Below are 102,178 nucleotides of genomic sequence, written 5' to 3'. Positions count from 1 at the left end.
GTGGGACGAAATTGCATCCGGAAGAGGAAGAAGAAAAAATCCACAGTATAACAGTAGTGCTCGGGGCTATTGCTGTATGGGACCAGTGCTCGGTGTGATTGCCCCGTGACCCTAATTAAAATAATTAAAAAATAAAAATAAACTTTGTAGTTCTGAAATATCCAAGCAACTGAATTACCAATCTAATGCTAATATACCATCAGTGTTGTAAAAGTATTCAGATCCTTTACTTCAGTAAAAGTAATCATACCATACTGTTAAATGACTCCACTACAAGTAAAAGTCCTGCATTCAAAACTTACTGGAAAGAACCCAGAATGTGTACATTGTTGTTACTGCTGTCACTGTATTGCACTTTCAAAACAAAAAAGTGATTGTTCACTTAAATGAGACTTGTCATTGTTGTACAAAAATAATTGTTATTGTTGGTAAGCCTCATTGTTTCAATCGGTGAATTTGTATCTTCCAAATATACTTAAATTAGATTTTTAAATAAGCTCAATTAAAGGTTTTGAATGGCTGAATATCATTTTTAAGATCACATTTTGATCAAGAGGTTACGTGACTGTGTTGGCATATCAGGTACAGCGTTACAATGGTTTTCTTCTTATCTTACTGACAGAAGTTTTACTGTCTCTATTGATGATTTTGTTTCTGACTCTTCCCCACTGTCCTGTGGGGTCCCGCAGGGCTCAGTTCTGGGGCCCCTGTTGTTCTCACTGTACTTACTGCCCCTAGGACAGATCATAAACAGTTTTAACATTTCTTATCATTTATATGACATCCAACTCTGTTTCACATGTAAACCCAATAAAGTTTTTAAGTTATCTGGACTCTTAGACTGTTTTAATGCAATCAGGAAATGGTTGGCAGAAAACTTCTTGCAGCTCAACGCTGAGAAGACAGAAGTTCTGGTTGTTGCTTCAGAGAAGGTTGTGCCCACAATCCTACAGTGGATTGGGCCCCTTTCCTCTGCCGTCCACCCCACTTGCGTAACTTAGGCGTAATATTTGATAAATCATCGTCGTTTGACACCCATGTTAGCAACTGTCGAGTTCCTGCTTTTTCCACCTGAGAAATATCAGCAAACTGAGAACAGCAATTTCAAACACTGAACTTGAGATGCTTATACATGCCTTAATCTCATCCTGTATCGACTACTGTAACTCACTTTTTCTCCTCACTCAGTATGTCCGCTTTAAACCGTCTACAGTCAATCCAAAATGCTGCAGCAAGGCTCCTCACTAGGACAAACAGACAATCTCACATCACCCCCATACTCATATCTCTTCACTGGCTCCCCATTGCATACAGGATCCAGTTTAAGATTCTCATTCTGACCTACAGAGCACTGCAAGATCTGGCCCCGGCATATGTGACTGAGCTACTTCACCCATAGCCCTCTGCTCGCTTCCTCTGATCAAACACTTTAAATTTACTGTCCGTCCCACGCACCCGCCCTTAAGACTCGGGGTGATCGAGCCTTTGAATCAATAGCTCCCAAACTGTGGAACGCTCTGCCTGCACCCTTACGGTATGCAGTATCTGTGGATTCTTTTAAATGACAGATTAAGACATATCTGTTTAGACTGGCGTTTAGTTGACTATACTATGTACCTGGTCAACTAGATGTCCAGGCTTTAATTATGTTTTCTTGATGTACTGTTACTTACTTACTTACTTACTTACTTACTTACTTACTTTGCCGTTTTTTAATGTGCCCCCCCTGATTAAACACTGGCCCCCGTCCCTGGTCCTCACAATGAAATTGGTCCAGAACCGGCAGTTTCACTTGTTCAGCCATTATGCAAAAGCAGCTGCTGTAGATGGTGATATGAACAATTGAACTCCACTCTGCCTACAGGTTTGACATCATTTTGACACAAGGTTGTGAACCAACAGATGAATACCTCACCACTGGCACATCTCTATCCTTCACTGTCAGTGCTTTTATTACAGTCTAGCCCCTGTATCCACTCGGGTGTCTTGTTTTAGCCAGCAGCACTAAAAAGAAGCTGATCCTGGATCATGATGAGCTTAGACTAGCTGTCTTTTCTATAAAAGCAGAAATATTTGTCATCTGATACTAAACAGAGGCAGAGAATCACCCGAGGCATAGAAACAAGTCTACAACAGTGGGACTTGAAATGATGAGAATTCATATTTTGGGATGTCAAGTGACCTGAAACAAGCCATTCATGCAAGATGTTCCAATTATCAATGATCTGAAACAGTGCTGTGCAGAGGAATCCTCCTCCACATACTTCTGCTCCTCAGGTACATGTGATTTGTCATTTTTAGGTATGGCCTTTAAAGATTATACCATTATTTTGGGGCCAATTACTGCCAGTATTGTACTTGTGAAATTAGTTAGGCAGGCAGGTTGACAAAATTTATTTGACAGGTAATATAGTTCAAGTGGATGGTGGAGGATCATAAAATCCCTCATAGTTCCAGAGAGGCACTAAAGGAGAATCTCAGCGAGAAGGAGGACATTTAAACACCTGATCCCATCTCCTCCCTCGCTCCTGTTGATGATTTCAGGCCTCTGTTTGGTTTACTTTCCACCACGCAGGCTCTGGTGACAGACTGCCTCAGCTCAGTCTGGTGATTAACGTGGAGAAATGTATCGTCGGTTCTGTCATCCAGAGGAAACGTCCAGCAGCCAGCTGACAGACTCGGGCCTGTAAAGGATTTCTGCTCCTGCATGCTCCACTTCAGTCTGTCGCACAAGACACACAATCCATAAAACACCTCGAATGACTAACAACCTCTGCAGGTATGACTCAGATACTTTATACTTGGACATTGTATGCCTTTTTCTACATTTTCAATACATACATTTACTTAAAGGCTACACCACACGATAGGAATTAGTTCTCAAAAAATAAATCACACGTCTTAACCCTCATGTTATGTTCATTTTTTCAGAAACAGCAATAACCAGGGGTATGTTTAAATATCAAAAAGGGTCAGAATTAAAAAAAATCCCAATAAACATTGTTTATATTTCATTAATAATTCCATTACTAACCATTTCAATCAATATTTAGTGCAATGGTGTTCTTTCCTTCTCACAGATCATGGTTCAATGAGGATAATGCACTCCTTTTTCATTAAAAAATGTTAAAAGCTTTTTTTTAATGTACATTGGAAAGACTTACATATAAAATACAATGGTTTTACATGAGATTGATTTTTTACTTATTTTATTTTACTTATTTTATTTATTTTTTATTTTTATGAAAAAATGAGCTACAAAATGTACTAAATTATCACAGAATAACTGAACTGTTCATGACTCACTCACTGTAATTGACATTTTATATTAATGTTCATTTTTCTTCTGGCAACTCAGAGACAGGTTGTCTCTCATTTAACATTTACTTCTTTTCCACCAGATACAAAGTCAAACATTGCAATAGTGACATGAAAATATACAGAATATTATTCAGAAAGAAAACTATGTTTGAAAGCATGAATGTATATATATTTTTAAAGAATGAAATAGCATAAAATCCCTCCATGCCAGACCTGGGCATCAGGCGGCCCGGGGCCACATCCGACCCGTTGGCTGTCTCTGTCCAGCCCACGTGAGGTTACCCGGAAAATAGAGATCAATACAACCACAGTGCTTTTATTTTGAAGGCGATTTACGTATGTGCAGGCACCTGGACAGAAATTATATCCACAAAAAATAAGAGTTACCTTGTGAAAAACACTTATTGCTTGTTGCATAAAGTTAATAAATAGCAAGTTTACTGCATAACATACATGCTCAATGTTGTTTTTGTGATTTAATGTATGTTGTGTTAAACATAAATAAAAATTGAAAAGTGAGATAATGATTGGAGTTTTTACTGCTATACTGGTAAGAATACATGTTATAATATGACTTTGCTAACGCCAAATATAGCAGTGAAAACAAAAAGCAGTAATCCAATTTTTATTATATTTTATAATGAAATGCTGTTTACAATATTTTAAACACAATCCAATCCAATCCACTTTATTTGTATAGCACATTTAAACAACAAAACTGTCTCCAAAGTGCTGTACATAGAACATAAAAACAATAAAAAAAACATTTCCATATAACAATAAGCAATAAATAATCAAATAAGTGCATAAATCTTAAATGATGCTATAAATAAAACAATAAAATCAAACAGATAAACAAAGTAAAAGTAATAAAATACGTAGTTAAACGTAGTGATATAAATAAAAGACACAGAGGACCACAAAACTCACGCAAAGTTAAAAAGCCAGGGAATAAAAATGGATCTTAAGACAACATACATTAAACCACAAAAACAATATAGAACATGTATGTTATGCAGTAAACCTGCAATTTATTGGGGCGTCCCGGTGGCTCACACTGGTAGAGCGCTTACCATGTAGGCTGAGTCCTTGCTGCGGCGGAGCCAGGTTCGAATCCGGCCTGAGCTCTATCACCCCCTTTCTATCTGTCACTATCAATAAAGCAAAAAATGCCAAAAAAATTAATCTTTAAAAAAAAAAAAAAAAACCCCTGCAATTTATTAACTTTATGCAATAAGCACTAAGTGTTTTTCACAAACAAGGTAACTCTTGTTTTTTTTGGGATATCATTTCTGTGCAGGGGCCTATGCATGCATGCACATATGTAAATCGCCTTCAAAATAAAAGGACTGTGGTTGTATTGATCTCTTTCTTCCGGTAACCTCACACAGGCCGGACAGGGACAGCCAACGGGCCAGATGTAGCCCCGGGCCGCCTGATGCCCAGGTCTGCTCTACGTAGATAGTAGATCAACCTCCTTTCTTTCAAGGCTCTACACACACATATAAGAGACATGGTTAGATTCCCCTGTGGTGTCATTTATTCTGGCTATCATGCTCTCAGTCATCATTCTTTAGCCGTTCTGTGTATTCTGGTCTATGTGGATTTTCTAATTCCATAAAATAAATCTGGCTGCTGTAATAAATCCTGCTGGTGCAAGCCCAAGCCCCGCTTTGGTTATCCCTGAAGGAAACAGAGGCGTGTCTCCAAGGAGACACAGTTGTGGGGATAATAGAAGCGTTTGCCCCAGATGCTCATCAAGCTCCTCCGGCATCTTCTTCCACAGAAGGAGCACGAGAGCAGAGATCAATCTCTGTCAGCCAGGGACCCCTCACCAGATAGAGAACATACAGGAGCACCCTATAGTCTTCGTTTAGGAAAGAACAACATCAATGTATTAGAAAGATACAGCATGTATCTTAAATATCTGCACCATACATAGAAAACCCATAAAACAATACATATGTTTAAATGGCTCACACACACACACACACACACACACACACACACACACACACACACACACACACATTCTTGTACTTTTATCTTTGCGAGGGCCCTCATTGGAATAGTGAATTCCCTTGTAAGGTTATAATAGTTTTGAATTTTTCATTAGTTTTAGTTTTTATTAGTTTTAGTTTTAAGTAATGGGGTATTTGTTGGCTGGGAGATTAAAATAGGTCACAGTAAATGTTTCCTTTATTTCCTTTGCCTTATCCATCTTCATTATGTATGAAAAAAGTTGACAAAGACATTTTCACTATAATTTTAATTAGTTTTGTAACTTTTGTAAATTTAATTATCTTTTTTCAAACATAAACCTGATGTAACCTTAACCCTTAAAACAAAGTCTGAAATCTCAAAAAAGCCTTTAAAGAAGTGAGGACCGGCCGAAATGTCCTCACTTTGCAAAAATGCCCTCACTCTGTTGGTTAAAAACATGTTCCGGTCATCACTATGTAGGAAATACAAGAACACACACACACACACACACACACACACACACCAAGGTTTTATAAATAATAACCAGTTCATCAGATTAGGATGCAGTTTATTAACTATTTTGGATCAAAAACAATGAAAACAATTATAAGTTAAACTATGGAGCCTTTTTAATAAAAACATTTTTTGTTATTATAATTAATGAACCTGAAACTTTTCATGGCTGATTACCTTTGGACCCCACTTTGAGCATCATTGCACTAAAGTACACATTATGTTCCGACAGCATTTAAGGATGGATTACTAGGTAGGGACACATACACACAGACACAAGTAAAAGTAAGAAAATTAATAATAAAATACAATTAACAAAACAAAACAAAACAAAACAAAACAAAACAAATAAACACAATAATACCAGTCCACATAGAACATAAATATTGAATGACAAAATATAAAAATATAAATGAGGGACTAAGCATCTGGTCAAGGATGGGCTTAATGCAACACTCAACCTTATACAGTAGCATGCCTTTCAAGGATTCAGCAATACTGCGCCAAGAATTCAATGTGTTCTCAGTCGCCCTGTTAACATATATACAACATCCAAAAAGGAGAAGGTCCAAGATTTATGAAGTGGTTTCCAGCAGGTTACAGCCATTTTCTTGGCTGCTGTCAGTCTGGCAAAAATTGCCCCCAAATTTATTTTTTTTAGTTTAGAGAGGTTCAAAGATGACAAAACATTTAAAATTAGCAAAGATGTACAGGTGCATCTCAATAAGTTAGAATATCATAGAAAAGTTTATTTATGTCAGTAATTCAATTAAAAAAGTGGAAATAACACATTATATAGATCCATTACACACAGAATCAAACATTCAATGCCTTCATTTATTTAATTTCTTCTAATTATAATGATTATGGCTTACATTGAATGAAGACCTAAAATTCAGTGTCTCAAAAAAAAAAAAGTAATATTACAAAAGACCAATTTTAAAAAGTATGTTTAATATGTAAATGTTGGCCTCTGAAAAGTTTGTCCATCTATATGACTCAATACTTGGTTGGGGCTATTTGACTTTAACTATAACTGGAAATTGACTTTTCTATCATATTCAAATTTATTGAGTTGCATCTGTAGAAATAGACACTGGGACTTCCATCAAAATAGATAGCTGCAATGCGACATTCCTCCAGAACTGTCTCACAGGAGGGCAATCCCAAAACATATGACCGTACAGTCATTGAAAACATTATTAGACCACCCTTTTTCCTCAGTTTCTTGTTAATTTTAATGCCTGGTACAACTAAAGGTACATTTGTTTGGACATTTATAATGATAACAACAAAAATAGCTCATCAGAGTTTAATTGATATCTGATATCTAGACATTTTCCATGGTTTTCTTGATAATTACCAAAATCATTATCAATAAAACCATGTAAAATGTCTAGATATCAGCTCTTAAATTAAACTCTCATCAGCTATTTTGTTGTTATCATAATATTAGGCATTCAAATGAACAAAAAATTGATGGAAAAAAGTGGTCTAATCATTTTTCCATGACTGTATGACCGTATGTTCCCTGAGCCTTCATGTCTCTCTTTACATTTTGCTAATCTTTTAAACAAACAAACTAAGAAGCCCCCAGCTGCTTTGGGAGCAACTTTAGACAGGCGTAACAATTTGTAAATGTGTGTGTGTTTATGATCCATGTGAGGGTGAAAAGTAGGACTGCACGACTATGGCCAAAATGATAATCACAATTATTTTGATCAATATTGTAATCACGATTATTAATCACAATTATTCATCATGTTAGGAAACACATCCGTATTTTTATTGCACTACTTTTAAACAAACATTAGGAACAGTTTTTAGTGTCCGGTGCTTGTTGTAAACAAACAGAGATCGCTAAGTGAACATCTCCTGCAGCAGCAGCACATACACACTGTACTGCTACAGAGCTAACTGTTAGCCTGTTAGCAATTTGCAGACTGGACGCTAAGGGGTTAACATCCCCTCCGGCTCTGCAGCTGGGAGAGACTGCTGCAGGAGGACTGTGACGATTTGACTCATTCTTATTCTTCTTAACAAGCCGGCTCCTTAAGAAGAGAAAGAGAAAGAGTCTCCAAAAGTCTGAAAAGTCGCTAAATATAGCGACAAAGTTGCTATGTTGGCAACACTGCTTCGCCGGCTTTTACAAGTGACGCGTTTAAATGGAAATATCACCGAAGATCAGGTTAATTTAATCGTGGCGCCCAAAATCGTGGTTAAGATTAAAATTTGATTAACTTTGCAGCCCTAGAGAAAAGTATTATTCATTTGAGAAAGAGAGTTCTGTGACTGGCAGCTGTTGCTTCTGTTCAGTGAGCATTTTGATGATGTCTTTTCTTCTTGTGCAATAACTCTTATCACCAACTCAGAAGAAGCTCATATGACAGATGAGCCACTACATAATAGAACCTTCACTTTGTATTCATTCTTTTCTTATGCAGCGATGATTTCTTTTACATAGAAGATATTCTTAGTGGATACGGAGAAGAACATTCATCACATAATATCATCCCTGTGGAATTTTTCCTCCCTGTTTAACATGATGAATGAGTCATTGCAATGTTTTAGCTCTCTGCACGAAATTTACCTCGGGGAGACAACCTTCTGCTTTTTTTCTGACGCAAAATTACTTTTATTATTACACTCTCCTCAATTAACACATTGAATGGATGCAATAGTTAATAATAATTATGATTATTTAAAAATAAACTTAAAAAACGACCTTTTCAAGCAAGCTTTTGATTAAGAATGGTTTATAGACATTTTTTAATTCACTTATTTTATTATTTTAAATCTAATTCTAATTGATTTAATTCATTATAAATATTATATTTTTCTTATCAATTTATATTTATTTTTAATATTTTGTTTTTATCTAGGTTTTAATCTTGATATTTTATTATGATAGCTTTAGATCAATTTTTATTGTATTTCAATTGTTCTTTAATCTAGTTTTTATTTCACTTTCTTTTAACTTTACTGTTGTTGTTAAATGTTTTACCTTTTTTATTACACTTTCATCACTAATTGTCTTGTCTTATTTGCTAAATTGTTTTGTTTTTTCAGTCTACACACGTTATTCTTCTCGTCATCTGTAAGGCAGATATGTAAAGTACCTCTATGAAAGGTACTTAACGAAAAAAGTTTTAACTTGTAATTGCAGTTAATGTCTAAGCAGCCTAATTGTTTGCTTCTATTCCCAGAAAATGTACTTTTATAAAGAAATTTGATCCAAACCTGCCCCCTTGTGGCCACATTTGTTACACACAGTGAGAATTATCCTGTGGATTTACAGAGGACAGTCTTGATTCAGATCTCTTTCTTCAGTAAAAGTACTAATACCACACTGTGAAATGACTACACTACAAGTAAAAGTCCTGCATTCAAAAGTTAGTAAAAGTACAAAAGGATCAACATCAAAATGTACTTAAAGTATCAAAAGCAGAAGTACTTGTTATGCAGATGACCCCACACAGATTGTTAAATGTATACCAAATATATTATTCAATTAATATTATGATGCATTCATGTAAGCAGCATGTATCAAGATAGGGCTCATTTTAACTACTTAATACTGTTATGAGGTTTTATTTTAAAAAAACAAACCCAAGAAGTCAAATCACTTTAACCCATAAGAACCAGGACCCAGAAATCCTTAAAGGAAAATTATGGGGGATATACCACAGACCAAGTGAACACATTTGGGATATTTAAAAAAAAAAAAAAATACTACTCCTAAGTGTCAAAGATCTGTAATGTGACATATATGTCATCATCAATACATGTAGAAATAAGTGTCATATCACTTATCTACATATAACCAATTTGGCTGGCCAGTTAAAACACGTTAAAAAAATTAAAAGCAGTTTTCCTCAGTTTTACCTTTTGCATAGTTACTACAGTTAGACTTTGTAGGGCAGTACAGTACTTGAGTAAATGTACTTAGTTACTTTCCACCATTGTCAAATTCCCAACACTGTATAAAAACCCCCAAAGAATTCCAACAGAATTTGAGAATGTCACGACACAAAGGACACACATGCAGCGATCAAACAGCTCTTCATGAATTTATTTCAAGCCTGAGCTCATGCAAGTTGGATTCATTCTAGTAAAAATGTAAGACTGTCAAATTTGCAACATGGTCTCACAGAAATCCGTGAAATAGCCACGGATTTCGCCTAACTCAAAATCCGTGGAATAGCCATGGAATCGCTCAAATTTCCATGAAAGTGACACGGATTTCGCTACAATGCAAGTTAATGACGGTCATATCCCGTGGCTATTCCAACATACAAAGTGATTATGTACATACACTGAGTGAAGATTTAGAAAATAAAACATTTTTAAAATCCATTTTTATGCAGAAACTAAGTCAAAATATTGATTTTTCACTAAAAATGAGAGAACTGTCGGCCATGTTTTTTGTTCTGACCGCTGGGACCTTGAAAGTCACGTGACTTGGAACAAACCAATAGCCACGGGATATGACTGTCATTAACTTGCATTGTAGCGAAATCCGTGTGTTTCACGGAAATTTGAGCGATTCCGTGGTTATTCCACGGATTTTGAGTTAAGCGAAATCCGTGGCTATTTCACGGATTTCTGTGAGACCAGGTTCCAAATTTGTCAGTTGATACAAAGAAAAATATGCAAAACCATAACAATCTAGAATGAATCCTGTTTCAGTTACAGTAGTTGTGAATGTCTTAAACTAGATTGTGTTATCAGAAAATGTCTGAATGGCTGCAGACCCACAAAGAAAAAAGATCAAATAACACATAAAAGATTTTTCAGTAACTCCCTTTTAATTCAAAGTAAAACAGCAATATAAAATGATGAAAATCAACATTCATAGACAGGGAGATACAATATGACATGAAAATAAACAAAAAGAGGAGGAGGGTTGCATTTACATTGTGCATTAACACTGTACATTTCATCATTGTTTTCTATTTAAATCTCAGTTTACTCTTTATTACAAACAGGGTTAGTCTCAACCAGTACTGGCAACAGTACACATAAAAAAGATCAAATTAATGTACTCCAAGCTTGTTTGGCGTTTTTTTCATTGTTACTTTTCTTTTCAGTGAAGTGATGTTGCATCAGTGGAGGGAACAGCCAAAAAAACACAAACCAATAACAGTTGGGCTGGGAAATAATGTAGAATATGTTCTCTACAACTTAGTAGAGAGTAGTCAGAAAATTTAGATATTTTTCCACTTTTTCCACTTCTTGTAAAGTTTACTCTTAAAAAAGGCTAAATAGTTACATCAGTTAGTTATGGATCATACAGATTTAGAGAAACTGTAGAAGTTCCAAGTTTATTCTGCCCTACAAAGTCTAACTGCAGTAACTACGGAAAGAGTAAAACTGAGAAAAACTGCTTTAAAATGTTTTAATGTTTTTTTTTTTTACTGCCAGCCAAATGGGTTATAGGTAGGTAAGTGATATAATACGTATTTCTACATGTATTGACCTTTGACCCCAAAAATGTAGTTACAGCCCTCTGGTTTTGCATTGCTGAAAAAAAGGTCTAATAGTAAAGCAAAACCAGACTGCAGTAACAACAAGGTTGTTGTCTTCTTTCAGCTTTTATATTTTGTTTTCAGTTTTACATTTTAAAATTAATTTTGTTATAAGTGTATTTAAAAGTGTTTAATAACTATTCCAAGATTTGCGTCTTTTAGACTTGTAAGTAATGTTATATTTTAGTATTAATATAATTTTATCTCACTTTTTTACTTAATCAATATCTAGATAATAATTTCCCTATCAAATACATTAATAATTCATATTGTTCTCGTCTTCACTATTCAACACAATGAAGAAATACAAGGCTACATTGTATCACAGTCGAACTTACTGCTATCTGCTTTGGTTGTGAGTTAGATTTTGTAGAGACTGCAATTTTTAGATCATTATTTTTCTGAAATAAATCAAAATTTAAATCTAAAACCTTGTCAAAAGATAAAACAGACATCAAGGAGTACATTTTTAGTTTTAATTCAATTTCGACCAAAAATGTAGTTACTGCAGTTAGATTTTGTAGGGCAGTGTGGTTGGTAGGGATTAAACCATTCCTTTCTAAATGTTCAGATAGAAAGTGAAAAGGGCATTTTCACCCTGATTAATACGTTCCAATTTGATTTCACTGGGTCATTTGTGTTTATTCACCCAGAACAGCACCACGTCAGTTGTAAACTAGCTAGAAACGGGACACACTAACCACGTGTCTGTGTGTCTGTGTTAAGCTTGGCAGTAGCTCCAGTTGTTTTATTTCCCTACAGTCTCCTTGCTGCAGGTTCAACTATATCGCAGCTTCATCTTTGTGTCAATATATGCCTTCTCTGCCAATTCTGTGCCCAATCATGTTTCTTCCCATCCACTGTGAATGCAATCACCTCGTGTTCCATCTTATCTGAAAAGAGTGCTGCATTTTTCTCCTTCTTTAACTTTATTCTGCATTTTAAAAGAACTACAGAATTGTTAAATGTACAGCATCATAGAGTAAACCTATAATATCATGCATGTTTAGCAAAACCCAACCTGAATGTACAGGTGCATCTCAAAACATTAGAATATGATGGAAAAGTTTATTTCCAGTAGTTCAAGTCAAACAGCCCCAACCAAGTATCGAGTCATATAGATGGACATACTTTTCAGAGGCCAACATTTACATATTAAACATACTTTTTAAAATTGGTCTTTTGTAATATTCAATTATTTTCAGACACTGAATTTTAGGTCTTCATTAAATGTAAGCATAATGTAAGCTGTGTGTCATGGATCTATATAATGTGTTATTACACCTTTTTGAAATGAATTACTGACATAAATAAACTTTCTATGATATTCTAATTTATTGAGATGCACATGTATTACATTGCAGCCACACAGCTGCCTTCTATTTGCTTATTCAGTGACAGTGGTAATGTTACTTCAGTCATTTTATAGTTCTAGGTTTACAAATAGTGAGCAGCTGGAACGTTCTGTAAACAGAAAGCACTATTTGATATGTTTGCCATAAATTTGGCAATTTCCAATTCTGCTCCAAATGTGCAATTTGGGCTACTAAAAAGGATTGAGTGGAGGAATTAGCAAGGGAAAGGGAGGTCAAAAACAAATATTAATAACCCTGCAGAATGTCTTTGTTTTTTAAAGTTAAACTGCATCCCCTCTCCTCACCCATATAATTTTAATATAATCCCTTAATGCAAAATATGTCTTGTTGGCTCATCAGTTCCCTGAACAGCAGTCTGGTGACAGTGGACATGTTGCTTCAGCACAACAACATGTACATATATGTATAGATATATACATTAAAAAAAACAACCTTCCTGCCAGTACAAGTATGAAATATACAATAAAAATGTCTAAAACTTTAATATGATACACAGTGATAGATTTTGCAAAGTTGCAGAGCTTAAGCTTGTCAAGTAAAAAGTAGCGGGCTAGGGTAATGTAAGGACGACAGGCTGAGTGCTGGGGGTCCGTTTCAGTGCTTCACACTTTTTACTCACTACTGTGCTCTTCATCAGGAGGAAGAAATTATATTTTAGGAAAGGAAATTGAATAAAAAGGAGAAATGGCAACTCAATTAGCTACTCTCCCTGACCAGAACGAACATACAGAGTCTGGGATTCTTGAGTTTCTGAACTTTTAATTAAAGGTATACTATGCAGGATACGTTGCTTTCTGTTTGTAAACATGACATTCAAATTTGGCCCCTCCTCTTCGGCTCAATTGAAATCAAAGCAAACTTCAGATTCACAAGTTTTGGAAACAGGCTTTGTCTGTTTGGCATTTCACCAGGCTTTGTTTCATAGCCCCAAAAATGATGCAAAAGAGAAAATAAAGGCAGGATCTCTGCAGATACAGAAAGTTATTTTTGTATGATTATAGAAATTGTTTTATATACAGTCATGGAAAAAATATTAGACCACCCTTTTTCTTTAATTTCTTTCTTCCTGGTACAACTAAAGATACATTTGTTTGGACAAATATAATGATAACAAAAATAGCTGATAAGAGTTTCATTTAAGAGCTGATATCTAGACATTTTCCATGGTTTTCTTGATAATAACCAAAATAATTTTCAATAAAACCATGGAAAATGTCTAGATATCAGCTCTTAAATTAAATCTTATCAGCTATTTCTGTTGTTATCATTATATTTGTACAAACAAATGTACCTTTAGTTATACCAGGCATTAAAGTGAACAATTAATTGGAGAAAACAAGGGTGGAATAATAACTGGCTGTGTATCGCCCTGCCTAGTTTACCTTTAGGTGCTCAATATGACAGAGTTGCATTTCTCATACATTCATTAATAGCATTAAAACCTTCTTGGCACCAACTATCATTTAACTCCATGAAAAGTGACTGTAGTGGATAAAGTGAAGAGCACAGTCTAAGTGGAGAGAAGGGCGTCGCAGTACACTGTAGCCATTGTTCTCTAGTATTGCACTGAAACAGTTTGGCAATAAACCCTTAGGCACAAAGCTAACTAACCAGACCGGCAGCAAGCATCTAAATCCACCCAAACACAGGTGTAACACTGTCCATGTTAGATTTGAAGAAGTGATCCCCAGGTACAGCCTAAACCCTAAACCCTGCCATGAGTCCAGTTTATAAACAGCACTGAGAGCAGAAAAGAGCAGAATAAGATCATAGTGCAAATAAGAAAGCAGGGCTTCAAACTACCAGAGACGTGACTATGATGGAAGGAGAATCATTAACAGCGCTCACAAGTGCCACGTTTGTTTTAGCAGCAGTGGCAACACCTGACCACGATGATCAAATATGCAAAATGCTGGTTAAAAATGGAACTCTGTTAAAAAATAAATACTCTACAGTCATGCCTGTTTGTGATGGGAACACTGGAATGTATGAAAATATTTCAAGCGTTGTCTCATAGAAATATCTTAATGCATTTCTTTTTTATTTTCTTGTCTCATCTTTGAGAGTCAATGCTCGTTTTTAAAAAAAATGCAGAAGCAAACAAATTTAAATCTTTTTTTTTAAACTAAAACCAGATGAGCAGCTGTTTCTCAGCAAAGAATGTGTCAGAGAAACAGTCTTGAATGAATGAATGTTAATGTCACATTCCATTGAGCAGACATACAGACATGTACTGTAAGATCTAGAGTTTACACCAGGGTGACCAGAAGGAAAGGGCTGACATTTGGGAGAGTTTTGGGTGTCCTGGTTGTATTTATGCATAAACTAATCATCAGGTGACAGGTATGTTCCAGTCATTTTAAACACTTTTACACCAACTAAGATTGTCTTTAATGTGAAGGAGCTTACAAACACATTTTTCATCACAAATGACTCCCACAGTGGCAGCTGCAACTGTCATCTTACTTAAAAAAGGTCAATAATCTGTGATAACCTTATTAGTGCAGTAGACATAGAAAAACACCCATGAGAGAAAATAAGGCTTTAGGAATTAGATTCAATTGCGCAATTTATAATTATTCTTTGATTTCAGAGCAGAAACAGCTAATCAGTCGTGAGTCAAATGTCTCTACATCAGAACTAGGGCTGCAACTAATGATTATTTTCATTATCGATTAATCTGTTGATTATTTAAACGATTAATTGGTTAGTTGTTTGGTTAATAGAAATGTTGAAAAATATCAATCAGTGTTTCCCAAACCACAAGATGACGTTCTCAAATCTCTTGTTTTGTCCACAAACCAAAGAGATATTCAGTTTATTGTCATAAAGGAACAAAGAAAACAGAAATATTCACATTGAAGAAGCTGAATTCAGAGAATTTGGACTTATTGTCTTTAAAAAAACTGCAATTATTCGATTATCAAAATAGTTTAATTTAATAAATGATTATTGTTTGATTAATCGAATAATTGTTGCAGCTCTAATCAGAACTTATTCGCAAAAACCTTTTCCATCTTTAGTGCATTAGCGTAAAAACTTATGTGTTTTTTTCTGAAAGTTTCACTGAATTTTGGTGTTTCTATCAAGCTTTTCTCATGCAAATCTTCAAAATGAGCACAAACATTTGTAGATGGAAAAACGGTGACTGTAGTCTGATAATTACAACACTCTCTAATTACTATCAAGCTGCCGGACATGTGAGAGGCTGACAAACAGCTGCCATAAAACTGGACTAGTCCGTGGCCCTATATTACTCTTTGTTTCATGTTAACTCAATGTCACTACCTACCACATACTACATTTTATTTCAAAATCTTGGAACTTTTAGTGGTTTTTAGGAGCCCTCCTACTGATAATATATGTTTTGTGAATATGGCCCCAGATCTTTTCTTCAAACATTAGACAAATCCATGGTGGATTTAAAACACATGTTCATTTACTCCATTTATAGACCCGTCACCTGATGGCTCTCCAGACAGCAGACAAAGGTGCAGCTCATCACAGTCAATGCTGCATTAAGGTAGATGTCTACCGAACATACAACAGGACCGTTTCGTTAAATATCAGCCTCCTGTATGTGTCTAACAGCATACAGAGAGCTTGTTCATATGATGCATCACCATAATCATTTATTTTTGGGACAAACAGGACAGGATACAGGACCACTGCTCCTAATTTGGGACTGTCCCAAATGTTTCAGGATGTCTGGTCACCCTAGTTTACACACTTTTAGAAACCCGCTGTATGACTAGAGTTTCTGCACAGCACAATCATCCAGCAAAGTAGTTCAAAGTTAAGGTTGTGTTAGAAATACACTCGTGGTGGCTTGCGTACTGTACATTCATACACACACGCATTAATTCAAGATACTGGTCGAACAAATTATATTTAAGTGCATCTAATGGGTGAAGTTTGCCACACTGAACTGTACAATAAATGCATTTATGTTTTACTTATCCAAGCACTTAAAATTTAATTTTGTGCAGTTTCCTTGTGACAGACATCATAGCTGACAGTCTGAACAGCTATAATGTGGTAAACTCCACCCAGCTGGTACTTCATGGTGGTTAAAACAAACAGAATTACTTGAAACTAGTCTGAGTTTGTACCCTTGACACACACACACTCACACACACACATGCACACCTCTCTCACACACGCATCCTGAAAAACACTGCGGCACATTCTATCTCAATGCAAACAAATGATATTCACATTCAGAAATTGCTGACATTTTCTGCACTGTGTTCGCTCAGACACTCACTACACGAGGGTGAAGTGCATGCTGGGCTTTAGCTGTCGTCCTCTGCGTTGCTCTGGGCCCTCTCTGGATTGGAGGAGCCTTCGAAGCGTTGGGAGGCGATGATCGCCTGGTGAGACATACTCTTCCTCACTATGTCACCTTTCCTCCACAGCACGATCTCCTGCAACCACACAATACAAGAATAATGACATACAGGAGAATACCAGTTTCTGCCCTCCAACAGGCCATTCATAGTCCTTCCATTTATATGTATCCAGCTGGAGAGTCCATCCTGTTTATCCAAAATTAGTGTGCTGCTAATGTTAGCCAATATCCACTTTTGCCCTCTTAAAAAGGAGCCACAGGAGACGTTCAACAACTGGTTTCTGTTCCTTCTCTCTTAGTGACAGTAAACATCCAGTTGAGTCAGAAGAGCCAAAACATTAAAAGTCATTAGGGATGGGAATAATTAATCCATGATCTATTAATGTTCGTTAAAAATTTGGTCGATCATGTGGAACTTTTAATCGATCTGTGTATTTTCAAATTTGAAATTTCTCTATTTTATCTGCTTATCAGTCCTCACTGAACTGAAACCGAACGTTCAGTTCTGTGGCCGTACATCAATAAGCCAATGAGCTGAGAATTAAGTTGGATAAAGCTTCAGTTTGCAAGCTGAAAGTTGCAAAAAAAAACTATAAACACACAGAAATACAAGAGTATGAATTGGAGCAAAACTAGCTTACTGTATCCTCATGCCTCTTCAGGGGCTAAAACATGAAAATGTTGAACTCCTTGATGTTATCTTTAAAGTTTAATCTCACTTAATTTAGTTTAACAATCGACAGGATCAAATCTCTTTTCGTGAGGGCCAATGAGATTTGGACTCTGACAAATACAAGAAATGGAAAGACACTTTGCTGTTTATGAGCAAATCAGGAGCCAGCTGAGTGGCTGTGTTTCAGCATTATGCCCTGCCTCCTGACATTTCAACCACCCCTATCCTAAACCAAATGGAGAGTTTCCAAGAGGTGAATACGCATCTGACAAAGACAATCTCCTGTTGTGTGCTACGTGTAAAAGGGCAAGACATTGTCGTCACGGCTCAAAAGAACCACCCACTGCTGGACCAGTGAGAGCCCTTGTGTGAGATGGAGATCATTTCCAAGCCAACATGAAGCCACAGTGCAGTGTGTGTGTACCTGCTGCTTGAAGTAGCGTCTTTCCTCCTCATCTATGAGGACCAGGTTGAGGTAGTACCGCACCGAGAACTTCTTGTTAATGTCCCTCATGGTGGGCGTCATCTCATAGCCTGCCAGGAACAGCCTGATGGGGATGGACTCTCCTGCAGCACAGGAGGTTAGAAGCAGATGTAGTGTGTGACATATGAACTGACAACAGAAACATATTTCATTATCCAGTGAGTAAAGGAGAGAGCCTCGTCATTACCTCTGACTGGTGCACCGTCCATGATCTCATACTTTGCCATGGTGTCATTCTCATGGTAGACGTTTGGCCCTGTGCCAGTGGTCTCCCGCTTGATGATGTCAATCTCCATGTGCTTGATCTTAATTCTCACCAGCAGAAAGTAAATCTTCCCTACAATCACATCTTTAAGGTGATACCTGCAAACAAACGGTAGAATCTGTCAAAGCCAAATTCTTGTTTTCCCAATTAATCTTACTATACTTTTATAAGAAGATAGGCCCGGACGTTTATATGATCATGATTAGTGATTGCGATACATTTCATGTTGTTTATGGTGATCAGCTGTGAGCATATTTACTCGATCAAACATGTCGGAAATGACCTTTTCCTGCTTCACTACTGTTTGTAATTTGCTGGAGAAGTAAACAGGAAGACCGAACGTGGAGCTAAACGCGGAGCTGATATGGTGCATTCAATAGTGATGGAACGGCTATGGTGCGTTCAAGAGCGGGGCATATGAAAACTCACAGAGAAACAAGTTATTACAGAAATCGTTACAATAATCAAGATTGGACAATATGAAAAAATATATCGTGAACACTTTTTGCCATTTCGCCCAGCCCTATGAGAAGGTACCATTAACAGGTAGAATTCCAAACAAAAAGACAGAACTCAGAGTTATTTTAGTGGATTATAATACAAAGAAACTCATACTTGGATTTATTGTACTCAAACTCTATGTGTAGACAATCCTCGATGCCCACTTCCATCTTGATGGAGGAGTTGAGCTCAGGGTAGGTGCTGAGTGTGTGTACCACAATGTCCAGCTCTTTGCTGATGTCATTTAGCCTCCGGCTTACTGTTGCCCTCAGAAAGTAGCTGAAAGGGAAAAAAAAAAAGATTACATGGCTTTGAAACAAAACAACAAGGGTCTGGCTGCAGTGGCTGACTCCCCCTGACTCCTTGGTAATCCAAAAAAGGGGCAAAGAAAGACTGAGGCAGCCACCTGTCACTCAAAGTGGCCATGGCCTTAATGATGTATAACTTTTTAGTTGGGCATTTTAACATTGGACTTTATGGGGTCTGACTTCCTTTGGCAGTCAGCTCCAAGGAACTACAGTTTTTGCTCCTTGTTGGAAACAGGAGGGAAGCCAGACTCTCTCTAACTTCAGCCATTGTTTTCTTCAATTTCTTGTTCATTTTAATGATCAACAAAAATATCTCATAAGTGTTTAATTTAAGAGCTGATATCTAGCCATTTCCATGATTTTTCTTGATAGTAACCAACTTCTATGAGCTATTTTTATTGTTATCATTATATTTGTCCAAACAAATGTACCTTTAATTATACCAGGCATTAAAATGAACACGAAATTGAAGAAAAAGGGTGGTCTAATATTTTTTTCCATGACTGTATATAAACGATTTCTATAATCATACAAAAACAACTTTCTGTATCTGCAGAGATCCTGCCTTTATTTTCTCTTTTGCATAATTTTTGGGGCTATGAAAATAGCAGACAAAGCACCCAAAAAATATAAAAAGCCTGGTGAAATGCCAAGCAGACAAAGCCTGTTTCCAAAACTTGTCAATCTGAGGTTTGCTTTTATTTCAATTGAGCCGAAGAGGAGGGGCCAAATTTAAATGTGGTGTTTACAAACAGAAAGCAACATATCCTGCATAGTATACCTTTAATTAAAAGTTCAGAAACTCAAGATTCCCAGACTCTGTATCTTAGTCCTGGTCAGGGAGAGTAGCTAATTGAGTTGCCATTTCTCCTTTTTATTCAGTTTCCTTTCCTCTTAGCTCTTAAATTAAACTCTTATGGGATATTTTTGTTGTTATCATTATATTTGTCCAAAAAATGTACCTTTAGTTGTACCAGGCATTAAAATCAACAAGAAAGCAAGGAGAAAACAAGGGTAGTCTAACAATTTTTCCATGACTGTATAATACAGTCACACTGGTTTAAAGAGGGAATAAGGACACATCTCCTGCTGACTCGCCACAATAAGGCATTGTATCAATGACAAGGAACATGCCATCAGCTGATAATAATTCAGAAGACTTAGTTAAACTTATTAAGATTAGAGCCAATGGAAAACACTTAACCTTCTAACATGAAAGTCGCTATGCACTATTATGCTATTAGATATAAGTGTATGCATGTGTTATTACATAATTGATGCTCACCACACAGTGCACACAGCAGAGCTTACCGTAATTTGACGTTCTGCCCGGTGTAAGACTCGTAGGGTTTCTCCACATGTGTGAACTCAAAGTCAAACGTCTGTGACTGTGTGAGCTCCCCCGGCCGAGCCAAGTCTTTCACAAGAGACACAAACTCGTGGTGGTTTCCTCTGTCATAGTACAGCTCTGGAAGAGACAGATTCACAGACAGTGGAGCAATTTAACAGATTCTAATAAAGGGTTTGCACACAAGCTTTTCCTTCAGTGCTGACAGCTGATCAAATGTGATCAGCAGTAAACTGTCAAAAGAAAACTGTAAATTGACTGTAGTCAAATCCATTTAACTGAACTAATCACTGGGCCGTCATTGTTCATCCAGTCTGACGTTGGGCAACCTTTTTGTTCAACATATTAAATACCGCTATTCCTCTTTTTAAAAGGCCAGTTTCAAGGCTGCCATTTTGCCCTTCTAGCCCAAATATAAAGCACTTCTGCTTTTTCTTTATTTGGAGACAAATGGTGGTGAACAGAACAGGGAAAAGGGAGGAGTCCAGGAGTGATGAAAAATGTCCAGATACATTTATTCTCAAAGTGTCTAGAATGGACAAAGTAAGAGGAACATCTTCCTGTTGCTGCAAACTCAGCTTCACCACGCAGATAGGAGTTTAATAAATTACGTAAGAAATAAAAACAGAACAGTATGTGCCTTTTTAAAGATGTTAACAAGCATTAGTGAAACTGAATGGGGGACTATTTTTTTCTTAATCAGGTGGGCCCTGAGGTCGACTTTACACAGGGCAACCTTTGTGCTCGTAGTTCCAGATTTCAAAACAGCATTTTCACGGTTTACTTCAACACAATGAAAAGTTACCATCTAAGGCTGACCTCAGGCTTTAATGACGTGTCCTGATTTTGCCGACACAAAATCAGGGTGAGTATTACTGTGAAGTACTCAGATCTGTGCCAGGAAAACAACAGTGGAAAAACACTCATTTATCTGTAAACATCCTACAAGTATTATCATTAAAGTGCACTTAACTATCAAAAGTAATAGTACTTATTATGCAGCTGAATGTGTATATGGGGCTTTTACCACTGATGCATTAATGTGTAAAAAAATTTTAATGTCCTAAGAGAGGTTCTCCACTTTGTGAAAAACTGTGTGGGCAAATTATCCAACGCTTAAAGAACAACATTTCTCAACATACAATTAAGGGGAATTAAGGGATTTTACCATCTACAATCAATAACATCAATAAAAGACTCAGAGAATCCTGAGAAATATCTGCACTTCAGGGGCAAGGCTGACAACTAAAATTGGATACCTGTGACCTTCCTCAGGTAGCCATGAACAACCAACATGACTGTAAAAAGGACATTACTAAATGAGCTTGGGAACACTTGGAAAAAAAAACTTTGTCAGCAAACACAGTTCGTCGCTGTATCTAGTTAAGCCTCAACCACACAAAGAGAAAGCCATACATCAACAACATCCAGAAATGTGCAGTGTTCCCTGGGCCTTAGCTTATATGAGATACATGTTCTGTAGTCTGATGAGTCCATATTTTAAACAGTTTTTGTAAATCATGGATGTTGTGTCCTCCGGTCTAAGAAGGAAACCTCATCCAGATAGTTACCAGCATCTGTGATGGTATGTGGGTGTGTTAGTGCAACTGTCACATCTGTGAAGGCCCCATTAATGCTGAAAAGTACATACAGGAGTAACATATGCTGCCAGCCTGACAACCTCTTCTCTAGGGATGTCTCTGCTTATATCAGCAGGACAATGCAGAGACACATTCAGTATGTGTTACTACAACATGGCTTCGAAGGAAAAGAGTGCAGCTACTAGACTGGCCTGCCTGCAGTCCAGACCTATCTACCATTAAAAAATGTGTCGCATTATAAAGTGCAAAATACGACAACAGAGACCCTGGACTTTTGAGCAGCTGAAGTCTTGTAGGAGCTATTTCATTAGTTTGATTATTATTGTTTATTTTGTATTTATTTTTGTGCACACTAGGGGCACTAAGCAGCAGACAGGTATTGATAAAGGTAGCAGGTGGCAGTGACAGTTAATGCACCAGAAGGGACACAGTTTTTTTACTGGAGCAAAGAGAGGCAGCATGAAATGTTTGTTTGCCTTGAATTGGAAATTGAATAAACCAAAACATCAATGGACTTCATTTTGCCTGAGTACATCCTAATCGAACTGATGCATCAGTAGCCCTCTGTGCAAGTTTTAAAGGTGAAAGAACTATCCTACAAATAGCTATTACACGTATATTAAGGAAGAATGGGAAACCAGTTCACTTTCAAAATTTAAATAATTAGTCTCCTCAGTTTTTAACACTGCTGTTAAAGAAAGTGTGAGTCAAATATACCCCCGTGCCAATTTTTTTGTAACGTTTTGCATGCATCAAATAGAGGTGGATATCCACGATACCTGAGTCACGACACAATATTATTGCTATTTCAAACATTTCGCGATATGGTGAGTATTGCGATACAATATATTGCGATTTAACTGCATTTTGTGTGCACAAAATTAAATTCAATCAAGAACTGTTTTGTCAAATAAGAGAAAATTATCTGTCTGTTCATCTCACTTCAGTCTTTTTATTTCTCCACAATGAGAGTCAAACCCACAAACTGAACTGAACTGGATATCAAATATGTATGGACGACAACCACTGCAGCATTTTATCAAAATCCTGACACATGGTGCCTATAGATTCCTTAGATCTAGTTTCATGATACCAATATATCCAATATATTCCTAAAAGTGAACCTTCTACTAAAAAACTAAAATGGTGAAAATACTGACGACCGCCGGAACGCTAAATATCAATACTTGGCGGCCATGAATTGATTGAATATCGCCATGCAAAACATTGCAATACTATGCTGTATTGATTTTTTCCCCCCACCTCTAGAGTTTATCCCTTTTTACATTCAATTTGTTGTTTTCGACAGGCTTTAAATTGAACATATGTTACAAAGAATTGGCAAAGTTTTCTTTATTTTCAATTTCAGAAATAATTCCCAGATTTTTGGAATCAGGGTTTTCGTGTTCAAGATCAGTCTAATACCACAACACAAATTTTTATTTGCAATCAGCTAGTAATTACATTATGTCAGTCCTGGCTGGACTTCTATCTAGTTACTTCTTATTGTGAAATAACTCACAGATCTGCCAAAAAAGCTCATCATTTTTTAAAAGCAAGTTCACTTTCAAAATATAAATAATTAGGCTCCTCAGTTATTTAATACTGCTGTTAAATAAAGTGTGAGTCAAATATGCCTCTGTGCCAATTTTTTTGGCCTTCTAAGTGGCTTGAAAGATATATTGGTTCTCATAGACTTTATATGGCTGCCATCTCTGATCCACAATCTTGATGAAGTGGCTCCTACCAAAAATTGAAACCTGTGGTGATAGAGAGCATGTGGGAAAAATTTGGTGCTTTTGTCCGGCGTGTCCCCTTTATTTAGCTAAGCCGCCTGACTATAACTAGTTTAGGACTGACACAATGCAATTTCTAGCAGTTTGCAAATACAAGTTTGTGTTGTGGTATTAGACTGATTTTTGAACATGAAATCCCTGATTACAAAAAAATCTGGTAATTATTTCTGAAATGTAAATTAAACAGAGTGGCATACTTTGCTAATCCTTTGTAACATGTGAAACTTATGGTGATAGAGAGCATGTGGAAAAAATGTGGTGCTTTTGTCCGGCGTGTCCCCATTCTTCTTAAATCTGGTCCTAAGCCGCCTGACTATTACTTCTTATTGTGAAATAATTCACAGTTCTGACAAAACAGCTCATCGTTTTTTTTTAAATCAAGGGTCAAAGGTCACTGAGACAGCTAGCCAATGGCTGCTGTGTCAGCTGACGTTAGCTTGCACCCACAACTGTCACGAGACCTGACAGTTAGGTGTAAACTGCCACTTGTGACACCAGTCAGCGGCCTGTGAGCCGCTAACTGTTTCCTCAATAACATAACTACAGTAATAAAGTACGCAGTGTGAGTATTAGTAGTGTCGTCAGCCTGTAGCTCCTCTAAGACTTTGGCTACTTGTCAGTGAAGCGCAGGCCGCCAGCCGCTCACCTATCTGGCCGATAAACTCGATCTTGATGCCGTTGTGCTCCAGCCTCTTGCCCGGGTACTTGAGCGTCACGTTGACCCTCCCGGACACCGTCTCTCCGTCGTAGAACAGAAAGTATTTGTCCTTCCTGCCGTCTTCGCTCTTATGCTCAGCTTTCTTTCTCGTTTCAGCGTCGTTCAGAACTATATCGATGTCCGCACTTTGACCGAAACCAAAGAAGCTCATGGCTGCAGCTGTCAGTCACTCTGTCACCGTGTCTGTCCCCGCGGAGAGAAAGACCCGCTGGTCTAAGAGAAACAGACCTGGAGTTGTTCTGGTTCTGCTGCTGTAGGTGTCCAACCCAATGCTGCTTCCCAGATTATTGAATGTTTAGAGTTACAACCGGTGGAGTGCGCATGCGTGGATAGTCACGTGAAGAAAAGCTGGTTTTATTAATCGAGTTTTTTTCTTTACTTTTTTTTTTCGTTTCAACAATTTTTATTGATTTTTAACAGTGAATTAGCAAACAGACAATAATACACAAACAACAACAATAATAATAAATAAATAAATAAATAATAATATATATATAAAAAAATAAAAACCTCTGCTATCTTGCATTTGCAGACACACACACACACACGCACACACACACATACATATATGTACATATGTACACACATATATATACATATATAAAAACAAAAAATAATAATAAATAATAGTAATAAAAAAGTTTACACAACAACATGATGGCTGCATTATACAAACATTGATGAAAACCAGCCCACCCTGCTCCCACACCTTCCCAGGCCCTCTAAACTCTCCCTTCGTTCTCTTTAAGTCCGAAACTTAAGTGATATTTGAGATACTTGTAAGGATATTGGGGGTGTCTTGCCCGGGGCTACATGGATTCAACAAGGATGAATTATCAACAATTCAGAAAGAGGAGGTTAGTAATAGGTACATAAAAAATGATGAAAATATTCGTAATATAATAATAACAACAACAATAATAATAATAATAATAATAATAATGATAATTGAAAAGAGAGACAAAGAAAAACAAACAACAAAAAAACACAAAAAAACCCCACATACACACGCACACACAACCAAAAAGAGAAGGGGGGACAAAGATCTCACTTCAGTACTGGTATCCAAGTCCTCATTTAACGGAATTTGTTCTCTTATAATACTCTAGAAAGTTGATCCAAGTCCTCTCAAACTTTTGCAAGGAGCCTTTAAGGGTATATCTGATCTTCTAAAGTGTAAGAAAGTGCATTATATCTCTTATCCATCTTGGATTTATTTTATTAGTTGTAATTAGTTTTTATTTTTTTGAAAATGCTTAGTTTTAGTTTAGTTTTTATTAGTTTTAGTTTTTTAAAATGGGGTATTTGTTGGGTGCCAGATACAATAAGGTCACAATAAAGGTTGCCTTTATTTCCTTTTATTATCCATCTCAGCCCCAATAAGTCTACTAAGTCATAAAACCAGATAGATGAAATAGACTTCATATCAACCCAAAGGTTGACGTATGAAAAAAGTTGACAAAGACAAAAACGAACGACATTTTCACTATAATTTTAGTTAGTTTTAGTTAGTTTTGTAACCACAAAATACAGTTTCAGTTAGTTGTCGTTTTTAAAAAAAACTTGTTTTTATTTTTATTTCAGTTAATAAAAATGTTGTTTCAATCCTAGTTTTCGTTATTTCGTTAGTTTTCGTTAACTATAATAACCTTGGTGTACACATCATGCTCCAGAACTTTTTTTTCTGTGCTTATAGTAACGATGCTTTCTTCATTGAAAGGGGGTGTCCAACCCCAACCTGGAGAAGTGGATTGCACTTTGTCAGGCCTCTGCCTTCAGACCTGCCCAGGTGTCCCACCTGAAGACTAAGCTCCTGCTGGTTTAGCTCTTAAGGTCACTGATGTCATTTTTATGCTCAAAAATCATGATGATTTATTTGACCTTTGACCCCAAAAACGTAGTTACTGTATTACTGTAAATTATTCTAATAGTAGGGCAAAAACAGAGTGCAGTAACTACAATGTTGTTGTCTTCTTTCAGCTTTTATATTTTGTTTTCAGTGAATAAACATTTTAAAATTGATTGGCTCAGTGAAATGGACTAATTGATCGGCGAATGCACGGACGTATCGGCCGATGCTGATACTGTTAAAAAACGCAAATAAAACGTGATATATCGGTCGACCTCTATGTTTAATTATCCAAAAGTGTGTCAGAAACTAAAAATCCCAATAAACATTGTTTATATTTCATTAATAACTCTATTACTAACCATTTCAATCAATATTTAGTGCAGTGGTGTTCATTACCTCTCACAGATCAGGGTTCAATTAAGAGTATTTACTTTTTTTTCCATTAAAAAAAAAAAAAAAATGCCTAAACATATTTTATGTGCATTGGAAAGACCTACATATAAAATACAATACTTTTACATCACATTTATTTTTTTCAAATTATATTTTACATTGTAACAGTTTTTCTTATATAACAAAATAAAAGTCATAACACCTGCATTCTTGCACTTTATAGATGAGCATTTTCATTTTATATGTTGATTACACTTAATAAACCAAGCAGAAGAAGTTTCATCAAAAAAAAAAAAAAAATACATTTCACTATTTTTTTTCTTAGATTTTTTAACTTTGGAATGGGTCAATTTGAGCCGCAACCTGCAATTGTAATCTCATATACTGCATACAATAAGATGGTAAATGATGACTGCTAGACAGTATTCCTGAAAATAATTTTGAGATCTTAATATGTTTTTCTTAAATATATTTCTACAGTATGTACCTGCTACTTCTTTGATATGTACATCTTGAACAACAACAACAACAACAGTTGTCTTATATGTTGCTCATAGAATTTTTCTTCTTATGCTTGTATTGCCATTCTTTGATGGCAGTGTTGTACCACTAGAGGGCAGTGTTAAATAACAACAGGAGACAGATCAACCAGTTTCCACCTGAGTTCAACCACTTCAGGTTTGTGCATTCCTTATACTTATGCCATTAGTCAGTAGTTTAACCAATTACCAATCGGGGTCCTTTTTTTTGTTGAAAATTGACGGTTGTGGGCGGTGGATATTTAGGGGAGGGGGGATAGAAGGGTCAAGGGTCAATAAATGACACATAGAAGTGGTGGACATCATCTGAAAGCTGTGAACCTGAAGATTAATTTAAACTCAGCACTATGTGTCAAGTTGTTCTGGTCAAAATATCTAATAAAAATGACCTAATGAATTATAGTATTTATTTATGAAACCTTTTATTATTATAAAGTGTCATAACGGTAGTGGACGCTTTCTAAAGTCCATTTCCATGTTCAACTACGTCCCATAAGTTTGTTTTGTAAGAAAGTTTGTACCACAATTTTATTCATACCGAGAATGGATAAAAATGGTCAGAAAAAAACTCCAGAATATAACATACCCAGTTTATATGATTCAAAGCCTGTTTGGGGACCGTTGGGACAGTAGATGGAAATGGCAAATGTGTACTACATGAGAAAACAATGTGGTGCATGTTTTTGCATGTTATCAGCATAAGTAGGCATGTATGTAAAGAAGTGACTTGTAGGAACCCAGAGAGCCTATTTTAATTCAGACAGCATGACGTCAGAGGTCACATGACCGCTTTGAAAATCGCCAAAATAGCCTAAATTTGCAGCGTTTTTTCAACAACTTCCCAACATGGTATATATATAGTATAATCCTAAAATTGAGCCCGGTATGCCCTCCGGAAGAAAAAAAACGCGGAAAAATCCGTCGGCCCACCGGCGACCTTGTGAATAATAACAGGTTGTTGTCCATGCCAAAATAAATCGTTCTTCATATAATTAGCACTACAAAGTTTTTTTTTAACCCTCTGATGCACAACATGGGTCTAAAGTGAAGTTAAAGTAAAGTTTTTATATTATATATCTTTGCAATGAATTCATTTCATCTTTCAGTATTGCTGGTTTTCCTCAAATAACTTGTTATTGATCATCATACATCCTAATTTTTTGTTTTCATTTCTTACTTTTTGAATAAAAACCCTTTTATCACTACGCTCCAAATGCACAAAGTCATTTTTGACCCATGTTGTGCATTAGAAGGTGTTTATATGTTGTCACCAATTCACCAATCACCAATTTAAAACCTGACAAAGAAGACGCAAATATGAACTATCCTATTTTGTTAAATTGGTGTTTTTCCAATGGAAATTATTGTTTGGTGGCTCTAATAAGTCTCAAATGTTTAAATATGTGATTTTCCAATGTAATCTGGTGGTTCTAACAACTCTTTTAAAGTTAAACCTTAAAAATAAGACAAACATAGTTACACAAATACTCCAATTGTTAATTCAGCGTATCACTTTTTGTATCATTTCGCTTCTAATGCACAAGGTCATTTTTGACCCGTGTGTAAACCTGATGTAATAATACAAAAACTATTTTTCTTCATAAAGTATTAAAGGAAAAATGGATATAATGATCTGTTGTAATAAAAAAAAGATATTCAAACACACAGCCAGCATGAAATAACATGGGAAATGAATGCAGGTCATTTTTTTTACCCATGTTGTGCATTAGAAGGTGTTTATATGTTGTGCATCAAAGGGTTAAATGCTTGATTGAAAGGAAAATCCTCTGAAACTTCAAAAAGGTTTACACTGATAAACAGCGCAGACTGGTCACTTAAAAGCAGCCAAATTTACCAGTAAGCTGATATGTCAGTAAAGAAATCAAAACGATTCACACAAATATAATTTATACACTGGCATAATATGAAAAATATTATGTGTGCAGAGGAAGAAACTGTTATTGTGTTGTGCATGTGTGTGTTTGTGCTGTGTGTCTCACTTTAACTCATTACGAGGCTCCTCTGGGAACACATTCATTTATCTGTGTAATTAGTTCTGCAGACTTATGAAAAAAGATTAGAGCGATCCTCCTTTGTGAAGAGTTTTATGATCGAAATTGACAACAGTTAAATGAATCCCCCGGGGGTTTAATCTTGAGATGATGAGATGTAACAATGTTCTATCGTAACAGCAACTCACAGTGGAGACAATAAAATAAGTCCTAAAATTGTCTGCTGGAACATGTCTCCCTGTCATGTGGTGCAATTCTACAACTGCTTTTCATGTTTTGGAAGATTGACTTGAAACTTTTAACAAGCAGAGTCCTTCTGGCTATAAACCAATGTGGTTTGGAGCAGTAGGTGCAGCTGTAGCTTCGCTCTGATGCAGACAAATGTGTTGTCACTTTGTCACTTCATCACATCGTGCTGTGATATTTTCAAAATGGGCAACATCTCTCTGTCAAGTATGATTTCCTCCTCACTATGCTGACTGCTCTGCCCACACTTCTGTTTGCAGCTCTGCTGTCTGTTTGTTTGTTTGTTCAAACTGTTGATATTAGAATCAGACTGATGAATCAGCCTGATGCAGCTGCAGAGGGTTAAGAGGGCTAGTCCTACACTGTAAACAGTTGTCCTGTAAATTAACAGTAAAATACTGGCAGCAGGGTTGCCATTGTTCTACTGTTAATTTTAAAGTTCCCTTACTGTTATCTACTTTACACTATGGTACTGTGATAAAACCACATACTGAATTACAGTAAAATCCTGCATTTCATTTATTTTTACAGTAGACTAAAACACAGTATAGTGCTGAAGCTAGTTGCAATATTGTTGCAGTATACAATGCAGTCATTTTTTGTAAATAGAACCTATTACTGTCTGAAAACCAATTACTATGAATTAAGTGCTGTCTTCACTGTAACCTCAGTAATTTTAATATACCATATACTGAATGAGTTAGTTGAGTAAAATACAGCCATTAAAAAAAATTATACAAGAAGAGACTTAGAAAATATCACATGTATATATATATCATATATTTTATGGGAAATTACTTACAAATTTTGCCCAGAATGCATTGTTTTCTACAGTATAATACCTTTTTAATGGAAAACAGTATGTTACTGTCACAGTTTGCCTGTTTTCTTACAGCAATTTGTTACAGTGTACATGTGATCTAACTGTTGCACTGGCTTTTCAAACACAACGAATTATCAGAGGATTGTGTCTGAACAAAAAAGTATTCCAACTTTATTGGCTTTTTATTGCTTTCATTGTATATCAGAATGAAACTGTCTTGTAAAGATAAATACCAATGAATGTGTATATAACCTTAATTTAACCTGGCGGGCCATTGAGAACAAATTATTATTTACAATATTAACCTCACAGTACAACACAGAAATATTCTTTGAATTTAGAAAAGAAACTTGATCTAAAGTGTGTCTTCAGAGATCCTACATTTAGGAAAATTAAATGGGTGTGGCCTGATGTCTGTCTGGTCCATTTACTTTTCTTTCTTTTTTTTTTATCATACTGTACACTACTCTTGTAAGAACAGATCTGTGGAATAAAGATTTTTGTTTTACCGTTTTTACTTCAGAGTAAGGTCTTCTGGCCTTCAACCACTACAGTTACCAATTTCTTTGTTAAAGCTGATTTTCAGAAGATCTTTAACAAGTTATGCCTTTAAAAAGTGATCAGGACAAAGTCAACCACTTAAAAAGTATTGGAGACATGTCCCCAGTGTAGATAACACAGTCCTGGAAAAAATTATAAGACTGTTGTTTTCTTCAGTTTCTTGTTCATTTTAATGCCTGGTACAATTAAAGGTACATTTGTTTGCACAACTATAATGATAACAACAAAAATAGCTCATAAGAGTTTAATTTAAGAGCTGATATCTAGATATTTTTTAATTTCATAATAACCAAAATCATTATCAATAAAACCGTAGAAAATGTCTAGATATCAGCTCTTAACTTAAACTCTTATCAGCTATTTTTGTTGTTATCATTATATTTGTCCAAACAAAGGTACCTTTAGTTGTACCAGGCATTAAAATGAACAAGAAACTGAAGAAAACAAGATTGGTCTAATATTCTTTTCCACAAGTGTTTGACATTAAAGACACACTGTGTAGTTTTCCTGTAAATAAAAACATTTGTTAAATTTAGTGCTTTCATAACAAATCATGTGTGTATTCTTGAAGCCTAAACATGATGAATGAAATAAAAATTGTATTGTTTATTTCTGTGCTTGCTAGCTTGCAATCTATACTTCCTTTGTTGGCAAATTGCTGCTTTTTTTGTGTGTTTCTGCCACCAACCAACTGTTGAAGCAGAATGACACCAATCATTTGGCAGGAATTATCCTTGTGCTGAATTGTTTTGCTTGTAGAAATAACTTAAAACACATTGTTGTTGTTAAGAATATGGTGTAAAAGGGAAATGGATTCGTCTGGAATTTAATGATCAGATGAAATGGACTGTATGGCAGGAAGAGGATGCAGGGCTGATAGTAAATTCTGGGCAGAACCTGTCCGTCAGCTCCTAACTCTGGACACAAATACTGCATTACGCTGAGAGGAGAGCAGAGCTGCAGTGAGTCAGCCTCTAAAACTTTGTGGTTCGCGCAACCAAATGTCCTTCATTTAACAGTCTGGGATGCGCATCAAGTTCAGCCATAAAGGTGTTTTTTCATCCCACGTTGAACCAAAAATGGATTTTTCTGTGGATCAAATAAAAGTGTTCACTGGCTCTGCTGCAAACTACAATATATTACCCCTGCTGAGCTCATGATTATAGTGCTCTTTATCCAGGAACTTGCTGCCAGTTGGCACAGTGACCAAAATTCAATTCAATTCGATTTTATTTATATAGCCCAAAATCACAAATCACAGATTTGCCTCAAAGGGCTTCACAGACTGTACATGGTACAACACCCCCTGACCTTTGACCCTCACATCAGCCAGGGACAACTCCTCAAAAAAAAACCTTTTAACCCTTGTGTACTCCTAAAAAAAGTATAACACCCACACTCCTCAGGGGTCAAAAAGTACCCCATGATATTAGACTGGTTTTAGGACATGTAGAAAAAAATCAACAACTTTTTTTTTTTCAGTATGAAAATTATATATCAATGTGTTGGTCATGAGTTGCCCTAAAAGGTGAAAAAAAAAGTTGGTAATAATTTTTTTCTACATGTCCCAAAACCAGTCTGATGTCATTGGGTCCTTTTTGACCACAGGTGTGATTCTATTTTTTATTTTTGCTGACATCCCAAAATGAACAATGTTTTCAAAACATAAGTTTCACTAAAAGTTGACATAACCTACTCTGTACATTCCAATCAAGAAATTATTATTTCACTATAACTGTTGAAAAAAATATTCAGGTTTTATTACTTTTTTTTCTCTTGAGATGAGGCCTAATTTTGTATATTTGACTAAAATTGACCAATAATAATAAAAAAATATGAAAAGTACATATCAATGTGTTAGTCATGAGTTGCCTTAAAAGGTGAAAAAAAACTACATGTCCTAAAACCAGTCTGTCATGGGGTCCTTTTTGACCCCTGAGGAGCACAGGAGCTATAAAAATGTATAAAACACGTAAAAATGTATGAAGAAAGTTGAATTTATTTATATTATCTATAAAGGATGCAGACAGACACATATGCTTTCAAGCATTTGTGCAAATTTCAAGCAATTCTATGAAAGTTAACCTACATTAACCGTATGTTGAAAATTATTTGGGGTGAAAAAGGAGCCCAAGAGTACAGGAGGGTTAACAGAAACAAGAAAGCTGTTTCAGTGGAGAAAGTGCCACTAATAGACGAGTGCTTTAGATCAACAGAGATGCTGTCAGTGGGATATTTGATGGACTTTAATCCTGAATAGGATTTCCACGGACATCGGGAGACTCCGGAGTGGACGAGGAGGATTGGGAAGAGTGACAGCACACAAATACACACACCAGGAAAAAACAATCACAAATGTCTCAGTAATATTAGAAGTGAGTTTTTATTAATCACAAATAGAGTGGTTCTAAAATGAACAAAAACAACCCCAGCAGGCCCCAAATGGACATTCTACTGTTTGTGAGTTTGGTTCCAGAAAATCACGTTTTCTTACATGTTGTACCAGTCCTCCTACCAGTCTCAGTGGAGCTCTGCACAATGGCGAGTGGTTTAACTTTCTCAGAACACACACTGTAAACCATCTCTCACTGTCATGTAAATATAATCTCTATCACCACTGCTTTGCAACATCTAACCACACCACAGATGTACAGATGTGTTCAGGTCTGCCTGTGTGCTAGATGCAGGCTGACATGTAGCTGCTGCACATGTTCCTGTTAGCAGCTGACGCTTCGCATGACCTCTGCTTCATAAAACAGGAAGAACGCCTGAATAATTAGAGCTCCATTACAGCTGCATGGCACTGTCATGAGTCAACTCTTGGTTTGAACATTGCGTTCATTGCTAAAAGCAGTTTCAAAATAAAACTCCCCCAGCTGTCGGTGGTATAAAAGTTAGCCAGTGCGTCCTTTTATAAAGCAGCGCTCATAGAGAAACGTGCCTGCTTTGTTTGGGTATCCATCTTTTTCTTTTTTTGCCTAATAGTGCTGTGTCTTTACCAAAAATAATTCCCACTATATTTAGGCACTAATATATTTCTATCTCTACTTCAACATGTCTACACCTTCAAATCTATGAAAAAAAAAAGCTATTTACAAATTTGCAGATACGTATGTAAAGAAGAGAAGTGGAAATTTTCGGTGACATCATTCCTCTCAAACGCCGTGCTTGTAGTTAAAATGAATGCAAAACATGATCCTCCGACAGCATCAGAGCACAGTACACGTGGAAGAGAGCATGGCTGTAGAGAAACTGGACAGAAGGCACTTAAGAGGAATGAAATTTGTACAATTGAGAGGGGAAAAGTAGCACCTGTGTGCTGCGTGACTTGTATCTCACCTGTAACATGATTCATTGTCAACTTCACCGGGTTAGAAAGGTTTTGTCTTAATGCAACTTGGAAAAAGACAGAGCAGTGTTTCTTCTTCTTCCTTTGTGCAAATGTTGGGCAGATCGTCTCTACCATGACTGATATTCAGTTAACATTTCACAAAACATTCACAACGCCTGAACAAGAGATTCATACGAGCAGCATGGAAGTTAGATAAACACTGGTTCATTTCAGGTTGTTTTATCTGGTCGGAGCTCAGAAAGATGACGAGAAGGAGCCAAAAGCAACACAACTCTGAAACTCTGAGCTGTTTGTTCTGACACGGGGGTGGAATCAGGACTGACTTGCCATGCTGGTGTTACAGGGGAATTTCCGTATGTTTCAACCTGGAGCATATTTTCCCATTTTTTGTGTCTAAGTAAATAAGTATATTATATGAGATATAATATAATCTGAGGGGGAAACAATGAATGTCCACCAGAAGTGCTTGTTTTCATCACTGACATGCTTATATACAGTCATGAAAAAAAATATTAGACCCTTGTTTTCTTCAGTTTCTTGTTCATTTTAATGCCTGGTGCAACTAAAGGTAAGTTTGTTTGGACAAATATACCGATTACAACAAAAATAGCTCATAAGAGTTTAATCTTAGAGCTGATATCTAGACATTTTCCATGGTTTTATTGATAATAACCAAAATCATTATCAAGAAAACCATGGAAAATGTCTAGATATCAGCTCTTAAATTAAACTCTGATGAGCTATTTTTGTACCTTTTTAAAAGTAATTATACCAGGCATTAAAATGAACAAGAAACTGAAGAAAACAAGGTTGATCTAATCACTTTTTTCATGACTGTATGCTTATTATAAGGGTCTGACAACATTATAGAACACTGAAGTCTCTGTGTTAGATCTGGTGAGAGGTGACTTGCTTGGACATGAGTAGAAGTTTGAAGAAGATATTCAATAAAATACTTTTCTAATCTTTTGCTCTTCATCTGCAGTCCGAAATACCTTCAAATTACAGAATTTGTCTAAGGAACTAGCTCTTGCTCTTTAACCAACCAAATAGTGGTCAGAAATTAAGGCAACATCAAAATATATTATATATCGGTATGGAGATATTGTTTCAACTACATATCTCTGTCTATAATATATCGGTCTTAATACCGTTATACCGCCCAGCCCTAGTATCTAGAATGGACTATATAAATGTAATGTATTATTATTATTATTATTATTATTATTATGTACATTGAGGGTTCTAAGTACATTGCCTCTTCTTTTGTTGCTGCTGGTGGCTTCACTCAATACTGCACCAGTTTAAACAATTGTGATCCCCATTATTCACTTAGACACCAAAACATGAAAATATAGGGTCCAGGTTAAAAAAAATAATAGAGAAATATTCCTTAAAGAATCTTTTGTTTATGCGTTATGAATGATATGATAAAATGTTACCTTTTCTCAGTCTTACAAATGGAAAGAGTTTCATATCGCCTCATTAGGACATTTTTTTTTTACAGTTTTCACCACTTTACATAATCTTGAGAGAGAGAGAAAAAAAATACAAATATCTATATACAATCAGTACAAGTGTTAACCCTCCAGACCCCAGCTGTGTATCTCTGTAGAGTCTCTGCTGACAGGAATGAGTAATATGAGCTTCAGTCAGACCTAACACGATTTTAATTTCCAACTAAAATATTTAATCACAACTAAAGGTTAGAAATGTTAGATGAGGTCTACTCTCTAATTCCAACAAATATTAGCAAAAATAGCGTGTAAACAGATTGGACATCAGCAAATATCAACCAGGATTCATGTCAAAGACTGTGTTTAATGTGCTTTACCTAAGACTCTAATAGTCTCTGTATGTACTAGAGAATTTACACTGACGCTCTTGGTACCTTCAGTAATTGTAGCATGAAAATCGACGAGTCAGTAGTTAAAATAACAAAGTCCTGAACTGTAACAGAAAAGTCTTTGTCGTCTCTGTCATTTTATCCAATCTGTTTCTATTCAGAATTTACTGTCTAGTATTACAATTTAGTTTTGTGTGGGTCTGGAAGGTTAACTTACAAACCCTGTATTATTATTATTATCATTATTATTATAATAGTGTAATACTGAACGTACATATGACAGCAAAACTCTATCCTTGACAGTAAATTCAATATATACAAGATTAACAGCAAGCATAGAAGGACACTTAAAATCAAGAAAATGCAGCACTGATTGTGCGCAGTGTTTCACAGCATTTGACTGGCACTCTTCAAAGCCTCTTACTAAGACTATCTACAAACATTAACATGGAAGTCTCTCACAAAAGAAAGTTGGCGTTCCCAGCGAAATTAAATATGTAAGACCGCCGATCAAGAAACCACATCTTGATATGCCGATACGAATCGTTTTTCATTTTGTCTTTCTCTCTTTTCCAATTGCAAAGGTGTAAATGCTTACAGCTCGATGTGGTGAAAGTGTTACATATTCTTTTTTTTTATCCACAACCAAATAAAAAACAACACATGTTAGTATTTTACAAATATTTAAAAAAGTAAACCTTTATCTATAGGCATTTTAAAATATATTCCATCAAAAATAGTCTGACAAATTTCAACAGTAGAAAAGAAAGGTTATACAAATGACAGAAGGTTTGAAGCAAAAGTAGAAAGGTGTCATGATTGACTGTGGAGGAGAAGAGGCTCCTCCGTTTCTACCTGGCAGAACACCTCGCTAGGTGTTTAAAACCATGCAATAACTGTAAAGTAACAACTCCATAATTTAGCGGAAATAATTCAGTTGGTGGTGATGAACAAATGAACGTCAGTCCCTACGTGTGTAATTCTTTGACATGTTTGTTGTCCTGTGAAATCTTGTCACCTTTGGCAAACTTGAGTAGTGTGTTTGAGTCGTGCTGAGAGCTCAGAGCATGAACTGTGGCAGCTCCGTGTCACACAGCGAGGAGCGCAGTCCCACATGTCATGTCGTTCACTCAGCACAGTGCCCGTCTTCATCCTCTCTCTCCCTTTTCAGATCACAAATGACGACTTGTGTCGGAAATCCCCCTGCAGAGAACAAACGGCACAACAGGAGACATATTTAACAATTCATCATATTGCAAGTTAAGTGGTTCAACAGGAACACATATATACAGTCATGGAAAAAATCATTAGACCACTCTTGTTTTCTCTCATTTCTCTCTCATTTCAACACTGCTGTTAAAGAAAGTGTGAGTTAAATACGCCCATACCATTTTTTTTCGGTACTTCAAATAGGCATCAAATTCAGAATGAGTGTATATTTGCAAGAATATTTAATCTTTAACACTGCTGTTAAAGAAAGTGTGAGTCAAATATGCCCGTACCAATTGTTTTGGAACATTTTGTAGGCATCAAATTCAGAATGAGTGTATATTTGCAAGAATATTTATCCGTTTTTACATTAAATACATTGTCTTTCACAGGTTTTAAACTGAACAAATGTGACAAAGGTTTAACAAAGTTGGGCACACTTTAATTTACAATTCAGAAATACAATCATGGGAAAAATCATTAGACCACCCTTGGTTTATCTAATTTATTGTTCATTTTAATGCCTGGTACAACTAAAGGTACATTTGTTTGGACAAATATAATGTTAACAACAACAATAGCTCATAAGAGTTTAATTTAAGAGCTGATATGTAGACATTTTCCATGGTTTTCCTGATAATGATTTTGGTTATTATCAAGAAAACCATAGAAAATGTCTAGATATCAGCTCTAAAATTAAACTCTTGTTATCATTATATTTGTCCAAACAAATGTAATTAGTTAGTTGTACCAGGCATTAAAATTAACAAGAAACTGAAGAAAACAAGGGTCTAATATTTTTTTCCATGACTGTAATTAGATTTATTAGATTAGATAGATTATATAAAACAGAAATGTGCACATGCAATCTTTTCATCAGATTGATGACTTCCTGGTGGTTAACAGTTACATTACTACACGGTCGCCCATAAAGTTGGAATAAAATATTTTTTACCTCTTTCCATGAAATGCACTGCAAATTATTTGTTTCTTACCAAGATAAAAAAAAACTTAGATTTAGAAGTGTTAGATAATTTATCTTGTTTTAAGAGTTAATTTCTTATTTTAAGTGTTCAACATGCTTATTTCTAAATTTAAAACAAGATAAATGACCTAACACTAAATCTAAAGTTTTTTTATCTTGGTAAGAAACAAATAATGTGCAGTGCACTCTGCTCGAGCCAGTTCATCGCTTAATTTATCTTCTTTTAAGAGTAAATTTCTCATTTTAAAAGGTACAACATGCTTATTTCTAGATTTAAAAGCCTAATTTATGAAATCTTGTCGAGTGAAATTATCTGTCCATGCAGCAAGATCATTTCCCTCACATTTAGTGTTTTTATCTTGTTTTCAGACACCTTTTTAGCAGTGTACAGGCGGCTTTTAACTATCATTTATAAACTTTGCATCACTGCTGACCATATGTTACAGTTTCACTTGACAATATTGACTTTTAACAGCATCGTCTGCCATCTACAAACCTCATCCTCCGTCCTGACGTAGTCCACTCCGTCTCCTTTAGCTGGAACTTTGTAACTGAAAGACACAAAGCACATTATGGTTTTCTGGAAGACAGGTTGGATTATCTGAGGATGTGAGTGGGAGGATGTCTCCGTGTCTTACTTGTTCCCCGTCTGTTTTTGGCTGGAGAAGTACCCTCGCTTGTATGCACAGCAGATCCCCGCTGTTATACATATGAGCACTATGACCACCACCAGCACTCCCAGTATAATCCCCAAAAGATCGACATCATCTGATGCAGAAAGACATGAATTAATACTTATTTAAATGGCACAACATCAAAAGGGTGTATGAGGTCTGATTATCCACCACGTAGATCTGAAGAGAGGATGTGTGAGACACTTACAGACTTCCATCTTCTGCGCTGCACACTCAGAGTATCCTGCATCGTTCTTCGCTCGGCAGAAGTAATCGCCTGTATCTTCTTTTCTGACTGCGATGAACTTCTGCATCGGAGAAATCACAAAAATCTCGACAATTAATAGGTTTTAGGACATCTTGGATAACGTTTAGAGCTCCTGTCACAAACATATCAGTCATGCAGATAGGACAACTTTTTTTTTACAGAACATTATGCAGAAAACGATGCTTGCATGTAGAAATAGTGTTTTTTTTTTTTAAATTGTATATATTCTTTTTATATATATATATATATATATATATATATATATATATCTTTATATACAGGTGCATCTCGATACATTAGAATATGATGGAAAAGTCCATTACCAGTTATAGTTAAAGTCAAACAGCCCCAACCAAGTATTGAATCATATAGATGGACATACTTTTCAGAGGCCAACATTTACATATTAAACATACTTTTTAAAATTGGTCTTTTGTAATATTAAATTTTCTGAGAAACTGAATTTTAGGTCATAGCCATAATGATTATAACTAGAAGAAATTAAATAAATGAAGACATGAAATGTTTCATTCCGTGTGTAATGGATCTATATAATATGTTATTTCCACTTTTTGACTTGAATTACTGACATTAATAAACGTTTCTATGATATTCTATTATATTGAGATGCACCTGTATATATCGTTTGTAATTTGAGTCCTGGTGTTTCATTTCTTATTATTAACTTCTGCAAATTGAGCTGTAGCCTGTAACAGTCTTTGTATTATATTTTCATCAAATTGAAAGTTTGTACTTTTTAAATTATAGTAACCTGGTAAGTTTCTGACCTCTCCAGCACACACTTTTTTATTGTTTGTATTTTGAATGATTGCGTGCAATTAAATCAAATCAAATCAAATCAAATACATAGATGGTCAGCAAACTGATGCTGAACATACAGTACTTATTTTTATTTAGCTATTTATATACATGTTAATTTAAAAAAAATGTGTTAAATATTTTTAAATTAATGGCAAAAATAAACGTGCTAATTACGATAGCACTAAAAATAATAATAGATTTCTATTATTATAGCTGGGTGGGCATGACTTCCTCATATGGCAGCAGCAGAGGAGTGATAACCGAGTTTCTCTAAACACCCTAAAAATAACAGTAAATTAAATAACAAAAAGTCAAAACGAGATAAGTGCAGCAGATAAAACATTTTCCAAAGCTCGTTGCTTTACAGACATGGATGTGAATGGTCTGTTCCACTGAGCCTGCAACACTTGCACTAGAGTTTCACATAAAGACAAACACTGTAGTATGCTGTGGTGTGTCACATCTTAGAGGCCAGCATGAAAAGCTTGACAGCAGAGTGTTGGAGGCGAGCCACCGAGCACATCGAGCTGCGCCGGGAAGCAAGCGAGAATTGAGGAATGTGCAAACGAGGACAGTAGATTCCCCTCGTGGCTCAAGCTCTCTCGCACCATCAACTGTCTCCCCAAAATATCCGCCCCCACCCCTGGGCGTCAGGCCACCGTCCCTGCTGCCCCGCCCTTGCCGCTCATGCGTGCCCTTGTCCAAACACATGCCCGCACGCACTAACCAGAGTTCCTGTTTCTGCATTGAGTGTGTATGAGGAGTTGATGAACTTGAGGCTGGTCTTTGGGTCGTCTGGGATCTCCTCCTTGTTCTTGAACCACTGGTACTGAGACTTGGGGAAGCCCTCGTCCTCCACGCAGCTCAGCTCAGCCGACTTCCCAAAAGGCACTGACTTTGGGACGCTGCATTTTGGCACCACGGGCTTCACTGAAGGGGAGATAAAACATGATCACAAAGTCTGCACGGAGAGCTCGACAGGTCAAAGGGGTTATGTTTCTGTGAGCATCGCAGCAATAAACAAACTGACAGACACATTGTTTCATGATGCTGCTCGGCCTCTGATTGACTTTGACAGTGTCACCCTGACCCCTTATGGTCCACTGGACTGACGGCATTGACAGCACCGGACGGGTACATGATTTTCGGTCTGTGCCAAAAAACGCCACCAAAACACGCAGCGCTTGCTTTCTTTAGCACTGCAATTCAGAGCAGATGCAGTTTCAGAAGTTTCCTCTTATAGCCCAGAACACGCCTTTGCAGCTGGGCAGGTCTGGTCATAACACATCCTCATATGTATGCCAAAGGGTTGGTGCGACCTACAACACGGTTTCATCTTACAGCATCGAAAGTGTGAATCACTAAGCAAGGTCTCTCTGAGGGCACTATAATGGCTTGATTTCTGCATTTAGAATCTTTATCACATCTTCCACTCTGCTGCAATGTAAGCCTGATGATGAAGGTGAGCTGGAGTACCTCTTACGACGAGGTCAATCACAATCTCATCAAAAGACTTCTGGTCGTCAGCAGCTGTGACCTCACAGCGGTATTTGGCTGTGTCCGATCTCGTTGCATTGGTTATCAGTAAGGTGGCGGGTTCTCTGATCATCGCTCTGTTCTCCAGGTCACCTGTCAGATTGAAAACGGGTTCAGCAACGTCGCCGATAAATGTGTAGAAAATACAGATAAAAAGTTGTTGGTGTGTTTTAGACTTTACCTGAGATCCTTCTGTCAAAGTACACATAACTTGGTCCTTCACTTGTTATCTTCTTCCATTCGATTCTGGGGTTGGTTGTCGAAATGGACTCAATCAAACATGATAACTCAATTCCTGCAGGATGGAGAAAAAGGGATTATTATTAGTATTAGGGATTATTATATAAGAACTCATCCTTGAGATTTGGGACAAAATCTTATTTATTTATTATTTTAAAACCATTTTAAGCTTCAGTTATACTGGGTAAATGTATTTTTAAATATCATCTTGGCTGTTACACCTTGTGATTAAATTTTTTTCATAAATAGACATTTTGTAAACTTTGTCAGGCACACAAAAGTCAGTATTATAATATTTAACTGTACATTTAAAAAAAAGATTTTTGTTGTATTAAATAGAAGATTATTTCGTTAGCTGTTTAAAAAAAAATTGATCTTTTTGTTCAATAAAAATACATCCTTGTAATCTTGCCCACTAAGTAATTTATCTTTGTGATGAACAACACCTCACATCATCAAATATAAAAAAAAACCTGTCAGAAAATCATTTCAAACCTGAATGTTGTTTCTGATTGTTGTGACTTTCAAACAAAATAACAATAACTGAAAAATAACACTAACTGCAAAAGACCATTTTCCTATTTGATATATCTATTTAATGTGGGACATAACTGTAAAGGGCTAACATTTTCATTACATAAATAAATCAATAAATAAATAACAGAAAACAATACTTTTTTACACCTGTTATCAGTAGGTCTCGTTAGTTTTAGATTAGACTTTTAACACACACAAACACACACACACACACACACACACACACACACACGTATATAAAGATAGAATATATACGGTATATACATATATAATGAGTGTGATAAGTACTAATTTTAAGGATATTTTTGTGGGACATAATCCTCAAGAATGGGTGTAATTCAAGCCGGACATGAAAAAGACAAACTGTTTTTGCATTTTTATTTTATGGTGGAAATTTATAATGAGCTCTTACTGTCAAACTCATCGGTCCACGGTGATTCGTTGTTGGTTTTCAGGACCACAGCTAACACGCTGAAGTAGCCTGCGAAACAAGACAGAAGAAGCAATTGAACACGAGACCCTCCAGAGCATGAATTTTCATGATACAGTGATGATCTCATGCGATATGCACAATACCAGCTGACATCCACTAACATGCTGCGCTTATTTTAACACTCTCCTTCAGGATGTTTGCTACATCTTCTCTCATCTTACATTTCACAAACACAATTAAGATACAAAAAAAATAAATGTCAACCCCACATCAGTGTGATGATCTTAACATCCTGGTACTCTCTGGCCATGCTCTGTTACCGTCCATCTTCCATTTTTAGTTGTGTTGGTCAAACCATTGTGTGTGTGTGTGTGTGTGTGTGTGTGTGTGGCTGTGTTGAGGGTGGGGGTGCTGTTTCTATGCACAGTGGATAATTGCGCAGGGAGGCATGTGCCCTTTTCAGGGCAAGCTCACCATGCCAGTAGTTCAACTGCCTGCCGAGCCCTTCCCTCTCTCTTTCTATTTCTCTCTCTCTCTCTCTCTCTCTCTCTCTCTCTCTCTCTCTCTCTCTCTCTCTGTCTGTCTGAGCCTGATGCTGTTGCCCATGTGGGACTAATGGTGCAAAAGCACCCCGGAAAGATCTGTGTTGGTATGTGGTGGAGGGCTAAGGCCTAGGGAGGGGGCACTGCTGAATCATCCTGACAGCCTATGGTACACAAACAGATCCACACAAAGTCACTTCCACATGAATGTTAACTGAGGAACACGCTCATCAACACTCCCACAGAGCTAAAATCATGGCCTGGCTCTCAGATGCAGGGTCACTTGTGCAGATTGTACTGTCACTGAAAATCTATGGGATGCCTAATCTCCATTTGTGCAACCTCCCTTGCTGCCAACCCCTGGCACAATCTTAAAAAGAAGTAATAGTTAATTATAAAATGATTTATAACTCCCGTCATGTACATCTGGCTTGCAGCATTCAGGCCACTCAAGTCATGATACACCTCAGTGCTCCTTTGTATAGAAATGCATTGTAACATCAAGGTGACCTGGGGCATGATAAAGTGTAATACACACTTATGGGACCACTGGCTACAGAGACCAGGCCACCTGGACCAGACCCTCTGTGTGAAGTGACTTCTAACATTTCTTGTTAAAAAAGACACAAACTGACCACAAAGGAAAGTAAATTACCGCAAAGACACATGATTTAGCACAGAAAGATGCAAAAATGTCCACAAAGAGATGCAAAATGACCATAAAAAGATGAAAAATGACCAGAGAGACGCAAAATGACCATAAAAAGATGAAAAATGACCAGAGAGAGACACAAAATGACCAGAGAGAGACACAAAATGACTAGAGAGAGACACAGTATGTCCACAAAGAGACCCAAAATTACCAGAGATGCAAAAATACCAGAGATGTAAAATTACCAGAGAAACTAAAAATGACCACAAAGAGACAAAAACAAGCATTAACCATAAAAAAAGAGGACAGAATGACAGAAAGAGACAAAATATAATCGCAGTGAGACACAAAAAACCCACAAAGGCACCCTGAATGGTGCTAGTATGTAAGTGTAGTCTGTTAATAATTAGGAGTAGGATGGTCGTGGGTCTCTTTAAAAAAACAAAAAACTGACCAAATAACCTGACCTGCACCAACTGTCATTTGTAAACAGAGCAGTGTCGCGGGTCACCTGCTAAAGCAGACAGGCTAAGCTGATTAGCCCACAGTCTTTCTGGAGATCATGACAAGACGGCAGCTTGTTTTTTAGCCGCAACTGACAGTAGTAAGACGGCGTGGAGGTTAAAAGTAGGTCACACTCACAACTGACAATACAATATGTAGGAAGTTGTTTGGACAGTTTGGAGCTGATGCTTAGACTCCATGTACATTATTCTATCAGATATAATGCATAATAAAATCATTTCCACAATCCTTGTCTTGTTTATGTGTGCATTGCGCATCTATTCTACATCAACATAACATCAATTTTGTTTATGACAAATATTTAAACAAGAAAATAAAATATTAGAAAACTTGGTTTTAATAAGCCTTCCACACACACATCAAGGGACCAGGAGCAAAACAATTATTTTGATGAAGAGAATTAAAATAAAGAGGGAATTTTCTAAATAAAGGCATATCTTAAGGATAACGATATGTATCTATATTTTCCACTATATTCACGCTAATTTGAATAAATGTTTGATTTGCTGCTGTATGTGAAGATATTATTTATTCCATATTGTGCAACAGCAGCAAAGACAACAAAGTTTGGTCCCAGGTGGGATAAGTTTAGCTCTACAGCATTAAATGAAAAAGTTGACAACCTTAAAAAGTGGTGTTTTCTAACTGAGAACTTTGACAAAGAATTGCAAAGGAGCACAGACGAGAATATGCACTCCTTTTCAGAAGTGTGACAGTCAAACAGCACAGATCCAGTGGAAGCCTGTCACCTTTTTAGCTTCGTCTCCACAGCGCTCCATGCAGAGAAACACACAGAGTTCTGGCAGAATTAAAAGCTGTGAGCAGAGGAGAAAAGCTTTTCAGCTGCCGGTATTTCTGAGAGCTCCTTGTACTGTAGCTACGCTCTTGTAGAAATGCAAACCATCTGATGAGAAGTGACTGAAGGTAATCTGTTCTTTACACAGGGAGGTAGATATATGACTGAATCTATGTTTGCACAATGGTGCAGATATCTGCTCTTCACTTAACTAAAGTCATCTGTGTACGTGAAAATGTGCCTTTTACCGTTTCTGACAAAAGCTTGTGTGTGTGATGCATGCCAGTTCTTACTTCTAGGTTTGAGTTTCAAATACACAGCGTGCACTGTGTAACTATATACCAAATCTAACTAGGCCAAGTATGTCAAGAGTCCAAAATATCAGAATAGGCCGTGTTGAAATAGAATCCAAAGTTGACAATAAATTATTCCAGGTGATTAATTTAGTACTATGACTTTCCATTAAATGCAGCACTCAGTTTTTCTGGTCTGACAGAGCTAATGGAGTTTACCCCCTGTCCCTGCGCTCCTTAATTCGGAGAGTATTAGTGCAGATTAGGTGCCTAAGTGAGCTTGACGTAGACATAAAAAGCTTGAGAGGTCTGTCATGGAAACAGCTGTCCAGGAAATCACATGAAACCCCCGCTCAAAAACACTGACACAACATTACAGCCCAAGCTAGTAAACACCAAGAACTAACCAGTTATGATTTCTGACTGAAATAAAGAAAAAAATATGACAATTAATGTTGTGTATTACAGGATCCTTTAGTTTGGGATGGCACATTCAATGCATCACTAAAATGCCAACATGTGCCTGTTCCAGCCTCTTCAATGTGAATGTTTGCCGTTTGAGTATTCTGTCATAATAAAATGAAGTAGGGACGGGCATTTGGGAGAAACCTGCCAACTCGATTATCTTTAACGTTAACGTTCAATTAATCGATTAATCGCTGCATGCATACATGGGCGAAATAAAATATATATATACAGTACTGTGCAAAAGCCTGTTTTGATAAGTGACGCTTTTGTTTTGAAAGGACGAAAAGAGACTTGATCCTGTTGATCGTAAAACTAAGTCAAATGAGATTAAACTGTAAAGATAACATGAAGGAGTTCAATGTTTATTGTTTTATTCACCAAAGAGGCATGAGGTTAGTTTTCACAGTAATCTTCATATTTAAATACGTTTTGGATCAAATTAAACTCAGTAATTCATGCTAGCAAGGTTTGATACAGTAAGCTAGTTCTGCTCAAATTAATACTCTTGTATTTCTGTGTGTTTTATAATTGTTATTGCAACTTTCAGTTTGCAAACTGAAGCTTTATCAACTTAATTCTCAGCTCATCGGCTTATTGACGTACGGGCACAGAACTGAACGCTGGGTGTGTTTCAGTTCAGTGATACTGATACGCAGTCAGAGATAAAATGAATAAATACACAGATCGATTAAAAATTCTATGTGACCAAATTCTTAACGACCATTAATTGATCATTGATTAATTATTCCCATCCCTAGTCTATGGACTGTTGCTTGGTCAAAACTGAAGACTCTTTGAAATTGTACTAAAGTTTTTCAAAAAATGTTTCATAGTTTATAGACAAAACATTCAATCAATGATCCAGAAAAATAATTGGCAGAATTATAGATGTATCAAAAATATTTATTGGTATTTTGCTGAATTCCTAATCAAAGTCCTAGAAATACCTCCTGTTGTCAAGTCGTATCTAAAGCTAGTCCTCTTTACTGGAAGAGTGAACAAAGTTTTCATTGCACAAGAACCTAATGAGGTGTTAATGATTGTTTTTGTCATTAGGGGTGTTACCAGGAGTGGTGGCTTGATTGGATTTGATTACAAAACAAGTTAAAGTATAAATTAATGGTCTTCATTGTTTTTTTTCTTTTGGCAAGTGACTATTATATAAGCGGGTTAAGGGTTCAAGGTGTCCATAATCAGGAATTAATGGATACCACAGAGGCGACCGTCATCCAATAAATCCTGGTAATCGACACCCCGTCTGGCATTAACCCTTCCCTAACTGCTTATGCTAAGCTACAAAACAAACAAAACGTAAAAAAGATTGCAACTTTTGTACTGGATTTAAATGACTCTGTTCCTAAATATTTAATCAATCAATTAACACCTTCTTCATTCTAGGTATCCTTTAAGCAAAGGCTGCATCTTTTCCAAACCGGGCAATAGCAAGAAAACAGCTGGAGTGTCCAGTAAAGTATCGGAGCTTGGTGAAAGCTAAGGAAGTGCTGACTGCATGTTATGAGAGCGGTGTTTCCCATCTCTCCTCCAGTCTGTCTGACACATCCTTCCCTGATCATGTCATTCTGTCTGTGTCTCCTTGAATAGCCTGTAAGGTCTTGACCCGTCTCGTACCAAATGGAACCAACTACAACTACATATTATTTGTCATAATGAAAATGGGACACAACTCTCTGAGCCAAATCAGGACATGACCTGTGTGTAAATGTGTGTGATGTAGATTATTAGCTTTTAAACCATGCAGGTGCTCAGTGACCTAAATATGGCATGAATTGCATTTCCCTTCTCTATATTTTCCTTCTTAGTTGGACACAGCTGTGTGAGATCTGGCAATCTGTAAATCTGCATTAAAGTTTTTTTTTTAATCTTCCTTGCCGTCGTCAGGGTTTTCTCTGTAATCTTAATGTAATGCCCTCATAAACCCACAGGTTTTTACAACACTGAATAATACAACAGGCATAGAGGAGCTGGGTATTTCCTGATGCCTGCACTGTGTAATGAATCCCTCCTTTTTTCTGTTATTCCCCCTGGAAAAGCACACTCACTGTTTCCTGTACTGCTGCTCGCTGAATCCGGAGAGGTGAGGCTGCTGCCATAAATAGAAAGGTTCAATTAAGCAACCTAGTGATATTCCCTGTGGAAAATCTCCGCCTCGTGCCTGTGGAGAATATTCCCACACCCCTTTGGAGGCTCAGACATCAAAGTACACCCACCCAGTTTCACTTACTATCAACCAGTGGCTGTTTGGAAACTCTTCACGTATTCCCGTGCTGCTTGAGTTGAGTATAATAAATGTGTGAATAAATGTTCTGCCGATACGGTCAACCACGAGGCTGCTAATATTCCATTAGTTATATTTTTATTCATTTCACTCTGAATTGCTGGATTCAATTGATTCCCACACTGCAAAAAAAAGTTGTTTAAAACCAAAATAAAAACACTAAATCTGAGGGAAATTATCTTGCTGCATGGACAGATAATTTCACTTCACAAGATTTCTAAAATTAAGATTGTTGAATCTAGAAATAAGCATGTTGGATACTTAAAATAAGAAATTAATAATAATTACTTCTAAATCAAATTTTTTTTTTAAATCTTGGTAAGAAACAAATAATTTGCACTGCACTCTGCTCGAAGCACTTCATCTTGCAGCTTTAATTGATCTTGTTTTATGAGTTAATTTTTTATTTCTAGATTTAATAACCTTATTTTAAGAAATCTTGTCAAGTGAAATTATCTGTCCATTCAGCAAGATCATTTCCTCAGATTTAGTGTTTTTATCTTGTTTTTAGACATACCTTTTTTGCAGTGCAAAGGAAGAGTGTTATGTGTTCTATAAGACTGAGCAGTCCATTTTTTCCTGTGTCCAACTCAAATGACTGGTCATCTCAATAAAACACCTTCAGAGACTCACATCAACCACTGACATCTCCAAGGCCGTGTCCTTCAAATGATACATTTTTTTTTACCAGTACATAAAACTGACAACATGGTAGATCCTGTATGTGTCACTCATTTTCGGTGCTACATTAGGGACACAACATCTTTAGCAGAATGAACATGTGCATCCAAACACACGTGTAGAGTCAGGTGCATGGATATGAGAACATAGGTGCTATATATTCACCGCGTGTAGCTAATGTTACATGAACAACATGTCCTAGATACCCCTGATACATATTCAGCACCATGTTTCCAATTTAAACATAGGTAAACAAGCAAAGCAAAGGAAGCAAACAACGATAAGAGCTAAGAGAGCGCAGGAGAGATGAACAATGTAAATGCTGAGGGAGACTCTCCTGAGGGCACCAGTTCATCACTGTGTTCTCTCCACAACCTCTAAATAAAGGAACTTCACTACGAGATCAAAAAGAGGGCAAGGGCAAGAAACATGTTCATCACATCAAACGCAAACCAAAGTCAACGAGTTACTAGAACTAGATGTTGCTGATACAAGATACAGATACAAATTCTAAAATGTGGATGCTTCACACTAGGGATGGGTGTTTAGAAGAAACCTGCCAAAGTTAACGATCAATAAATCAATTAATCTCCATGTTTTTAGACATACTCCAGTATATATAAATACTCCAGTGTGTATAAAAACTCTAGTATGTATAAAAACATGCCTACATGGGCAAAATAAAAGATATTGGATAGTACTGTGCAAAAGTCTGTTTTGATAACGGATGCTTTTATTTTGAAAGGACGTAAAGAGACTTGATCCTGTCGATCGCAAAAACTACCTCAGGTGAGATTAAAGTGTAAAGATAACATCAAGGAGTTCAATGTTTTTATGTTTTAGCCCCTAAAGAGGCATGAGGTTAGTTTTATATTTAAGTATATTTTGTGTTTAAATAAGTTTTGGACCAACAAATTAAACTCAGTATTTCATGCTAGCAAGGTTTGATACAGTAAGCTAGTTTTGCTCAAATTAATACTCTTGTATTTCTGTGTGTTTTATAATTGTTATTGCAACTTTCAGCTTGCAAACTGAAGCTTTAGCAACTTAATTCTCAGCTCATTGGCTGAATGACAAACGGCCACAGAACTGAACGCTCGGCGTGTTTCAGTTCAGTGACAGTGAACAGTGATACAATTAAAAAATACACAGATCGATTAAAAATCCCACGTGATCAACCAAATTATTAACGACCATTAATCTATCATCCATTAATTATTCCCGTCCGTACTTCACACACATCTTTACCCTGGCAGCACAGATCAATACAGTCACCAGTGTTTCAAGGCAACCAAGACTACTATCACCAGTTCAGTGTCCGACCAAATGTTTCACATTCTGTCCCGTTATGGCTTTGAGTAATAGCTGGAAAAGTGTTTTTTGCAGCATATTATGACGTCCGACTAGGTAACGGAGCTGGAGCCCCGTTTTGGAACAAGCTACTTACATACTTCATCTATGGGAATTTAATTTATCGTTTTTATCGTGGGATGAAATATTCTTACCGTGGGGGAATGTTTTTGACAATATCGTAAATGATAACATATGTGTTATGCACTAGTTCAAAGTGACTGATGTAATGAAATTCCAATCCAATCGTTTCTGAAAAATCATGTTCACGAGAGCGGGAAAACCACTAGGTCACAGTGGCCTTAAACCTTTGACCACCAATATCTAATCAGTTAATCCTTGAGTCCAAGTGGACATTTGCACCAAATTGAAGAAATTCCCTGAAGGCGTTTCTTAGATATTGCGTTCACAGACACAGCGAGACAACTCCAAAACATAATGCCTCCGGCTTTGGCTGTCGCCGGTGCAGAGGCATGAACACAAGCAAAAAAAACAGGCCATAAGGAATGTAAATCATCATGTTGTGAGTTAAGATACTTATAGATATCAAAAGTATTAACTAACTAACATAAAATGTTCCACTTTTCTGCGTAAGCCATTGCGTTTTTCTAATAATTTCACATTTTTCAAACATCAGTGTTAATGCAATGGTAATATCCAACCAACTTAAAAACAACATTGTTTCCCACTATTACTAGAAGCTTGATTAAAGGTATGTTCTTCTAGAGTGCATCATTTTAGTTTAATATAGGGTTGCTGTCCTTTATTTATATTGTCATTGTTGATTAATCTGCTGTTGTTTTCTCAATTATCATCTTTTTTTGTCCAAGGTACATCCACAAGTTCCTCTGAAAACACTTGTTAAGGAGGCAGTTAACACAAACAAAAATGTGATATGTGTCTGAACATGCAACATGACACTGACCTATTTCAAGATTATTAGATCATTCCTGTGATTAAAGACTCAATGACTTGGTCCTTTAAGAATCCTAGATAGACTTATAAAGACCTGCCCTTCACAGTTCGTGATGTGTGAAGAGGTTGCCAGGTCTCCTGTGGGGTTTCTCTTGTGCTTCCCTTTAAGGAGTCACTGTTGGAATTTTTCTACTAAAAGCACACACAACATCTTTTAAAGGAGTGTCGGTGTTTGTGTTTTTCTTCAAACTAAGGCTAGAGATCTTGGCAGCGCACAAAAGACGACTAACTTTCTGGTCACAGTGCTCGAAAGTTCAACATGAGCCCCGGGCACGTTATCGCCAAGCCAGGAAAGGGTCACTTCCAAAGTGTTTGAAAGGAAAAAATACAAAAAAAATAAAACTATAGCAATTGTGCTGTGAGATTTAGAGAATTCTGACGACAGCTTAGAGTCAATTGTGACTGTTGTTTTAAAATGAATGTCACTGTGAAACAATCAAGAATCTAGTGGTTCTTATGTCTTGTAGTCTTGTAGAATCTTTCAGTCCTTATGTAACATATTTAAGTGTAATACGATGTTATGCCTAGTGTTGAACAAAATGATATGATTGTGAATAATGAGTGAAATGGCAAAAGACAATAAAATCCTGCGCTGTGTCACTGGGGTGCTGACTGGAGGCAAGCAGAAAGTTGAACGGCGCATTGCCGGAGCCCTCTCATGTCTTGCATGCTTTACCCTGAGGAGATGCTAATTTCCATTTGATAAAAGTCTATGATGTCAGCTGGGACACAAAGCCTGATAAATTAATTCATAAGAGCATCACATATTACCATAAGCTTCTTTCTGGGAGACGATAACAGCTAGATCCTAGACAAAGTGGGCTCTGGCGCTGCAGTTCCCATAGCAATATTGCCGATATTTCCATAGTAACTGGATTCTTTTTCTGTCTTACTTGCTGTCTCCCCCTCACCCCCCGACGGTGACCAACACTAGACAGGATCCCACCTGTTTTGGTAGCTGTGGGAGAAAGTGACTAAACAGAGCTCAGAGGTCTGCTTCCATGAAAAGAGAAGGCTGGTGACATGATGACAATGAACGAGGGGATTTTAGGGCTGAGAACGACCCCAGGTTTTATTGTCACAGCTGTGGTCAGCCACGACTCGGACTCTTCTCATCCCCAAGTGTATTTTCAGCATTCTTCTTCCCACTCACACCTACTTTTACCTATCTGGTGTCAGTGTGTTGTGACAGCTCTGTGGAAACTCACAGACATTTCAGATTACCACGGCAGACAATTCATGAGATAAAATAGTCAGACTTCAGGCTGAGTAATCTCTTTGATCGACTGGGGAAATCCCCTTTTATTGGTTAGAGGAAAAAACAATTTAATTCTTTTTTTCATTACATACTGAAGCCTTCAACTACAGATCTTTGTTTCTCTGCATTTCTCTCGGCATTTAGTAGTCTACATTCGCTTTATCTAAACTTAAAAAAGCCTCTGGGAGAACTGTCAATCTGTGTAAAACATCCAAAATTGTGTCAAAGGGATAAAGTCGAGGGAAATGCACATGTAGAGTGATTAAAACAAAGATGAGACAATCTCTACCATATAAATGCATCAGATGCTCCTTCAGCTGCTGAGCAAATGTCACCTGTTTGAGCACATAAATGGATGGACCCAGAGCAGCTTGTCAAGTGTATGTCAAATATGCAGCTATATAAAACCTACATATAAATGTATCACATGCTGAACAGGGGTGAAGTGGTCCACGAAATTCACGGTTTGCTATGTACAGCGTCTCGGTATTTGGGTCAGAGTTGGATAGGTTTCCTGTAAAGGCCAGGAGAGAGTCAACAGCTCTCTTTGCCTTTCTGTCTCTGGTGTGACAGGTTAAAAATATTTGTTATTTAATAAAACATAAGGAATTGTTCGACATTTTTGGGAAAAACCTACAAATTGTTATTTTCTGCTTCATTTTTTTATAGAGGTTAACCAAACAAAATATAATGTTCTTGATTAGTGAGAATTATGCTTTGGCCACACTGCCTGCCTGAGCAGTGCGTGTGAGTTGTGAAACCTCTTGGTTTTTATTTCAACACCCGTGTTAAAAGGTACATCTTGAGATTCAGGGTGTCTCATATTTTTTTTTCCATGTAAGCAATTATGAGCATCGAAATTATGTTTTTACACCTTTCACTACAGTTTCAATGTCTATGTCTATAGAATATGTCACAGGTATGAAAAAAATATTTCAACCTAACACAAAATACCTAAAAATAAAGGCTTGTTTTGGAATACGCAGTGAATTACACAGCACAGTAAATTATGAGAGTACTGGCTATTCATTGTGGACACGACAGTAGAAATGGATGAAATGGATACTATTATTCAAAAGGCAAACTCAATGTAGACAGTAGGCAGCGGCACAGTGGCACTGCAGCAGCAACGCCGCATTATCGTGCCATAGGCAGATTTACGTTCATACTGTGTATACCATCAGTTGCTGTAAACAGTAGGTGGGTGATTTCAACAGTTGACCTACAGAACCTTTCATTGCTGAGACCATAAAACCCTCTGAAAGGTCTCGTTAATGTGTCATAATAAGAGGTTATTAAGCTGGGGAACATAGGACCCTGGGACCAAAGATACCCTCCTGCTTCATATTTAAAATACAGACATTAGACTCACAGCGACTCTTACTGTGACCAAGTAACATAGAGCCTGCAGAATTCTAATGCCCAGGGATGAAAGTGGTCAGACTAACATTGTGTTCAGAATGCTAAGTGGCCCGCATACAATCAGCTTAAACAAGCACAAAGTCGAGGTCTGAAGACGAAGAGCAGGTGGAGGTGAGATGCATACATCTGCATCCATACAGACTTCATCTGACTATGGATAAACAATAAAAGTACATTTATATCATCTAAAAAGTTGTATGTAAATTAAATTAAGCTAGCCTCATAGTTGTGACGTCTCCGACAAACTTTCTCCCCCCCCATCGGTTTTAGCCCCTAGTGGATAAACTCATTCTGTCTGATTAAAAGTTGTATCCTGGTATCAGGAGTTCATTCAAATGCATCCTATCCTATCCAGGTGTGCTCAAACTCGGTTCAGCTTTCCCCACAAGGGCTCCTTGTGTATTCATTTATTCTGCATTTACATACGAGACCGCTGCAGGTCCTGATCTGTGAGCTGGGTAAGGCTGGGGCAACCCATGTGCCTTACTGCTGGTGAGCCCTCTGATCCAGGCAGGGTCAAAGACTGGGCCTGAGCCAATGAGAGGATGGAGGGGGGGTAAGGGAGGAGCCGATGGTGTCACTGAATGCCTGGGAACCTGTCACTTTGTGTCAGTGTTAGCGTCTACATCTGGCCTGCTCTCACTTTGACCTCAAGCTAAAAACGACTAGCTCACAGGACTGGACCACAGAGTAGGAAAAGCAACTTTTACTCTTCCACCTCACACGCAGTGCCTTTCGCTTGCCACGGTACTAGTCACTGCGTTGAGCCATTACTTCACATCAAGGGACTCACAAACTCCACACTCACTAAATGGCTCTTAGGGAAATATACACGTCTAAAAATGCTTATATATTCATGAACCACTCTCAGCTTTAATCTGTTCTCACACAGTTCAGATTTTTACTTCTATTTATCTTCAGTTATTTTCCATTTGGGCCCTTTATTCCTGATAAAACGACAACAGGAAATTGCAGTTGGGATAAACAATACAGTTAAAACTTCAGAGCATTGTTCAACATGTCTGTATTATTGTTCTGTCATCTCCTGAGAGCCTGACAAATATCCTGAACACTGTCACACATGACTCATTATTTTCCATTGAATTTTGTGCATTGTTCATACTTTCTATGTAAATCCTGGTCATAGTTAGGTCATAAAATAGTCACTGAAATGATTGCATGTCTGATAAGTGTGCCTTATATAATTGTTTATATCATATGCTGCTATGTTATTGTAATTATATTAATCCTTTCTTATACTGCATGTGGGGTTTGGCAAAAAAGGTTCTCCTGTTGTCAACAGTATTTATGTACATACACTTAAATGAAGGGTTTCAATAAAACCACTTGTAACATGTCATACTTGTCTTTGTCTTTGACTGAACATTTGCTCTCACTCTGCGATAAAAGTATTAGGATATATATCGTATATTGATATTCAGCCTAAATACCAGGATATGACTTTTGATCCATATCGCCCAGCCCTAACTGCATGCAACATTACTGACAAAGTAAGCACACAATCTGACTGCTGATGCACCATATAAAGACATTTATACTTCTTAAAAAGTGTCACAAAGACAGAACATCAAGCTCCTGTATTTAACCATGTACCGTTTGCTGCCAAACAACAAGCCATCCAAAGGAACTGATATCCACTGAATGATCTTCCGTAATAATATAACTTATTCATGAAGTCATGTGAAAAATTTTGGCCCTGAAATCATCAGATCCTGGCGCTGTATAAAAATAGTCCTGTTGTTTGGTGTCATACAGTCTCTTCACGTGGCCCCAGCAGCCACGCATGCCAATGGAGACCTTTGTTTTTGTGACACAGTTTCAGGCAGTAGGAGTGAATGAATGCTTGATTAAACGGAACAATGGTCGTTGGGTATTGTGACTGAGGAGGAGACAATAACTGTGGACCCCATACATTGTGGAAGTGTAGACCTAAATCTATTGACTAAAGATCCGGTCATGAGATCCACGTGGAAAACATGACCCTCCATAGAGTTATATTTAAGATGCTGTGTAATGCCAGTATTGCTCTCTCTGCTGAAACCCTGCGCCCCCTCCTCGAGCTGTCTGAACAGGGCATTAGCAACATGACCGTGTCTGTCACCTGTGCGATGATATGAATTCTGTTTCATGAGAGCCTGAAATATCTGAATGTAAACATGATTAAAAAATGGAACACCTACACAACCCTTTTATTGAGACCCCTTAGGTCACCTATGCAGCTTAAAATGACCCATATTTATAACGTCGCTTTGACCCATGGAACAGCTAGAACAGTTTATAAAAAAAAGTATAATTTTACTGTCCATCAAGTTGGACTAAAATTTTTTTTTACCTCTTTCCATGAAAAGATTGTCTCTTCCAAACAAACCACAATGAAAATTAAACCAAAATTGTTCCAATTTATGGGTGTGAAATATAAATGTATTGCCCAGCCGTAGGAACAAACAACTTACTGTGTGTTTCAATTAGGGATGCAAATTATCGATTAATTTATTAATCGTTAGTTGATTGACCTTTTCGATCGATTAAAGATTAACTGATAAGTGGCTTTTTTCCTGAGAACATACATTTCTCACGGTGTCTTTAACGTAAAGCAAAATATTGCTTATATACTGAATAAAAAATGCATGTTATATTCCTCAATTAATGTTTTATTGTACCAGTTGGGATAGGGTACAGATAATGGCATTTAACCAAAATAAATTCTGCACAGAAAATTGAAATACATAAATAAATAATTGTGCACTGGCTCACCTGTTGCATGTGAAACATTATGCAACATAAAATAAATTTGAAATCTATACAATATGGGCTTAGTCTACACAATATTAAGCCTACATATAATTATCTGGTAAAGTACTTATATAAAGATACTATATAAGATTACTAGCCCTGGAAATGTACAGTAACATGTAGTACTGAACACAACTTAAATCATCCCTGAGGAAGGTGACAGTAAAATTAGAGGGCCTCTATTAAACAATTAAATGAAGATATAGGCTACCTCTCCTGAAACAAAAAACATTCCTTTCTCAATGTGTTTTCAATACACTCCTGACCTAAACCCCTGTATTTTTGTTCAGGAAAATAAGCATATTAACATGGTCTGGAGTAAGTGACTTTAACTGCCAGTCGTTTTCAATGTAGTGGCAAGTCATTGTAATTGTCATTGTAGCTTTCTGTAGTCAGTGCCGTCCAACAAAACGTCAAAGCCACATTAGCCGCGGCTAGCTGTGTTTTTAGCTCAGTCTTCTTGTGTTTGTAGCGTGCTTCCAGGCGGGTAGTTATGGTCGCCCGAGAAGGGATATTATAACCTGGCTCCATGAAGTGTATTAACTCCCGAAATCCCTCGCCGTCAGCGGTGCTAACTGGCATCATATCTTTTTCGATCATGCCGCAAATCCTCTGAGTAATGCCCTCAGCTTTCCTGTCGTCGCATACTCGCCTTCCCATCACTGCGGCGATAGTCAGTTGTGAAGGCAATGGACTTCCTCCGTGCAACACGGCTGCATGCAGGTTTTGAAGGTGGTATCTAAGCGAACTCGTAGAGCTGCTGAACTTAAACGTAGTACCGCAGAGTTTACATTGAGCGTCTTTGTCCTCATTAATTAGCTTGAAATGCTCCCATTCTCCACTCCGTTTTGACCGCCTCATGTTTGTGTGCCGGGATTCTCGCGGGCGGCGTTACATTCAAGTAAATTCGGTGTGGCCTAGATTAAGCAATGGCACCCTCAGCTACATTCAGTTAACCTACAATTAATTAATTTAATCGATTAAATTATTTTCGACAATTAACCGATAGTCGATTAACCGTTTACATCCCTAGTTTCAATGCTATGGAGGACTTGTTGCTTTTGTTTACACACCTACCGTGTAACTACATAGTATTTCCAATGTTAACTTACGCAATACTACGCAGGATGTGCTCACTGTAACAGTGACAATGACAGTGCCAATACAAACTCTGCAACAAGAGCTGGAAGGGGGATAACAAGCCTGTAAGTTGTGATACACGACAGATTTCTATGTCAGTCCTGAAACTTCAGCTGATGTCAGTGTAGTTTAATGATGCAGGTAATGTGCTACAATCATGAGCCAATCCTACAGTGAGAACAGGTCAGCATTTAAATTCCCATCAGGCACTATTTATAGTGGCTGTCAGCACCAGCCAGAGCCCCCGCGGTCTGCTAATTGGGATCCCTCCCAGGTAAGGAGCGGAAGCAGCGGTAGCTCTCCCTGCCTTGACCAGACTTCATGATCAAATAATTGGCCGCTCATTTTTCAAGCCCGGGTCAGCCTCTTGAGGGAGACAGTGAGGACGCCTTGTCAAAACAGATCGAAGCATAAGGCCAAGAGGGTGAGCGGGCCTCCCCTGGCGCAGCATCTCTGTTATGCGAACAATCTGACATGCCACACATGTTGGATGTCCAAATGAATTGGGGAGCTCCATGGCGTCAGCTTAAAGGAGACCTAACAGGAGTGGGTGGGTGGGTTGGTTGGGGGCAAATTCCCTGCAACATTTTTTTTGGGCTACAGTCTGAGTCAAATCCCATGCTTGAATTGAAGCTGCTACCGCAAAAATCTGTGTTAAATCGCGCCACACTCAGTGCCAGAATTAGCTCCTCAACACACTCTGCACAGATGGCATCAGCGACGCTCATTGCAAATGCTTCACATTCTAGTCCAGGCTGCCTGACCCCTTCCTTAATCCTAATTAGGAATGCAATTTCCACACAGGCCTTTTTCAAGCGTGATGAAAATAAACGTTTGTATGTCTACGGCAGTGGCTTATGGGTAGTATTATTTCACGATTCCATGAGTATACTGATAGTGCAGCCATTTTAAACCAATCACCAGAGCAGGGTTTTTATAAATGACTATTGCTACTGTGCACTAACCTATATCCTCCCTGCGACAATGAACTGGTCAGATAATAATACATGGTGGTAAATCCCTGGATAACATTCTGCTGCCTGTCCTGTCAACCAGACACGCCAAAACCTCCCCCACCCGGTACACTTACACCCGCAAACACACATTACACACACACATTCAATCCTCAACAGGAATATTCGCCCTTTTCTAAAGCTGTCCATCACCACGTCACAAAGGATTAACCAATAATTCCCCTGCAACATATAAAGATCTGGAAAGCGACACATCTGCAGATATCAGGCTAATCTGGATGCTGGGATATTAACATGGGTCTTTTTTTTTGACCAGCCAGCAGTTCCTTTACCTAATAATGCTCATTTGGCCGGCAGACTGACAGAGAGATGGGGGGCAGCTGAGCCACTCTGCCACAGCCTGCAGAGATAAGCGCTCATTGTTGAGTGCGTGGACGGTGAGCGTAGCTGACCACGATGAGCTAAGGCTCAACTGACAACTGAACAATAATACAACAGCACACAGCAGAGACATGTTGACTTAGCAGGTCCAAAAGGTTTAATCTGCCTCACTTCCTGCCTGCTCCAAGGATGCCCGCTGTGGGCTGAAAAGAGCTGAACTGAAAGGGTGCTTTTTGCTATGCAGCCTTTAGGGACACACCAACTTTTTCATACAACTCTGCTGACTTTTATTTTTAACTGTTTTCATGAGTTATATATTCCCCCCGACCTGCACATCTCTACAGCCTGGGCAGGAGCTCAGTGTTTTTTTAATGCCTCTACACTGGGAGTCATCTCATCGAGGCTCATTGTAACTAAATGACAATAACCAACTAAGCATGAATGCCAACAGACAAATGTAACAGTGCATTAAACACACACAACAAGAGTGGAGCCAAATGCACTCATGTCTTGAGCTGTGTAGTTGCACATTTGTGGCACTCAGGAGCATAATGTGTTAGATGGCAGCAGGAAGCTTATAAAGTCTTCATAATAGGGCCTCCCAGAAGCGTTCAGCTCCGTCATCAAGATGCTATCAGCTCTGAAACAGCAGGCCCAGGACAGAGCCCAGTCTTTCTAAAGTCTGCTCTTACAACAGTGGCATCCCACATCCCAGCCTATTAACTGGCCTTTGTTTTCTCTCTGGAACAAAAAGCATGTTGTGTAGTGGAGGTCTGAATACAGGAAAAGCATGACGGTCAGATTCACATGATGTAGGAAAGCCTCGTTGCCAGATTTACAAGCAATAAAATGTGTTCTTAGAGCTTTGGTTTATTTTGCAACACTATGTTGCATCACTTTTTTTCAGTTGAAAAAACAAACAAATAACAGTTGACTCATAACTCTGCAGTAACAATTGCCAGGTTGGCATTTTGAGAAAAGAAAGCACTGCAAAAAAGGTGTGTCTAAAAACAAGATAAAAACACTAAATCTGAGGGAAATTATCTTGCTGCATGGACAGATAATTTCACTTGACAGGATTTCTTAAATCAAGATTGTTAAATCTAGAAATAAGCATGTTGAATGCTTAAAATAAGAAATTAACTCTTAAAACAAGATAAATTAAAGCTGCAAGCAGCGATGAACTGGCCCGAGCACATTGCACTCCAAATTATTTGTTTTTTACGAAGGTAAAAAAAACTATAATTTATCTTGTTTTTAGAGTTAATTTCTTATTTTAAGCGTTCAACATGCTTATTTCTAGATTTAATAATCTTAATTTAAGAAATCTTGTCAAGTGAAATTATCTGTCCATGCAGCATGATCATTTCCCTCAGATTTAGTGTTTTTATCTTCTTTTAGACTGCCCTTTTTTGCAGTGAGAGGACTGTAAACAGCAAACTGTACACCTCAAATAAATATAAAAATGTATGTTTGCTTTCTTGATTTTTTGTAAATTACATTACATTACATGTCATTTAGCTGACACTTTTGTCCAAAGTGACTGAGTGTAAAGTGAAACTGTAACCGCTACAGGAGTGCTATATAAATGTAACCTTTTATTCCTTTATGTCACATTGTCATTTATAGCTGATGTTCAATTGCAGAGTATCTTTTTTAAAAACTCAATATATATACATATATACATACAATATATAAATTAAGCTAACAAAAAATGTCAACCATATTTTCAATTTGGGGGAACTAAAAGCTGCTGCCTGGTTTCCAGCCTGGAAACCACTTAAAATTTGTGTTGAACCTTGTAAATCTTTGTTCTAAGAACCACACACAGAGGTCAGTAACAGTCTAAAAGCCAATGTAGTGTGCTGTATAACTACAGTGAGGGATTTAGGCTATCAATTCCAATTAACAAATTCCTGAAGCTGTTCAAGGAAACACCATGCAAAGGAGAGTGTACCCAGCGTCTGATTAATGCCAATATTTTACGATGTACAATAACAGACAGAAGGGAGTGCCTGCTGACTTTGTGAGAAAAAAAAGCTCAAGTAAATCAGCACGGTCAAAGGTCAAAGACGTTACTGCTGCAAAGATTTACTCTTTGACAAAGATTTCCTTTAAAACAGCCCCTCGCACACTATGGCAACTGGCCTGCAAGTTGTATAATGCTGTGGGAAGCAATTCTGACTGTTTCATTGTTCCTTAGTAAGCACTAATGTGGAGTACATGAAGAGGAGTGCAGAATGTGAGGTCGCCAAAAGTGTGTGACTGTGTGGGGATGACTGGTCACAGGTGAAATCAGCTTTGACAGGCAGGTGTGGTTGAGGGGACTGAGGTCACTGAAAGCCCCCACATTTTAACTTTCAATGGAGAAAGTAATGGCACAAGGGCACGATCATTTAGAAAAACATACACAACTTTCTTTCTGTTTTGGTGTCTCTTTGGAAAGCTCTTTGTGGTTGATTTCCGAACTTTGTAACTACATTACACAACAAGTAACTTATTGTCTTATTTTAACCACAAGGAAGTTCAAATATTTAACATTCATATAACTACATGGCTTTACCCAGAATTCAAACAATTAAAGCTTAAAGTTTATATCTTGTATGTGTTTATTCACATCTCTGAAATAACTTCCAATTAAAAGGGTGGGGACGCAGGCTGCTCATAAGCCACAAAACAGACTCCCAAATTCCATTTTGCAAGACACATGACTGGGAATAAATCATGAATGTTTCTCATTTCACCAGACAGTTGTTTATGAACAGTATGTGCCTTCAGTGTGCGAAAAAGCAATGAAGACAACAAAAATAAATATTGAGACATCAAAGTGTGCGATTTCCAAGCAAGAATTTGCCAACAAGCAGCCCCCTCAAACAACAAATGTGCATAAACGCATACTCTAGACTCAAATAGTTTGCACAGGCTGGCTGAGCTGTGCTAAAACAACAGCTGGGGAGGGAAACCATCTGAGGCTCCTGCTGCTGACGGCCACCCCCACCCCCCACTGGAGCCGCACTTCCATCACCTGCTCAGAGAGGAATCCTTGATGAGTTTCCGTGGGAAATACCAGACGGAGGCATCAGACGAGCAAACGACCCAGCGTTTCATACCTCCCATTCTGTTTTCCAGGCTCTAACGTGAACTGTGCCACCATGTGTACAGTCACACAGGAAGTAAAGGTGTGCTGTACGCCGTCACAGAGCGACCTACTGTTTATGGGAAACAATGGCTAAGTTCCAAAGTGCTCTCATGGTAAGAATAGAGGACAGCTGGCGACCTCATCACCTGCTGTCTCTGCTCGCGTCAACATAACTGCTCTGTGGCTGAGCATGGTATACATGTGCTGCCTTTTTTTAATATTTCGTTGATGACACAGAATATACAGTCATGGAAAAAATTATTAGTATTAAAGTACATTTGTTTGGACAAATATTATGATAACAACAAAAATAGCTCATAAGAGTTTAATTTTAAGAGCTGATATCTAGATATTTTCCATGGTTTTCTTGATCGTGATTTTGTTTTTTATCAAGAAAACCACTGAAAATGGGTAGATATCAGCTCTTAAATTAAACTCTTATGAGCTACTTTTGTTCATTATATTTGTCTAAACAAATGTACCTCTACACTGCAAAAAGGTGTGTCCAAAAACAAGATAAAAACACTAAATCTGAGGGAAATGAGCTTGCTGCATGCACAGATAATTTCACTTGACAAGATTTCTTAAATTAAGATTGTTAAATCTAGAAATAAGCATGTTGTACACTTAAAATAAGTAATTAACTCTTAAAACAAGATAAATTAAAGCTGCAAGCAGCGATGAACTGGCCCAAGCAGAGTGCACTGCAAATTGTTTTTTACCAAAATAAAAAACAACTTTAGATTTAGAAGTTATTTAGAATAAATAAGGATTTAACTTGTTTTAAAAGTTTTTAAGAAATCTTGTCAAGTGAAATTATCTGTCCATGCAGCAAGATCATTTCCCTCAGATTTAGTGTTTTTTATCTTGTTTTTAGACACACCTTTTTGCAGTGTTGTTGTACCAGACATTAAAATAAACAAAGAATTGAAGAAAACAAGGGTGGTCTAAAAAAATTCACTAAGTTTGTCTTTGTGAGAATAAAAAAAAATTTAATCATTTTATTCCTATTTTGGCGAAGATGAACAAAACACTTTCTGGTGTTTACATGCTGCATAAATAAGGAATGATTCAGCCGTGTGTTGGAAAAAAATACCCTGTTAACTAATTACAAGTGAGTCACAGTGAGCAGAATATTCCATCATTTAGAAAGTAGAGTCACTATTCAGCCTGTTGCCCCCAGTAAGGAATATCCAGACTGCACTAAACCCTGTGGAAGTGTGCTCAGCAGGCCCAGCCCTGATAAGCCATGACTACAACTGATTGGCACAACGCCAGGCTCAATCTGCTTAAACGCATCCATCTCTATGCTGAGAGGAAAACAGTCTAATAGCCGGCATCAGCAGTTCAGTCCCATTCATGAGGATTGTTGTCCTCAGATTTGACTGGAACCTTTAGCTTGGACACCAGCACATCACTACAGTCTTTCACATTCCTCACTGCAGAGTTGAGTTTCTCTCCGAACAGCGTTACCACGCCAGCGATCGCCCCAAAGGAAGCCGCCCACAGATGCGAAACACTGATGATCGTCAGTGTTGATGATCTGAGATAAAACTGTACAGTCGCTGAGTTCTGCATGAGTGATCCTGGGCGAGGGAAGGGAAGGACGCACAGGGGCGGGGGTGCGAGTGGGGGATTCATTACATGGAGCACTGGGTGGACGGAGGCCGTTCAGAGACACTCATCAGCACAGAGATACAGATTCTCTCTGAAAGTGTGCTGGAAAGCTCATGAAACCATAAGATCATTGTTCTCGCTCAAACCAGATCGGGCCAGAATAAATGGCTGCGAGGAAGCTACAAGTTTAATTTAGAGGTGGAGCGGAGAGTGGAGGGGTTGGTGGCGTTGGTGTTGTGTTCCCTCTCTTGTTCACCACCCACAAAAGACATTTTCCGAGGCTTCGTGTGCTCACCGTAAACTTTACCCCTGCCGACTAAATGGCTTTTGTTCTCGTGTTTTCTGCTGTTGTTTTTTATTTTCTCAATAAATAATTTGTTGGCTCTTTGCTTTTGTATGCTGAATATTTTAGGAACTGCACATCTGCGCTCTCTGTATCCTCGGGTTCAAGGGTATAACTTTGAGATGTGGCTTTCTTTTTGCATACGAGCAAGACAAGACATAGACGGCATCTGATCAAGAGACGAGTCAAGCTCCCGATGAAAGAGGTGCAAATGTGTCTTAGCAATGTCTACATTTAAAAATGTAAAAACTGTGCTGTTGGAGCTCCACCACCATCTTTCCAAGTTGTTTTCAAGTTTCAGTTAAGATTCAACACAGAGTTTCTGTCAAGCAGAAGGTGCTGCTGATTTTTGAGATATATCTGTACACTTAAAGGGGATTTTTTTTTACACATGAACAGGTCTGTTTACAGCAGGTCATGGTCAGTAATACGGCATGTGTGAGAAAAGTTGAAAAAGCCTTTTGTGACTCCACAGCAAGCTGTGCAAAATCTGATATATAGATTGTTGCAGGAATGAGTCCTAAAACCCAGAAATGAGTTTGCATTTTAGCACTTTGTCTTAAAATGAATGGATTTTTAAAAAATGGGTTTTTGGTTTGATGCCTGAAATCTCTGCTCTGTGGTTGAAGGATGTTTAAGAGATTTTCATATTTTCAATAAATAACCCCACTCCTGAATTTTACAGCTTTTGCACGTCTTAAAAAGGCGGTTGCTTACAATGTACATTACTATTATCCTGATACTTGAGTCATAATACATTATTGTGATTTTAAGCATTTTGACTGCAAAAACATAAATTCAATCAAGATTTTTTTTGTCAAATAAGATACAATTCCTAGTCTATTCATCTCACTTCAGCCTTTTTATTTCTCCACAATGAGAGTCAACTTGTGGGAACCCAGACAGCCTATTTTCATTGAGATAGCATGATGTCAGAGGTCATATACCACTTTGAAAATCACCATGAAACATAAAAAAATAGCCTACATTTGCAGCGTTATTTCAACATCTTCCGACATGATATCCTGACGCACATGGTGCCTATAGATTCCTTTGATCTTCTAGTTTCATATGGTACCAGTATATCCAGTATATATACAACGGCCTCCGGAAAAAGACAAAAATGGCGAAAATACTTACAGGCCATTGGAACACTAAATATGGATACTTGGCGGCCATGAATCGATATAATATTGCCACACAAAATATCGCGATACTATGCTGTATCGATTTTTCCTCCCACCTCTAGTTTATGGCGTAACGTTAGCTTTTTACTCCTGCCGATTGCATTTACAAAAATTCTTCATCATTCAAGTGGTCATCTCTACCAAATGTGTAAGTATCATACATTTCTATTTGCCCTATTTTACCGTAAAACAAAATCAAATGGAAAATTAATGTTAATTAAAGTTAAACTAGAAAATTAAGTTAAATTCCAGGTTGTCCAACAAAAAAAATCGTCATCCCTGCAACACTGGAGCTTTACTTTAAAGATGAGGTCGAGTCCAATTGTCAATTAGCCCACTACTGCTTTGTTACCTCTGCCAGTCTTTAGCTGCATTTTTGTCCTGACTTTTTCCATTTGTTTTGGCATCTTTCCACACAGCATGGACAGTTTTAAGTCTTGGGAATCCCATATCATAAAGCTCCGTGATTATGCTGGCTCTGTGAAGAATCTCCACGTTCCAGATGGATTCTTTTAAGGTTACCTTTTAAGCTCTGATAATGACCATTGTATAAATATATTAATCTGACTTTGGAAGTGGAGCAGTGCTTGTGAAAGGAAATGGCCAAGTAGATAACATGTTCATTCTGGGAATGACTCTGCTCTCTTACAGGATATGTTGAGAAACTGACAATTTAGCATAATTACAATCTTAATGGCAAAAGATTCAGGAAATCCCTTAACACAGATGGGCTGTGAAATAACCACTGACTCATCCTTCATTTGCTATTTCTTGCCCTTTTCTTATTTCCCATCATTACGGCGGAAACAGAGTACGCTATAAAAAAAATCGGTTTAATTTACGGTAAAATACCGGCAGCTGTGGTTGCCAGAATTTCACCGTAAAAAATACAGGGAGTTTTCTACTGTAAATTTAAATGTAAAAATCAGCAAAAACTGTAATTTAGACTGAGTAGTGCCTTCATTTTTAGGGTGATTGTGTCCTTTTGACATTATGGTATTTCTCCATTCATTTTACATGAAAAAACTGTGTGTTTTCTACAGTCTAAAAGTTTTGCATTATTCCTTGATTTACGGTAATTACAAGCATCTACTACGGTGATATTACATTTTTAATTTTGCGGCCTATTTCTGATGCAATTTGACAGTGTTTTACTGTAATTTTTACAAACATTTTTTACAGTGTACAGTATTTGAAAATGGATTTAAAATACTGTGCTCCTCAAAGCACTGCTGTTTGGTGGACAGTCTAAGGTAGGACAGTCACAAGTTAATACTTATGTTTCTGATCAGCTTTGAGCCTTCAGCCTGGCCATTTTGGGTGACCCGTTACAACGATGACAAATGCCTGACAAACCACTGAGTCACGATGAAATACACCCAAATTGCTCTCTCCTCTTTCCCCTCCATTGCTTTCTATGACACAGAAACCAAGCAGAGCCACATGCAAAGCCCCCTCTATTGGAGCTCAGACAGGGGCCGGCAACCATGTTACAAACTCGTCGCCTATGTCTGGCATCCTGACAAATATCTGAGGCACTTACTTACCCCAAGTATGCCCTCACACACATGTGGCAACAGCGCTGTGTATGCTGAGCTTCACCTCTAGCATGACTCACAGCAAAGCCTAAAAAGCATGGACGATCCGGGGCACTCGTGATCTTTCCTGACAGAATCAAGAAATTCCATTAATGCTCCTGGATATCAACCATTTCAACTCTGTTTAAGTATTTATTCCTGTGTTATCCAGTGAGCATGGTTCTCCACACAGCTCACGAGGGCATTTTAATAGTGGACGCGGTAGAAGAGCTCTCAGCTGAAGGTCTTCATGATTATCTTGTCATCTGGACTTTATCACCATTTGACCTAAAAGCCATTGGTGTAAGAGATCAATACCAATACCACCGCACCAGATCAATGAATTACTCTCTACCAAAAGATATTTTGGCAAACAGCATAACAGTGCTATCAATTCTAGTTCAATCTCAACATATTTACCACGAAGTAGCCCAGAAGGCACAGCCCTCACTCCATATGGCCACATGGTCTGGTTACAATCTGCCAACTCTATCTGTCCACTCAGCTGAATGCACACTGTACTTTGATGGTACTGGTGGGCTTCTTACAGCACCACAGCTTATCAGCATTGCTGCAAAAAACCTTTGGAATTAGCATGAAATCTGTCTAGATAGATAGATAGATAGATAGATAGAAAGTATTACAACACCCTTGTTTTCTCATTGCTTTCTTGTTCATTTTAATGCCTGCAACTAAAGGTACATTTGTTTGGACAAATATAATGATAACAACAACAAAAGCTCATAACAGTGTAATTTAAGAGCTGATATCTAGACATAGGTTTTATTGATAATTAATATTAATATAAATTAATTAATTTTGGTTATTATTATTATTTAGTTGTACCAGGCATCAAAATGAGCAAGAAATTGAAGAAAACAATTGTCTAATCATTTTAGATAGATGAACATGTAACTTTCAATCTTACTGTTATTATGAATCATGACATACAATTTAGTACAATATTCAACATGGTCATAAAGTTATTCATAATGTGACTGAATGCTGGTATGGCCTTCAATTGAATTTTCCACATAACGTTAGCTCCAGTAACTGAATGGCTAGTTGAGTGATCTTATGCTAAGTAAGCAATTTAGCATGGCAATGTAAGTTTATGCTATTTGCGGCTATTTCATTGGACCGAAATGACATAATGTGATTTAACCTGACTTATTTTTGCTAATATGTGTGTACTCTATGATAATTTACTTACTTAAAATGCTTCAAACAGAGCTAGGGTTAGTTGTGTCATTCAGTCTCCAGTCTTTGTGCTAAGCTAACCAGTTGCTGGCTTTATAAATAACAGACAGTCATAAGAGCATAAGAGCGGTATCAATCTTCTCTCGAATTCTCCAGGTAATTTCCCAAAATGAAAACGTATTTTCCTTTAACAGAAGACCGTATATCTCTGGGGTCAAATAGGAAAGGCTTCCTGAGCTCTTAAGTGTAATGTCTTGTGACCTGTCATAAATAGTCAAAGTGACATTTGAATTCCATTCGACTGGAAATACTCAAGTATCAAACTCCAGTGTAGGCTGATGCAGTTGCAGCAAACTCATTGGAACCAAAATCTAATTTGTGATTTATTTCCACAGTCAGCAGTGTCCTACACGTATATTATTTTAAGCTGAACTTGAGACGGTGTTAAAAATGACTGCGGATGATGCTGAGCTTTTACCTCATTGTACCTCGACAGTGAATGCCGCACTGAACTGACGAGGCTAAAAAGCCAATATAGAGCCAGCAAGTAACATTTTACAGAGGAATTCACAGCATTACCATTATTACTCCTACACACACACACACACACACACGCACACACAGCACTTATTCATCACTAATAACTCATTTGGATGAGCACCAAGATTTCTGTGTCATGTCTGACCCTAAGCACTCTCTGCAGACTGTCTTGGCAGTATGGAGCTACTGAGCCGCTCTTTTAAGAGATGAAGACTGAGATCAATCTCTGACATGAATTTCTAAGCACTATGAAAATATTATGGTTGCCCTTTTTCAATTAGAAGGGAACAGTTTAGGGACTTGATGGCCATCCCTAAGCTACATTCACCCCTTGCTGATACTTAAAATGTTGGGCTTGCCAGCATGTAATAAATAATTTCTTCATTTTATTTATTTTTAAGTTGAGAGCATCAAGGTCTAGGTCTCGCTCACTGACCAAGCAACATCTATCATTTCTATGCTGTGCTGTTTTGAACCCATTTTGCAATCCCTCCCAGAGGATGCCAATAACTCACATGGAGTCCTCCATCTGACATTTAGTGTCTCTGGCTGTATTGGCATTAACTCCTGTCAAAGAGCCGTCTTTCAAATATGGACACCCATGCATGTGCCTAAAATAATCTAAGCAACTACATGTTATGTGCTTTTTATTTTGATAACCACATGTCTGACAAGTGCATCCACAACCCCTACTTTCTCCACGGGAGCATGCTGTAGGCGCATAAGCCTGGAGGTGGTGGATAGAGGTGTGGAAACCACCTAATTACCAACAACCAGATGTAAGAAAAGGAAATGAGCTTCAAGCACAACTGCTGCTGATTAACAGAGGAACTAGTGGTATACCAATGTTATTTGCTCTACAGATCCTCAGATGAGATCTCTACACGCTGCAGCCCGTCTGTTATTTCCCTATAAAACACAGGAGGTGAAACATTATGAAATCGTGAACCAAAAATATCCTGTAATTGTGTTCGAAGGCCATTACACTGAGCAGGAAACTTCCAAAGAATCTGCACTCACAACAGCCAAAAGTCATTTTTCATCAGCTCCCTCAGCCTGTACTGAGAGGCAGGACATTAAAGTAGGTGTAGGTGGAGATATGGGGTCTTGTTTCCAAGGAAACTCATATACACACTTCTGTTTGCGATCAGCCCAAAGCTCCCCAGATATCTTATTATTATTGAGGCCATGCGTCATCAAATGAGTCGATTTCCATTTCACTGGTTCTTCAATATAATTCAAAAAATTAGATTTATGGAAAAAAAAAACAGGGATTAAAGAAAAAAAACCTCCAGATTCTACTTTCAGACAAACAGGTCAAAAAGATTGTGCAGTCACATTTCCTCTTGCCAAAAAATGTCTTTAAAGTATTAATCCTCAACATCCCGAAGTCTTAGCCATTTCATTTCTTTTCATAACTAAAATTCTATCAACTCCAAGGAAAGTTAAAAGCCTGACTGCTGTTTCAAAGCTTTTAGCCAGATGCTGGCTACCTTTAGAGTTGAGTTTAATAATTTAGCTTGATATTAGAGCTCACCTTGGTCTGAATATTTCCATTATTAGTCCTTTAAATCAGAGCCTGACTAATGTGGGTTTGTGATACTGATTTTAAAATGGAAAAAATGTACAGGTTACCCAAATGGCAGCCTATATTGTGAATTTATGAGTTGGACTGAAAATAGAGTTTTTGTATGTGGATTTGCACCAATAAGACTATGCAGAGGTATTCAGAAAGAGTTTTTTTAAAGCATGAAAGAATGTGAAAGAAAATGAGAAATGAGAACACACACAATACAAAATAAAATAAATTGTTAAATTAACATCAGCAAACGTATGTTCAGGATCAGTCAATTACTGGCCATTCTAATAAAGAATAAATAAGAATAAAATAAAAACACAAATTTTAAATCATCCCAAGCATCATTTTCTACAGTATTTGTATGGTAAAAAGGTTTTCATATCGGAAACCAAAATACAAAAATTGCAGGAAGTTGTTTGAGATATTATTGAGCTACTGTATCTGTAAGTTTTGACCACAATCGTTATCACAGTAGATGTTTTTAATGGTGGGCCCAATGGTTTGGAATGAACTGTGATCAAACACCTGAGGTTGTCAGATGACTCTGCCTTGTGGCTATTTTTAGACAGTAATTGCCCTTTTGTTGCAGCCTGGTAAACAAAAGATGAATCCAGAGCGATTATCTGGTTATGACTCTCAGCGGGAGCGCAGCCTCCAGCTTTTTCCTTTCAGAGTGACAGCGACTCAGCCTCATGTAGTTCATTGCCTCTACCATGTCATTAATGAAACCCCTAATTATTTCACTAAGCTGACAGCATCCCGATGCTTGATCGATGGCGATCTCTTTTGACCTATTGACGTCCTCAGTCAGTATCCAGTGAACACACGAGCGAGGGGGGACTGCTATGGCGCTTCCTCCCTCCAGGGACCATGTGACCACAGATAAAGATCATCAAACAGGAAACCTCCCTAGTGCTGCCCTAAGCTCAGGCATCCAGTACACAGGCATCTTGGAGATTATCCTGTTGATCTAGAGTAGCCTAAACATCCAATATAAGGATGTCTTGTCAAAACAAACAACCACTTTGGCCTTCTTTTCAGGAAGAGCAATCATTTCTAAAAGCTCACTACCACTAACAGAAACGACAATTTACTTCTTCTTCTCATGAATCCCTCTCTTGTCCGAAACCTCTGATTGTAAATCAGTTAGAGCTGCAACAATAAGTTGACTAGTTGGTTAGTTAATCAACTTAAACATCATTGTCAGCTATGTAGATAATTGATTATTTGTTAATTTTTCATGAAAAAATGTCAGAAAACACTGTTTTCAGCCTCCTGTTTTATATCATCTTAGTTAACATCTTTTGGTTTTGGACTGACAAAACTAAAAAATGATAAGACAGTTAATCGAGAAAATAATCGGCAGATTAATCAATTAGAAAAATAGTCGCTACCCTGAAATCAATGAGACGTTTATAATATGTTCATATGGAGTTTTTGGCCAGTATGTACTGCCTGGAGGCTGGTTCTACATTATGACCAATGGCTCTTTCACATGCTAGTCTTATTGACATTTGAAGCACGCACATGCCATTGCCATTTCTGGAACATGAGCACGTTAGTGTTTGCCTTTCAACCTCAGCATCTGCTGCTCACTGCGAGCGAAAACATGATAAAAGCAGGACAGAGAGCTGAATCCTTCTCTGTGTCAACTTAAAATGGATTTCTGTCTCAGGAGATGTATCGTCACACCCTGCTTGTTTTCCTAAACTCCTTTGACTATAGCAACACTGCCGTGCTTTCTTCACAACTCCGCCTTTCTGCTCTGATCTCAGCCAACTCATCAACAGGGGTGCCTTTTATCTGTTAGGAAAACAGGTGGTTATGATTGTTAGTCAGTGCACATATGATGAGGAGTGTTTCTGCCTCCATGTGTTTTCTATTTGGAATGCTGCATTTGCTAACTCAGGTTTGGGAGGGACGCAGCAGATATTTCTGGTTACGCCTGCAACGCTGCTCAAAACACCACCACCCACTCCTGCTCAGCTGTTTCAGGTCATTCCACAGTACAGGCCATGTGCTACTCTGACTTTATCCCATGGAGAGACTGTTGTTGCAGATATCCACATGGCGTTGATTTAAAAATGACAAAAGGGTGTGATTTGTTAAAGTAATTCTCTGTTAGGCAATAGGCAGAACCAAGCCCATGGTAACAGCAGATTCCTTCGCTCTGAGCTGAGACTGCAATGACAACTATGATAAATGTGTTATGCCACTGACACCTCTCACTCAGGGGTGTCTGGAGAGACTGACTTGGAACAAACAAATGCTCAGCAGCGAGGGACTCCTTTCTGTCCGTCTGTCCCTGTTTCACTCGGCCATTTACTGTCTCTGCAGTAAAATGTCAGACTGTATGTGACTTGCCCACAGGGGCCGTACATGCCATTCAGAGAGTGCTCCAAACATTTGCTCAGAAGCTTTGGGTGGGTAGGGAAACATCTGACGACATGCTCCTCCTAGGGGAGCCACTACCAGAGGCCTACGACTCCTGCCATGGCAAACGGCTATGCCGCACATGCAAAACAATGAGAGAAGTGCCGACATTTGGCTCTGATATAGACAAATGTTTGAAGAGTGCGCTGGGTAACGTCACCCCATGAGCACCCCAGTTATGTGAGGGTTAGCGGATGTTCAAAGCTCTCTTAAGTGATGCAATGACTTATCAGCAGAACACACAGGGGAAGGCTCAACAACAATCTAGCAGACAGCTTTCTCCCTTATCTTATCCATTCAGATAAAGAGAGGGATCCAATTGGATTAGGCTGACAGCCATGAGTGAAAACAAAGATAATGTCAAGTCATAAAAATGTCAATTGTCAGGAAGAGAAATCGATTTCAACACTTGAGCAAGTGGGAAAGCTGATTAATGGAGCCTGAAACAATGTTTGGAGTCTCTTTCCAGGTATAAATTGTGAATAGCCAGGTTTTTACAATGTTGAGTTAATGAAAATGTTTTCTATTGTTGATCATTTAAAAGGTACGGCAAAATATGTATAGATGTCCACAGGTGTTTCTTATAAAAGAGCAGTGATCTCAAAGTTTATATTTGCTCCGTACTAATCCACCCTGAGCATCTTCCAAGCTCCCACATATCTTGGTCATATTCTTGGCAGGAGGGTTCTGGCAGATGTCCTCTTTAAGTGCTTACCGCTTTCTTTGGAATATTTTAAGTGAAATGTCTCAGGTGAAGCCAACTACGGAAAATGTCAATGCATTCCATTAGATCAGATTGGAAAGTCTGCTGGAAGCATGGGTACTTAAAATAACAATGGCCCTCGTCTTTGGCTCTGCTGACAGATGACTGGGCCGATACGTGCCGTCTATGTTCAGTCGTGCTGGGTTTAGCCTTCACTTGGAATGGCTGTGGTTGCATGGCCATTAAGATGATAGCTACCAAAGAATGCCATGAATTGAAAATAACAAGCACATCTCACAGCTGAGAAACAACACAGAGTGTGACCTACAGAATAAGCAGCGAGTGACACACTCTGAATTTCTCACTCGCTCTTGCGAAACATCACAAACTGAAATGGGAGCAGAGCTTTTCTAAAATACAAGAGAAATTCTAATTACAGTCAGCACCTATTAGGATCAGCACCAAGTAGTAACTCGTAACCCGGCTTGTGGCCAGCTTTAGTTTAGCCAGATTTGTCCTCTTTCTAAAGACAGTGGCGATGCTGGCTGGGAGCCAGTCGGCCACATGGCTAAGCTCTGTCCAGGCAAGACAAAAGAAATTCTTAAATCTTTGCCAGCTCACTGCCCCCTCCTGAAAACGTCATTTGTGCTGCTACCATGCCATGTCACAGATGTACATTAGGGGGACTGACTTTGAAATGTATCGCTTAAGAAAAAAAGAGAAGAAAATCACACACAGCCTCGAGGTGTGTCAAAGAGAGACAGCGGTGATAGTACGGCAACAGATTTCAAACAAGCTCCGCTGCTATTCCTAATTAAAGCAGAGAGAGAATAAGCCAATTGACACACGTGAGAGATCACAGGAGATTCTTGTGTCTGTACGTCTCTTTGATCTGTGTGTCTGTCCTCTCACACCTTGTAAAATCTACATGGAAAAGGGAGACAATCTTCATGCCTAAATTAAAACCATATCCATGAACAAGAAAAAGTTTGTAAATTATTTTTTTTCCAAGCAAAATGTATCTCAAAAACATTTTCACATATAATAAAACAAAATATCTTATAAAATGTCAATGCCTTGGCAAAACCAACAACCTCCCACGTCCTTATTATGATCTAAACCAAGTTTTAAAAAGTCAAGACTATTTAATCTACAGCCATGCATAGAAATAAGGCCCTGTTGTCCGGGATATACAGTCATGAAAAAAAATTAACAGACCATTGTTTTCTTCAATTTATAGAAAAATAACCAAAATCATTATCAAGAAAACCATGGAAAATGGCTAGTTATCAGCTCTGAAATTAGCTTATTATTTTTGTTGTTATCATTATATTTGTCCAAACAAATGAACCTTCAGTTGTAAACTGAACAAGAAATTGATGAAAACAAGGGTCTAATAATTTTACAAAGGTGAACATGGTCTAATATTTTTTTCCTTGACTGTATCTACAGTGTGTAAACTTTACATGGTTCTTGATTGTTAATTAAACTACTGTAATAGAAAAAAGAGCGATGCGGAGAAAAACAATCTTGAGTTGCCAAAAAAAATCGCTACGCACAGCAACAAGTGGCTTTCCTATAATAGCTGCAGTGTGATTAGAACCGGCGGAGTACAGATTTAATCCCTAGTAATTTATAGTTACATTAACAATTACACATCGACCTGAGGGTGCTGGACTTAGAATCAAGTAAGTAGATAACTTTAAGAGCCATCAGTAACCGTACAGGGGTGCTATACGTTAAAGAAGAAAAGAAGAGAAAAGAAGAAGTTACATGTAAGTGATGATTTAATTTAGCTATTTCCAATATCGTCGAAGCACGAGCGTAATTTAATGGTAAAGGCGGTTTTCGGCTCTTGTGTTTAAATTAAAACTAACACGGTGTTACAGGTGTGCGTTTCTAACTCTAAGACTGACAGACAGGGGTAATGGGGGTCTTTAGGGGTAGGCGACTGAAACGAATTGATTTTCCGACGGCTGTTTGTGTTGATCAGCTCAGCTCTGGTGCTGTTTGAAAGGGTCCGGCAGCACCGGGAGGAGGAGGAGGAGGAGGAGGAGAGGAGGAGGAGGAGGAGGGGGTAGAGGAGACTCGCTGGCCGGGCTGCTGCTGCTGGCTCCTCCCGCGGACAGTCTGCTTTATTTCACCGCAGGAAAAAAACCGTTATCTCGCATCACTACTTCCTACATCTCTGCCACCACCGCCGCTCCAAACCCACGTTAAATAGTTAACGGCACGGGCTACAAACCGCCTTAATTCATATTTAATTCACAAACACGAAGTCTCTTTCCCAAACTTGGGAGACTGAAACTTTTTTGGGAGTGAGGAGGACAAACGTGGTGGCACTCCGAAACACGCCGCTGGTTGAACTGATGCAAGAGCTGAGTGTTAGTCCTGCTGAGCTACAATGTGACCACATTCACACACTTTTTATTTCACACACAGCCGTGTTAACTCCGATAAACAGCGAGGGGAGAAAGCGATGTATTTAAGAAACAATAGCCGTTCGAGAGGCATCGCTCGAGCCGTACAATTGCCTCCCATGTTGACTGTAAGTTGTATCAAAAATGGCGACTATATTTGTCATTAGTCGTTAACAGAATTAATAACTCTACTTCATGACTGGTCTTGCTGTCAGTCTGGCTTGAGTTTACCGTTAGTTGCGTCCAGATACTGTTACTTCTGAGGCAGAGGCTATTTTTTTTTAGCCGGACGCTGATGTAAAATCTCGACCAAACAGACGTAGAAGTAAATATTACACGGCGGACACGTTCCTCAGAGAGAAAATAGGAAGAAAACATCCAGTTAGCGTGATTTGTGTACTTACAGTGAGTTGAGAGGAGAGTCAGGAGGCAAGCCAGACGTGTTTTCGCCATCTTGGAGTCGATGCAATGCTCGGTTTGACTGGCCGTACATGCGCAAAGTAGCCTAAAGAGCTTTGGTGTGGATGGAGAGAGGGAGAGAGACATAGGCAGGGAGTGGGAGAGAGAGGGAGGGAGGGAGGGAGGGAGGGAGGGGTATTATATTGGGTTTCCATAGCTACCGAAAGCATCACTCACACAGACAAGAATTTATAGTTGACACAATGTGGGGGCTTTTACTACTGTGGCCCTTTACTGTAGGTAGGAGCAGCTGAAACCACCAGCTCCCAGTCTGATGTGTTGGGAGATGAGACAGAGATGAGCAACAAAGTATAATTTAAAAGTCCCACTGTTGCTTATTGAATTAAAAAAGAAGGAAAAGTGTCAGGAGACATATTATAGTTTATGGCTGCAACTAACGATTATTTTGATGAGCTGATATCTAGACATTTTCAATGGTTTTCTTGATAATAACCAAAATCATTATCAAGAAAACCATGGAAAATAGCTAGTAGGTCTGCAACTAACGATTATTTTCATTAGCGCTTAATCTGTCGATTATTTAAACGATTAATCGATTAGTTGTTTGGTCAATAAAATGTTGAAAAATATCAATCAGTGTTTCCCAAACCACAAGATGACGTCCTCAAATCTCTTGTTTTGTCCACAAACCAAAGAGATATTCAGTTTATTGTTATAAAGGAGCAAATAAACCAGACATATTCACATTGAAGAAGCTGAAATCAGAGAATTTGGAGTTATTGTCTTTAAAAAACTGCTCAAACCAATTATTCAATTAGCAAAATAGTTGACGAGTAATTTAATAATTGATTATTGTTGGATTAATCGACTTCTGCCGACCTCAATACATTGCAAGACCATCAATTATGATGCATCGTCATATCTGTAGAAATATCTGAAGAAAATATACATAAATTGATTCATTAGAATCAATATCATATTGCACTGAAACTTTTGACCTACACCCCTACTCATTCAGATTGGCCCAGATTTCATAATCATAAATAGTATATTACTGGACTAAAATGATTGACATATTTGTGTATATATGACGTTGATGTCGCAGCTGGTATAAATGTGTGGAGGAATGATACTGTGACTGGCTATAATGTTTTCAATCTGTGTGAATTAACTTAAAAGAAAAACAAGTGTCTTTCTGATTTGCTGCTAATTTTTTTGTCCTTTTGAGTTTCTTCTTCTTCACTGCAAGTTTACTCTTATTCATATGATAAGCTCCACCATGAGGGGTCCTGAAGTAGTGAGTCTAGTCAAATTTCTGACCAGTTCATTTTGTATTTTTATATTATAATACATTTTATATTTTAATAAAAAATACTGATATTTGATGCCAGTGAATCGATAATATCACATTATTGAGTATGATTATTGTATTATCGTATCAATATATCATCATAATATCATTATATATATTATAATAAATAATAAATAAATATAAAATAAAAAGCTAACACCATTTCTAGATCAGCTCCTAAATTAAGCTCTTATCAGCTCTTTTTGTTGTTATCAATATATTTGTCCAAACAAATGTACCTTTAGTTGTACCAGAATGAACAAGAAATTTAAGAGAACAAGGGTGGTCTATTAATTTTTTCCATGACTGTATGTTTCCTGATGCCGACGGATGTCTGTGATAGGACATATATATATGGGTTGGGCTCTAATAGAAAAGCATGCTATGTTAAAAGTTGAATCTGGCAGCCTGTCACTGAATCTCTGTGACCAATTGCATACGGCAGGCTCTCAATAAAATATTCACTTACCATTTTTTCAGTGACTGTAAATCATAGCCCTGTCAGGGACTGTAGGCCTGCTCATATGACAGGCACTACAGCCATGTCAGCTCAGAGCTCTCTCTGCCGATTCACATGAATCCTGTAAAGTCCTGTTTTTGTCATAGCGGATATGGTCTGCTCTGCAGGCCTCCAGTTCCACTGACATGCATTGCTTACATCAAGCAGACTCTCCCACTGAGCCCTGTTATAACTCTGTGATGACAGCTGATGCAGCCTGGAATACAAATGCTACTCAAACCATGCTGTGACATACGCTCTCCACACGGCTCCATAACAGGCAAAATATGGTCATATGCCTGCATCTGTGTTAAAAAATATAATATCCAGGACATGATCACTAGAAATTGGATCATTGTTGTATTTTCTAAAAGTAAAATCTGAGATGATTGCAATAGTCACTGCATACTTCATTAATGCGGCAATTATGTCCAAATATAGAACTATGTCTAATTATGCTAGCATGCGTATGAATTGTATTACATAACACATGTAAATCTGTTATTCAAGCAAGATTATAATATGAATCAGGTGTAGTTATTTTAACACACTGTTGCCTTGAGCCTCTGCTCTCTAGGTTTGTATTATGTGGCAGTCTTATGAGTTACAATGATAAAAGGGTCTTTGTAGGGATTTATTTAAACACTAGGTGATGTAATAAATACCCTTTAAAGAAAGTAATTGAAATCAAACCATGAGCAGACAAAAAAAGAGGTAAATATGAAACAATATGTGGAAACTAAATCACTGTGATCTCAATGCAATTGTAATTATGATTTTCCTTTAAGGCAAACATAACTTAAAAGCAAATTCACTTCTTCTTCATGCATAGCAATTGATTGTGCTTCATGGACACACTACCAGTAAAACACTAGAATATGGTAGGTTGAAAAACAAGGTTTCTAAAACAAGTTACAGATGCTAAAGAGAAAAAAACAAAACTGTTGCCTCAGAGCACCACTATCAATCACAAGTGATACTGCTATTTTAGCAACTGGCAGGATAAAGCAGGGTTTAGCCCGGGCTGCTCCACTTCCACAGCAAGCACTTTATTTTACTTGTTATTATTTATTTATTTATTTGAGAGCTTAATCCTCTCACTTACAACAACATTTCAAAACAACTATAAAACACCCTAACACAGAATTAATATTCTTTGTTACGGCAGCATTATTTTGTCATCATCGTACAGTTATTATACAGGTGGTATGTTAACAACCTTAACAGGCAGCAACATGGTCCTTTAATGTTAACACAAGTTGAATTCAAAATCCACCTACATGAGAAATTTGGTGAGCTAGTATGCAGACTTTTTTTTTTTTTTTACATAAGATGTTATTATGACCCTAAAGCTTGATCCTTCAGTTCAGTTCTTTTACCTTAGTAAAAGTAGAATGACGATATGTTAAAACTCCAGAATTTAAATATATCAAAAGTCCCTAAAAATATTCATTATTTGGGGAGTAACCGTACATATCTGGACCTATTTATTGTATTGATCAATGATCCAATGTCATTGATGCAAAGACATATCAGCTTTAAGAAGGTCTTTATTTTCAAAACCTCCACTTAAAATAGTTTCTCTTAATTAAAATCTATACATCGTTTTTCATTTTAATGTTAAAAGATAAAATACAATTTTAATGAATTCATTTAAATGGAAGAGCTCAGTATCACCATTACAGTAAAGAGCTGCTGCTGGGAAAGCTTCAGGCCACGCCCTTTCTAATGTCCGCTCACTCAGCACGTCTCCATTACAGTAAAAGGCCCCAGAGGGATTTGCGAGAGTCCGAAGGTGACGTATGGTTTCCGATTGTCATGTAATCGCTTAGTGATAGTTTTGACCGTAACGCCACATACGCAAAGGATTTAACACAGGAGACACGCCAAACGTAAACGTTAGCTGTGTTTCGACTAGGGGCAAAAGTGTCCGCCAGGAAAGTCTCAGGCCACACCCTCTCAAAAGTCTGCTCACTCTGCTTGTTTTGCCATCGCTAATTATGCACAATGTCAGCAGCTGAAAGCAGCATGGCTAATTATGCACAGAGTCTCCCTGATCATAAACATAGTGATTGTGAATTAACGGCATGGCTAACTGTGCACAGAGTGTCCGGTGCATGTTGTAAACAAACAGAGATCGCTAAGTGAACACCTCCTGCAGCAGCAGCACATACACACTGTACTGCTACAGAGCTAACTGTAGCTAACTGCAGCTAACAGTGGCTCTTCTTATCAAGCCGGCCTCTGGCTCGTTAGAGGCTCATTAAGAAGAGTAAGAAGGAGTCGCTGGATTTGTCTCCAGTTGCTTTCTTGAAAAAATAGTCGCTAAGGGGGTCTGAAAAGTCACTAAATTTAGCAACAAAGTCGCTAAGTTGGGAACACTGCTTCGCCAGCTTTTACAAATGGCGTGTGTCGTTGTGGCATCGAGTACTATGTCACATCCTGCTTAGTGTTCTATCCAATCAGTAACCAGGCTGTTTTCAGGGGAGATAAAAGGGACAGGGACGAAAAAAAGTCCTGACAAAAGCCGGCTCCGGACTGCTCGTATTCAAATTAGGGGCGTTTCAGCGAGTGAGACCTGCCTCATTCCGGGTATTGCCCGGTAGTGGAAACAGCCCTAATAAGGAAGGAGACACCGAGATGGAAGGGGCAGAGCTGCTGTGTTTATTGTCACTGTGTTCATGCACATAGCGGAGATTATTATAGACAAATTATTGTTGTGAGTACTCTCTACTTCGCCGGCTTTTAAAAATGGCACATTGTTGTGGCGTCGAGTACTACGTCACATCCTGCTTAGCGTTCTATCCAATCAGCAACCAGGCTTTTTTCAGGGGAGAAAAAAGACCCTGCTCTTCCACAGGGCCAAAAAAGTCCCGTCAAAAGACCGCTCCGAACGGCTCATATTCAAATTAGGGGCATTTCGCCTCATTCGACTATAGTGGAAACGCACCCACTGACTGTGTTAAATGGACATATTATATTGCAGGCCCCTGAATAGAAAAAAATCCCTCAAATCCTATAATGACTTTATGACATCAGTAATAATCATATCTTTAGAATCAAGATCATATTGTGCTGAAACATGTGATCTACAGCCCAAGTCATTATTCAGAGTGGCCCATTTCATAATCATCGATATTATAGACGGGAAATTACTAAATTATATTACTGGATTATGATTATTGATGTATGAATAACGTATACATAGGTTTGATGTTGCAGCTGGTAAGTGGTGGTGCTCATTTTATAGTCCATTATTATTTGTTAGTTGATTTAGATTTTGTATTATTAGTCCACAAATACATACACTTAATGTAGAAAAAAACCCTCTGAGATCAGTTGGATTGAAGTATAAAGTAGCATAAAGTGGGAATACTCAAGTACCTCAAAGTTTTACTTCATCTTAATATGTAGTAACATTCCATTCCATTGATTAATGTTATTAATACTCATGCGTTTCTCTTGCAATCATGTTTAAATATCTGTTGTGAAAATTGTTATTGAAGCTTGATTTTCTTCTTGGATGTAGGAGAGAATTTTATGTCTGTTCTTTATTAAAATCATTGTTTAATATACACATACTTCCTCTCAGTGTGTGTGTGTGTGTGTGTGTGTGTGTGTGACATTGGTGCTGTGTATCATGGAGCGCTGAGGTTTATTACTGACACTGGATATCTCAACTGTCATTGTACCTATAAACGTGTTCTCTCCTTCACTGGAACACTTTTCTCTGGAAACACTGACTGTTCTGGAAAACCTGGTGGTAGATAACTGTGTATCATCATGGAAGTGTTTTTTCTCCTTGTTTTCTCTCTTGGTCTAACAGAATTAGACCAACGGGCTTTCATGTACTCTGCTCCCCCATGCCCATGGGGAAATGATGTAAAACTGAGAGAGCTGGTCTCACTGCTGTATGTGAGTTTAAAATGATTGTGAAGGATGTCAAGCCAGATTCAATAGAAAACTGATTATTCTTTGTTGCACTTAATTCTATTTCAGCTTGTTTCCTGTTCCCGCTCATGTGCTGTTTCAGCACTGCTCACATACTGTCTTAGAATTGACCTGCCTGTCGATTTAACTGTGTTTTTGCTCATGGATATTTTATTCCTGGTGAAGCGTCTTTTTGTATTTTAGTGACACAAAAAGTCGGAATCAGATATATGTCATCAAATTTCCTGCCTTGGGTGCTTTTTGGATGGCTATTTTTCTATCCTTATTTCACTCATTCAGCTGTAAGATGGGCCTTTGTGTGGTTGGTGTATCTCTCTGTACATAGACAGTCATCCATGGATCAACCAGCCAGATGGTAATATCTAATGGCATCCCACTGGACCTGAAATTCCAGCCCTAGTCTTTTATTGCTGTCATACCGAGTTAATCCTGCACAACAAACAAGGCATGGCAGTACCTTCAGTTTGACCAAATTACAATTCAGAGTACAATAAATGCAGTTCATCTTTATACAGTTGCAGTTGCACCGTGTAGGACAATCAGATGTTTTTCTCTTGCATATAAAAAAAATCTAATTGTAATAGGTTTATTGTTGTGCAAATGAAAGATGGCTAAAAGTCAAGAGACTCTCTGCTAGGGTTAGGAGTTCTAGTTAGGGTTAGGGTTTAGGGTTTTGGTTAGGGTTTAGGGTTGTAGTTAGGGTTAGGGTTAGGGTTTAGGGTTCTGGTTAAGGTTTAGGGTTCTAGTTAGGGTTTAGGGTTTTTGGAGAAAGGGATGGCAAACCAGAAAAACTGATTTGCCCCATACACAGGCACAAGGTATTTCTTGGGTATATATTAGAGTCTCCCTCATGTGATAAAACTTCATCAATAAAATAAAAATGAGAATCAAAGAAATATAAATAAATGTAACATGTGTAAATAAAATGGGTAAGATAAATTAATAAAATGAATAAAACAGTATATTGTATATTCAGGTTTTTTTTGGAGGATCAATAAAAACCATAGGCTAGCAGTTGGTTTCCAGGAGCATAGAGAATTAGTATATTATTAAATAATTAAATGAACTGCTTTTGTTTTCCAACCATTTACTTAAAATCAATATATGTTTCTTATATATATTTTCTCCTGGAGGGAGTGCTGGGTGCTGCTAAACTCGGGACTGTGAAAGGCCTTGTAAATGATAAAAGATAAAATTCATAAGAATAAACTAAATGGGTAAGGCTTAGGAGTTCTGGTTAGGGTTAGGGTTAAGTTTAGGGGCTAGGGTTCAGGGTTAGGGTTAGGAGTTCTGAGTACAATAAATGCACAGTTTATCTTTACACAGTTGCAGTTGCACTGTGCGGGACAATCACATGACTTTTCTCCTGCATGTAAAAAAGTCAAATTGTAAAAAAGATCAGCTGGAAGCACAGGCTCCCTAGGTTATTGTTGTGCAAATGAAAGATGGCAAAAAGTCAAGAGACTTTGTGCTGCTATTCAGACGGGCTGCTATCACTGCTGCCAGATGCAGACATCCCTGCCATCAGGTCAGGCACTTACAGGGCTGAGCATGCCCTCGAAGAATGTGTCCCTTTCAATGAGTAATGACTCAAACTGTTTTAGCAGGGGATGATCTTGTTTTATACATGCATCAGGAACTAGATAACTATGCAGCCAAATAATTAAAACATAAGCTTCACAAAATGAGGTGACAATAAGGTGATAATAACATGTACTGCAGGTTACGCTCATCATCAACAGTTCTCCCACTCATATATTTAAGCAATTTAAAAAAAATGAGGCTTCCCAATCCAGTACTTAACATTTTCTTCAATTCCTGTGAAATAAAACAGTTATTCTTCACATATCAGTGTAAATCACATTTTCACATGTTGTCTATAGACTGTTCTGCTTCTGACACCCTCTTCAATACATCTTAATTGGATTGTAGCTTGTATCCTGCAGCAGTGTGGAAAGTACAGATGTATACTTCGTATTTCTCACTGAGAAAATGATTTACATACAGCATGCTAATTAAGATAATGCAGTATAAAACGTACCTAAACTATAAAACTTTATAATAACCATTTAGTGAGACTATGTAAATTAAAACTTAAAAACTTAAATGTTCAAATATGAAACATCAAAACACTTCCCACATGGCACCAGTCAGTTCAGGTTTGCATGACAGCGTATTGTCTTCCTCCTTAGATGTTCTGTTGATGCATTTCCTTTGTCTGTCCAGACCAGCTGCACTAACTGCTCATGCTCACTATTCGGTTGTTTTCATTCCGAGTAAACTGCTGCTACTGCTGTGGAGAGCATACTTCCCGGCTGCTGACATGTCCTTGTCCTGTCTTTCTTCAGTGCCTGTTTTGTTCTCAGTGCGTGTTGATATTTTGCCACTGTATATGGAAATTTGTGTGGAAGAAAACACGTTTCATCAACGACAACGTGCTTCATCACAGGAGTCGCTTGGATTCAAGCCAATTTGTGGTTAGAGTCTGATGAGCCAGTTTTGTCTTTGGAAAAAGTAATGTTAAAGACTGAATGGGCGTTTTCAGCAGTTATCATTTCCATAAGTAAGGGTGAGTAGCGGCCTGCTCCACCTTTTACTTCTAGTGGGTCCAGTAGGTTGTTATCAGCCCAGTCAATGGGCTGCTATATCAATGTGTGTTGTTAGTAGCACACTCTAAGGATTAGGGTTAGGAGTTTGGGTTAGGGTTAGGGTTAGGTGTTTGGGTTAGGGTTTAGGGTTTGGGTTAGGTGTTTGGGTTATGGTTTAGGGTTCAGGTTAGGTGTTTGGGTTATGGTTTAGGGTTTGGGTTAGGTGTTTGGGTTATGGTTTAGGGTTCAGGTTAGGTGTTTGGGTTAGGGTTTAGGGTTTGGGTTAGGTGTTTGGGTTATGGTTTAGGGTTCAGGTTAGGTGTTTGGGTTAGGGTTTAGGGTTTGGGTTAGGTGTTTAGGTTATGGTATAGGGTTCTGGTTAGGAGTTTGGTTTAGGGTTAGGGTAACCAACCAATCAGAGTACAAAGGTGGAAAAGAAGGTCTTAGGGTGTGTGGGTGGGGAATTGTATGTGCCAAACAAACCAAGGACTTTTTTCGCCCCAGAGACGGGTGTTCGTGTCCGATGTGAAAAAAATTAATGTCACTTAACATTTTTATGTAACCTACATATCTACGTCACTTTTGGTAGTCATGTCATCCTTGTAACTACTTTACTTCCAGCATGTACATGCACTTATTCAACTTGAAAAATGGTTCCTTTAACCAGGAACCATTTTTCCTTAGCCTATGTTTTGTAGCATCAACCTAACAAAACTGCAGCTTTAAACTTAATGCAACGGCTTAGTTCTAGAAACCAGCAATTGAATTGGCTGTTAACAACCTGCAGTAGAAGGTACTGGCCCAACTTTTAGGAATAGTATCCTCTGATTACTCCCATTCAATTATGTGATAACGTTTTAAACGGTGACAAGACTCTAACCAGCGAGTGTAGAGCCAATAGCTGTCGATCACCATACCACTGCTATAAAGTCATAAAAACTTCCACGACCTTGCTGTAAGTTGCCATAAGTCATTGTTCAGATAATGTTGGATTCACCTCAACACAACAAGGTATACTAAATAAGTTCCAAACAAATATCCTTTGAGCAGATTTCCTGGCTGAACAAAGCTGAGGGAGAAGTCTGTGTAGCTGTGGGAACAGGTAGACCAGGAGAGGTTTACCCAGCGAGTAACATAACTGCACATGTACTTCTTACAGTTCAGTTATCGCCATAGAACAATGATGTCACGTCCCGCAGAGTGTAGACAGATACAACACAACTAAATTATGCACCAAATGCATCAAGCTTTCCAGTGTGATGTGGATGGGAAGAAGTAGTGCCCTGCAACACACACACACACACCCACACACAAACACACTCTCACACACATATCCACATGCACGCCCACACACACTACATTCCCTCTTTTGTTTTCATTGTGCTCGTTGTGTCTTGAATAATAGAAGTGGCTGGAGACTTATTGAATTCTCTGATTTACTTCCAGCACTTAGAACAACACTCCCCCTTTCACCATTCACTACGAACTCAAGCTGCTGGCACTAAGCCCACATTGTATTCCGCAATTCTTTTTTTCCTTCTTACTTATCTGAGCGCACTCTTTTAGCGCAGTGGTGGAGAATCAGACGGACGGGGGCAGCAGGAGATGCCAAGCAATGCATTAACCTGGGATTGAATAAAACAACAGCGAGGACATTTGAGGATCATTTCTTGAATCTTTTTGACAAATATACAGTATGGTATATTTAGCCTATAGTGTAAATGTACTCGCTAAATAACTAGTACAATTACTTTTTTGACTTATTTTCTTGACTTTACCACTAAAATTAATCAGTATTTCCTTTTACAATAATGGATTTTTTAGACTTTACAATTAGTTTTTAGACCATTTAACCCTCCTGTTACGTCCGTTTTTTCAGGAACAGCAATGTTTAATTATCCAAAAGTGTAAGAAACTAAAAAATCCCAATAAACATTGTTTATATTTTATTATTAACTCCATTACTGATCATTTCAATCAATATTTAGTTCAATGGTGTTCTTTACTTCTCACAGATCATGGTTCCTGCATGTTTTTTTTAATTTAAATTTTTATTTAAAAAAATACTTTTAACATTTTTTTTTTTTCGATTTCTAAACTTTGAAATTGGTCAGTAATTGGGTGGATCCATCCTATATTCTTGGTGTAGTTCACTGTAGTTTACAGCAGTTTTAATTGTTCCATGAGTAGAGAGTAATATTACCTTTCAGTGCTGAAAAATCAATACAGTACCTTTAAACTAAACCAACTGTAAATATTCTCCAACTGAGCCTGAGTCACTGTGCTGAGAACATGGTAACCAGGGAACTACCCTTCTCACTGTGGCACATATAACCTGCCTGTGATACGTTCTGAAAGGAGGAATTACTTTCACATTTAAGAACAGGTTTCAGTGGTGTATCTCGCCCTTCTGAGACCATGGTGGATTTTTATTTCTGCAGCTGTCATGATGGAATATTTCCAGTTCAGCTCCCGTAAAGTGGAATATAAGATATTAGTCATGCTAAAGATGGGAATGGTCAACAAGATCTCCAACCTAAACAACAGAATAGACCGTTTGTCAAAATGACACATATGAGCATTTTGTAGCTCACGGTACAGCGGAGCGTACGAAAAAAATAGCACACACATCGTTATACATACATGTACGCCTGTAAAAAAAGGCTGCAGTTTCTGTGCATTTAGACTACAAAACCACTGACCTAGGTTTAGGGCAAAAAACTTTCTGGTAAGGCGTTATATAAGGAAACAATAAATTAATGTACGTAAATGCTGGCAGTGAAGTATTTACAAGGTTATGAAGTTACGTAAAAAATGGAAGTTACATAAAAATTGGACATAAACCCTGTTCTCCTGGGCGAAAGTCCGCCGTTTTGCCCATTTTGTATGTAGGTAAACTACTTAAACTATAAAGTACAAATTGGGCCATAAAAGGAAATAATGTTTTTTTTAAATATTATTATTTGTTCTTTATTTACCATTGCTTTTCTTTTCTTTTTTCCACAATCTTTTTTTTCTTTTCTACTGTAATTGAACCCCCTTTAACACACACACACGTACACACGTACACTCGTACACACACACACACACACACACACACACACACACACACACACACACACACACACACAAACACACACACAAATTACTGCTAAATGGAATGCTGTAAACTCAAAAACGTTCTGAACTTGTATACTGACAGTTATTACAGTTATTAGGCAGTATGACCTTTGAGGTACATTGTCCATTTAATCATTTTTCTACTAATTAGTTTGAACTTTTTACCTTTTCTAAGTAGCTTTAGTTGCCCAATCTAGATTTATCCCCAGGGTAGCTTTACTGTAGTTCAACTTCTTCTAAAGTGAAGTAATTGGTAGCTTGCAAAGCCTTGCTTTCAAAGTAGCTTCCCCAATACTGAAACCAGCATTGTAGAATATGATAATGTAATAAATTCCCGATAATGTAATAAAAATCTGCACTTGAGTCCATTGAAAATGTAATAAAACCTGATAATGTAATAACTTCCCAATACTGTGATAAAGTACAGTTCCCAATAATGTAATAAGTATAACACCAAGCACCTTTAGATTTCAAGAAGCTGTTGAATGCATTTGTGTGTCATGGATACCTCGTTTGTGAAAAACGGATGAACGAGTCAAAAGTTAGTAAACATTCAACTTTGACCTGTTGGTGGCGCTAGAGCTCTTGAGCTAGAGTTGCCTACACAGTATCACCACTTGAACTCAAGTAATGGGTGGTCTGCTGTTAAATTATTACAATATTGGGGAATTATTATCATTATTATTAACATTATCAGGACTTGCGAAATGAAGGCTAACCTGATAATGTAATAACCTCCCATTAATGTTATACTTTATTAAATTATTGGTAAAAGGTGTATTAAATTATTGGGAAATGCACTTTATTACATTATCGGGAAGTTATTACATTATCAGGTTTTATTACATTTTCAATGGACTCAAGTGCAGATTTTTATTACATTATCAGGAATTTATTACATTTTCAGGTTCTACAAGCATGTTAGCACTAAGGTCAAACACTGTACCCGAGTACAGCCTCAAAGAGCCGTCAGCATGGCTGTAGACTCTTAGCATCTCTGACTGGTCAAAAATAATGACAAAATGTCAACTTGTTATTGAAATAATCACACAACTCTTCTCTGGGAAACATAGAAAATGACTATCTGAAGAACTGGGAAGTTGATTAAGTGAATACTTCAATTATTTGGCATCAGAAAAGGAGATTATGCTGCACAGGCATATGATTAATGACTTGGTGTTTATGTGGAAATTTTAGCTTCACTGGTGTCTTTGCTGAGGTAAATGTAGACGATAAAGACAAGATATTTATTTCTGGATGAACTTCAGTTGTCTGCTTTAGCTCTTAGTGACCTTGAGCTGCACCCTGGCTCTGTAAACACTACAAACTGTGAAGCTGTGATGTCCTCATTACAACCAAACCATGACACGTGTACCACCAGACTGCACACAAGCAAAGCCTTCTGCTGCTCTCTCTCACCCCAGGCTAGCCATTTGTTTCTTCTCCCACACTAGCCTACATCTCACATCTACACTTGGAAGTTCCCACAGTAATCGAACATATTGCAATATTGCTATTGGACCCACAGCTCGGATGTGCAGCTTTTCAAACAACAGATGGACTCGCTGGCTCATTTGAACAAGAGAAATCCCCTCAGCTTGCTTGGCTTGAATTAGAGTCAACATTTACAGCACTGTTAGTATGTGCAGCAAACATTTATGTTTCCAGAAGATCATCAGTTTAGAGGAATCCTCAGGTTGTGATGGAGAACGCCTTCAGGAGCATATTTTATTGAGTTTTTACCATACAGAAGCTAAAATACATAAAAAGGTTATTCAGCTCAAAAAGTCACGGGACATTTTACATTTCTAAACATCCATTCCAGACTTTAATTGTTAAAATGTGGCTTTTATCAATAGCACTAAAACTGATTTAATCACATGCACTAAAAAAATCTAACATTTACACGAATCTGTATATTCATGTTTAAGTCTGGCACACAGTGTTTTCTCATTTTCATCCTAGAATCAACACTGGCATTTTTGTTTTCTTGTGAGGTGTAAGGACAGGAAAACAAGAAGAAGAGCATATAGTCTGGCTCACTATCAGACTGTAATACTGAGCTTAAATACTAAAATGTAAAAACATAAAACTCATTTGTATGTCGCTTTGGATAAAAGCGTCTGCTAAATTACATTTTAGAATTGTAGAATCGCAGGTATAAAGTTTTCATGTTTACTATGTGATATATGTACAGCTGAGGCTGATGGGATTCTCATTTGTTCTGCAAGTATTCAGCATAGATGTGTATGTAGAGGTGGACGTAGTCTCTAGGTCTAAGTCAGAACCAGGCGACAACCTCCGGGTCTGAGCAGGGAGGCAAACCAGGAAGTGCCTTAAGCTGCATTCTTCTGACGAAGGTTGCAGGAGCATTTCGGTCCATTCATTTCAATACAAAATAAGTAATAAACTTCTCACTTGATTTATCACTTATTACCTACCAATCGCTGGTAAAAAAAAAAAACTTCTTCAAGACAATCTGATGTTAATAGTGTAAATAATGGTCCATTTAGAAGAAAATATAAGATAAAGAATTGTATGATTTGGGGCGTGGCTACCTTTGATTGACAGGTCACTAACAAGGTGAGCCGTCATCAGGAGAGACGAAAAGCAATGCATATCCACGGCAACGTGTCAATGAAGTAAAAAAGAAAAAAAAAAAGACGTTTAGCGGTTTGGTGTCATAACTTTGACCCTTTCACTGTATTTTCACTCAATGACAGTTTATTTGAATGTTTTATTCATTAAAATGTCTTGTTCAGCGTTTGGTTGGACTAATAGACACTCCAAGAAGTCGCTGTTCATTTTTCTGAGGTCAGTAACATACATTTTTGTTTTTTGCTAGCCAAAATTAACATCCCAGTTAATGCTCCAGTTAATGCTAACATGAATTAGCAGCAGCTTCTCTCAGTCAGGTTGAGGTGTAGAGAGGCTGTAGTCAGTGATCAGATCCCTCTCCTCCTCCACAGTCCAGATATGGTCTGCTCCCCGTATCGGAAACAAACAACCAATGGATGACGTCACTGTGACTATGTTCATTATTTATACAGCCTATGGTCAGAACTAACATGGAAGTGCCTTAAACTGGCATTCTTTCTAGCTAACACTTCTAAAAAAATTTTTTATCTTGGTAAGAAACAAATAATTGTCAGTGCACTCTGCTCGGGCCAGTTCATCACAGCTTGCTTATCTTGTTTTAAAAGTGAATTTCTTATTTTAAGTGTTCAACATGCTTATTTCTAGATTTAATAATCTTAATTTAAGAAATCTTGCCAAGTGAAATGATCTGTCCATGCAGCAAGATCATTTCCCTCAGATTTAGTGGTTTTATCTTGTTTTTAGACACACCTTTTTTGCAGTGCACTTACTTGTCCAAATATGGTCCCTTCTGACAAAAAAAAGCAAAAAACACCAAACTTGAGGCTTCAAAATGGGTCAAGCCTTCTAAATTCAGCTTGATAAAAATGTGAATTTGACATGAAGTACTGGTTCTCAAAGCAACATACAGACTTCAATTACAGTCGTTGAATGTGCCATAATCTTCTTTACAGCAGTCCAGGAAAGCAGTGGAGAAAATCAGCAAACACTTCTGCACCTCAGTATGACACTGGCCTGGTTTCAGTGGAGGCAGATAAACAGTCCGTGGCAGGAATGTTATGGAGCATCTGGTCAGACATGTGTAGAGAAGGTGATGTTCAGTCCATGCCAGTAACTCTTAGCTTACTTTCATCTGAAATACATTTGGCACATGGAACACATTTCTTCTTTCTTCTTACACGCTCCTGATACCTCAGAGTACCCCACAATCATATCAAAGAAGTATAACAGGAGTTGCTAAAAACTGTTGGCAACTGAAATTCTGCCTGGATTATGTTCTTCGAATGAGTGAAGCGCATCATTTATGTATTTTGGTGGGCATACAAAGTACAGGACTTTGGCTTAGGAACAGACAGACCGTGGTTTTCTGCAACTTTTCCCTAGTAAACAAACACAATCTTCTCCAAAACTTAACCAAATGCTGTGCCTACACATTATTACATGGTCACCCATAAAGTTGGAAATAAATTTTGTTTTTAAGACACAATCCTCTGTTAATTGTGGTTTAATTTTCAGTGTGATATGTTTGGAAGGTGATTTGTGATTCTCACAGGACGGCCACATTACAGATATGATGATTTTCAGTGGTGGAAAAAGTAATCAGATCTCTTACTTCAGTAAAAGTACTATTACCACACAGTGAAATTACTCCAAGTAAAAGTCCTGCATTCAAAACTTACTGAAGCAAAAGTACAAAATTATCAGCATCAAAATGTACTTAAAGTATCAAAAGTAATAGTACTTGTTATGCAGAATGGACCCACACAGATTGTTTTATATATTCAAAATATATTCTTAGATTGTTTGTATTGATGCATTTATGTAAGCAGCATTTTAATTTAATTAAGATAGGACTCATTTTAACTCCTTCATATGCTGTTCTGATGTTTAATTAAAAAAAAACAAGATCTTATCACTAAACATTTAGAAAAATAACAATATTTATATTAAAATGTAGTGGAGTAGAAGTATAAAGATACATGAAATGGAAATACTCAAGCAAAGTACAAGTACATCAAAAATGTACTTAAGTACAGTACTTGAGTAAATATACTTAGTTACTTTCCACCACTGATGATTGTATAGAATATGAGGTATTGCTGTAGATTAAACTACACATCAGTTTACAAAGGAGTTCAAATGAGCCATTAACATCTGCAGCAGCAATAATAATCCAAAAACATCGTACATAATTGTATAACATTAAGAGGGAACATTTTATGGCACAACAAGTAATTTTGATTGATTGAATGCAGCATTTTTACTTGTAGTTGAGTTTTTCAAATAAAGGATTCTGCTACTCATGTGTGTTTATGTCATTTTTGTACAAATAAGTGACTGTGTGGTTGAAGCTCCAGTGTCTCTCTAGAAGCGATGCAAAGTGAATGTACAGTCATGGAAAAATTATTAGACCATTGTTTTCTTCAATTTCTTGTTCATTATAATGCCTGGTAGGGCTGGCCAATATGGACCAAAAGTCATAGCCGGATATATTTAGGTTGAATATCGATAAACGATATATATCCCGATATTTTTATCACAAAGTGAGAGCAAATGTTCAGTCAAAGCCAAATATGACATGTCACAAGTAGTTTTATTGAAACCGTTTATTTAAGTGAACATAATTACTGTATAACAACAGGAGGACCTTTTTAAAAAAAATCAAAGCTCCATAAAATGTACATTTGAATAAAAAATATCTTAAATAAAAATAGCCTATGAAATAAAATAGGCCAATCTTTTTCTGAAATAAATATATTTATATGAGAAAAGAATAACGAACATTGCAAAAGAACTAAATATGACAAATCCTAGTAGGGGCAGCATTTATATATAAAGAAAGAATTTTTTTTTAACTATATCAATATATGCGATATGGTCTAATTCCATATCACATTTAAAAATGTATCGATATAAAAAATATATCAATATATCGCCCAGCCCTAATGCCTGGTACATTTGTTTGAACAAATATATTGAAAACAACAAAATAGCTCATAAGAGTTTAATTTAAGAGCTGATATCTAGACATTTTCCATGGTTTTCTTGATAATAACCAAAATCAATATCAAGAAAACCATGAAAAATGGCTAGATATCAGCTCTTAAATTAAACTCTTATGAAAACTCTTGCGACTGTATGTAGGAAATGTAATTCCATAGATATAAGCAACGCTGCATCGACGAGCAAAGCTGAAGAGGAGGCTGAGACAGTAATACATGGCTCTAAAGTTGAGCTATTATTGATCGGCCCTGCTGCAAAGCCATTGCTGCGCTAATAAAGGAGCAGACAGCAGCGCCGGCTGTCAAAGCCCTGTGGACTTTGCTGATCCAGCTCCTCACAGAGGCAGAGAGCCCCCTGATTGATAAAGATTCAGCAGCTGAGTGATTCAGTCATATGTTAACTCGGGCTGACATGCTTTCTCACATGATGCAGCCTCGCTCTGTCTCTCCTACCCTCGGAGGTATAGTATATGAAGTGTGTACTCCATGGTCCTACACCAAATGTGCCATTCAACAAGCTGTATGGCCTGATTCATTTTCTAAATGTTTGGCTTACTGCTCTCACTCTGAAAGCATACTCATTTTTTCACCACACATTAATACTTCAGGACTTTTTGCGCTCAGCAAGCATATTTTTGTGAAAAATGAAACCTTTTCTAGGTTTATGCCTGAGGGAGCGAAGTTGTCAGTTATCCAGACGTGTGTCTGCCAGATCTCAATTTCATTTAATTTATTGCTTCTCTTGTGGTTTGTTGTGGATTGTGTTGCACAGTGTATTGAAAAAATGATAGTTTTACATCTTTTAATGTGTCTCTTTTTCCTACTTGTATTGTGTCATGATGTTTTGAAGTAATTTGACTAAGGGTGGGCCCAGACAGGCACACAATGCAACAAAGGGAGCAACTTGAGTGGTTTCAGCTCACAAGACAGCAGAGGGAGAGCCACAGCAAGTAAAAACATCAGCTGCATGGATAAAATCAGCTCCAGGTTTGGGTAGACCCTGTGGAGCAGGGTGACAGGCCAACATTGTATCAAGGTGTTGGGTCCGTGCAGTACAACCACCCCAACCTTTACAGTGGGACAAACACTTGTTGAACTTGTGTTTTTTGCATAGGAAGATTCATAACTAAGTGAAATGAGCCGAAGTATCTGAAACCCATTTTCGACCAGAGCCGGTTCCTGGACTATATAATAAATATACAATATACATACACTAAACATTGCATTAACATTATATATACAACCTGCGAAGCAGCTTTTCACAGGCTCTAGAGCCACGTCATTACTTCACTGCTAACGTCTGTATATGTCTCCGCACTCTCTGCAAGAATAATAACATGGCAGACTACATGTCTCTACAACACATCTGTGCTGCTCATCTTGATCACTATGGACAGTGAATACATTCTTATTAACAATGAACATAAGATGTTAATGTTGGACTTTGTTGTAAGCTAACGCTAGCCAACTAACGTAAGCACGCTGGCCCGTATAAATCACACTGCAGTTAAACAAATCATATAAATTAATTAAACACTTTTTAGTTGCTCTCTTTCAATGGCACAGAGTTGGTGTTGTTGGTCAGATAATCCCGCCCCCAGCCCCTGACGTAGTGGGTCGCGGTTCAAGACCAGCAGAGACCTGATGCCGCTGTTGAACCAGTTTTCCCGGGGGATCGTATCTATGTTCCCTGGGTCCTATGTTCCCCCGGTCTGTTACTTTTTCCACCATTACTGCCAAATTCCATGGCAAATAGGCCTATGTAGGCCTACGGGCTGTTTGATGCGCATTATGTAAATAGGCCTAGACGAGGAAAAAAGGAAAAAAATTAACTGCAAAGTGACCAGAAAGTAGCTGCTGTCCCAATTTTAAGTTTTGGGCTGCTTGAGCTAAGGTGGGCCATGTGACGGTAGGCCTGCTGGCCATGCTGAGAGTCTACCATAAAGATTGATTGCGGGGAACATAGGACCATTTTCCAGAAAAAGGGTCCTATGCTCCCCGGTATATATTACTACAGGGGAACATAGGACCCTTTTTGGGAAAAACAGGGAACATAGGACCCGGGGAACATAGGGATGACCCCTTTTCCTGGCCGGAAGCCGGCTCTTTGACGGTGGAAAACCAAAGAACTGTTTGCTATTGGGCACAGACCGAGAACCAAATCTCTATATATGAAGGAAAGGTGCCTCAGTGCTTAATTTCTTGTCTCCTTTATCATATTTATTCAGCTCTCCATAATCAGAATTAACCATAACACAGAAGTCTGTCTTTCAAGAAAAAGGGAAATGAGACATTTTTAACCAGATGCTGTTTTTAATTAAACATGTTTGTCAACTAAAGGGATAATTCAGATTGTTTTTGTGAGGTTGTATCAGGTACTTACCAACAGTCAATGTGTAGGTGAGGGTTGGATGTATGGTGGTTGGATCACTCTTTATAAAACGAGACAGTAGGATGGAGACAGATACCTTCAGTCAGCAGCACTTTAGTCTTCTCCATGCTCAGGCAGCTTCACAGCAACAACCACAAAACTTCCTTGTTTCCCATCACATGTCAGTCCATTAACCAATCAGAACTAGCAGGACTTAGAATGAGGTAAAAGCAACAGAATCAGAAAAGCTGATTCAAATGACTGCTGGTACTTGTGCAAATAAATATAATTAAACATGTAAATATGTAAATAATAATTATGTAAATATTAATGTGAAAAAAGAGCTACTTACAAATTGTAATATACTTTAACCACTTAACTCAACACAAATTAATTAGTGTTATATATCAGAACCTTACAAATGTATTACCAGCAGTAGATGATGGTCTGTGCGTTCCCTGTTTGGAGAACCAGACGTTCCAGACAGGAAACAAATGAATGTCTAGCTGCAGACGGGGACTAACACAAAACTTATCTTACCCACTTAAGCAAAGGCCCAACCTAGAAATATTATATCTGTTTATGTGTATGCTATATTCAGAATATGTCTACCATATTGTATTGCTTTCCACAGTTGTTTCATTTGGCACTACTTTTTCTCAAGCATAAAACTCAACTGTATTCTTACACAGTAGAGCACTGAATATGTGTCAGTGCGCAAAGCATATAAGTGCGCTTATGCATAGGAAAATCAAAGTTCTACAATTGAGAAAAAGTAGTGCCAGCTGTGGATAATCTCCTGCAGGTAATACATTGATTGTGGGTCAATACCTCATACAAACCCTCTACAAAAAAATCCGAACTATCCCTTTAAGAATGTGATTCATGAGTGGACAAGCAATCATTCTCAGTGAAAAAACTATTTTGTTCATCTTTGTACGGTGGCCCTGAGAGCTCACATCGCTGCAACTAAAGAAAACACATGCAAATACACAAAACACATATAACGTTAAAATGTGAAATTATTTTTATGAATGAAATTTTTATTTTTATTTTTATGAGTGAAATGAAATGTTGTGCATGTGTTGTCAAATTGATGTAGATGTTTTCTCAATTTGCTCCAGTGTTTTGTGTATTTGCATGTGTTTTCTTAAGTTGCAACGTTGTGAGCTCTCAGGGCCACCGTACCTTTGTGATGGAGGCTGATATTCTTTATTTTTCAACATCAATTCCCTTCATGGTAATGAAGTCACATTTTTCATCAGGTTGTCCATGTGTATGTATCCAATACAATACAAGTCAAGTCAAATGTATTTATATACCACATTTTATACGGCAGGCGTAAATTCAGTGTGCTTAAAGTAAAAATCATACATGACAGAAATATACAATATACATACACTAAACATTGCATTAACATTATATATAAAACAGATAAAAGAAACCATAAAATAATGTGACATATAAAAACATAAAAACATATAAGACAGCATAAAAAATAAAATAGAAATAAAAAATTGAGAGTAGAGTCGGGTAAGAGGTAGTGGTATTATCATTGTTAAAATAAGCAACAACAGTACTGCTATTAAAAGAGCCATTTACCCTTTTAGTCTGTTTTTAAAGGAAGACACTGTTGTAACAGACCTCATGTGGTAAAGAATTCCAGAGAGTTGGACCAGAATGACTGAAGGCACCATGAGCTGCTTTAGTGTTTATTCTGGGTGACGAGACCTTTATTTGATGATCTCAAGGATCTGTCTGGCATGTATTCAGAGAGCATGTCAACAACATAAGAGGGAGCTAGGCCATTCATAGCTTTAAAAACAAGAAGAAGTATTGTAAAATTGATTCTTTGCTTTACTGGTAGCCAGTGAAGAGAGATTACAATACAATAAAACAATACAATAGGGCTGGGCTATATAGACAAAATCATGTATCACAATATTTTCGACTAAGTACCTATACCTATGTTCATATTGTGAAAAATATTGTAGGGTTGACTATTAGTTCTCTCACAAATCTTTTACACAATGACATTTTTGAGTAAGTAATCATCAGTTCTGTGGATATAATGACAAAGCGGGCAAATGAAAATAATAGAACAGCTAGAGGTAATTTAGAAAAACAACATCTTACTGTAATACAGCCTTTAGCAACAGGAAAAGACAACACTTACAATATTAGAATATACAAAATGAAGAAAGATATGTACTCTTATAACATAATATGGACATAATATTGATATACTGCCCAGCCGTACATGGTTAGAATACACAGAGCAAAGTATCAAGAATCCACGTTTAGTAGTCTTCTGGATGTTGTAGATTCATGGGCAGACCCATGTCAACAGCCGCTGTTGCACATTAACATAACAAGTGTCAAGTAGAGAAAGATACTTGTGCTTCAGCTTTTTAAATAGTACTCATGAATTCTCCTTCATATCTTTCCTTGACCTGATGTTTTCCATTGAGGTCAAGGAAAAGTGGTTAGAAAATAAAATTATTTTAATACTCCCATCAGCATGTGAACAGGCCCACACTGTCAATGCACATGTTTAACAGGGGTGCTGATGATGTTTACCACCTCAATTTAGCATATTAGCATGCTAATTGGCATTAAACGCAAAGTAGTAATGTCATTTTCATCAGATTAAACTGCAGGCATTTTTTAAAGCCAAAATACTGGTCAATAACATATTTTTAATGATGATGGTGCTCCAAGGCACCAAGGTTGTAATCCAAGGTATTACAACTTTGTTTCCAAAATAGTTGGGACGCTGTCTAAACCACAATGTATTAATTTGATAACCTTGACATAAACATTTAATGCATTCTGGTTTTATTTAGTAAATTAGGGTTTTTCAAATCCGCTACCGTGTCTAGATCTGGTGAGTGTGAATATCACGACAAATGATTCAAAGACCTCTCAGAACCTGTATGGTGTCATTTGCACAACAATTTTTTCCACTAATGTACTTGAGTTTCTCCTCTAATCTGTCACTTGTCTGTATATTCTCTATTGCTTGTGTTTGTAGGAAACAGGTGCTGATTTTCTCCATATTTATCTGGATGTACTGTTATAGCTGCATGTGTTAACTGCAGTCATCCAGCCCATCTCGTGACATGCATACGCCTACAATCAGCTTTGTAGTTTTCTACTATACTACAGTGACCTGTTCTGAGTTTTAAATTCTGTTCATTTAAGAAAACAACATAGGAACCATCTAGCTCAAATGACCTTCACTGAACAAGTCTCTTACGATTGTGCAGCAAGAAAGATTGACTCTGATTTTAAAAATGTATATTATTCTTCAAACGATGGTCCCTACATAAGAGAATGTAGAACCTGTGCACACAATGATAATCAGGAACGATACCTGATTAAAATATTCGGCCTAAATAGTCATAAAGGCAAAGGGAATTCAACAATAATTGCCAGCTTCCTGTTTAATTCCTTTGAAAAACGATGGAAAAAAGAAAAAGAGACCCCCCTTTTTGTAAAATGTAAAATCCTCGATATGTAATATATTCCCCCCACTCTTTATAGAAGAGGGAGTTGTGTGTGCAGTGTTTTCCCCTCTGGCCCCAGGTGTTTGATCTGGGTCACTGCATCAGTGTGGGCAGCTCAGCTCGTCTATCCACGCAGCCAAGACATTTGTTTGACCAGCAAACTAGACATGGATGCAGAGACCGAAACTGAACAACTCTGCGCTGCAAGGTCACATGTCTCCTGAAAGGTATAATTCCCATAATCAATCAAATTAATCTGCCGGGGCGCCCGCTGGCCTGCCGTTTTACAGATTCGTCATGTTGTCTCGGCGTACGTCCCCCTCACAGGAACGAAGACAGGGAAGAAGACAAACGTAATGCAATAAAAGTGTTGGCTCCGTGCTCCGCCAATTTGAGAATGATGGAGGCTTGTGCTATTTTGAGGTCCTTATCAGAGTCATGGAGGGCGACGCACTGGCAGCAGTCAGACGGACCTTCCAGCCTCCATGAGGGGCCACGGGAGGCGGGCAGTGTTTAATCAGAGGGACCACATGAGGGAAGATTGGCGAAAGGATGGAGACAAGGGTATCCAGGCAGTGTATTTATATCCCTCATGTCTCACGTCTAACAAAGTGATAGACAGGGAAACTGAAAGCTTCTGTCACACAAAATTCTCCATGGCAGCATCTTGCCCTGTGCCCCCTCCTCCTTCCCCCAAAGTGAAAAACAGAAAAATAATCTGCAGCATAAAGGGGACTGCTGGATTTCTTTGGGTTAATAATAGCTTTTCTCCAGTAGCTTTTCTCTTAGTAATTCCCACTCAAGCCCGTAATGTCAGGGTCGGGGGAATCAAAAGCTTGGGCCTGGAAAATAAATAGAAAGTATAAAATAAATTCAGATCAAAGAAATAGGGCAGCCTTTCTCAGGGGGACACATTATGTCTGAAGTAATCATTTCTCATGCTTTGCAAATCTGTCATGGAAACATCAAGCATGCTGCCGCCACGCTGTTTTCATACAGTAGCTTAACTACTGTATTTAGCACTATTTATACTACCATCACCCCTAAGGCAGAACCTTGATCCTCAAGGGGATAAAAGCAAGTCAAGGCTAAAATTAGACCTGCAGTGTGAGTGTGAGGAGGTAGACCTTAACACAACAACCATGCCTGTATTGTGTAGAGGTTATTCTCAACACAAACCAAAGCACATCAGCAGTTATTAGCGCTTCAAAAATATTTAATGCAACACAAACATAGTTTCTAATTTATGATCAAGGAGTGATCCTAGATTATCACCCCTGAATATTTATAGGCCTATAAAAGATTCAATAACACACATCTGTGAGTGTATGATTTGATTACATGGTAAACAAATAGAAGCCCTGCTTCTGTGGATGTGGAGGTTTTCCCACTTTTGTTTACCTGTCAAAATAAATCAACAAATGAATAAATAGAGGGTGGTGAAAAATGTGCACCCTGGATCGTTGGAGGGGTCCAGGTTGCACCGTGAGATAAAAGGTGCGATCAATAAATCACAGCATGCCGGTGTTTACATGTGCAATAGTGGAGAAGTGCTGCTCGGATCAGTGCACACACGGGCAGAGTCACGCATACACACACACACACACACACACACACACACACACACACACACACACACTCAAATAAACAAGCAAAGCAGATAGGGCTTGGTTATCTGAAAAAAGGGTGCCAGATGGCTCTGTGGGAGGTGGTCAGTGAGGATGAAGCGGGTGAAACCCCCTCAGTGAGCTTACGTGAGATCATCCATGCGCACACACATTTACCCTCTCGCACAAGACAAGTCATTACAGCCGAGGAAGAAGAAGAAGAGGAAGAAGGAGCGTGCTAAAGTGAGGCACAGCTGCCTTTTCAGGAAATGCTGGGTACTTAAATCTAAGTCTTTAAATCAGGTTTTAGTCTCTAAGACCTTTGTAGAAGACTGCAACATGTTCATAAGAGACAATCTGTCATCCTACAGGAAATGACTCAAGGTGGACATGTAGTATAAAAGTGAATCATCAAACATAACCATTTAGCTCCCCACTGCCTGTAAAACACCACAGGAACATCATTAGCATGGTAACCTGCACAAGAAATTGAATTTGATGCATGTTAGAGTATGGATTAAAGTAATGAATGTTTTACTTGGCATTTTAGTGGATGCACTTGGTGTTCTATAGTGTTCACAACACGCAGAGCACATTAATGAAGCATATGTGTCGAGTGCTACTATAACTTTCACCTAAAATGCACCAAACAGGAAGAGTCAAGGTTCCCTAAATCTGACACAGGGCTCTCAGTAACCGAGTCAGGCATAAGGTAATGATGTGCTGCCGCCGCTGTCCACAGACTCCTCCAGTCAATGTTACA

At 37.7% G+C, this 102,178-nt stretch overlaps 2 protein-coding genes across 2 annotated transcripts; both read right to left on the bottom strand.

Moving 5' to 3' along the window:
- Nucleotides 1–10,604: 10,604 nt before the first annotated feature.
- On the bottom strand, nucleotides 10,605–25,056 carry LOC131986323 (vacuolar protein sorting-associated protein 26B-like). The gene is made up of 6 exons (XM_059351217.1): nucleotides 24,695–25,056; nucleotides 20,615–20,771; nucleotides 19,110–19,274; nucleotides 18,417–18,592; nucleotides 18,170–18,312; nucleotides 10,605–17,148 (listed from the first exon to the last, which is right to left on the bottom strand). The coding sequence occupies exons 1-6, from the start codon at nucleotides 24,915–24,917 to the stop codon at nucleotides 17,017–17,019; spliced, it is 996 nt and encodes a 331-aa protein (XP_059207200.1). The 5' UTR covers nucleotides 24,918–25,056; the 3' UTR covers nucleotides 10,605–17,016.
- Nucleotides 25,057–35,915: 10,859 nt separating this feature from the next.
- Nucleotides 35,916–76,945, bottom strand: jam3b (junctional adhesion molecule 3b). The gene is made up of 9 exons (XM_059351086.1): nucleotides 76,804–76,945; nucleotides 43,074–43,142; nucleotides 42,066–42,179; nucleotides 41,825–41,977; nucleotides 41,076–41,278; nucleotides 39,467–39,566; nucleotides 39,223–39,352; nucleotides 39,081–39,135; nucleotides 35,916–37,593 (listed from the first exon to the last, which is right to left on the bottom strand). Exons 1-9 carry the CDS (start codon nucleotides 76,943–76,945, stop codon nucleotides 37,558–37,560), a joined length of 1,002 nt encoding a protein of 333 aa, XP_059207069.1. The 3' UTR covers nucleotides 35,916–37,557.
- Between the last annotated feature and the right edge of the window lie 25,233 nt (nucleotides 76,946–102,178).

This window comes from Centropristis striata, chromosome 15 (genome assembly GCF_030273125.1).
Source record: "Centropristis striata isolate RG_2023a ecotype Rhode Island chromosome 15, C.striata_1.0, whole genome shotgun sequence".
Lineage (NCBI taxonomy): Eukaryota > Metazoa > Chordata > Actinopteri > Perciformes > Serranidae > Centropristis > Centropristis striata.
Note: the sequence above shows the minus strand (reverse complement) of the source record. Positions and strands in the feature narration are given on the sequence as shown.

What these genes read in the sequence shown, in the direction of transcription:
- jam3b (XM_059351086.1), bottom strand. Translation starts at nt 76,945, where the DNA reads ATGTCTCTCTCCCTCTCTCCATCCACACCAAAGCTCTTTAGGCTACTT. An exon ending in ATGCAGAAACAGGAACTCTG is followed by an intron (nt 39,567 to 41,075) that starts GTTAGTGCGTGC and finishes TCTCCGATGCAG; the next exon opens with AAGTTCATCGCAGTCAGAAA. An exon ending in CAAAAACAGACGGGGAACAA is followed by an intron (nt 39,136 to 39,222) that starts GTAAGACACGGA and finishes TGTGTCTTTCAG; the next exon opens with TTACAAAGTTCCAGCTAAAG.
- LOC131986323 (XM_059351217.1), bottom strand. Translation starts at nt 24,917, where the DNA reads ATGAGCTTCTTTGGTTTCGGTCAAAGTGCGGACATCGATATAGTTCTG. An exon ending in GGGCAGAACGTCAAATTACG is followed by an intron (nt 19,275 to 20,614) that starts GTAAGCTCTGCT and finishes TTTCCCTTTCAG; the next exon opens with CTACTTTCTGAGGGCAACAG. An exon ending in TTTGAGTACAATAAATCCAA is followed by an intron (nt 18,593 to 19,109) that starts GTATGAGTTTCT and finishes GTTTGTTTGCAG; the next exon opens with GTATCACCTTAAAGATGTGA.